Raw genomic sequence first — 121,896 nt, 5'->3', positions numbered from 1 at the left:
AGATTCAAATTCTATGCAGAAGATAAGAATATTACCAGGCGATATGAAGAATATATTTTCAGTAACATATCAGGAGATTGCTAAAGTGCATAAGAAAAGGAAGGGAAACAGAGCTTGGTCATACATAACGGAAACAAAAATATAACTCATTTTGACACTGATGTAGAAAAAGGTTAGAGCTAGAAACTTGGACACCATCTGAATTTATCATTTTGCCTCATTTTAAACTCTAAATTCACCTATAGGTCAAGGAGATCTCCATCCTTTGTAGGAATAGTTATGGAAAAAAAGCATCAACCAAATTTGGTGGAAAGAAAGAAATAGTAACCGAAAATGCAATATATTCAAACTTGGGAGCAAGAGAGCCAATGTAAGTATGCTGATGTTCATGCTACTTCCTGTCTGTGGGTGATAACTTCCTGTCTCTGACTCAGGGGTTTCATGTCTTCTACTACCCATGAAACAGCAACAAGCTAACTTCCTAGCTTTCAAGTAGGGTAAAATCAAATCCCAGACCCAACAAGGCCTCAGTATAGGATACTTTAAATATTGCATTAGTTGCATCAGTTGGGCAGTTTTCCCAAACTATTACCATTTAAGACCAGAGAGTTGAAAACATCCTTGAGAAAGATCAGTGTGGTCATTCATCACTATTCTAGCCTTGCTTTTAGTATCCTTTCACAAAGAGTAAAACACTATCAGAAGAAGTAAAAAACATGTCACGGCCCTCAGTCTCCCACACCCTCAGAGCCATGTGAAGCCCCGCCCCCAGAAGGCTACAATTGTGTCTTTAACTTTTGGAAGGGTCCCTGTGGGAGGTTTCAGGCAAGCTGATAGCTTGTGTTTCCATCCATTCCCTTCCAGCTTTCTTTGGCCATGGACTCAATCTTTCGACATGAATTAAGCTTTGTAGATCAGAGCTCCTATAGTACTCAGACACCCAAATTGTTAACAGACAGCCTTAGAAACTAAAATACAGGCTGGATGAAAGCCGATAACGTGAGTCTCAAGCCGCAGCTCCTCTGCTTTCTTCTTGAATATGGCATTGGTGACCATCCTAGTTTTCTTCCCTCCCAGGCTGACCATTGATGAAACCCAACCATTTTCTCCTAACAATGCCACAATTGTGGAGCTGGCATTTTTATGTAAATAGCTGTTCTCTGATTCATTAAGCCCCACTGCCCCTGACATTTTCCTTTCTGACCCTTATCAGACACACACTGGCAAAACATGAAGAAATAAAGAGGACAAAGAAAGGCAATAAAAGGGTTACAACCAAGAAGTGTATTGTGACTGTGACCAACAAGGAAATTCGGAAACGGGTGACTGAACACCCAAGGATACCCTGTCAGCTGGTCACAGCGACAACACTTGTTCAAAGCCTGACAAGTGCTTTGCATCATTTCAAGGTGTCACATAGAGATACATAGGAGATGACAGTCATAGATGCTACCTGAAGAGCACGTAAAGTGTAATAGACAATATGGCACAATTAAACACCTGCGTACCCAGAAACATACAATCTGGCCCTTGCTTACCTCTCTACTTACTCTTTATTTTTCTCATAGCCCCTGTCACAAGATGCAAGGTTTAGTTTATATATTTGTGTTCTTGATTATTATGGTTCCCCAGAGATGAGATTTGTCTGGTATGCAACAGTGTCCATTCCAATCAATCTCACCCACTGGAACAGAAATTCCAGGGGAACAGGGACCATGTCTACCTTATTCACCATTTTAATCCCAGAGCCTAGCAAAATGTACCTTGTAAATTCTCAAAAAAATTTTTTTAAATAAATAAGTAAAACATTAAATAAATAAATAAATAAAACCAGCGACAGCTATATAGAGAGATTATATAACTTCATCTTCTGAATGCCGCTACTAACACAATTACACAAAATTGAGTGTGAACTTGGGTCACAGGCATGAGCAAAATTTTCAAAGAGTTTAGATGGGAAAAAACTTTCTAGACCCTGGGGCAGCTGCCCTGAAACAAACCACAGATATATAAGTGAGCACAGCCAAGATCAGCAGAACTTCCTAGCTGACTTATAGATTTGTGAGTTACTGAATTGTAGAGTGGTTTGGTTTGTGGCATTATTGTACCAATAACTAACTAATATTAAAGTCTACTAAAGTAATAACAATTAATTACCAGCAGAACAAACATTAAAATGCAAAGAGGATTCATCTTTCTTGAAATAGAAAGTATTTCTAGTTAAATTATTTGGTTCCTCCATAGCCTCAAACACCTTTCATGCAGCCATATCCACGTCACTGGGGCTGAGCAGGCCTAGGTAGGACGCACCTACAGAAGAAACATGAAGGACATCAGCAAGCTCAGCACCACAGCAGTAGATGTCACCTTTCCAGCACTGTTTGAATACCAGTATTTCTCATACACATTATCCAGGACTGAAAGCACAGCCTCCACGGTTTCCTCGCAGGTGGCCTGAATCTGAGTTTCTGGCATGGCAAACCCATATGTACCCATATGTCCCTCAGCTCAAATGCATATGAGAAGGGGATCCCAATGTCCCAAGCCCACTCTCATGAAAACCCTGAAGTGCCATCTACAAATGAAAACATGGAGGAAGAGTTAGAAGTTATTCTGTGAAAGGACAGATTTCTACAGCCATTTCAGGGACTAAAGTTCAACCCAGCAAAATAAATCAACTCTTTCATATTAGGATCTATGAATAGCTGCCTTCTCTCTCTCCTTGACATTTTCCGCTTCTGTCTCCACTCACCATCCCCACTATACCTGGCATTATGCCTGGCACATCTATCCCCACAATGCCTGGCATCATGCCTGGCACATAGCAGAGGTTTGGTTAAAGTTTCTCAGCTGAATCAAAGACAAGACAATCTGATATTGGAAAATAAGATTCAACTGACCTGTAAAGGAACAGAAACAAAATGACCAATATCACTAAAATGATGATATTAGGAAAATATCATCTCGGTTGTCCTTCAGTGGGTGGAGGAGGGGGTGCTTGGGGATGGGGAAAGCAATGCACTCTCCTTTCAACTAAATCCTTTTTTTTTTAAACTCCAGGCCCCACCTGCTTTGCCTGATGGTCCTCTGGGAACTGAATCAACCGACCAAGGGTCACTGGAAAATGTCTTTCCTGTTAACTCCTGTGCCTTCTCCCTGCCAGTTCTTTTTAACTGAAGCCAGAGGGAGTACTGGTCTGAGCCAGTGTATTAATTTTTGCTTTTAGCTCACACCTTATCCCTAGAGAGCACAATTCTGGATTTGTACAGACTCCCTTTTATCCCTGGTCATTTTGATTTGTACAACTTCCTGTTGATCCGAGGAACTCTTCTATCCTGTCCACTCCAGTCTCCAAAGTCCACTGAATTCTTTTGTGCTTTAGATACTATTGAAGAGGTGAAAAAAAGATACTTATATAAAATATCTGCACTAGATCCAACTCTATAATTGGTTCCATGCTTTGCTTTCAATGCATTTGCTGCCTTCTGTCCAACTTGGATCTGTAGGTGGGAAATGCAGAGACAGATATCTGGTGTTAAAAATAAATCCAACAATTCAGAGCATTTGCTATTTTGTCCAAATCCATCCTCAGAGTTCCAGACCATCTTTCTAACTTCCCATTGAACATCTATACCTGGGTAGTGTTCTGATACTTTAGACTCAACATACTCATATCCAATTTTATCATCTCCCCCACTAATAAGGCTGTTTTGATTTTCATAGTTCTGACCTATCATGTGCCCCCAACATGTAAATTCCTACAATCATCTTTGACTCTTCTCTCAAACAGTTACCAAGTTGCATTTCTAATGCCATCACCCTATTTCAGTCTTATTAACTCTGAAATGGACTGCTGTCATCTTCTAATAAGTTTTCCTTCCTCTTGCCAATCCTTAATCCCGATTGATCTCCCTGACTTCCAGGTGAACCTTTGTAGAGCAGGACAATGATAATGACCCTGCTGAAAACCTTCAATAACTCTCAGTTACCCACTGCATTTGTATAAACTTCTCAGTCTACTATTTGAGATCCTCTATGATAGGGATCTAACCCACATTTCCAACACCATATTCTCTAGATCTCACCCTAGATTACAGTCAAACTCAAGTTCTCCCACAATTGCTCAGACATACCCCATGTTCCTCAGCCTCTCTGCCTTTTCTCAGGATATTTCTTCTACTTGGGATGCCTTACCTCTTCTCTGTTGAAATCCTATGCAAACTCAAAGAACCCTCTCAAATGCTAAGTTCTCCATAGGCATTTCTTGAGCACCCTAAGTGGATTCTCTCTCCCCACTTTTTTCTCCCATAGCCCTTTGCTCATGCTTCCCTTATTACTTCTCTCTTGTTTTTCCTTAAAGGTATTTAATACTTATCTCTCATAGGCTCATAGATTTTCAGAGCAGAAAATGACACAATTCCTTCTACCTACCCCCATGTCACCTTACTGAATTGGAAATCCTTCAGAACTAGATGATTTCTAAGGTCTCAGTCTTGCTCTCTTCAGACCCTTTCCTGAGATCAGAGTCACTAACTGAGGTCCAAGTATATTGGCTATATTTATTGACTGTCTGATAAATCTCCTTGCATACCCTTTTGATAGTCTAAGTATTCCCTACCCTAGATTCCCTAATGCTATATTCTACCCACCCAATGGTGTATCCCACTACTTCCCCTTGGGGTCTATACAAACACCACCAAAATCCCCTTGGCCACTCCCTGCCTGGATCCACAATTGCTTTACCCTTGAGGGCAGCCTGACTACACTTAGAGGTACATCAGCTCCCTTGACTTCTTCCCCTGACCAGTGACAGATCTAGTTTTAGATTCTGTCTCTCTTTTCCTGGTCCTGTATTGTCTGACTGAATCCCAAGGTGTGACAAGGTGGTGTCTGGTTAGAGTGGGGATAGGCACAGTGAAATTCAAAAGGAAGACTAGGAGAGGTAATAAGTGGTTATGGGGTCCTGTGCAGCAGTAGGACTTTGCACTTTCTGTGTGTGTGCTAAGATTCAACATTAAACATATTTGCAAGCTTTTTGACTCCTCTCCACTCACTACTAAGAGTTTTACCTTCTCCTTCTCTTCCTGTAAAGAGATTCTGTGTCTGCCCTAGTTGCTGGGCTTGTGTTGTCCAGAACTGAGATGATGGGCAGGAAGGGCTAAAGAAGTACAAGGAATAAAGCTGGTTTTAATCATTTACACTGGGAAGAGGTACAAGAGCTGTTTGTAGAAAGAAGGGGAAATTATAAGAAGGAAAGGAGAGTCAGAAAGGGGATTTCTAGAGAGAGAAATTCCAGTAAGGAAATAAGAATGAAGAGTGGAGAGAAAGGATTCAGGGTAGCTGCCATGTGTGAGTGAAATTAAGAGCATGAAGCCTAGAGAAAGAGTTGCTAAGAAATAGCAACTACATCCTTTTTGAAGTTCTTTGAGAGTCTCTGGTAGAGATATGAACTGCTTTTAATTATTTTTAATTTCCATGTGTTTCTGTGTTTCTTTGAGTGAAACTCCATGTTAACTGGTCTTAAGTGTAATTTGGGTTACATGGAACAGCTCCAGGCTACATTTTCTATTCAAATGGTTTCTTGCATTCTTTTTTCTTTCCTGCAGCTCACCCCAGATCATGATTCTTCTTCCCACTGCCAACCTTCACTTATTTTATCCTATATTGCTCCCTTTCCTCAAATCTTGGCTGTGGGGAGGGAAAGAGTCTCCCAGTTTCCTCTTCTTTATGGACAAAAGAACTTCTGATTTTTTTTTTTTAATGATTCCACAAGCAATTACCATGGGCAAGTAGATAGGAGTAAGAAATATAACATATATGATAAGCACACAGTTGTGATCCTTAGCTTATGGGTTTGGTCCTTTCTGAGAAGATGAAATGAAGATTCCCCTAGACTCTGCCTTCTATCTTAAAGGGTCAAGCTCCTGATTATTCTTCTCTTTCCTTTTGACACTATATTGCAAGGCCATAGAGAGCCAATTGCTCTGCTGTCCTTCTTAGTCAAAATAATAAAAACCCCTTGCTAGTAGTGCATAATTTACATTGTTAAAGACCTCATGCCTGCTTAATAACTTCTTCACTGGGCCCAGAGAATTTCCTGTAGACATATATTCACAGGCAAGCACTCAGAAAGATTGATTAAGGCCCTGGCATGGGTGTGGGAGGATGGAGCTTGGAATGGGATACAGGGGCTGATATGGAAAGGGTTCCAATGCAAAGAATATCAGCATTTGAAACATTAGATTTCTTATAGCTATTCTAATTTCCAGAGCAGTTTAGAATGAGGGTATATATAGTTCTGTTTCCCCTACTTAGTGATTGCCAAGTTGTCTATCATACAGTATAATATTTATGAAGATTTCTACAAATTTTTGGTTTTGTAAATACATAGAGATTAATTACTAGTCTCTGGTGGTTGTAAATATACCAGAAATGGAAAACTCCTTGAACAGTTGGTGTGATTCTATCTTTGTGTACTCTATCAAAGCTTATCACTAAGAACCTAAAAACACTGCTAACTAGCTTTTATGAGTTTGATACATGGTGGCAACATTTTCAGTCTTTTTATGGAAAAGTCTTAGTGATGAATGTTATGCTAACTCTTCAACACCTAAGGCGGTAAGAGATACAGAATTGAAGCAATCTTTCTCAATTCAATTTTCCAGTCTCTACATAGAGTATTGAGGATGGCCAGTAATTCCCATCTTCGAATTCCACCTTCTGGTAACGGCAATGCCAGTGCCCCCTCTGTGGCCAGAGGGCTCTAATGAGACAGCCAATCAGCAGCCCAAGACCCTGTGACATTTGAATACAAACCTTGCAAAAACGGAGATGTAGTAACTGCTTTCCTGAACCTAAAAAGGAAATGAAATTCTCTAGAAAAATACTGGAGTATATAGACCTCTTTTTTTCTGCTGGTAGGAGGCCTGTCCCATCAAATATCTATAATGGCCTGACTTAGGTGGTTCATTTGTATTTGTCACAGAATCCTTTAAGCAGAAAGTAAACATTTATGGCAAATATCACAGGAATTGGGAAGTAAGGAGGGTTCTGGGCTTCTTGACTAAAATTTCTGTTTCTGTACATTTCTTTACTGAAGAAATAGAACTTCTGGCACAGAAATGAGGAGGATATAGGACACAGTGGACTGGGCATCTAAGTCGATGACAGCTTCCAGAAGTTGCAAACCCTTCCTGAGCGGAGAGAGGCAGTGTTCTGTGGTCAGAAGAATGTGGCCTCTGGAGTCCAAAGACACGAGTTCCAAGCCCAGACTCCAACATTTACTGTCTACAGGGACTTTAGAAATATAATTAACTCAAGGTCTTAATTTCTACATCTCCAAAATGAGCTTACTATATTGTCATGAGGATCAGATGAAGTAATGGCCATAAAATCTCTTTGTAATTTTTAAAGTTATAGGTAAATGTTATCTCTACCTCTTGCAAAATGATCACGTAGTACAAATGTCCAAAAACAATTGCAGGAAAGATATTGGGGTACTGACAGATATTTTTGACTGCTGGGGGGAAGGGCTGCCTTCAGCAAAGATCTATAGTGGCTTTTCTTTTAGTGCCCAGACCTGTGTTTTATGGGTGATGTTCCAGTGGGAGAGGGATAAGAGGAATGACAGAGCCAATGGGCCACCAGCCTTCTGTGATCTTAAGAACAGAGCAAGATTAGCCCCTATCCAGCCCAGCATTTATTGATAATGAGGAGCTTGTTTTAAAAAACAATTTTTTTAAGATATGCAGAAAATAACAAGTGTTCGTGAGAATGTGGAGAAACTGGAACTCTAATTCACTATTGGAAAGAACAGAAAATGGTGTACTTGTTGTAGAATATAGTACGATGGTTCCTCAAAAAGTTGAAAATAGAATTACCATATGATTCAGCGATTCTACTGCTGAGTATATACCCCAAAGAGTTGAAAGTGGGATCTCAAGGTGATACTTGTACACCTATGTTCATAGCTGTATTATTTGCAGTAGGCAAAAGGTGGAAACAATTCAGATGACCATTGATGGATGAATGGATAAAGAAAAGGTGGTATATACATAACAATGGAATATTAGTCAGCCTTAAAAAAAAAAAAAGGAAATTCTGACACATGGTACAACAGGTGCAAAGCTTGAAGACTTTATGCTAAGTGAAATAAGCCCGTCACAAAAAGATAGATACTGTATGATTCCACTTACATGAGGTAGCTAGAATAGTGAGACTCATAGAGACAGCAAGTAGAATGGTGGTTGCCAGGGACAAGGGGCATTTTGTTTAATGGGTAGAGACATTTCAATGATGCAAGATGAAAGTTTTGACTGCACAATAACATGAATATACTTGACACTACGGTACTGTCCACTTAAAAGTGGTTAGGACAGTACATTTTATATTATGTATATTTTACCACAATTAAAAACTGAAAAAATAACTTTTAAGAAAAGATAACAAATAACTACAACAATTCTAAATTGACCCTTTCTTTGACTTAGTTCTATTGTTCTCAGGTTCACAAAAAGGCAAAGAGCCCAGTCCTTTTCAACAATTCTGCCCACCAGGACTTGGGTAAACACAGCATCAGAGAAGGACCCTGGATAAGACAAAGCAGACTTTCCCTGCCCCAGCTTGAATTTCACTGGCACTTCCCCTTACAAATATTCCTAGGCAAATACTAGAGGCATAGTTTAGAAGAAAATAAAGCATTGTGTTTAGCAGAGAAGAGAGCAGATATTATTTAGCCGTGTTATTTTAGATATGCCATATTCCACTAACAGCTGGGAAGTTCTTTAAAGCACGGTTCAAAAGCTATAATTGCTGAACGGAGCTTCAAGAGAATTTACAGAAATGAAAGCGCATTCCTGCAGATTATTAACATAATCATCTCATTTATATTATACACGAATACCGAAGATGTCTCCCAACTTGACACTTTTTGAAATAGGTAGTTAATTAATGCAGGTAAAGCAGCATTTAACCTGAAGCCTTCCCAGCAGGCATCTGGCAAGGTGTGAAAAGCAGGAGAAAGGAAATAAGGAAAAGCAAAGGGAACAAAAGCGAGGCTGGAGCCAAAACCCTAGAAATGGGAATCAGGAAAGGAAGGCAGGGTCGTGCTGAGGCTTCTCAAGGCTCTGGCTCAATGGTCTTACCGATTCTTCATGGTTACTTGATTTATTTTTGGTGTAGCCATAAGGCATGAGGATGAGCTGCCCGCAAGAGCGCATGGTCAGGAAGCAGGCAATGTTCTCCTTCCTGCTCTCGTTAAAGCTGGAAACAACTTTAGTCTCCGGTTCAGACATGGGTCCTGTCCCACAGAATGTCAAATCTTGGCAGTTGTGAGATGCACCGATACCTGAAATATACAGGAAACCCCAAGGAAGGCATCACGATCTCCGTTTAGCACTGACCAAGGTCAAGGAGTCAGCCTTGCTCAGGACATCTGTGGGTGGAATTAAGGCTTGCCTTTGCTTGTCTAATTTTGTCCTGCTAAAATAAGTCATTCAAGGAGGAACTCAGGAAGGCAGGAGGACTGACGTGCAGATTTAGAAACAGACCCCTGCTTATGTGGCCCGGGAAGGAAGATGCAAAATGGAATGGCATTTTCAGTAATCTTTCACTTAAACCTTTGGTGGTCCTTGAAACAAATGCTTGGGAACCTGTTCTTGGGTTCCAGGGTCAGACTCTGTTATAGTCTTGTTGCCCTAAGGATATCTCTTGCTGTCTTACTGGCTTGAGTCTCATTAGAGCTATTTCGCAAGGACAAAAAAAACACAAAAAGTAGTCTGTCTTTCTCACCAGTAATAATAAGGACCATCAACAGAGCACCTTTTACATGCAGGGCACTGTGCTAAGCCCCTCCTGTGTGGCATCTCATTGAATCTCCACAACAACCTACTGATAAGATGGTATTACTCTGAGCCACGTTTTAAAAATAAGAGAAAACTAAAGCCTAGAGATGAAGCAATTTTTTCAAGACCACAGAGCCGCCAAGTCTGAATGTTAACCTTTCCCATCTGGTTTTTAACCAGACTGCTCTTAACCATCCCTACCTCTATTTGCTTCCAATCCATTGGACTTGTTGAGATTCAGAAACATGAAACTGCCTTAAGGAGAAGAAAATGTTTGCCTTGTTTACTTCTGCCCTCCTGCTGTAAAATAATTTGCAAGGATACTTCTCTGATTTTTCTTTTTAACAATTCGTATATTTTAAAACCAAGTGATGGATTTCAAAAATATTCACACTGGTCTAGGTCTTCTTTGCCCTTGTTTAGCCAGTCTCACTTGAAAAGAGTCCTGCATTTTAGTGTTGCTGTTCTTACTCTATAGATAATATCACCTCTTTAGAGGGAGTAACACTGACCAGGAAGTCCAGAAAGCTGTACAGAATTAGATGTTTATTTCAAAAGATATATATATAAATAGTACTAATTCTAGTAATTCACCTCTTTTCTGGCTTCTCTTCTCCATTTTTTGTGTGTGTCATTATTCATCGATTCATCTACGAAGCATGTACTTAACTACACCAGGATGCATCGAAATTTCTATTGAGATCTGTCCCAAAACACATGCCATTATTATGGGATGAACGAGATTTCCTCCAAAGCCGATCCTGTAACAGAGGAACATAGGGAAGTTGCCATTCTAAGGTCTCATGAATCACAGTGTTAGTGATGATGGGTGGTCCTCGAACATGAAAAATGGTTCCTTAGGATTGTCTGGAAAAACTGCCTCAACATTCTGAAGCTTGTGCATATAAGTTTTAGTCCCCCAGATGGGCTAGCAACCCCCAATAACAGGAACATCTGTACAACCCAAAGTGTATATACGTGTAAACCATCCAATTGGAGCGGTAGTTTGGCCTTTCCTTCACGAGCAGATTAACAGTGCCTGGTGGACGTGATCTGCTTAATCAGGAAAAGCTTCAGAGAGTCATTATTTTAGGTCCAAGTGATAAAGGACGAAAGGGAAATAGCTTGGCGGATGGGAAAAGGCTGTTCCAGGTGCATCAGAGATGGTCTCTGCACATTTCTGGAAGCAGAAGACTGATGAGTAGAGACAGGGATAAAGACCTGTTTCGCCAGACAAGGTGGGAGGGAAGGGCTTGATTCACATACCGGGCCAGAAAGTCTGTTACAGAGAAAGGGGTCCCATGAAGGGCTGGGGGAGCCAGGGTGGGGGAGGGGGAGGAATTCATAGTCTCTGGAAACAAAGGCTCTTAATTATGGAGCGGTATGATTTAGAACCTTTTTTTTTGCAGTACGCGGGCCTCTCACCGTTGTGGCCTCTCCCGTTGCGGGGCACAGGATCCGGACGCGCAGGCTCAGCGGCCATGGCTCACGGGCCCGGCCGCTCCGCGGCATGTGGGATCTTCCCGGACCAGGGCACGAACCCGTGTCCCCTGCAGCGGCAGGCGGACTCTCAACCACTGCGCCACCAGGGAAGCCCCTAGAAACATTTTTAAAGAGGAAGTTGTCACTAAATAAAAATCTTTATGAGATGTTTCCCCTCCTCAACCCCTCCGTATGCATGACCACCATGAAAAATGAAGGTTGGGTTAGTATTTATAGATCATTTGTGCCCTTCATGCTTCTAGAACTGATATAAGGCTACAGGGTAGTATAGGAATTTTATACCAGCATAATCCTAGTCATGTGGCAGGCAATCCACAAATTTTAAGGAGGTGGTGTTGGAGAAACATTGAGTCTGACTGAAAAACTGGGAATATGTCAAAAACAACCAGACAAACAACATGCTCTGGACTGCAAAAAAGGCCTTCAGCCTCCTCAGTCCTAAACTTGACTTAGGTTATTGACTTAAAAATGTTGATTTTTATCCCAAATGAGGTTTCTTCCTTTACACGACTACAACACTTTTTTTTTTTTTTTTTTTTTTTTTTTGCGGTACGCGGGCCTCTCACTGCTGTGGCCTCTCCCGTTGCGGAGCACAGGCTCCGGACGCGCAGGCTCAGCGGCCATGGCTCACGGGCCCAGGCGCTCCGCGGCTCCCGGACCCGGGCACAAACACGTGTCCCCTGCATCGGCAGGCGGACTCTCAACCACTGCGCCACTAGGGAAACCCTACAAAACATTTTTATAGCTGCAGTCACTGCAGTGACTGAGGTCAGAAAAATGAACCCGAGACAAGATCTAGTTCATGAACCCATCCCAGGACCAAACTCAATGTACTCACCGTTGTCCAAGTATAGATGTAACCATCTATGTTAAGAGCCAGAAGCACATAGAAGTCCAGGTTTTTAAGGAGACTTCTTATCCTTGAGTTGTCTTTATAGTTCTGTAGAATCTGGATATTTAATAGAGAAACATTTGGAATGATCCTGGGAAGAGGTCTTTTCTCTCTTAATTTTCTAACAATTTCAACTTAATCATAAGTGGTGACTGAACATCCAACCTTTGCCATCCAATCCTGCCTCAACTGTCCCGTTCGTTATGGTGGTCTTTCTGAAACGTCACCATGCATCAGAATCACCTGGAGGACTTTTTTTTTTTTTTTTTTTTTTTTTAAATTTTTGGCTGTGTTGGGTCTTCGTTGCTGCGCTGAGGTTTCTCTAGTTGCGGCAAGCGGGGGCTACTCTTCCTTGTGGGGCTTGGGCTTCTCATTGCGGTGGCTTTTCTTGCTGGAGGACTTTTTAAATTACAGCCTGCCCACCCTCCATCTCCACCCCCAGCCCCAATGCAGTAGGTATGACGTGGTGATGTGGAAACCCAGAATTTGCATTTCTTCCAAGTTCCCAGTTATGCTGATGCTATGGGTCTAGGAACCACACTTTGAGAACTATAATTTGTGGGTTGAATTATGTTTGGGTTTCTGAAAAGACTGACACAAAAAGTATCTTATATTAATTTTAAAGTTTTCTTATTCCCTCAAAGGAGGGATATAGGTAATACGCAAGAATTCACGGTGCCAGGTAGTTTCCATGTGTTAATCTCTTAATCCACACAATAGTGTGTTCTTCATGATTACGTTGAAGTAGTCATTTCATACACCCTTTGCAGGTAAAAAACTAGGGGTCCTAGTGATAGAAATTTTGCACAAGACTATTAGAAAGAGCTCCAGGATTCAAACTCATCTCTGACTTCCAAGATGTATTTTCTTCTCCATTTAGATTTGTTTACCTTCCAATAAAGATAATTTTGGGTGCGTTAGAAAGAGAACAGAACAATTAACTCAGTTTTCAGTGAAGCTACTTATGAATTCCATTTCCCTTGGGGTGAAGGAGCAGCTCAGTGGAGAGCTGCCTTGCCAAGATGTGAAAGAAACCTGCTTTCCAAAGCCGAGACATGACAGGTATTTTGTGGGGTGGTTAACCATTATGAGAGAGTGAAAGACACTTATTCTTTCACAGACCACTGGCGAAAAGCAGGGGCAATCCATTCCCTGGAATGAATTCCACAGTCCATCCAGATAATCTTCTTGGGGTTATTGGATGGTTGGCTGATCTGGAGGAGACATTATTATTTCATTATCAAACAATGGCTTGTGATTGAGGCCACCGAGCAAAGTTATCAGGTTGTTTTATTCCCCTAGAGGTACCTGTCTCCTTCCACTCTGTGGTTTCACGGATGAGGCAAGGATGCTGGCAGAGACACCCACCAATATGACCCTTCTGTTGGCCCTGCTGCCAACCGCCTCCTGCGGTTACCTTGGCTATTGTTCTTAGGACCACAAGCTGACGCCTCCGTGTACCCCATGCAAAGCCTGGTCTTCCCCATATCCTAAATTATTCCCTAACTTTAAATAAACGCATAAACCACAAACTGAGAGGCTAAATCTCCATAAACCTTATAAAATCTTACCACATAGGGCTGACTCAGAGTGGTAAAGTGCACAAGTGGTAATGTGCATGACTCAGAGGTAGTCAAACTGAACCCCAGTCTACATTTAAGCTTCCTGAAACTGTGAACGGATCCAAATGCATAATCTCCTGCGATACTTATTACATTCATTACATTCCTCTTTCCTTAGAGACTCCTGCAGTCCCAGCTGACCCAATCTTCTTTCTCTTCTCCCCATTTGTTGTTCTTGTACTCACTCACTCAAGAAAGATTCCCTCCTCTTTCAGAGGTGGGATAGGTAGGAATTAACCTGGCAATTACGGATTCTCTTTGGTGGAGAAGAAGCTGTGAACACGCCCATGTTTGTCACAGTCACATCTTGTTTTGGTTTGTAAATGGCCTGGACTCATGCTATTTATTGGAAGCTCTTGGGAGCTGGGCTGATGAAGGCTCTCCCTCTATATCTGTGAGAAACTTACGAATTGAAATAAATATGGGCTGGATTCATCATATTCAAGGAAGTTTTCCCTTTTAGCCTCACCCATTTTCAAAACTCCTGGCATAATTCCTAATCTACCCTTTACCTTAATTGTCTCTTGTAATCACCCTTTTTATTTATGAGTCTATGTAGATGACCATCTCCTCGTTATGTGTCAATTCTATTCTTTAAAATACGTCCTAGGCAAAGGATGTTTAGAGGTCTTTTTGGCTGACTCAGCCCAGAGTTGGACGGCCTATGGAAAACTCAGGCTGGTAGGTGGCCCACACTTAACATATCAACCAATTACCCACTCGGCTCCTGGGTAAATTCTACTTCAGAGCCACCGAGATTTTTTTTGTAGTTGTTAGTAATTCTTGAATTTGGGGATGTGCTTTGTAAATTAACGTGTCTACAGTGAATAAAGTAATGCTAGTTCTTAATGCCAAACTACTTTGGCAGTGGTTCTTGAAGAGTAGTCGTGGACCAGCGATATCAGCACCACCTGGGAACTTGTTAGAAATGCACTGTTTTTCTGTGACATGAGTGTGCCTCAGAATGGCCTGGAGGAGGGCTTGTTAAAACACAGATTGCTGGGCCCACCCACACAGTTGCTGATTCAGTAGATCTGTAGTTAGACCCCCCAAGAATGTGCATTTCTAACAAGTTCCCAGGAGATGTTGATGCTGCTGGTCGAGGGACCACCCTTTAAAAACCACTGGTTAGGTGCAGTTGTTGTCAACCCTGCCTACACAGTAGGATCACTTAGGGAGCTTTCAAAAGGTGTCTGGGCCCCATCCTGGAGCAATTAGCTCAGAATCTCTGTGGATGGTGCCCAGGCGTCAGTATTGAGCAGCCAGGATTGAAAAATCACTGTTCTAAAACTGAGAGCCAAGGAGGCCTGGCCCTGTGGAAAAGTGGTTATTCAGTCTCAAACACTTTTCATCGTATCACATGTTAAAAGGGCAGAGAGCCTAGAGATTGGGTTATCCCTCTGGCTATGCTACGGTCTGGCTGTGTGACCTCGTACAAGTCACTTCACTTCTCTGGGTCTTTGTTTCCTAATAAAATGAAGGAGCCAAAAATAAAGGTTGTCCATGATGTTCAAACATTTTTATAGGGAAAAAAAAATGTGTTCAAAAAGACAATTTTGTAAAAACTCAAAATACATATGAGAAGTGAACTGGGGATTTCTCCCTTACGCAGCCCCCCACCCCATCCCCCTTCCACTGTGGGAGCACCGGAGGCACCCAGGTCTTCACAGAGCACAAGCTGGAAACCTCTCAGCCAGAACGTCTAAGGTCCTTTCCAGCCACCCTCCACGATTCTAAGTTCCTCAGTCTTAGCGGGGACGAGGGAGGCCAAGCGTGAAGAAAACTAAGGGATAAGTTCTTACTTCTGGGACTTTATTTTTAAGTCCTACCCCTGTGGTCTCACCCAACCATTCCAAATTCTCTTTACCCCAGAACATGATTCCACCCTCATGATTAAGATGTAAGCATTTACAAGTATTTAATTAAAAAAAAATGTTTATTGGAGTATAATTGATTTACAATGTTGTGTTAGCTTCAGGTGCACAGCAAAGTGAATCTGTTATATAAATACATATGGATATATGTATTTGGACTCTTTTTTAGATTCTTTTCCCATATAGGTCATTACAGAGCACTGAGTAGAGTTCCCTGTGCTATACAGTAGGTCCTTATTAGCTATCTATTTTATATATAGTAGTGTGTATATGTCAATCCCAATCTCCCAATTTATCCCTCCCCACCAAGTTTTGAATCTTAAAATCAAGACTTTGGAAAAGCCAAATCTCTCTGTCTTGCCTCTTTTAACCTTGTCTATACTTCTGACTAGAGCCCCTGGATAGTAAATAAACATCCTTGAGTGGGACTCTAATTCTCAGCCTTCTCACTCACCTTCAAATAATACATGGGCCGGCTCTCATAGGTCACTCCTAGGAAATGCTATGTCACCACTTCCATGTACTTCTCCCTTATCTCACTCATCCACTGATAGATCTGAAACAGCCAGGGAGGACTGAGGTTATCAATAAGAAGATCCTCTGCTTGCCTCTAAATTAAGAGAATTGCTTCTTTCATCAAGATACTGAACTCTGAACTCTCTTTATTAGCACACAAACTAGAAGACTAAACTGATGAATTATGACCTCCCCTCCTCCCATATTCTTTAAAGATCTACTCTGCCACCCAAGCTTAGGACACCCTGTTGAACTTTACAAATAAATGATTGAGAATTATCAATTTCAACAATCCAGTATAACACTTCTGAAACATTGTACAATCACACAGCCTTCAAATGGCCATGAGACTTCCTGACTTTGCAGTGGCACTCAATCATGCCAGAAATTTCAGGTCCAGCTTATTTTGTGGGATCTTGTTTAGTCTTTATGAATCCCCAAAATATCTTTTGCTAATGTCCATGGATCCAAAATTAGAGAAGAACCTGTGTATGCCCTTCACAGAACATGACAGTGAAATTTCTCAATCAAGACCAAGTTAATAACTTGGGGTTCTTTAAGGGAGAATGAAATAAGGAATTCACAAACATAAGACATATTAAGATGTCATTGGCATGTGACATGATACCTCCCACTCTCAATTTCTCTATACTGGAAATACCTGAATGACAAGAGTTATGGTAAATAATAATAATTAATTTGGCATGACAACTATTCTATTTGAAAATTTCTGTGTCTCAATTGACATTCATCTTAGCATGGAATATCTACAGATAAAATACATTATTATAACAGTAATAATACTTAAGTGGGGGAAGAGACTAACAACTCATCACATAGGTATTGTGTATTCTTCTGTGATGGGACTGGATCAGATGCAGGTGACTTGAGTCTTGGGCGACATACAAAGAGCAGCGTATCACAGCAGCAGCTATCATTTATTTATTGCTTAATCAGTAGAAGTGTAGTTTATTTCATTTGCTCTCAAACAAAGCTGCAGGATAGGTACTGCTATTCCTTTTTCATGTATAAGGAAACTGAGGAACAAAGAGATTCACTGTCTGGGTCAAGGTCCCAGAGCAAGTGGCCAAGCCAGGTGTGACTCATCTCTGATACCAGCACATATACTTCTCGTGGGTCTTACTGGATCTTGTTTTAAAAAAAAAAAAATCTAAGAAACTTCAGTACTTTGGGGTGATTGTTACAAAAGAAAATGTAAATTCTTTTTTTTCTTAAGTATTGAATTTTGCTACACTATTGCTTTTGTTTTATGTTTTTTTTCATTTTTTGGCCCAGAGGCATGTGGGATCTTAGCTCCCTGCCCAGGGATCAGACCCAGACACCCTGCATTGGAAGGAGAAGTCTTAACCGCTAGACCGCCAGGGAAGTCCTGAAAATGTAAATTCTTTCTTGTACTTTTTGAAAAAAATTCTGGAAAATATTAGTATATTCCCCAATACTGAGGAAATAAATGGCAAAGCCTGGTTGGAGGGCAACTTGTGCATTTATGTCAAAAATTTTAATGTCCATATCATTTAACCCAGTAATTCTATTTTTAGAAATTTATACTTCAAAAGAAGTTTTACATAACATCACAACATACACACACACTACATATATACTTATATACTTTTTACTGTATCCAGTTTTAGAAACCACTAAACTTATCTTAGTAGCAATACAAATATTTCCTTGAAAAAAAAGTTTTCCCCATTTGAGAGCTGTTGCCTGTGCTCCCTACATCCTACTGAAAATACCACACTTTTGGCTAAATAGGATTCAATCAGAAGGTTTCACCACCCATGTCCCACATTCATATACGCATTGGCCCTGCCCAGCTCAAACTAGCTAAAGACTTGATTAACAAGAGTAACGTTTAATTTTGATCCATGTTTACACTAACAAAACTGGTTGGGGTGTTCTTTTCTTCTTTTTTCTTTTTGTTGTTTTGCCTTTTTATTTCATATCACTAGGATTTGTATCTTTAATGGTGATGGTCAGGGGATGATGTTTGGGAATCCCTTGACCTCAGTGCACAGGCAAACCGCAACCTCCCATTCTGAGGCTCTCTAGTCTATGGATATTAACAGTGAACTATCCCTCGCCCGCCCATCCTAAAGTAGGTTGTGACCACCACCAATGCTCCCACCAACGTGTCCATACTCACCTCCCCCATGGGGTGGTATCTGTTATAGGAATATGTCTCCAGAATCCTCCATGGGCTCACTACCTTATCCACAGCTTCTTTGTTGTGCTACAGATCTGCAAAGGGAAGAAATACAGACAAAAAGCAATGAAGAAACCAGGATAACATGAGGGTTGGAAGGTTGATGAAAAAGGTAGTAGGAGGCAATGTGCACAGCATTTTGAGGACAAAAGTCATTGTTGGAGTCTTCCCTCTGCAACTTACTAATTGTGAGACCTTGGGTACCATGGAGTCCCTCTGAACTGCAGTTTCGCATCTGCAGTTTGAGGACAGCCATTCCCACTTTGCAGGGAGCCTTGGATAATTCAGCAAGAAGTTGTAGATAAACACACTTTTAAATTTGTATAAGAAAGAATAGCTAAGATTTATTGAACTGAAACTTACTGCGAGATACTCACTGGGTTAGGCAATTTAAATCTCATTTACTTCTCTCAAAAACTTTAAGAGAAGATATTCTTATTATCCCCATTTCAGAGATGAGGAAATTGAGTCACAGGGAAAGTATCATTATAATTTAAACCCTGACAGCCTGACTGAAAAACCTGAAATATTAACCACAATACTGTAAATAATTGTAAGAATCTTTATGCAACAGTTTATTTTTTATAGATAAACTTTATTTTTTTAGAGAAGTTTTAGGTTCACAGCAAAATTGGATGAAAAATACTGAGAGTTCCCATATACCTGCTGTCCACCCCCCACCCACCCCCATGCACACAACCTCCTCCAATATCAACATCCCACACCAGAGTGGTACATTTTTTTATAATAAACGAACCTACATTGACACATCATTATTTCCCAAAGTCCATAGTTTACATGAGGGTTCACTGTTGGTGTTATACTTTCTATGGATTTGAACAAATATATAGTAACATGTATCCACCATTATAGTATCATACAGAAGAGTTTCACTGCCCTAAAAATCTTCTGTGGTCTGGCAATCACTGATCTTTTAATTAGTTTTGCCTTTTACAGAATGTTATATAGTTGGAATCATACAGTATGCAGCCTTTTCAGATTGGCTTCTTTCACTTTGTAATATGCATTTAACTTTCCTCCATGTCTTTTTAATGACTTGATAGTTCATTTCTTTTAGTGCTGTATAATAATTCCATTGCCTGGATTACCACAGTTTATTTATCCATTCATCTACTGAAGGACATTTTGGTTGCTTCCAAGTTTTGGCAATTATGAATAAAGCTGCTATAAACACCTGTGTACAGCGTTTTGTGGACATAAGTTTTCAATTCATTTGGGTCATACCAAGGAGCATGACTGCTAGATCATATGGCAAGAGTATGTTTAATTTTGTAAGAAACTACTAAACTGTCTTCCAAAGTAACTGTGCCATTTTGCATTTCCTCCAGCAATGTTTCCTATGCTTACTTTCCATTTGCATATCTTCTTTGGTGAGGTGTCTGTTCATGTCCTTTGTCCATTTTTTAAATCAGGTTGCCTCTTTTCTTATTGCTGAGTTTTAAGAGTTCTTCGTATGTTTTGGATAACTGTCCTTTATCAGATGTAACTTTAGCAAATATTTTCTTTCACTTTGTAGCTCAACTTCTCCTTCTCCCGACATTGGCTTTTGAAGGAAGAAAGTTTTTAATTTTAATAAAGTATAGGTTATCTGTTAGTTACTTCATCGATCATGCCTTTGGTGATGTATTTAAAAAGTCATCACTATTCCCAAGGTTATCTAGGTTTTCTCCTAAGTTATCCTCATTTTACATTTAGTTCTAAAATCCATTTTGACTTAATTTTTTGTGAAGAATGTAGGTCTGTGTCTAGATTCACTTTGTGTGTGTGTGTATGTATGTCCAGTTGTTCCAGGATCATTTATTGGGTATTGTCAAATGTTTTTGTCTGCATTTATTGATATGATCATGTGATTTTTTATTTTTAGCCTATTGATGTAATGGATTACGTTAATTGATTATCAAATGTTAAACTAGTCTTGCATATATATCTGGGATAAATCTCCGTCAGTGGACATGGTGTATAATTTTTTTATACTTTATTTGATTCAATTTGCTAATATTTTGTTGTGGATTTTTACATCTATGTTCATGAGAGATATTCGTCTATAATCTTTTATTCCTCGTAATGTCTTTGCCTGGTTTTGGTATTTGGGTAATGTTGGCCTCAACGAATGAATTAAAAAGTATTCCTTCTGCTTCTATCTTTTGGAAGAAATTGTAGAGAATCAGTATAACTTTTTCCTTAAATGTTTCATAGAATTCACCAGTGAAACCCTCTGGGCTTGGTGCTTTCTGTTTTGTAGGGTTATTAATTATTGATTCAATTTCTATAATACATATAGACCTATTTAGATTACTATTTATGGTCTATATTTTGACAAACCATTTAATAAAGCTATTCAATGCCTCGCCTTTATGCCAGATATTGTGCCAGCACAATCATGCACATTATATGATTTATTCGCATTACAGCCCTGTGAAATGTTATCGTCCATGTTTTACAAATAAGGAAACTGAAGCCAAGGGAAATCAAGTAACTTGCAAACAATCACAGAGCTAGTAAGTCATACAACTAGTCCTCTCTCTAAGTCACACAAATGTTTGATAAATGTTCTAATTCCCTTGCTAAAAGACTTTACCTAAGCAAAAAGTAGGGTTATATTTTCATTATGAGAGCATACCAACTGATCATTCATTTACCCAATAAATATATTTGAAGTGATTTCTGTGTTAATAGCACTAGGATGTGAGATTTTGGAGAAGCTGAGGTGTAAACTTTTGGATAGTGACAAGGAAACATGTTAGATATCTAATTAGCTAATGTTTCAATGACTTTCATCTATTTTCCCACATTTTTCTCTCTGAACATTCCGGTATTATATTTACTCTTTCCCTAAACCTTCATTTTTTAACCTGTAAAATGGGAATAATAACACCTTACCAAAGGATTCTTATGAAGTTTAAATAAGTTAATCTACGTTTAAAAATAAGCAAATTTCTGGAACCTAGTTAACCCTTAATAAATGTTAAAACACAGTAGTAGTTCAAAACAAAGCTAAGTAAAAGCCCTATTTTGCTGCAATAACATTGAAAATAAAAATTACATTGAGAATAATTTAGCCATCTAACTAGTGTTATCTTCAAACAATACCAAACTACAAAATATTTTGATAGAATTAATAAAAACTCAAGTTCTATTCACATCTACATAACTCCAGTAACTGGATTGACTACATTTTAATTTTTTAATCTGTTCAATTCACACCATGTACCATAATCACTCACTCTAATGGAAATCAATTTCTCTACAAAATTCCATGACTTTAATTGTTACTAATATTAATAATAATAATCTGACTTTAGCAGAAGCTTTTTATCTTCAAAACTGTAAATGTTTTATTGTTAAAAGAATTTTACTTTGTTTAGCTTGTCCACGAAAAGCTCATGATATAGGATTGTCTAGATAGTTAGTTAAAACAATGAAATGAATTTTAGAAGGAGACTACAAGAAACAAATGTCATTAAAATTGTAATAGTTGAGGAGCAATATGCTTTTCCACGTTTTTCAGGGATTCGTTTCCAACATTTATCATTTATTTGATTTTTTAAAAGTAAGCTAGAGTGCTTCAGAATGAGAAACTTCAATATAAAAATATATACAGGTATAATATGTTGAGGCTGATTATTTACAAAACATATTACCATTTTATAAGGAAAATACATACATCCCTTGGTGTGTTTAAAATTCAAAAAAATTCAATTTACACATAAATTTTCAGGAGTACATTTCGTGTGCTTATCAAATAATCAGCAAACATATACCTATTATAATAACACTAGTTAACCATTATTGGGCACTATATTCTAAGCACCAGTCAAAGCATTTGCCTTGTTATCTTAATTCATTCAACAACCCAATCGGCACTTGGTACTCTTTGCAAAAGTGATAATAGATAATAGTAGTAGTAATAGAACATAGATTTCTTTCTTACAGAGCTTAAAGCCCACTTAAGGAAGTGAGACATAAACACATGAAAAGCAAAATAACTTCACCATCAAATAATAAAACGTGAGGTATGATAAGCTAGAGCCTGATTACCAATTAAACGGTGCGCTAAATGTACTGAGGATGGGAGAGGGGGAATTCCAAACTGAAGTATGGCCAGTAATAATAACAACCAACATTTTAGAAGCAATTATGCGTGCCAGAACTGTTCTAAGTTTTATATATATATATATATATATATATATATATATATATCATATGAGAGATATATATATATATTCCTACATATAATTCTAACAACAATCCTTAAGGTAAAAACTATTATCCCAGGGTGTTGGGGATTTTTTTTTTTTTCCTGAAGATTTTGTTACAGAGGCTAAATTATACTTTTACTATACTCTAGAAAATAAGCATAAAATATTTATTAGCCTATTTTTATAAATTGTCTATCTCTGATTTGGACTGCATAGAAAGCAAAATAAGTATCAGCATTGTAAATTCATCGGGAAATAGTTTCAGTGCTTTTTCAGAATGGAGAGAGGAGAGGAAATGAAGCAAATGAGAAGAGTCTTCTCAGCCCTTCCTTCTTTCTCATTCCTCACACTGGCTGTCCTGCCAGGAAATGAGATCACTGGAGTTGCTTTCACGCGACATTGGGACCAGGGATGGTGGCTGCTCAGAGCAACGAGGTTCCTTTCTTCACATAGTTCAGCAAACGTTCAAGTCTTCCTTATCACCGTCATCTACTCAGTGCCGTAGGAAAGTGACTACAGTAAAAAGCAGTCCTGGCAGCTGGTGGATTCTTGTTTCAATTGGGCTGGTATTCCCAGTCAATTTCACAATATGGAGGGGAATAAATTAAAGGTAACTGGGCACCATCAAGCACCAACATTTGGCTTTCCCCCAGCTAATGTCTGCAAAATGTGTGCGTATGATGCCTCCTAAGTCCAGCACTGAATGACTGGGTCCATATAATATGCAAAAAAAAAGTGATCCGTATGGGATTTGAGTGAAAACCCTGATATCATTTTAACATGAAATTAAACACAATACTTAAACCTCAAAACCCCCAATACTTAGTTCAAACAATGTTTAAACCGTAAACCTAGAAAAGGCTGTTCCCTGTTTCTAGGCAATTACTTGGGTGATGCATAATACACGTAGAGAAAGAAGGAAAAAACTGGCTAATCCCCCAAATTACCACCAGTCTCATCTCACCGACCAAATGAAAAGATTATTGTACTTTGTGTATTCTTTTTTAATAGGAATTCATAAAATGTTTAACAGAGAAAATGATGCTTTGGTGGTACATTATTAATAAATACTGTACATCAAAGATTGCCTGAAAAAATTTTGACTGGAATGTAAAAAGAGGCAAAAAGACCTAATGAATATTGAGGAAAATTTTGTATTTTAAATACTTAGGAAACAGTTACATGAATATTTCATGATAGTAATGTGTTTTCAAAGTTTTTTTTTCTTCTTACAAAATTAACATATGCTTATAAGTGGAAATTTTAGGAAGTATGGAGAGGAGAAAAATAAAAAAGAGAAGGAAGGAATAATCCTCTACAATCCCACCTCCCTGAGTTAACCACTGTTGATATTTTGGCATATTTCCTTTCAGTCTGTTATCTGTGCATATTTTTTTCATAAACACAGTGCAGATTACACCTATATATAATTTTGTATTCCCTCCTTTTTTATTATATATTCTACCAGAGACATTTTCTCAAACCAATAAAAACTCTTTATAAACATTTTTAATGACTGCATAATGTTTGACAGTAAGTATATATTTCATAGCATCATGCACATAAATATTGTCATCTATGCTGGATATTAAAGCCATTTCCCTTTTCGGTTTTATCTTATAGTAAATAATTCTGGAGTTAATGATTTTTTCTCATTTCTGATTATTTCCTTGAGTTACATTCCAGGAATGGGACTAGTAGGTCAGAGAGGATGAACAATTTCAAATCATTTGATTCATAGTGCTAGATCCTAAATGATTCTACGGATTTACACTTTTATTGGGAGTATGCAATATATATAACAGGCCACCTCCCTAAATGATCAAGGGAGAGATTACAAAGGTTGTCATCCTTGTTAGATTTTCTAGACTAGTATTACATCACACATAGTAAATAAAGAGTATCAAAACTTGCAGCTAATCTATGTTTTGAGTTGGTAAGAGCCATATAAAAGTGGACATTATTTTATATCAGTAAATAATAATGAAAATGAAAATAGTCAATAAGGAGCAGAATTAGCAGATTTGAAATGTTTCCCTCAAGTGCAGTTATGAGCAGCTGTCCACTGGAAGCCATCTTGTCTGAGTCCCACTGAGCCAAATCACTTCCATAATTTAACCTGGGCTTGGCAATCATTTTTTTAAACAAAAGTTTTATGCATCTTCTTTGTAGAATATTTGTAAAATGAAGAATAGTTGAGGGAAAGGAAAAAGAATTATCAATCAGAGAGAACAATGTCCATTTTAGCACATATTTTTTCTTTTATTTTTTAAAGTATTTTGATACATTTTGTGTTCTGCATCTTTCTTTCAGCATAAAACATGTCTTTCCCCATGCTATTAAAATTTTCATAATTATTATTCTATTGGATAAATAATATCCCATTGTCATATATGTCACATATTGACATTTGCATAACTTAATATGGGGCACTTAAGTTGTTTCCAAATATTACAATATTTAATATCTTGTTTATCTTGTACATAAAGCTATATCCCAGTGCATACAATTCTTTCCATAGTTTGTTTTCTCAGTGTAAATTTCCAGAAGCAGGGATACTAGGCCAAAGGATGTGTAAGTTTTAAGGCTTGTGATGTTTTTAAATAAGTTAATTTTTTTTCAATCAAAGCCCTGTGACCTACATAAGTCTTTGCCATTGATCTATGAAGAATCTCAGAAGAGAAAATAAGTGCAGTATCTATATGAAACCAAGTAAACTAATGGAAAACGCGAGATGGCGATGTCCAAACAGCTTTACGCATCACATAGATCCTGGACTCCCTTTATATATCTGAAATCAGACTGTCTATGAAGCTAAGGGACAGGCTGAGGTCGCACAGTTAGTCTGGGGCAAAAATTGGAGTGGGTTTCTCTGTTCCGTGAGACCAAGCTTGTTGCAAGATTCGTTTAACCATGAAACAAAAGAGGAAATACTGTTTATAAACACACATGCCTGATGAGATATACCAAATGTGAAGAATAATAAACTATGTATGAATAAAGGAAAATACACTTTATGTGGAAACCACACACACACACACACACACAATGTTTAATATATATTATATATTCAAAAAAGTTATTCATTATGAATAGGGAAAGAACACAAAAAAGATCAAATGACAGGAGCAACTTATAAACCAGTAAAATGAGTAACAAATAAGACAAGACACTTAGCCTTATAAGAAATCAACAAAATGAAAAATAAGTCAACTGTAGGTATTTTTCACCTGTCAAATGGGCAAATGCTTAAAAAGTGCTTTCATACACTATTGTTGGAAGCGTAGACATATGCAACTTTTTTAGAGGGCAATTTGGCAATGTGTAGCAAAATTCTTGAATTTTTCTAAGCTTCTAACCCAGTGCTTCCACTTCTTATAACTTATATTAGGGAAATAATCAAAGATTTTCAATAACAGCAAAAAAATTGTCATGTAGCTGGATCCTCATCATGGTATCATGTGTAAAAATGACAGTAGAAATCAACTCTGTCTTATAGGGTAGCAATGATGGAATATTATTAGTGATTGCATTATGTTTTCAATAAATTATGAATGTCATAGGAAAATTTTTATAATACAACTTAACTGAAAAATTCTTGTAATAGTACTATATACATAATTAGCTAAGTAGCTATCTACTCAAAAACATTAACAGTAATTATGTCTTAGTGAAATTGTTTGGTAGTTTTAAACATTTTAAACATTTTCTCAATAATTAGAATAGTGTGATTTACCAATTGAGAAACTATGTAAATGAGGGATATGGAATTTTCATTACAATTTTCTTCTTTCAATTACAAAACATGACATATTTATTGGTACTTATCATACATTATGCTAGGAAATATTTTTTAGATATCCACTCATTTATTTAAAGATTATTAGAGTAATGTTCAATGATAAAACTTCAGTGATTATTATTCTTATCTCGTCGTGGTGTGTATGGGTAGGAAGAGGGGAGAATCGAGCTGCATTGATCTTGAAAAGAAGCTTTCCGCTTAGACAATCTAAATCATACCAGTCAGCCCCTCTTCCAGCTTCACACTCACCTATCATATTCCAGCTCCCCAGGAACCAGCAACCTCAGGAGGTACAAGTTTCCAAGCGAGGCTTCATTCTTCTGCAAAAAGAGCTAGAAAATCCTGTGCTTCTCCTGCAGGTCATGTGTCTCTGAGAATGCATAAGGGCATAGGCTTCCACAATCAAGATGAGATAAATCAGTTAGTGGATGTCTCAGCAGAAATAATGTGAGCAGTTGCTTCATTAACTCCACCATGTCTTCAAACAACTTTTTTTAATAGTGGAAAACTATTTGATTTTTTTTTCTCCTCTAAAACCAAATTAACTGAAGCTCTTGGCTCCCCCAAATCCAGAAAAATGTTTCTTCCCTATGTAAAATCTTCAGTTCTAGGAATCCCCATCACCTATATTCAAGAGCGGACCACTCCTGCTCTTTCCTCCACACAGGTCGCTGGGTATAATAGGGGGTGTGTCTTCTGCTCTGGTCAGGGTGGGCACGGTTATTATTCAGGATCTTTACTCCCTTCTGCAATCTAAGGCTTTATTTAGGGTCAAATGCCTTCTCTTGTTCTGATGGACAACATCACCAGATTCTTAAACAAACCCAGGTCTCTCCATATCTGAGCAGTGAAAATATTTTAAATCCTTTCCCAAGTGGATTTCCTCACACATTCCTCTCACACTGCCAGACACTGCTCCACAAACCCCTGTTTTTAGACAAACCCAGGATATGCCTTGAATCTCAAACGGTGACCAGTAAAATAAAGGCTCAAGTGAAGATCACTGTTAAAAGTCTAATTGAGCAAGGCAAACTTTAGTGCAGAGAAGTAGAGGATTTAAACAGAGTCCGTAGCATTTGGGGATCTATCTAAATCCTTTGCCCTCTATGATTATTCATCTATTCATTCATTCTACAAAAATGTAATGAGTACTCACTATATACCAGACAGGCACTATGACAAAAGATCAATACAAGATGAATGAGTTTCTTTATGGAATTCACAGGAGAGTTGAGAGAAGAATAAACAAGTTCACAAACAAATAATACAATTTTAAGTCAAGGGAATCAAATTAAGGAGAGATATGGGCCAAGAATATATTGAGATAGAGAGGCCATTCCTGACTGATGTAAGAAAATTGTTTTTTCATAAATTTATTTGTTTATTTATTTAGCTGCATTGGGTTTTCATTGCTGGGCCTGGGCTTTCTCTAGTTGTGGCAAGTGGGGACTATTCTTCGTTGTGGTGCGCAGGCTTCTCATCGCGGTGGCTTCTCTTTGTTGAGGAGCACAGGGGCGCCAGGCGTGCCAGCTTCAGTAGTGGTGGTGCACGGGCTCAGCAGTTGTGGCTCGCAGGCTCTAGAACACAGACTCGGTAGTTGTGGCACACGGGCTTAGTTGTTCCCCGGCATGTGGGATCTTCCTGGACCAGGGCTTGAACCCGTGTTCCCTGAGTTGGCAGGCGGATTCTTAACCACTGTGCCACCAGGGAAGTCCCAACGTAAGACAGTTTTTGAGTTAAGTTCTAAATGATGTGGTTCATGCAAAGGTCTGTAGAAAATGTGTTTTAGGTAAAGAGGGCCACGTTTGTAGGGAAGAAATGAGCTTGGTGTGACTGAGGAACTGGAAGAAAACCAGTGTTTAAGTGAAGTGGGAGCAAGGGAGAGTGATGGAAGATGAGGTCAGAGAGATAGGCAAGGGCCAGATCTTGTAGAAACCATGGGCCAGAGTATGGACTTTGCATTTTATTCTAAGAAATCATTGAACAGGTTTTGTTTTGATATTTTAAAAGATTCCTCTGGGTGCTGCTTAGAGTGTAGGCAAGAGAGGGACAAGAATGAAGACAGAAAGACCAACAAGGAGGGTACCACAGCATTCCGGGGGAGAGATGATGGGGCCTCTGGCTAGATGTCACGTGTTACATGGAAAGCCATGGTCACACTGGGAATTTATTTTAGAAGCAGACCTGACAAATATGCTTATGGAATGAATATGAAATGTGAGGGAATTAGGGAACTCAAGAAAAACTCCTAGATTGGGGAGCCAAGAAATGGACTGAATAGTGATGACTTTTTATGAGATGGGGGAAATCAAAGGAGGAGTGGTGGAAGGAGGAGGGAATGGAAAGTCAAGACTTCGATTCAGAGCTGATAATTTTGAGATGCTTCTTAGACATCCAAGGGATTGCTAAGTGAGCAGCAGCTACTGCAGGCTGGACTTCAAAGGGAAGATGGAGCGAAGTGCATACATTTGTGACTCTTCAGGTTGTAGGAGGTGGTGTTTGAAGCCACACGGAGGAGCCCTTCTACAGTCCAAGTATAGACTGAGAAGAGAAGAACAAAGACTGAGGCGTCAGTCAGTCTAACATTTAGAGATCTTGGTAGAAGAGAAGAATCCAGCAACGGAAGTTAAGAAAGAACAGCCAGTGAGGTAGGTCGAAAACTGAGAGACTGTTGTGTCCCAGAAGCCAAGTGAGAAAAGCATTTTAAGAAAATGAGAGTTACCCACTGGGCCAGATGCTGCTAAGGGGTCGAGTCAGATGAGGACCAAGAACTAGCAATCTTATCCAGCAGGATAGAGGCTTATGGAGACCTTCAAAAGAGCAATTTCAGTCAGCACGTGGCATGTGATAGGGACAAAAGTCAACTGGAGTTGGTTAAAGAAGGAAAGGGAAGAGAGTGAAGGTAGGGAGTATAGAAAATTCCAACAGCATGTCTCCATTGCCTAATGGAAACTTCATTGTTAATGATCTTCCTTCATCCCCTGGGGATATCATCAATTTGGAAATCTTGGATAATTTTGATGGTGTTCAGAATCAGGGGTAAAATGCAACACCCATGATATTTTTTTCCCTCCCCCAAATGCAGGGACAGGGCAGCCACCTGGGTAGTCCTAACTCTGAAGCAAGGGTTTTCATGGAGCTGTGAGTTCCACAGAGGGAGAGAGAAACATAGTAAACAAGAGCGTTTTCTTTCCATGCTTCTGCTAATTAGAATGGGACCCAGATGGACTCGGGGATGCATGGGTAGTTTAAATAAAGAGTAAGATTAAATAGGCTTTTCTCCTCAACAGATATGTAATCCCATGCAGTTATTCTGAAGAAAAAATAAATAAATAAAAATAAGAAGTGCATGAAATGCACAGTCAAATAATACATACAAATTGTTAGTGGAAACCTGCAAATAATTTTTAAGAATATGTTGTGAGGACATTTGGCAGTACTACACAGGATTTTCCTAACAGTCACCGATAATTGGATTTTCCTCAATTCCCCATGTCCAGTTTCACTGTAATATGTGGTCTCCTGCCAAAGATTATCTTTCTGCAAACTTATGGAATGCAGGCAGTAACCTAGAACACTCAGGGCCAATGAACTGGAGCCATGGTCTCCTCACTAACAAGGGTGAATTAGTATCACATCTTTTCTGGTGATTAGATTATCTCTTATTGTTGTGTTTTATAGCTTTCTAGTTAGTCATCTCAACACAATTTATTCACAATAATAGTGTTTTTTATTATTGCTGTTTTATAGTTCTTATAGCAGTAAAATTTATTCTCAACTCTATTATTATAATATTGAACTACTAATGGAATTCTAGTTTTTATTTGATTGTGTTTTAAAGCCATAACAATAAAATTTACTTCCCAAAAATATTACTGTAAGTTTTATGTTCTCTAAACTGCTTGATAGAAAGCCTGCAAACACATGTGGTTCTTTAAACCACGTGAGAGAAGGCCTGCCAAAATGTAAACATTGTTCTAGGAAGAAAAAGGGGCAAATTGGTTCCTATTATCGTGAGATCCATGTTCTTTGATAGAATAAGTAATAGAGTGAAAGAAATGGAAAGGACCTTAGAGACTGCTGATTTAGAGGAAGATTAAATTCTAACTGGCAGGAATATTTGTTTAAAAAATCAACCTGTTTTTATTACCAGCCAAGCCCTAGAAAATCCTACCATCTTTATCCTCCAAAATAATGTGCTCTCAAAATGATGCCCATGATTTCTCATGGCTGGTTGCCATATTAGTTGGAGAGAAGCTGCTATGAAATATTATAATCAAAGGCCAGGGTCATTTTGAAGGTAAACAGCTTCAGGGACTTGAGAACTGGAAGGCATACAGCCAAGCCATCTTACCACCTCTGCTGCTCCTTAGTTGTTCTCGTTGACCCTGAACCCAAGGACATGGCAGTGAACCTCATCACTTGCCATGCACCTTTTATGCCTGCAGCACTGAGTCAAAGGGCTGTAACTTAAATTACAGTCTATACAGCGGAGCGAAGTACCATTAGGACTCAAGAAAGAGGTGTGTCAGACTGGCAGAAATTAGGGTTTAGTAAAGGACTTGGTCTCAGATGTATGGTAAGTTAACTTACGGTCACAAGCAGGAATGGAAGCAGACTAGGTGGAGATACAGGCTAGTTGTCACTCAGAGGTCGTGGCTGTGGTAGCAGAAGTGGCAAACTCTAGATTTGGTTTCTGAGGCAGCACCAGGCATAGGTTCTTGTTCGGACAGGAGTTTCAGAGATTGCTCCTGTCATCTAAGGCAATAGGTGGGTGGGTGGGTGGATGGGTGGATGGATGGGTGGGTCTATGGATGTATGAATCTGTATCCACATCCTTGTCAGATGGCATAAATCCATTGGCTAGATCTACCCTCTCATGTCTACTGCTAGGCACTTAGCTTTCTTTGATAAGCTGCTTCCCTTTGCCCAGCTATAGCAGTGGTGGGAGTGCCCACATTGAGATCTACTTTCAAGAATTAAACTGCTGCCTATCTGTGGCTGTGGGTGCCTCCAGAATCAGACTGAGTATTCAAGCTGAATCTAAGTGCTACCTGGACATTCCCCAACCGATGACTGAACACAGGAGTGGCACAAGAGCTCCCCCTTGTACCTACGCAGGATTCTTCTGTGAGCACTCTTCTTGGAGCTGCACCACAGTCTGAAGCTCATTCTACCCACTTCTCCTTTCTTCCCCTTCTCTTTAACAGGTATCTGACCTGAACTGAGGTCTGAAGGTTCTTCTTGCCTTCTCCTTCTTCCTCTGCCTTTTATCTTTCACAAGGACTACCTCCTATAAATCTCTTCCAGTTCCAACTCGATCTTGGCATCTGCTTCTCAGATGATCCAGCCAACACACCAACTGGACTCCAGGACAAACGAAAGTAAGTAAATACAATTGGCCTTGAGTCATAAGGATCTTTCTGGACTTTGTGAATAATTAGATGCAGAAACAAAACTGAGGTATGGAAGAACAAGAGCAATCCTACGTGGCCAGGTCTTATCAGGCTTCCAAAACAGCCAGCAAACTACAGAAAACCATACACTAGCTAAATAGCACACCACACTAGTTGGCTTTAAAAAAAAAAGAAGTGTTTTCTATGTCATTGCTTGTTTGCCCTGTCTACTATGTTCACGGTACTGTATGGTAGGTCCTCAGTCTTTTTGTGGAGATGATAAACTTTGCTCTTTCTTTTTTGTGCTAAAGTGTCTCCTGTTTAGATCATAGGGGGAAGAAAGAGGAACAGGAAAGAAATACATGCTCTCAAGTGCCAGGAGTGTAGGTGGGAGGGTAAGGATACTGAAGAGGAACCAGCGAGGAGCTTGGGTTTACCCCAGAAGCCCCAGCAGCCTGCCTGGGGGTGGGATGGGCGTAGAACCAAGGTGTGCTAAGGGCAGTCAGCTTAGGAATTAGCCCTCTGGCTACTTTTCCATCTCTTTCACAGTTCGATAATATCTCATTCTGCATCAGCCACCAACTGGTTTTCAAAAACTGCTTTTGCTTTTTTTTTTTTTGAGTTTAACCAAATTGACTTATAAAGAACACTTCTGATTTATCACCATTGGAGCTTTGCTTCCACCCATCTCTCAGGTATTTAAAGAGAAGCAAAAAGATATGGAAACAACCTAAGTGTCAACAGATGAATCAATAAAGAAGGTTTTATATATATATAAACAAATGTATATGTATATAAACATATAATGGAATATTATTCAGCCATGAAAAAGAAAGAAATCCTGCCACTGACTACAACATGGATAGAACTTGAGGGCACTAGACTAAGGGAAATAAGTCAGAGAGAGAATGACAAATAATGTATGATCTCACTTACAGGTGGAACCTAAAAAAGCCAAACTCATAGAAACAGAGAGTAGAATGGTGGTCACCAGGGGATGGGTGTTGGGGAAAATGGGGAGATTTTGGTCCAAGGATAAAAAATTTCAGTTAGAAGTGAATAATTTCTGGGGAATCTATGTGCAGCATGGTGATTATAGCTAATAATACCATGTTATATACTTGAAAGTTGCTAAGAGAGTGGATCTTAAATGTTCTCACCAAACAAAACAAATGGTAAATACGTGACAGGATGGAAGTGGTAGCTAATGTTGTTTGCCTTAAACTTACTCAATGTTATATGTCAACTATATCTCAATAAAGCTGGAAAAAATTGTGTATATATATATGTATACATATATATACACACACATGTGTGTATATATATATACACACACATATGTATATATATATACACACACATATGTGTGTATATATATATATATATATATATATAAAGGGAACCCAATTAGAACAGTCTTCCTCCCCTTCTCTGGATTTTGCCTCAGGGTCATTGCCCTACATCTTTTCGTTTCTGATTACTATATTTAGCAAGATCATTACAGATTATTACGTTCATTGTCAGAATGTCGGTGCAATATTAAGTGGGCCAAATGCAGAGCACTGGGTTAGAAATCAGAAGCCTTGGATTCTAATTTTGATTCCGGTATTTATCAGCTGTGTGATTTGGGGCAAACCTCACCTGTTTTCTTTCATAAACAATTATACCTGTCTGTCCTCTCACTAAGAGTTGTGGAATATATTAAATGAAATAATGTATGTGAAAGCTTTCTGAAGATTGTAAAAACCATCAAAAATGTATGGTGTAATTATTACTGCCGCTAATAACAAGGATCTGTAACTAGATTATAGTTCTACACAGGATTATTCCAATATGATAACCACACTAGATAGAAGAGAAAAACCAAATTTCCCCAAAAGAAAAATGTGGAACTATTTTCTCTTTTACCATGAAATTTCTAAATGTAAAGTTCACTAGAGGATTTTCATGGGTTGGGGGATAGAGGGGCTTCTCAGCTTTATATATATATTAGAAGAACAGATTTTTGAAATGCATTTCTGAAGTGCAGTGTCTGCTGAAAATGAACTATATCTTAGCTGCTAAAATCAACTCTATATAATCGATATAATCCTAGCTTTCTGTTTATAAATAAGAAATTTTTTTCAGCATAATTAACTGCTTATATAAAAATATCTCTAATGTCATTTCTATGTTCCTATTCCTGTGAATTTCTCTATTTCTCTAAAATAATTTCTATAAAAAGATAGAAGTGAGACATACTTTATTTCATAAATTGTGGTTAACTTTATACACAGAAAAAGAGCTGTTAGTAAAATTCTGATGAGGTTTAATAAGCTCAAATACATTCAGAAAGTTCAATTTCACACTTGTACACTAAGACTACCGAATTCCACAAGATTCCGACTAGTTACTTCCATACATGGAGATAATATTGTCAGTGAGGGTGGATGTCCCTTATTATAAATTTCCTATGTCCTGCTTGCTTCTATTAGCATTTCCTTAGCTCCCGAGAGAGATGTCATGTTGCTCTGATGAGAAACCTTTAAACATTTTTTTATAATTAAGAGAGTTACAAGGAAAGTTTATAGAGTAATTACTAAGTCTTAAGACACTGTGCTTTAATGCACAAACTTTACATATTAGGATCAGTTATTGACCCCAATTACAGAAAAGGAAACTGAGTCCCAGAGGTCTTCATTGACCATGCTATCTGAAACCTAAAATCAAAAATCAAAATGTGGGCTGAGGACCAACGACATCAGCACTGTCTGACCCAGGCACCGTCAGAAAGGCAGAATCTCAGGCCCCTGCCCCAGACTCTCCATTTTAACAAGACCCCCAGGTGAGTGACATTTTGTTGTCTCTGTTTACTGTGGGTCCTATTGGCGTCTATGAGCATCTCCTTAATACCCTAGAGGAATGCCATATTCCTCCTGCCCTGGAGCACTCTTCTTTAAGACGGCCAGATAGCCAGCTCTCTCTCCATTCATCAGGGACTTCGACCATCACATTAGTTCCCAGTCCCTAAAACAGAACCTGGCACATAGTAAGTATTTGGTAAATATATGGTGAATGAGTGAATTCTATTTTCATAATTACACAGTGGGGGACTTCCCTGGTGGTGCAGTGGTTAAGAATCTGCCTGTCGGGGCTTCCCTGGTGGCGCAGTGGTTGAGAGTCCACCTGCCGATGCAGGGGACATGGGATCGTGCCCCGGTCCGGGAGGGTCCCACATGCCGCGGAGCGGCTGGGCCTGTGAGCCGCGGCCGCTGAGCCTGCGCGTCCGGAGCCTGTGCTCCGCAACGGGAGGGGCCACAACGGTGAGAGGCCCGGGTATCGCAAAACAAACAAACAAAAAAAAAAAAAAAAAAAAAGAATCTGCCTGTCACTGCAGGGGACACGGGTTCGAGCCCTGGTCCAGGAAGATCCCACATGCCGGGGAGCAGCTAAGCCCGTGTGCCACAACTTCTGAGCCTGCGCGCCTAGAGCCTGCGCTCCGCAACAAGAGAGGACACTGCAATGAGAAGCCTGCGCACCGCAACAAAGAGTAGCCCCCGCTCGCCGCAACTAGAGAAAGCCTGTGCACAGCAACGAAGACCCAAAGCAGCCAAAAATAAATAAATAAATTTATTTTTAAAAAATAAAATAAAAGTTATCCACACACCACCCACCCCTAATCCAGCTCTCCCTCATTCTATTAGCAGCTAGTCTCGAAGCAAATCACTTAGTCTCTCTGGGCCTTTTGTTTCCTCATCTCTAAAACAAGGATGAAAATACCTCTCTTATGGGATCTCTCTGAGGGCTATATTAAACCAGAGAGCGCAAGTAAATTGAGTAGCACAGGACTTCCCTAACTTGGTTTCGTTTCAGAATCAACTGGGGAGTTTTTCTTGGCACCTCCCTCTCCAGACCAATTTTATTTGAATTTCTGATAATGGGGCCCAGGTATCAGCATTTTCACATGTCCACGGGTGATTCTAAGGGGTGGTCAGGTTTGAGAACCTCTGGCACTCATTATCTTCAATGTTATGAATGCCAAATAAAATTTATCTTTGGTTATTATTTTTCCAATCCAGACCTGGTCAAAGAGCAAATCTCTCTGAACAGGTCATGCTGATTTCTACCATATATTATCTCAATCATGTCTTCCCCTCTCAAAGCTGGTTCTATCTCCATCTTCTCTGGGCTTTCTGAGGTCCTAGCTCAGAAACCATACACCTTTTATCTGAAAACTTTTCTGGTTACACCAACCCTGATCTCTTTTTCTCTCTCAAACCCAATGGCAATCTGAAGTCCTTATTATAAAATCTACTACTTGCCCCATTCTTTCATGTGTAGTTTGCAACTGTCTTATGTGTATCCAGTTGGCATATCTCCCATGCCTCCAGCCCAGTGCTGGGGACACCCTAAACTAGACACTGAAAAAGGAAAAATTTTTTTTTCCAAATGTAAAAATCAAGACTTTAATATACAGTGAACATGGGTCAAAGATTTTACTTAATAAAATTTAGTTTATTTATGAGGGACCCAATAAGATGTTACACCCAGTCTAAAGAAGAATTTAAAGAACCACAGATACGTGGGCAATAAGGAATGTTGAAATGAAGTTACAGATAGATGCAAAATTAGTCACTTGCTTTCCACCGAATGCAGTTCATTTCTTTTTTATGGGCAAGAATCATTTGGATTATTATTCATTTTCTACAACATACAGCGTTATACTTTTCTCCTGTTTCGGTCACCAAATTTCACTAATATTTTACAAATTGCTTTCCAAATATCTGAATTTTTTTCCAGATCTACCTCTGACTTCTTCCATTTCTTTTTAAGCTGATATATTTGAAGTACAATCACTTTCCACAGGCATTTTGCAATTGTAGGAAAAAGGTACTATCAAGTACCAAAAACTTGGAACTTGCAGTTATTACCATGATGATGCTAAAGTTGGGCATTTGGACTGAAGATTTATGTATTATAGCCTTATTTCTGAGAATCTGTGACTAGCAGATCAAGTACAATGATATGGTACAGGAGTATAGTCTCTCAGCCTACTTTGGAGAGCATATGTGATTGAACCCCTTCCCTGATGAATAAGTAGACTCCATTCCCAGCACTACTGTTAAACTCAGGTGTTACTCTCAAATCTTTCAAGCCAAGTACCCAGGCCAGAAGAACAATTTCAATTTCTCTTCTGAACTTTGTTCATGAGGTTTCTGTAGTAATAAGTGTGCTGTCAATAATTTGGATTCAGGTTGTCTTATACTTTACATCTTCACATCACTCACAATTTCTTTCTGTACTTAGTATCTGTGCAGGGTCTCTTCATGTTGAAATGGCACAGCCCACTTAGTCAGTCTCCCTACAATGTAACATCAGGTCAGTAGCAACCTGGCTGTGGTACATGGAGTATTTGTGGGTTGGACCTAGAGCTTACCATACTAAACTGTCAGTCAGAAAGAGAAAGACAAATACCATGTGATATCACTTATATGTAGAATCTAAAATATGACACAAATGAACACATCTATGAAACAAAAACAGACTTACAGACAGACATAGAGAACAGACTTGTGGTTGCCAAGGGGGAAGTAGGGTGGGGGAGGGAAGGACTGGGAGTTTGGGATTCGCAGATGCAAACTATCAATATTAAATATAGGATGGATAAACAACAAGGTCCTACTGCAGAGCACGGGAACTATATTCAATATCCTGTGATAAACCATAATGGAAAAGAATATGAAAAGAATATATATATGTATAACTGAGTCACTTTGCTGTACAGCAGAAATCAAATACGACATTGTAGATCAACTACACTTCAATAAAATTTTAAAAAAGAAAAAATATATAGGTTTTAACACTGACTCAGCTACCTAAGACCCATTTAGTTAACTTTATTCATCCTAAAATGTTATCAGTCTAATGTTAGTCACTGCTCATTTTTGATCAATGTACTCGCATTTGGGGTGTATTTCCTTAGGGTTCCCAGGGCCTACAAAGATGACTTGGGTATGGCCTCTGCTTTTGAAACCAGAATAGAGGCCAAACGCTGTGACGGTTCCAACTACATGATTGTGCGCACCTCATTTTAACTGCTTTAAAGAAAAAAGTATCTGTAAGAACTTAATGTTAATATTGTCATTTAAAAACCAAGTTCTAATGTCTGTTCTCTTCTCCCACTCACAAATCTATTTTCCAAGTAGAATCTATTTGTTATTTAAACTTTTCTCCCCTCCTTATCCTTGGTGATGGGAGGTCCCCACTGGATTTTGAGGAATGCTTTGAGAAGTAGAACTTAAAGGCCAGGAGCACTTTTGGGACTGCCAAGGTCACATCCCAGCCCTGCCTCAACCCTAATGCTTCCCATAAACCCTCCCCTCCCATGGCCTCACCCCAGACATTTCCCGTCTTGGCATGTACCACTTCTCAAATCCTATCTAACCCAGCCCTCATGGAGCATTGTGTCAACAAGGCTCTTGTCAGCACCCTTAACATCTTTACCCCAGGCTACACCCACCCTGCAAACCTCTTAATCACTCTGGATCATTTATTTCATCTACCTCCTTTGCTTCTCTACCTTGGTTTCTGAGAGCTATAGGAAAAATCTCACAACTGCCATCTTGCTGATGCCTATTCAGCCAGTATTTATTGAGCACCCACTATACACTAAAAACAGTAGAAGAATCTATACTAGACTCAGAAGAATACAACAGTAAATGAAGGCAGGTCCACTCCTTCTCAGAGCATAATGGCTGATGGGGTGGGGAAGCTCAATGATCACACCGTCATGTGATAAGCATTATCAGGATGGAATTACGGTGTGCCATGGAGCCCACAGGAGGGTACATAACTCAGGGACAGAGGGGGTCGGGGAAAGTTATGCCACTTCAAATTCGTGGTCTTCAACTCCGGTGGGGGCCCCGGCACCACTCAGCAATTTATAGTTATCTAGTCAAGCACAGATCCCCTAAATGAATGGTGAAGGCTTCATGGCTCTCCTCAAGAAGCCCAGTCCACTCTTGCCCTTCTCATCTCTCAGCAGATGAGACAGCCTCTGACTGCACAGAAGAAGCCCAGTCCACACGGACAAATCCATTTCCATCTCAAAGCCTCCCCTCCTGACTCAGGAGAAACAGAAACAGTGCCCTTCTCATATCCTATTTCTCCACCATTAACCTCCAGTTTATTGGGGACCAGAACCTGAACAAATTGGTTTATTTCCTCCCCACTTATATCTACTTATGTTCAAGCTCTTCCTCTTAGTTACTCAATAATAAACATATATATCTCTCTTACACACAAACACACACACATTATAAATACACTTTAAAATAAGCAACCTAGATACCCTTAGGCTTCATCAGAGTCCAGATTAAATCTAAATTGTACCAGGTAAAAAAGCCACTAGTTACAAATGTCTTCCTGCACCTTAACGAGTATCCTACCCCAGCCTCCACCCACCCCTGCCTCTAGGTATATCAGATTCCCAAAGGGGAGGGAGAGGGTCTTATACGTGTTCATGAAAAAAGTTGTGTTTGTTCCTTGCTGCCACCTTGCTAGAGACCTGCTTCTCTCAAACCACTGCCAGCCGCTACGTTGAGGTTCTATCACCCACCACTGGAGAGCTCTGGGCACGGCTGCCTTGAGCCCAGCAGCCTATGAAGATTCCTGCTGAATCTGCAGTATGTCCAAATGTTGGCCTCCCCTCATCTGAGCTATGGCTCATTGTTGGGTGTTGGGTCCTGCTGAGCGCTCTGCCCACCAAGGTTCTCAATATGGATGCTAGCCCCATCACATTTCATGGTGCCTGGACAACTGCAGTGTGCAGAGGGGAAGGTAATGGCTCCCACCCCTCTGCCCTAATTCCTGTTAAGAAGCCCAAAAGCAAGCATGCCCTCAACACACCTGATGCCCTGTACAACTCCAGGGGACTCCATGCACATTATTTCCTATGTGAAGAACATAGAGCAAAGCTCCTTAGAGTTCTCCCTCAGGGCAGTGTTGTCTAATATTCCAGGCTCTGCTTGCCCACCTCCAATCAAAGCCCATCTGGTAGGTATGTCTATATATGTCTGAATCCCCATTGTGGTTACAACTCAGTTTCCCAGGAGGATCCTCAGCCTCCTGTAAATCAGTGGATGTCAACAGATGCCTGGATGGGAGAATGTCACAACTCAGTACGATAGTTGTAGGGGAGGAAAAGTTTCCCTCCACCCTCTTAAGGTCCTTGGCTGGGTCTGAAAAGTATACCAGCAAAGACAGATTAACAGGAGAAAAGTATACAAATTTATTTAATGTAAGTTTTTGGTGACACTTGAACCTTCATAAGGAAATGAAGACCTGAAGGAATAGTTAGATCTGAGTATTTTTATGCTAGGTTTGATGAAGTGTAGGCAGTCATATAAAAAGGTGATAGGTCAGAGAGTATGATAGGTACATGGGAAAAAAACTGGGGGAAATTTAGCAAATCCTGTTTGTTAGGATTCTTCTCAGCACCCATTTGTCTTCACAGATAAAGATGCTCCTTTCCTCTGGGTCTAGAGAGGGTGCCTCTCTAGGGGTGCATGAGGGTTTTATGATGTGTTTAGGGGAGAAGGTCAAACAGCTTCTGCTATTTTCTCAAACTCCTTTAGCTTAAAATATTGAATATGCCAAGGTGTCATATTTTGAAGTAGCATGTCCTGATCCACACCATAGTCTTATATAAATCATGGACTAGTCATGACTCTGCTATAGAAAACTAAAACATCAGTCCTCAGTCTTGCATCCAGTTCTGGCTCCTGCCTTTTTCTCTTCTTCCCTTCACAGCCAAGCTCTTTGAAAGAATCAGCTATAATTTTTACTTCCTTGTTGCACGAGCATTTTTTTTCAATTTAATAGTGTCTTCTTTTTAAATACAGTTATATATTCACTTGGTTTAAAATTCAAAAAGTATGAAAATCTATCCCTGGCTCCCAAATATCCCTCCTTAGAAGAAACCAGTTTCCTAGGTATCCTATTAGAGAGTCTTTATCAAACAAAAACATATCTATTTCCACCTTTTTAAAAATGGTAATTGTGGGGGGGAGACCTTCAAGATGGTGGAGGAGTAAGATGTGGAGATCATCTTCCTCCCAACAAATACATGAGAAATACATCTACATGTGAAACAACTCCTACAGAACACCTACTGAACGCTGGCAGAAGACCTCAGACTTCCCAAAAGGCAAGAAACTCCCCATGTACCTGGGTAGGGCAAAAGAAAAAAGAAAAAACAAAGACAAAAGAATAGTAATGGGACCTGCACCTCGGGGAGGGAGCTGTGAAGGAGGGAAAGTTTCCACACACTAGGAAGCCCCTTCACTGGCGGAGACGGCAGGGGGTGGTGGGGGGAGGCTTTCGGAGCCACGGAGGACAGCACAGCAACAGGGGTGCAGAGGGCAAAGTGGAGAGATCCCCGCACAGAGGATCGGTGCCAACCAGCACTCACCAGCCCGAGAGGCTTGTCTGCTCACCCACCTGGGCGGGCAGGGGCTGGGAGCTGAGGCTCGGGCTTTGGAGGTCGGGTCCCAGCGAGAGGACTGGGGTTGGCGGCGTGAAAACAGCCTGAAGGGGCTAGTGCGCCACAGCTAGCTGGGAGGGAGTCCGGGAAAAAGTCTGGAACTGCCTAAGAGGCAAGAGACCATTGTTTCGTGGTGCGCAAGGAGAGGGGATTCAGGGCACTGTCTAAACGAGCTCCAGAAACAGGCGCAAACCGCGGCTATCAGCGCAGACCCCAGAGATGGGCGTGAAACACTAACCCTGCTGCTGCAGCCACCAAGAATCCTGTGTGCAAGTGCAGGTCACTAACACCACCCCTCCCGGGAGCCTGTGCAGTCCGCCACTGCCAGGGTCCCATGATCCAGGGACAACTTCCCCGGGAGAACGCATGGCGCGCCTCAGGCTGGTGCAACTTCATGCCGGCCTCTGCCACCAAAGGCTCGCCTCGCATCCGTACCCCTCCCTCCCCCTGGCCTGAGTGAGCCAGAGCCCCCAAAACAGCTGTTCCTTTAACCCTGTCCTGACTGAGCGAAGAACAGATGGCATCAGGCAACCTACACGTAGAGGCAGGGCCAGATCCAAAGCTGAACCCCAGGAGCTGTGTGAACAAAGAAGAGAAAGGGAAATCTCTCCCAGCAGCCTCAGGAGCAGTGAATTAAATCTCCACAATCAACTTGATGTACCCCGCACCTGTGGAATACCTGAATAGACAACGAATCATCCCAAATTGATGGGGTGGACTTTGGGAGCAACTGTACACATGGGGTTTGCTTTCTGCAAATAATTTGTTTCTGCTTTTAGGTTTATCTTAGCTTACTATTTAGAGTTTATTATCATTGGTAGATTTGTTTATTTATTTGGTTGCTCTCTTCCTTTTTTTATATATATTTTTTCCTTTTTCTCTTTTTGTGAGTGTGTATGTGTATGCTTCTCTGTGTGACTAGGTATAGCTTTGCTTTTTTTACCTTTTGTCCTAGGGTTCTGTCTGTCTTTTTTTTTTTTTTTTGGTATAGTTTTTAGTGCTTGTTATGATTGGTGGATTTGTTTTCTGGTTTCGTTGTTCTCTTCTTTTTTTAAAATTACTTTTTATTTATTTTTTTTGCAGTATGCAGGCCTGTCACTGTCGCGGCCTCTTCCATGTGGAAACAGGCTCTGGACGCACAGGCTCAGTGGCCATGGCTCACGGGTGCAGCCGTTCAATTGCATGCAGGATCTCCCAGACCAGGGCATGAACCCATGTCCCCTGCATGGGCAGGTGGACTCTCAACCACTGCGCCACCAGGGAAGCCCACTTTTTAATTTTTAATAATTTTTTATTTTTAATTTTAATACCGTTTTATTTTATTTTTTCATTCTTTCTTTTATTCTCCCTTTTCTTCTGAGCCATGTGCCTGACAGGGTTTTGGTACTCTGGCTGGGTGTCAGGCTGTGCCTCTGAGATGGGAGAGACAAGATCAGGACATTAGTTCACCAGAGACCTCCCAACTCCACATAATATCAAACAGCGAAAGCTCTCCCAGTGACGTCCATCTCAATGCTAAGACCCAGCTCCACTCAATGAACAGCAAGCTACAGTGCTACACCCCTATGCCAAACAACTAGCAAGACAGGAACACAGACCCACCCATCAGCACACAGGCTGCTTAAAATCATAATAAGGTCAAAGACACCCCAAAACACACCACTGGATGCAGTTCTCCCACCAGAAAGACAAGATACAGCCTTATCTACCAGAACACAGGCACCAGTCCCCTCCACCAGGAAGCATACACAACCCACTGAACCAATCTTAGCCACTGGGGGCAGGCATCAAAAACAATGGGAACTATGAACCTGTAACCTGTGAAAAGGAGACCCCTAACACAGTAAGTTAAGCAAAACGAGAAGACAGAGAAACACACAGCAGATGAAGGAGCAAGGCAAAAACCCATCAGACCAAACAAATGAAGAGGAAATAGGCAGTGTATCTGAAAAAGAATTCAGAGTAATGATAGTAAAGATGATCCAAAATCTTGGAAATAGAATGGAGAAAGTACAAGAAACGTTTAACAAGGACCTAGAAGAACTAAAGAGCAAATAAACAATGATGAATAACACAATAAATGAAATTAAAACTTCTCTAGAAGGAATCAGTAGCAGAATAACTCAGGCAGAAGAACGGATAAGTGACCTGGAAGATAAAATAGTAGAAATAACTACCTCAGAGAAGAAAAAAGAATGAAAAGAATTGAGGACGGTCTCAGAGATCTATGGGACAACATTCAATGCACCAACATTCAAATACAGGGGTCGTAGAAGAAGAAGAGAAAAAGAAAGGGACTGAGAAAATATTTAAAGAGATTATAGTTGAAAACTTCCCTACTATGGGAAAGGAAATAGTTAATCAAGTCCAGGAAGAACAGAGAGTCCCATACACGATAAATCCAAGGGGAAACATGCCAAGACACATATTAATCAAACTATCAAAAATTAAATACAAAGAAAAAATATTAAAAGCAGCAAGGGAAAAGCAACAATTAACGTACAAGGGAATCCCCATAAGGTTAACAGCTGATCTTTCAGCAGAAACTCTGCAAACCAGACAGGAGTGGCAGGACATATTTAGAGTGATGAAAGGGAAAAACTTGCAACCAAGATTACTCTACCCAGCAAGGATCACATTCAGATTCAACGGAGAAATTAAAACCTTTACAGAGAAGCAAATATTAAGAGAATTCAGCACCACCAAACCAGATTTACAACAAATGCTAAAGGAACTTCTCTAGGCAGGAAACACAAGAGAAGGAAAGGACCTACAATAACAAAACCAAAACAATTAAGAAAATGGTAATAGGAACATATGTATCAATAACTACCTTAAATGTAAATGGGTTAAATGCTCCAACCAAAAACACAGACTGGTTGAATAGATACAAATCAAGACCCATATATATGCTGTCTACAAGAGACCCACTTCAGACCTAGGGACACATACAGACTGAAAGTGAGGGGATGGAAAATAATATTCCATGTAAATGGAAATCAAAAGAAAGCTGAAGTAGCAATTTTCATATCACACAAAATACACTTTAAAACTATTACAAGAGAATAAGAAGGACACTACATAATGATCAAGGGATCAATCCAAGAAGAAGATATAGCAATTGTAAATATTTATGCACCCAACAGAGGAGCACAATACATAAGGCAAACACAAACAGCCATAAAAGGGGAAATCGACAGTAACACAATCAGAGTAGGGATTTTAATACCCCACTTTCACCAATGGACAGATCATCCAAAATGAAAATAAATATGGAAACACAAGCTTTAAATGATACATTAAACAACCTGGACTTAATTGATATTTATAGGACATTCCATCCAAAAACAACAGAATACACTTTCTTCTCAAGTGCTCATGGAATATTCTCCAAGATCGATCATATCTTGGGTCATAAATCAAGCCTTGGTAAATTTAAGAAAATTGTAATTGTATCAAGCATCTTTTCCGACTACAACACTCGAAGACAAGATATCAATTACAGGAAAAATTCTGTAAAAAATACAAACACATGGAGGCTAAACCATACACTACTAAATAACGAAGAGATCACTGAAGAAGTCAAAGAGGAACTCAAAAAATACCTAGAAACAAATGACAATGAAAACACGACAACCCAAAACGTATGGAATGCAGCAAAAGCAGTTCTAAGAGGGAAGTTTATAGCAATACAATCCTACCTCAAGAAACAAGAAACATCTCAAATAAACAACCTAACCTTACACCTAAAGCAATTAGAGAAAGAAGAACAAAAAAACCCCAAAGTTAGCAGAAGGAAAGAAATCATAAAGATCAGATCAGAAATAAATGAAAAAGAAATGAAGGAAACAATAGCTAAGATCAATAAAACTAAAAGCTGGTTCTTTGAGAAGATAAACAAAATTGATAAACCATTAGGCAGACTCATCAAGAAAAAAAGGGAGAAGACTCAAGTCAATAGAATTAGAAATGAAAAAGAAGTAATAACTGACAGTGCAGAAATACAAAGGATCATGAGAGATTACTACAAGCAAATATATGCCAGTAAAATGGACAAGCTGGAAGAAATGGACAAATTCTTAGAAAAGCACAACTTTCCAAGACTGAACCAGGAAGAAATAGAAAATATAAACAGAACAATTAGAATCACTGAAATTGAGACTCTGATTAAAAATCTTCCAACAAACAAAAGTCCAGGACCAGATGGCTTCACAGTCAAATTCTATCAAACATTTAGAGAAGAGCTAATATTTATCCTTCTCAAACTCTTCCAAATTATAGCAGAGGGAGGAACATTCCCAAATGCATTCTACGAGGACACCATCACCCTGATACCAAAACCAGACAAAGATAGATAACTATAGGCCAGTATCACTGATGAACACAGATGAAAAATCCTCAACCAAATCCTAGCAAACAGAATCCAACAGCACATCAAAAGCATCATACACCATGGTCATGTGGGGTTTTTCCCAGGAATGCAAGGATTCTTCAATATACATAAATCAATAAATGTGATAAACCACATTAACAAATTGAAGGAGAAAAACCATATGACCATCTCAATAGATGCAGAAAAAGCTTTTGACAAAATTCAACACCCATTTATTATAAAAACCCTCGAGAAAGGTCGGCATAGAGGGAACTTTCCTCAACATAATAAAGGCCATATATGACAAACCCAGAGCCAACATCATTCTCAATGGTAAAAAACTGAAAGCATTTCCACTAAGATCAGAAACAAGACAAGGTTGTTCACTCCCACCACTATTATTCAACATAGATTTGGAAGTTTTAGCCACAGCCATCAGAGAAGAAAAAGAAATAAAAGGAATCCAAATCAGAAAAGAAGTAAAGCTGTCACTGTTTGCAGATGACATGATACCATACATAGAGAATCCTAAAGATGCTACCAGAAAACTACTAGAGCTAATCAATAAATTTGGTAAAGTAGCAGGATACAAAGTTAATTCACAGAAATCTCTTGCATTCCTATAAACTAATGATGAAAAATCTGAAAGAGAAATTAAGGAAACACTCCCATTTACCATTGCAACAAAAAGAATAAAATACCTAGGAATAAACCTACTTAAGGAGACAAAAGACCTGTATGAAGAAAACTATACCATGTTCTTGGATTGCAAGAATCAACATTGTGAAAATGACTCTACTACCCAAAGCAATCTACAGATTCAATGCAATCCCTATCAAACTACCAATAGCATTTTTCACAGACCCAGAACAAAAAATTTCACAATTTGTATGGAAACACAAAAGAGCCCAAATAGCCACAGAAATCTTGAGAAAGAAAAACGGAGATGGAGGAATCAGGCTCCCTGACTTCAGACTATATTACAAAGCTACAGTAATCAAGACAGTATGGTACTGGCACGTAAACAGAAATTAGATCAATGGAACAGGATAGAAAGCCCAGAGATAGACCCACGCACATATGGTCACCTTAGTTTTGATGAAGGAGGTGAGAATATATAATGGAGAAAAAACAGCCTCTTCAATAAGTGGTGCTGGGTAAACTGGACAGCTACATGTAAAAGAATGAAATTAGAGCACTTCCTAACACCATACACAAAAATAAACTCAAAATGGATTAAGGATCTAAATGTAAAGCCAGACACTATAAAACTCTTAGAGGAAAACATAGGCAGAATGCTCTATAACATAAATCACAGCAAGACCCTTTTTGACCCACCTCCTAGAGAAATGGAAATAAAACCAAAAATAAACAAATGAGACCTAATGAAATTTAAAAACTTTTACACAGCAAGGGAAACCTTAAACAAGATGAAAGACAACCCTCACAATGGGAGAAAATATTTGCAAACCTAACAACTGACAAAGGATTAATCTCCAAAATTTACAAGCAGCTCATGCAGCTCAATATGAACAACAAAAAAAAGAATCCAATCCAAAAATGGGCAGAAAACCTAAACAGACATTTGTCCAAAGAAGATATACAGTTCGCCAACAAACATATGAAAGGATGCTGAACATCACTAATCTTTAGAGAAATGCAAATCAAAACTGCAGTGAGATATCACCTCACACCCATCAGAATGGCCATCATCAAAAAATCTGCAAACAATAAATGCTGGAGAGGATGTGGAGAAAAGGGAACCCTCTTGCACTGTTTGTGGGAATGTAAATTGATACAGCCACTGTGGAGAACAGTATGGAGGGTCCTTAAAAAACTAAAAATAGAACTACTATACGACCCAGCAATCTCACTACTGGGCATATACCCTGTTAAAACCATAGTTCAAAAAGAGTCATGTACCAAAATGTTCATTGCAGGTCTATTTACTATAGCCAGGACATGGAAGCAACCTAAGTATCCATCGACAGATGAATGGATAAAGAAGATGTGGCACATATATACAGTGGAATATTACTCAGCCATAAAAAGCAATGAAATTGAGTTATTTGTAGTGAGGAGGATGGACCTAGTGTCTGTCATACAGAGTGAAGTAAGTCAGAAAGAGAAAAACAAATACCATATGCTAACACATATATATGGAAACAGCAACAACAAAAATTGGTCTAAAGAACCTAGGGGCAGGAGAGGAATAAAGATGCAGACGTAAAGAATGGACTTGAGGACACAAGGTGGGGGAAGGGCAAACTGGGAGGAAGTGAGAGAGTGGCATGGACATATATATACTACCAAATATAAAATCGATAGCTAGTGGGAAGCAGCCACATAGCACAGGGAGATCAGCTTGGTGCTTTGTGACCCCCCTAGAGGGATGGGATAGGGAGGGTGGGAGGGAGATGCAAGAGGAAGGAGATATGGGGATATACGTATCCTGATGTATGGCTGATTCACTTTGTTATAAAGCAGAAATTAACATAACATTGTAGAGAAATTATACTCCAATAAAGTTGTCAAAAAAATAAAAAGATAATAAATAAATAAAAATAGTAATTGCATGCAGTATCTACACACTGTTGCTTTTTTCCATTAATACTGTATTTTAGGGATCATTTCAAATCAACAAATAAAGAGCATGTTCATTCTTTTTTTGTGAGGGGGCTGTAGAATATTCCATTGCATCACTGTACCCCAAATTATTTAACTAATTCCACATTGGTGGATTTGGGGTAATTTTCAATTTTTTATGATTGTAAGTGGAACCAGATTTTCTTTAATGCAAGTTTCCACTGAGGCATCAAGATGTTACATTCTAAAGTGCATATAACTGAGCATATAATAAAAGAGCATATAATTTCTAAAGCAGATGAAAAGCCAGTTTTGTGACCTTAAGCTTCTCACCAATAGAGAGGATATAAAGGGTTTGGGATTTTGAGATTAGGAATCATTTTGGAGACTGTAGTCGTGGGTTATGAGTCCTATGGGGGTCTCCTGGGAACCCTTACTCTTCATTTCATGTCAAAGGAAGAGATGATTCAAGATGATTGCCCAGGGCTTCCCTGGTGGCGCAGTGGTTGAGAGTCCGCCTGCCGATACAGGGGACACGGGTTCGTGCCCCCATCTGGGAAGATCCCACATGCTGCGGAGCAGCTGGGCTCGTGAGCCATGGCCACTGAGCCTGCGCGTCCGGAGCCTGTGCTCCGCAACGGGAGAGGCCACAACACTGAGAGGCCCGTGTACCGAAAAAACAAAAAAAAGATGATTGCCCAGAGAGTTTCATATGTGGTCATGTAGTCCACCTAGAAAACCTAAAGAATAAGAAATGTGCATCTAGCTGCTTAGACGGTAAACAAAGAGATGGCTACAGGGGAGCCTGTACTCGAGCTGGGAAAAGGATGTGTGCTTCCTCCAGACTGGATGAGGACCCCAAGCAAGGACAATGTGAAACGTCTTAGGTTTTGCTCAAGAGGAATGCGTGGAAGAGAAAATCCCAGCAGAACTGAAGCCAAAGTTCATAAGGGCTGAGGAGAGCATAAAAGGCCAGTTGGAATAGAGATGGATTACCTTCATGGAAGGGTTGGTCAGGTGAGAGATTCTCTGGTCATGAGAGAGCTGGACACAGGTCTCCAAGAATCCACAAAAGATATCAGAGAAGAGTGAGTTTAAAAAGTCTACCACAGTCAGAAGCAATATTGGTCCAGTGAGGCATTTCTGCTACCTCACTCTTCTCTCTCCCCACTCTTCCCACTTTGAAGGGGTCTGAAAGCAGATTAGTAAGAAAGGAGGAAGGTCAGAGAATGCCAGTGATGCCGTTCTGCCCCATCACCCACCTCTAGCCTGCAGTGATCCAGAACTGAGAAATGGGAGAAACTTAAATAAAATTTTAAGTATTTCTTATTCTCTTGGAATGAACATTTGAATTGCTCACTATAAGACCTTTTTATTAACCAAATGTGATCATAAAAGTCACAGGGCTCATACTAACTATCATGGAGGGACTGAGTTCCACAAATAAATTTTAAAAGACAGTGGATGACTTCCATTTCTTATAAGAAATCTGTAAGAAGTCAGGAGAAACTGTTGCTTTCATCCTAGCAACAAGAACACTCCAGAGAAGTTACTAAATCATATTTGTGGGTGTTTTCTTCTTAATCTGTCAGAGCTAAGGACACACAGAAATCTAAATGAATTAAGTTCCAGAAAGTGACAGCCCTTCCTAGGAGAAAAGAGAGCCATGGCTGTGTTTATCCCTGGCAGAGTGGTGAAAGAGGGAAAATCTGATATAGGCAGGGGTAAGGAAAAACCAGGTAAAATCTAAACAAGCTTTTAATGGCCATGTGTAGACTGACATAGTGGATTTGAAACCCAAGGGTCCCACAGAACAAGTCTGCACTAATTTAGCAACTCTTTCCCTCAGTCCTTCACTAAGTTCCTGGGGTTAGTATTCAGAAGGCTGGGAATAGGGCAGGAGAATTGAAAGAAATCACCTCTGAGGAACCATAGGGAATAATGAGGAGCAGCTGAAATGGTAAACATGTTGAGATTGTTCTATCAATTAATATATATATATATATATATATATATATATATATATATACACACACACACACACACACACACACACACACACACACACACACATATATCCATACATTACTATTGACTGTCTAAAGCAAAAATAATAACAATGTATTTTGGGACTTAGAGCATTTGTAAAAGTAAAATTTATAGCCATAAGAACACAAAGGATTGGGGCGGGGGGATAAGCCTCTTTATACCATCATAGGGTTCTTTACCCTGTGTATGATATAATTTAAATATTGGTTGAAGATAGACTATGTTAAGTTAAAGATGCATACTGTAATATCTAAAGCAAACAGTCAAAAAGGCACAGCTAAAAAGTCAATAGAGGGGATAAATTTAAGTAAAAAATCATATTCAATTCAGCCAATAGGAGTCATCAAAGAATGAACAGAGAAACAAAGAGTAGATGGGACAATCAGAAACAAATAGCAATATGGTAGATTCAGATCCAACCATATCAATAATTACATTAATTTTAAATTAAACAATCCCATTAAAAGACAAAATTGTCAGACTGGATTAAAAGTACAAGATACAAAAAAAAAAGTACAAGATACAACTCTATGCTGTTTGCAAGAAATCTACTTTAAATATAAAGACAAAGATAGGTGAAAAGTAAAAGTCTGCTATCAGATAAAAATGCAAACATTAAGCATAAGAAGGGTTGTGTGGCTAATAATATCAGACAAAATAGATTTCAAGATTAAGGATAATATCAGAATTCAAGAGAGACATTACTTAATGATGAAAGTGTCAAGTCATCAAGAAGACTTAATGATCCTCTAAATGTGCATGCACCTAATAAAATAGTTTCAAAATACATGGACCAAAAACCGAGAGAATCAAAGAGAAAAATAGAAAAATCTACCTATATTTAAAAAGGAAGGCAGAAATGGGAAAATTTAACACCTTTATCTCAGTAACTGATAAAACTGATAAAGAAAAATCCATGGTAATATAGAAAATGTGAAAACTGCTGTCAGTCCCATAACTAATTGATATTTTAGAACAAGATACATAATAACTGTAATACCCCAAAGATACATTCTTTTCAAATGCACATGGAGCATTCACCAAAGTAGATGTACAGAGTATGTCCTCTGACCACAATAATATTAAATTAGAAATTGGGGCTTCCCTGGTGGTGCAGTGGTTGGGAGTCCGCCTGCTGATGCAGAGGACGCGGGTTCATGCCCCGGTCCGGGAGGGTCCCGCGTGCCGCGGAGCGGCTGGGCCCGTGGGCCATGGCCGCTGAGCCTGCGCATCTGGAGCCTGTGCTCCACAATGGGAGAGGCCATAACAGTGAGAGGCCGCGCGTACTTGGAAAGTTAGATATACACATCTAAATAACCCATGGGTCAAAGAAGAAATCACAAAGGAAATTAGAAAATATTTTTAACTGAATGGTAATGAAAATACCACATATTAAAATGTGTGAGTTATATAAATCAATCTAGAATGCAATTTATTACTTTAAAACTTTTATTAGAAAATTAAAATGATGTAAAAAAATTGATCATCTAAGTTTCCTCTTAAGGAACTAGAACAAGAAGAAAACATTAAAGTCAAAATAAGTACAAGAAAGACATAATATATATGAGTAGAAATTAATTAAATAAAAAAGACCAAAAAATAGAGAAAATCAATAAAGTCAAAATTGTCATTTAAAAAATTAATAAAATTGATAAACTCCAGCGAGATTGATCAAAAGACACACACACACACACACACACACACACACACACACAGAAGGAGAGAGAGAGAGAACAATGGTAACATGAATGAAAGGTGCAATATCTTGAATTGTCAATAGCTGTGAAGATTTTCCTATATTTGCAAGCTAATGAGTTGGCCTGCCAGTTTCATGTAGCTGGCAGAAGACACGAAACTCTTAGGTCAGAGACAAAGGACATTATTCTTCATAACACAGCAAGGCATGTGAGCTTCAGGTTTGAGTAGGTTCTCCCTTGATCCCCAAGTTCCACTGGGTGACATGAGCAATTCGGGTAGATGCTGCACACGTGGTTGGTTTGTGTCACAATGGAGGAATCCCAAGGTTAGGAAACACCAATCATTGATAAGGAGTAAACCTGCCTGACTTTTGCCCAGAAGAAGACATTATCTTTATTATACTCTGTGGCAAACAAACCTGCCCTCTATTCCAGACAGAGAAACAACCTCTTACTGTTCAAGGCTATTTGCTATACAAATATCTTGAAAAGATAACCTGGAACAAAAGCTGTCTATGCTTCTGCTCACAAAACATGTAGAAATTTGATAGATCCATGGATAATTATCTTCCAACACAAATTAGATGAAATGGGCAAATTCCTTAAAAAATACATCTAAAAACCGTCACAAAAACCACAGAAGATCAAATCACTCTTTATCTGGTAAATAAATTGAATTTGCAATCAAAATATTCCCACAAAGAAATTCCAGGTTCTATCAGTTTATTCTATCAAAAATTTTAAGAAGGAAACTCAGAAACTAGGAGTGGACGTTTACCACTTATAAGATGCTAGCATAACCCCAACAACAATACTTGACAAAAATATTTCTTAAAGTTACAGACCACTATCCCACAAAAGCATAGATAAGAATAAACTAAAAAAATTAGCAAATTCAATCCAGCAATGCATAAAAAGCATGCCAAAGCAGGTTTTATTCCAGAAATGTAAAGTTAGTTTAGTTGAAACATCAATGCTTGACACTAATAGACTAAAGGGTAAAAATAATTATCTTAAAAAATGCAGAAAAGCATTTGATAAAATTCATTGTCTACTCATAATAGAAATCCTCAACCAAAGAGGAATAGAAGGGAACTTTTTCAATGTGGTAAAAGTTAAATACAGAAACCTATAGGTAATATCACATAGCATAAAACAAAAAACAAACTTTCTCTATGATCCAGAGCAAGGCAAGGATGTATACGCTTACCACTTCTATTAAACATTGTGCTGAAGTCTAGTCTAGTGCAATAAGAAAAGAAAAAGAAATAAAAAGCGTAAAGATTGGAAAGGAAAAAATAAAACTGTCACTATTTACAGATTACATAATTATAGGCATATTTGTGCACTTAAAACATTTTGAAATTTATGAAAAACTGCTGGAACTAGCAATTAAACTTAAGGTATTATAGTACATGACCAATTTGCAAATCCATTTTATTTCTATATACTAGCAATAAACAATTGGAAAATTAAATTAATTTAAAGTGCAATTTATAATAGCATCTAAAAATAAAATATCTGAAAATTAAACCAATGAAAGATATGTAAGACCTACATATTATAAATTACAAAAGATTCCTGAGAAAAATTAAAGAAAACACAGAGGGAGAAATATATGGTGTTTATTATTGAAGGATTCAATATTGTTAAGATATCCATTCTCCCCAAATTTATCTATAGATTCAATACAATCTCAAACAAATTTAGCAAAGTTTTTTGAAGAAATTCAAGCTGATCCTATATATTTTTTTCTGAAAACACTAATGGTCAAGAAGAGCCAAAACAATTTTGAAAATGAACAAATTTGACAGTTTGGAAGACTTGCACTCCCCAATGTCAGAAATTATTGTAAAACTATAGTTACCAAGACAGTATAATATCATGACAAAGACAGACAAATAAATCAGTGAAACAATATAGAGTAGAGGCATTGAACCACATGATTAATTTTTGACCAAGGCATTAAGAAAATTCAATGGGAGAAAGAAAAGTCTTTTTAACAAATAGTGAGAGGAAAATTGAGTATCTGTATAGAAAATAAAACAAAAAGAACCTTGTAATGGCTGCTATGGTGTACCGTGCAGATTCCTCCTTCAGACACATTTTCTCTGCCACTGGAGTGTTGGCTGTCGATGGCTCACAGCTGAGTCTCTTATTCTTCAGGAATTGTAGCTAACCAATGTTACAGCTTCTTCCTGGTGAGAGCTGGCATCCAATAACTGGTTAATGTAGAGGTACTATGGCCAGCCCTCTTACATCATCGGGGACAGTGCTAAAGAACCATCCTAAATCCCAAGCTCCTCATAGGATTAGCTGAGGCCCCTTTTGCATCACAGTTCAATTTCTCCCTTTGCCCAATCCTGCTTCCTTCACTTTTTACAGGTATTTTTCCTAGGATAAGGCACTAATAAACCTCCTGCATGTGAAAATATTTCATGGAGAACTCAGTCTACAGCAAACTCAACCCTTACTTTACTCCATACCAAAAGAAATAATTTGAGGTGGATTATAGATCTAAGTGTAAAAGTAAAAACTGTGAAACTTCTAGAAGAACTCATGAGAGAATATCTTCATAATTTTGGGCTAGTCAAAGATTTCTTAGGACACAAAAGGCATTTTACATAAGAGGCAAACATTGATAAATTGGATTCCATCAAAGTTAAAAATGCCTGTTTATCAAAAGATACCATCAAGAAAATGAAAGGCAAATCACCATCTGGGGGGAAAAATACTTAAAATATCTGAAAAAAAACTTGTATCCAGAAATATAAATAACTTTTTACAAATCAATGATATAAAGACAAATAGCCCAATAAAAATGAGTAGACAAAAAGAGACGTATGAAAGGCACAAGTAAAGGTGTTGAACAACATTGGTCATCATGGAAATGCAAATTAAAGTCAAAAAGAGATACCGTTTCACAATCACTTAGAATCGCTAACATTTTAAAAGACTGACAACATAAGGCAAGAATGTGAAGCACCTGGAACTCTCTTATATTGTTGATGGACTATAAAATTCTATAAAAACTTTGAAAAGTTTTTCAGTGTTCTATAAACTTAAATGTACACCTACTCTATGACTCAACAATTCCACTTCTAGGTAAGAATGAAAGCTTATATTCACAAAAAGGCAAGAACAAAAATGTTCCTAGTAGCCTAATTCCTAACAGTTAAAAATTGGGAAAAACCACATATCCATCAACAGGACAGAAAAACAAATGGTTATATCTACACATTGGAATACTACTCAGCAATACAAAGAAGTGAAACTACTGATACACACACCGATATGGATGGGTCTCAAAAGCATGTTGAATGAGAAAAAGCCAGACTCAAAAGAATCATGGTGTTTGATTTCATTTATATCAAGTCTACAAAGAGAAAAAAATCTATGGTAATGAAAAACAGAAAATAATCTCCTCTAATTAACTAAAGGAGCATGATGGAATATCAGTTGTGGCTGAAATGTTCTAAAGTATATTTACTTGCAGAGTTTTAAAAAGATTTCCAAAAAAAAAAAAAAACTGTGCTCTCCAAATAAAAGACACAGCAGGTATTAAAACAAACAAACAAACCTCACCACTGGACTACTATTCAGCCATAAAAAAGAATGAAATAATACCATTTGCAGCAACATGGATGGACCTAGAGATTATCATATTAAGTGAAGTAAGTCAGACAGAGAAAGACAAATATATGATGTCACTTATATGTGGAATCTAAAAAAAAGTGACACAAATGAACTTATTTACAAGACAGAAATAGACTCACAGACATAGAAAACAAACTTATGACTACCAAAGGGGATGGGTGGGAGATATAAATTAGGAGTTTGGGATTAATAGATACACACTACTATACATAAAATAAACAACAAGGACCGACTGTATAGCACAGGGAACTATATTTGTTATCTTTTAATAACCTGTAATGGAAAAGAATCTGAAAAAGAATATTACTAAGGTTACCTTTAGTCTTTTCAGAGTGAGAAAAACAGCAATTTCCTTACAGAATGATTGTATCTTCAAGGTATCACATATCTGGCAAGTTCAGTATTGCCAAAATCAAGAATAACTTTTTCCGTATGGTCACAAAGAACCTAGGGACAAGACGGGAATAAAAACGCAGACTTACTAGAGAATGGCCTTGAGGATACAGGGAGGGGGGAAGGGTAAGCTGGGACAAAGTGAGACAGTGGCATGGCCACATATACACTACCAAATGTAAACTAGATAGCTAATGGGAAGCAGCTGCATAGCACAGAGAGATCAGCTCTGTGCTTTGTGACCACCTAGAGGGGTGGGATAGGGAGTGTGGGAGGGAGGGAGGGAGATGCAAGAGGGAAGAGATATGGGGATATATGTATATGTATAAGTGATTCACTTTGTTATAAAGCAGAAACTAACACACCATTGTAAAGGAATTATACTCCAATAAAGATGTTAAAAAAAATAGAATAACTTTTTCCTAAAGAGTGAGCAGCTTAATAGAAAAGACTCGAGACTTCATTTATTATGAAAACTAGTGCTAAACAGAGTGTTCGCTTATTTTGTTTTGTTTTGTTTTGATTTGATTTATCTCAGGAGGCAAAGTGCTTGTTGTTGTTTTTTGTTTGTTTTTTCACTGTGGTATATAATGCATTAGTCATTTGGTAGCAAGACAAGGGATCACCTTTGCTTTCTCAAAACCGAAGACTCCCTCCCAACCCTGTAGATTCCTGGGAAGAATATCAAGGTTGTTCTTTCTTTATTATACCACATTGTCTTACTCTGCCACAGTTGCTAAGAGATCAAGAAATATGATGAACCTTATTTTAATTATAGTATTCTTCTTAATAGCTTCCTTTTGTGGTTTTCTACAGGGAACAGTGCTGTTCTCCACTACGGCGCACTTAGAGATGTGTAGGCACATTGTCTGGTTGTCATAGTGACAGAGTAACACTACTAGTATCTCATAGTTGGGGACCAGAGATACTAAATATCTTGCAATGAACAGAATAGTCCTGTGTAGTGAAGGATTATTCCAACCAATGTCAGTAGTGCCCTGTCTTAGTCTATTCAGGCTGACATAACAAAATACCATAAACTGGATGGTTTAAATAACAGGAATTTATTTTCTCATAGTTCTGGAATCTATAAGTCTGAGAACAGAGTGCCAGCATGGTTGGGTTCTGGCAGCCTTCTTCCTGGTTTGCAGATGGCTACCTTCTCACAGTGTCCTTAACGTGATGGAGCGAGAGAGGCAGAGAGAGAAACAGAGAGAGACAGAGAGAGGGAAGATCTCTGTTCTCTTCTTATAAGAACGCCAACGCTCTCAGATTGGGATCCCACCCTTATGACCTCATTTAACTTTAATTACTTCCTTACTACAAATACAATCACATTGGTGGTTAGGGCTTCAACATATAATTTGGGGGGAATACAATTCAGTCTATAGCACACCCCTATTGAGGACAGACATTAAAACTAACATTATTCCCTTAGGTTAAAATGAAATTGACACCTTCAAGATAAATCTTAACTCCTGATTGTGGGGGTCAAGGCCCTTTCTATCCTGGCCCCAGACTCTTTTTCCAGCCTCATTTCTGGCCATTTCCCCAAATTTCTCAATATTTCCCAAATTCCTTTCTCACTTCCACATCTCTGCTTTTGCCCATGTTATTGTCTCAGCCTGGAATGCTTTTCTCTTTTTAGTCTGCTTAGGAAGTACCTACTCATCTTTTTGGTTTGTTTTTTTTTTTTTTTTTTAAGCTGTACGCAGGCCTCTCACTGTTGTGGCCTCTCCCATTGCGGAGCACAGGCTCCGGATGTGCAGGCTCAGCGGCCATGGCTCACAGGCCCAGCCGCTCCGCGGCATGTGGGATCTTCCCAGACTGGGGCACGAACCAGCATCCCCTGCATCGGCAGGCGGATTCTCAACCACTGCGCCACCAGGGAAGCCCCCTACTCATCTTTAAAAGGCTTAACCCACATGACCCCCTCTTTGCAACTTTTTCTCACCACCATCACCACTGTAAGAATTAATTAATTTCTTCTTTACATTGTATTGAAATTACTTACAGCCTGTCTCTTTTGATAGAGTTTGATCTTTATAGCTGCAGCATCTAACAATACAAGGTATACGCTCAACAAATATTTCTTGAATCACATTAAATTTTAATTGATGTCAATTGCGACATCATTTATTTTTATCTACTTCCAACTCTGACATGTATCTCTTTTTTTCTTGGCTTCCTGTTGTAGAAAATTATGATTTAGCCCCAATACTACCCTTCAAGCCTTCATTTCTTCTCTCCCCATTCTCCTGATATTATTATGTTACAACTTTTTACAAAGTGAATATTCATTGTTTACTCTATAATAGCGATATATGTACATATAGTAATGACTGGGTATATCTCATTCCTTATTTTTTTTCTTGTAGATAGATAGATAGATGATAGATATATAGATAATTTTGCTCTACCAACTGAGCTAGCTGGGCAATTTTTTTCTTGTCTTGGACACGTTATGTCGTGTTGCTCAAAACTCCTCAACACTAAAATTTAAACAATGTTGGTAAATCCTCTCTGAATACCAATTTTGACATTCTCAGAATCCACAATGATCCTTTTGTTGAAGGATGAAATTCTCAATCACATATATGTGAAACAAAGAAGCTAAATTTATTGCTTATTAAGCAATAGAGAGCTCTTCTTATGTCTCAATCTCTCTGTACAAAGCAAGACTTGATATCATAAAGGGTTTTAGGAACCACGGAGTTCGAGGATTGGCAGACTTTCTGAAGCAGCAGTGTTTAGAGATTGGCTGACTTTCAGCTGTGGAGTTTAGGGATTAGCTGACTTTCAGAAGCAGTTCCTGGAGTGATGCTGTGGCTGGCTGGCTGAACTTCAAAAGCATGGGACTATCACTAATTGATTAGTATGGGTTTAATACTTGTTCTGTGGTTACTTGTTTATTACTTTGGACTAGGACCAAAGAACAGTCTTTCAGTCCTCATTTTCAAATTAAGAGGCAAGATTTTTCCAGTTAGGGCATGAACCAGCATCACCTGGAGTGCCTGTTAAAACACAGATTGCTGGGCACCACCCCAGAATTTATTATTCACTAAGTTTGGAGTTGCACCCAACAATGTGCATTCCTAACAAGTTCCCAGGTGATGCTTCTGCTCCTGAGGCAGAGACCACACTTTGAGAACCACCAAGTTAGAGAATGGAAATGTTCCAAGGGTAAACAGTAACTAGAGTTAGCCAGGTTGAAAGAACTCTTTGGTGGTGGTAACCTACAAGATGAACGGGACTGTGGTTGGATAGAGGAATGTCAAGGCAATGGATAGAGGCACGGAGAGTACAAAGGCTAACTGTGGTGCTTTCTCAGGGGCTCATGGGTGGCAGAGCTTAAGAACTATTGGTGTGGAATATCTGCAAGAAAGACATCAAAATGGTAGCTTTGGGACTTCCCTGGTGGTCCAGTGGTAAAGAATCCGCCTTCCAATGCAGGGGACGCGGGTTCCATCCCTGGTCAGGGAAGTAAGATCCCACATGCCGCGGGGCAACTAAGACCTGATGCAGTCAAAACAAACAAACAAACAAAAAAAAACCCACGATAGCTTTGACTTTCCTCCTTCCACAGGATATATGAATGTCTTTCATTTCTAAATTGTCAGTTAGACAAAGGAAGTCACTTTACCATAATTTATTTTTCTTTTTTGTAAACATAAAATACCTAAATAAAATAGAATTTTAATTTCCCCTTTCTTTTCAATGTATGCACATAAATGTTGCCCTTGATAATTAGCAAATCCATTCCAGGCAATGGATGCTTTATACATCTCAGCAGGCAATTCAGTGCCTTAAGAAAAGGAAGATCCCAAGGGGGAAAAATGTACATCATCAGTTCCTACCACATGAAAGATGTATGTTGAAAAATCAAGGTCCATGCCCAAATATGCAATATATTTTTGTCTCAAATCCATTTTCAGCACAAGAAATATGGTTCCAACTAGACTGAAGATTTTTCTTTTCTTAAGAAATGTGATAGTTGCCAACTAGTGATGGAGTTTCCAGAATTCCTCTCCCAATACTTAACAGATGAATTTATTGGATGGAAAAGTAAGAGCAAAACCGAGCCTCTTTGGAAGCATGCCCAAACTCAGCAACAGCGATATCACTAAGTGTCACACAGAGGCATGTACAAAAGACAGGAAAAGAGTGGAGCAAGCATGAAACCACCAAAAAGGCAGCAAAGCAGAGCATCCCTAACCTTGATGGAGTGCTGGAGTCAGGGTATGGGCCTCTCAAGCCATCAGCATTGCTCGGTGTCTCATCAGGGTAAGCATAAGGAATGGCAGTGTCCTCACTGAAGTAATGAATGCTCAAGAACATGCCATGTTGTCCTCTCTATTCTCTACAAAGCCTGTGACAGCTCTTATCTTCCACAATACAAGTTTCCTCCACCTAGTGTTACGGACCAATCATTTTTGAAAGCACCAACAGATTCAAGAGAAGTTCCCCCAAATCAGAGACTATAAATCTCTACATTTTGAAATGACAGAATCTTTCATAATGGTGGGAGAATGCAAGGAATTGGGCACAGAAATTCATAATCCTCCCTACTTTCAATTCTAAGCATTCGATCAATAGTTGATGGCTCGCCCCAATGTGCACATTTTCAGCCAGAGTGACATCTATTTTAACAACATTTTATTTTCAGTTTTTTTCACGGACAGCGAGCAAGCACTCTGTCAGTAGGATGTGCTTTTTTAAAGTTTCTCAAATGAGTCTTCCAGACAATTCCAGAAGGTTCACAATGGCACAGATTTTCTGTGCACATGCAATTTATATTCTTACTTGTCACTGAGGGATATACTGTTCTGACTTCATTCATTCAACAAACACGTCTGTGTACCTACCTTGTGCTGGGCACCATTCTTGATGCTGAACTTCCTAAGTGAGTCAAGTCTGTGGTCACCTCCTACTATGGTCCCCTGTTTCCCTACTAGTTTCTTAAACCTGGCATCACACAATTAGAGTTCTGTTCTTCTGATTCAAAATAAACAGAGGATATGTTCCTTGTTAAAAAAAAAATGCTAGCAATATTTAACAAGTAACATGGTCATTTATACATTTCTATCATTTAGCCCAGGAGTGTGAATGCTTTCCGAGAAAGGTTTTGGCTAGGGGAAGATGAAGAGCCCGGAATCTAAAGGGTGGGAAGAAAAGCAGGCAGGTCTGGAAGAATGAGGCCATGTAAGCCTCGTTTCACTTCTACCCTACTCAGGGCTTTAGCTGCAGTGCTCCATTTTTTGTACATTGTTCAAATGTCTAGCCTTTCTTCTCAAAGTGTGGTCTTTTAGCAAATGCTATCAAAATCACCTGGGAGCACTGGTTTAGATACACAGAATGCAAAGAATAACAGACAGGTGGGAAATCTATGTGTGATTAACTACCATCACAACCTCCATAAACGTAGCTCTTTGTTAGTTCCGCCACTAAACATTTGCAGAATGCCTACTACGCCTGCTAAGTGACAGGTACTAGACACACAGTAGAATAAAACACACATGTCCCTCACTCAGAGTTTATATTTTCACATCTACCTTCACCACTAAAATATAAACTCTGACTGAGAAACACACATGTCCCTCACTTAGAGTTTATATTTTAGTGGTGAAGGTAGATGTGAAAAGTAGTCACTTTTGTAAAAAAAAAAAAAAGTGGTCACTTCACTATTTTTTGATGAGTGTTTTTAAAAATAAGAATATGCCTGTATAATAGGACAGAACTGGGGCACCTAAACTAGTCTAGGGAGGGCTGTGAGGGAAGACAAGTAGGAATTAGCCTGGAGGCAGGGATTTAAGGTCAAGAGTGAAAATATCATTTGAGGCCGAGGGAACAACACCGTAAAGGTCTAGAGTGAGAATGCGTGTGAAATAATAAGAATATATTTGTCTCTGCCCCGGGTTCTTGCTAATGTTTGGTCTTTGACCCTGGTTCCTAACACAGAGATCCTAAAGTCTTAGTAATTTCCCAAGTACTAGGGGTGATAGGAGCATCTTACACAGGACTCCTAAATCCCTAAAAATTTCCCGGCTGCTAGGAGCATCTTTTGTTCTAATAGAGCAATTCTTAATAAGCTCCTGGATGGCAGCTCGTCACCAGAAAGACCAATCATGACTAGAAGCTTGGAACTTTCAACCCCACCTTCCAACCTCTGGGGAGGGAAGAAGGGCTAAAGACTGAGTTAATAATGGATCATGCCTACATGATGCAGCCTCCATGAGAATCCCTAAAGTACAAGATGGACCATGTTCCAACCCATCTAGAATATACCTATTATATGCACAGAGAGATGTTTAGAACTTGATCATCATAATAAACCCACTTTGTAAAAAATCTACTTACCTTATAATTTTGAGGTCTCAGAGAAGAAATTAAAAGCTATTTTATTATTTTGGAGGGGAGGCTGTTACCTCTTTGCTCTCTAGCCCACATGACTTTCCCATCTCCTTGGCCATCTAACAAGTCTTTAGAATTTCTAATGGAAACTAATCTGCATTTCTAGAAAACTGCAGTAAAAACCCAGCTGAGTTCTGCCAACCTGGCCCCAACCATGGACTGTTCTTCCTCCTATGTTTCTTCTTTCTGGCAATGTGTGTTTTCCCTAAAAATGAAGGTGAATAATATTAGGTAAAAGTAAAGTCTAAGAAAAAGTATCTCCTCTCATCAGTAGAGTCCAGTTAGAAGACAGCAATCTCAACAGTTATTTTAAAAGAAGGAGTTTACTATTAACAATTGTACATTAGATATAAAGAATTGTTAACTGAGAGAAAGATCAGAAAGGTGAGATAAAGTAACAACTGCAGGAAGCAGCTATCACTCCTTGTTTAAAAATAAACACAAATAGGGACTTCCCTGGTAGTCCAGTGGTTAAGATTCCCCACTTCCAAGGCAGGGGTCACAGGTTTTTCCCCTGGTGGGGAAACTAAGATCCCACATGCCACACGGCGCGGCCAAAAATAAGTAAATAAATACACATAAGTATACGTTTTTTTATTTTAAAATTGAAAGAGGTTGGAATTATTAAAACGTAGATGCTTGGAGCAGGGGCTCTTCTGAGGTCGGGGTGCTACTCAGCTAGTGCTGGGAGTCTTGGAAGCACTACAAACTAGATTCAGCAGCAGCTACTGGAATGAACTGCTAGCACTGAGGTAGAAAAGCTTTGCTGGGTAACTCTCACAGGAGGGGGAGCTGAAAGGAAACCCACAAGAAGCAAACAGCAAAAAGAAAGTCCATACTTCCTGCTCTAGCCTTACAGTCCACTCTAGCGCCCCCTACTGGCAAAGCCAAGCAGGGACTCAGCGGGCAAAGCACAAATGTGATCTGCAGAGTCCAAGTCTCAGCATGAGAAAGAAGCATGTAGAAGAGTGAGCTTAAAGTTGAGAACAGATGACTCCTCTAGTCCTTTAAAAAACAAACAAACAAAAAAGGAAGTCTTTAGCAAAAAATGGAGTGTAACTCTGAATTCCAAATCAACATCAGTGTCCAAAAGCACAGAAAAAAATGAAACATCAACTGTAAGTACAACAGTTCTATGAGTTAGCCACCCCTTGTACAGGCCCAATAAATGATGATATAGCTCAATTTTCTTAGAGATGGTGAATATTTAAGCCAAACGTGGTAGATTTATTTAATTAGTGTTTCCTCCCGTGTAATACAAGCATACAGCCACATCCCCGCCTGGCTTTATGGTGGGCACAATGTACTCTTCTAGCTCCTGATTTTGTGCTCTGACATGTGACTTGCTTGAATCAGTGAGATGTTAGGGAATGTGACCAGGCTGGAAGTGAACTTGCATAGTTGAGCTTCTGCGCTTTGGTGATCTACCATGAGAGTAACATGCCCCCAGTGTAGCTGCTGCCCTTTCAAACTTGACCCCGGAATAAGATGCATGGTTCTTATCCTATGCTCTGAGTAGCCACAGGTCCTAGGAAGAGAAGAGACACATGGGACAGACCTGAACTCAGCCGGAAGCCAGGAGTTCAGGCTAACCCAGCCAAGTAACATTCAACCTGCACATCCATCAATGTCAGAAGAAAATCTGTTACGTTAAGCTCTTGAGTTTTGGAGCTTGTTATGCAGCATTGTTGTGGCAATAGCTGACTAAAACTTTAGGTTTCCCAGGCTTCACTGATGTATCACTAGATCTAATCAGGAAGCAGAAAACACTCTGATTATTTAATAAAGAGAATTGCTATATGGTTGATAGAAAAGGCCAAGAGGTCAACTGGAGGACGTTGAGACAAGCCAGAGATTGATAACAAGAAGAAACTGCTTCTACCCCTAGGCTGCAGGGGAAAAGGGGAGAGGTGGGGATCACTCAGTGGAAACTGAGACCTTGACAGGCCTCCTGCTGCTAACTGGAGCCAGAGAAGATACATGGCTAACTGCCAGAGATGCCGCCTAAGGCACAGAGAAGATAACAAGAAATAGACAACCCGGTCTTGTAACACTTTGAGATGAGAATCATGCCCTCCTCTCTCCTCTGAGCCTAAAACCAATCTGTTGATACAAAGGTTAAAAAAATCTGGTTAGTAAAACTGTATTAAAGAATAGAGCTTGGGGCTTCCCTGGTGGCGCAGTGGTTGAGAGTCCGCCTGCCGATGCAGGGGACACGGGTTCGTGCCCCCGTCTGGGAAGATCCCACATGCCGTGGAGCAGCTGGGCCCGTGAGCCATGGCCGCTGAGCCTGCAGGTCCGGAGCCTGTGCTCCGCAACGGGAGAGGTCGCAGCTGTGAGAGGCCCGCGTACCGCAAAAAAAAAAAGAATAAAGCTTGGGCTTGAGGCCAATGTAGGCTTCCAAATAGTCCTCCCTCCCCTACTCACACACCCAAGACCTCAGGCCTACAGAGCAGACATTCACCTCCCCACCTCCAGCTGTGTAGAAGATCCTGGCCTGCCTCACCCCCTTTGAATGCAGATGTCCTACTAACAGAGACAAAGCAAATGAGGCCACCAGTGCATGCAACCCTTCACACGGTAACTCCGCCCAACAGCAGACCATGGAGCAGCCGACCCTCACCACCACACTGCACAGATACATACCACCCCTCCTTTTGTGGGAAAGGGCCAGAAGAGGGGGAAAAATACACACAAAAAAACCTTCTTCCTCTTACCTCAGGCTGGAAATGTCTATTTTATTAGCCAGGGAGAATAAGGAGGGAGGGAGAGAAGGCTTCCTCCATAGGTGCCCCCCTCCAAAGCAGTCCTCCCAGGGACCCCGGCAACAAGGAGGCTCTGGCCGTGGGTGTAGAGTGTGCTACTTTTAGCTGTGCTCACTGCAGCTGCTCCGACAAGGCACCCGAGTGCAGAGTGGAGCTGAGGCAATGGAAATGATGCTAGTGGCTGCCTGAGCCTAGGCTGACCCAGCCAAGAGAAGCCGGGGCAGTAAATCCAAGAGGGAAAAACCCAGCTGACCGAATAGCAGATGTCTAGGGACTCTAGTCATTTCCTCTATGGTTAACTGGGATTTGGGGTTTGGAAAGAAAGGCTTTTCCCCCGCTTTTTGATAGATAAGAGAGTGGGTCTTCGCGATATTCAGAAGGGAGCAGCTGCTTGTTTTGGCAACCATCTAGAGGAAAAGAGTGAACATGTGAAGTATTACTGCGAGAATATAAGGGAGAAATTTGAGTAGACAGCCAAGAAAGAGTGAAGAGTGGAGAACAGTAAATTTAGGAGATCTCCATATGATGCGGTTTCTCCAACACAGTGCATTTAAAAAAAAAAAAAAAAAACAGGGAGCAAGGAGAGAAGGGTAGAAGCAAAAAGGTTTGGAACAGTGAGCACCAAATTGAGGAAAAAATTTCCTGAGAGACACTTAAAAAGGAATCAGAGAAACAAGTTAAAGACCCAGAAAGGGCAGTTTATCTGGAGCTTGAAATGGAAAGAAGCACAAAGAGATTCCCCTACTACATCAAACTCTCAATGGACGGAGAAATCTGCTGTGCTAAGAGCTCCGAACCAATTGCTTTGCATGAGATCCGGGCTACTCCAAATGACTTTGTCAAACTTCAGTTTCCCACTTTAAACACCGACCAAATAATTTCAAGGTGTATATAGTCTATTAAGCTGACTCATTGCCAAGAAGCCAAGTGAGTTTAGACACACAAGAGTTTTCTCCTACGATTCTGAGAAAGGCTGGATTAGCCACTTCGTCACACGCTTTTCTGTCTTTGCCCTTCTCACCTTCAGGGTGTGCTTTTCCTCATCTCATAGCTCATTGCTGGAGAATGCTGTGTCACCACTTCACTGTTCTTCTCCCGTATCTGGCGTATCCACCAATAGATCTGACACGGCTACAGAGAATTAATTGTTGATATAAATTTAAAAGCTTCTGTGCCTTTAGATAACTCTCTGTTCTAGACTTATGCCGACTACTTATCACACTTGGATAAAAGCTGTGCCAATCCTTAGATAATCAAGTGGTATATTTTGCTGAAAGCAACCCTTAAAACTGTCATTGGGACCTGAAATTAAAACCAAAATCAAACCCCAGCTGATAAAAGCAACAATCATTAAAAGGTATTAACATTGAACTGTGACTAAGGGATCATTTAATCAAGCCTTAAATATCTGAATTTCTAAATGACAACATCTGAAATAGATTGTCCTCTGCTGCTCAGCCACGTGGAGGGATGGAGAGGCAGACTGGTCAAAATATTCTGGACTGTCTTCTGGAAGCAATGGAAAGAAACTACAATTTAATGTGAGTTTTCCAAATACCATACACTTTGCCAACTGATTTTGTACTCTTTATCGCGTTGTGGCATTGGTGTCACTACTTTTACTTTATAGATTCATAAACTTAAAATCAAAGAGCTTATGTCACTCATTTAAGTTTACACAGCAAGCTTTTTAACTCTAAATTCACTTCCATTTCATTTTTCAGAAGTTAGTTCTTAAAAGTTGCCCTCTTTAAGCCACAGCTCCTGGTCTCATCCTATTGGACCTCTCAGAAAGAAGTCACCACCCACTGAAAGAAGAGACACCTCTCACAGATGTAAAAAACAACCTTATGGTTACCAGGGGGGAAAGGGTAGGGAGGGATAAATTGGGAGATGGGAATTGACATATACACACTACTATATATAAAATAGATAACGAATGAGGACCTACTGTATAGCACAGGGAACTCTACTCAATACTCTGTAGTGACCTATATGGGAAAAGAATCTAGAATGGAGTGGATACATATATATGTGTAACTGATTCACTTTGCACAGCAGAAGCTAACACAACATTGTAAATCAACTCTAATCCAATAAAATTTTTACAAAAGGAAAGAAGAGACACCTCTGTGAACCAAAAAGAATTCAATTAAGTCCAATGGGCAACATGTCTAAGACACTATAATAGGTGCTGGGAGCAGGAAGCAGAGAATTAGGAACAGAAATACAAATATGACATGGCTCTAGCCCTTTGTCACAATTTTTCTTCCTTTGAAGTCTTCTCTGCCCCCCCCCCCTTCCTAGAATTGACTTCTCTCACTTGAGGTGCTCACTGTACCAGGGACATCATCTCCCATAACACCTATAATGTTTCATTAGGCTTTGACCTTATTTAACAAAGGAGAATTCAGCAGTTGATCCTCCTTAGGCTGGAGGAAAGGAAAATTTTGCAAATGAAGTTAACACATTTTCTCCCTATATTTGAGTGCCAGCTTCATCAGGACAGGAAACACATCTGTACCGAGAGTCTAGTACAGGGTCTGGAGCATGGTCAGGGTTCAGCCTGAACCAGAATGAACCAAACTGAATGAATTAAGTTAATTAAGTAATCCAGTCTAGTAGTCTAAAGAAATAAACAACTAAGTAAGAAACAGGGCAGATTAAACTAAGGATCAGCTCAACAGGTAAGATGTTTCCAAATAGGAGTGTACCGCTGAAAAAAATAATAATGCTAAAACAAACCCAAAAAAGTTGAAATATCACAGAGAAGAATCCATAAAACATGCAATATAATATTATCTTTTGCCCCTTTCAGGTTGTCTTCTAAAAGCATCCTGTAGATACCACAGTTTATTCTGCCCAATGTTCCACAATCACAGGCTACAGGCAAGGTATGCAATGTTCACCGTAACAAATTTGTATTCTAATCTCTTTCTCCCAGCTCATCTTCTGTTATCCTGTTTCACATCCTCTGATGCTGCATATGGGAATGCCACCTGAAAGGAATGAAACACCTTATTTTATTCATAGCAATATTAATGGCCTCTATTTATCGAGTACCTGCTGTTGGCCAGGCACCCAACAGGCCCCTGAGAGATTTTTCTTGTTTAGTCTTCACAAGAACCCTTAAAGAAGTGGGCATCAGGTTTCCACATTTTACAGATGAGATTTCTGAGACCAGGTTAAGTAATTTCCCCCCAAACTCCATAGTAACGGGAAGCAGAGAGAAGATGCAAATTTTGGGTTTTCTGACTTCAGGGCCAGGACCCTTAAACACCCACCAAAGCTCAGTGGCCTTAGAATTATTTGGTAGGAAATAAAGGATATCAAGCACCGACTCAAATTCTTCATTCCCAGAGAAAAGAGATCCTCCTCCTAGTGGGTCCTGCTGCGTTAAGCCGCCCTTACGGTGTAAAGCTGCAACTTCGGTACACAGTTAGCCCAACTCAGCTACCTTCAGAAACAGCATTTGCCCACACATACAGCTGGGAAGATGGGGCTGAAATGAAGTCTCACTTTACTTGGGAGGGTCCTATTCTGTGTCAGAGAAAGGGGGCTTACACTTTGCACCAGCAACACAGTAGGCAACACTGAATCCATGGCAGTCTCAGGAGGAAGTGTTTTCCCCTTTCACCGTTGCAAATGCTCTACCCAAATGCAGGCATGTACATAACCAGAATAACTAGAGTCAAACTCAAAGTCTCCCGGGAGGGAATTCATAAGCACTGTGCAAAGTGGTTTATAAACGTCATATTATTATTTCTTAAAATGGGTTAGGCAGGTGTTTATCCACGCTTTTTCAGAGACCAAAATGATTTTGCATTCTCGAATCTTTCTGCTGTAGACTGGATATGGTTACAGGCTGTCTCCAAAGAAGAAAATGAATGCGTGAAAGCACATGGCGTGTTAGAGCTGGCAGGTGCCTCAGAGTTCAGCTCGCCCAGCCATCGTCATGCTATGGCCAGGAGAGCTGGTGACTTGCCTCGGGACATGTCCTGGACGCATCAGTAGATGAGCTTGGCTGGGAACCCAGCTCTGCCTGCTCTCAGTCCAGGATGATTTTTATAACACCCTGAGGGAAGCGATGTCAATTCAGGGAAGCAAGAGTCAGTGTGTCATACGCTGACTTGGAATGCTAATGCCAAGTCAATATGCTACGATATTTTTTAAAAGTAAATATAAAGATTTTTACTTAAACAGTACAGGTTGATTTTTTAATTTAAAAATATAGATAAGGAAAAAAAAATGAATGGATGGAGAAAAACCAAAATGATCATCTTATCACGAAGAGATAGTCGCTAATCAGTAACCCTTGGTATCTACACGCCTGGACATTTCTACGCTTACGTGTGCTTATAAAGTGACTCTCTTACACACATGGGACCACGCTATAAACATTCTTTGATAACCAGCTTAGTAGCATATTTCAGACATCTTTCCAAGCGGATGTATCTTCATTGATGTTATTTTTTATGGCTGACTAACATTCTGTGGCATGGCTGCTACGTTATTTTTTAAACCAGTTCCCTAAAGTGAGACTCTGACATTTTTTTCACTACCAAAAGCAACAAAAACACGATGCAATAACTAAATGGGCTCAGCCCTCTGCCAGTGATGTTCCCTTAGAGCTGTGTCAGCATGGACAAGTTACTCACCTCTAAGCCACTTCCTCAGCCAGCCATCATGCCTCTCTTGCAGGGGTTGTGTGGTATCTTAGTTGCTAACTAACACATGTTAGTTGCTTTAGTTGTTATTATTTAGTTGTATGGCATGTTATTACTATTAACAACTCTTCCACAAACATCTTTTTTTTATTGAAGTATAGTTGATTTACAGTATTGTGTTAATTTCTGCTGTACAGCAAAGTGATTCAGTTATACATATATAGATATATATTCTTTTTCATATTCTTTTCCATTATGGTTTATCACAGATATTGAATATAGTTCCCTGTGCTCTACAGTAGGATCTGTTGTTTATCCATTTTCTCTATATAATAGTTTGCATCTGCTAATCCCAAACTCCCAATCCTTCCCACCTCCACCTCACCTCCCCCTTGTCAACCACAAGTCTGTTCTCTATGTCTGTAGGTCTGTTTTTGTTTCATAGATATATTCATGTTGTGTTTTAGCTTCCATATATAAGTGATATCTTATGGTATTTGTCTTTCTGACTTACTTCACTTAGAATGATAATCTCTAGGTCCATCCATGTTGCTGCATTATTTCATTCTTTTTTATGGCTGAGTAATATTCCATTGTATATTTGTACCACATCTTCTTTGTCCATTCATCTGTCAATGGACATTTAGGTTGTTTCCATGTCTTCACTATCGCGAATAGTGCTGCTATGGACATAGGGTACATGTATTTATTTGAATTATAGTTTTGTCTGGATATATGCCCAGGAGTGGGATTGCTGGATCACATGGCAACTCTATTTTTAGTTTTTTGAAGACCCTCCATACTGTTTTCCATAGTGACTACACCAATTTACATTCCCACCAACAATGTAGGAGGTTTACAAAAATCTTTTTAGCTAAATTTTTGTGGACACTCTCAGTTATTTCCTGAGAATAAGCCTCAGAAATTTCATGACTAAATCAAAAAATGTTAATGAATTTTCACATTTATTGCCAATTGCCCTCTTAAAAAACTGCGCCCACTTACTTTTCCATTAAAAAAACAAAAAACAAACAAAAAAACAAGAGTGCTCATTTCCTCACAACTTCTCCATAACGGGCATTATGATTCTTTTTAAATAATCTTTGCCAAGTTGAGTAGTTATAAAGATAGATCATTACTGTTTTAATTTTATTTCTTTGTGGGTTGAGAAATTAAACAGCTTCCATCTATATTTTGGGCATTTACATCTCTCCTCCTTGCACTCTCTTTCCCCTTCCTTTTCCTTCTTCTCCATTTTTTAACTTGTCTCTGGCACTGTTTGATCTCTCTGAAACTGGTCATGAAGTTTGCTTAGCAGCTGCTTTTACCCGTTGAATTTAAAAAGTGTCCACTAGACTATTAAAAACGCCATGAGAACAGAGACGTGGACGGTTTCCCTCCCTGTTATCACTCTCCATAATGCCTAGTTGTGAAATGTTCCCAGTAAATCCTGATGGAATGGCTGACTGACTGACTGAATGAATGGGTGGATGCATGGATGATGCGTGGAAGACCAGAAGGATTGTTCCCTCGAGGATCCTGCAGCAGCTGCCATGGCATAGGCCCCCAGGTTTGCCAAGCCTTCCCTTCAATCCACTTAACGAAGGATACCCAAGCTGGGGCCACACCTCTGGTGAAGCTCTCACTACCAGAAACTCCTTCCCATCCCATCGGGAGAGTTTTCTTGTTATGAGGCCACGTATATCACCAGGCATGCAAGCAACTCAGATTCACTTGATCTGAGGAGGAGAGCCTGAGTAAGCAGTAAGTATTCATCAGATAGATGATGTTACCTTTGATTTTCACTAATAAATCTATATCGTGAACCTATCAAGTGAAGAAATGAGGGCCCGGGGAGAAACAAATACAGGGGGAACATGGAGGGAGGGACAGGATGTGATGCTGCCCCCATCCTCAAGGACAGGAGTCCTTCCAGATGTTGCAGGAGCCAGGCAGGTGAGTAATTGTGGTAATGCAGCCGCAACTGACGGAACATGAGCTTGATCTAAAGAGGACAGTTACTCCACAGCTCTAGCCAATTGCTGCTGTAACAAGAGTGTGGGTGAAGAGTTGCCAGAATCTGGAATGTTATGTGAAATACCCTGATTGAATGTTGGTTTAGTTTTGCAACCATTATGTAGTTCCCAAAAAAAGGTTAGATCTGTTGCTCACTTGCAACCTCTGTCCAGGAAGCTGACAACTCGAAAATAAAGCAGCCAGGCTGCAAATGAGGGGCGCAGGTGGTAAAGAGAAGGGAATGCCAGGGAGGGAACAGTGTTTGTCGGGCAGGCAGCTGCAGACAGAAGTAAGGCAGGAGCCTCATTTTGTAGGGCGATGTTCGGAGAGGTCGAAAGGACCACTGAACGAATCCCTCAATCTTTCAAAAGCTATAACCAGCAAAGAATTAGTGTGCAGGGCACGGAGGCAGAGTTAGCAGAGTTGCTTTAAGCCAAGTGGGTATATAACCACTGTGAATATAGGACCTGGCAGATTCAGTAAGACACTAGAGAGCTACGGTTGGGGGAAGATTGCAAGCCCAAGTCTCCACAGGACAGAAAGACCTCTCCAACCTCCACGGCATCACAGATGCACCTCTTACCCTATTGTTTCACCTGAAAGTCACCCAGGATACCACAAATTTTGGACACCCATAAACAGGCGCGCCATGGCAACTTCAACCAGCGTCACAAAAATCAGAAGACTCATGAGCCTGACATTGCAGAATTTATACTGGCAGACTCCCATTTTCCAAGCTGCTGCCCATCCTCTTTCTCTTTAAACAGCAAACTTGTGTATGATGCTCTATTTTTCCGTTTGAAAATGCTCCAGCCGAACACTTGCATGGTTACCATGGCAACTATCAGGTAGCATCGTCTTGTGCCTGAAGCTGAGACTGCCAGCAAGAAAGCCAACACAGTAGTATATTGTTTCTTCCTGGACTAATCTTTTAACCTATAGTCTATAGAGTTCCCATAATATATGCAATCAGGAGCTTGAGTGGTTCATTGAATTTAATGTGCCATGGCTCTCCTCTGATGGAGCCATCCATTCAGTAGTGGGCCTTTATTTTGAATTTTCTCCTTGGCAATGAAAAGTGCAGTGTCTACTGCGGGGCACGTTTCGTGATTTCTAAGAGTTTAAGAAAGAAAATGGCTTTGTATACACCAACAGACTCTGTCTTTTTAATCTCACACTAGTTGAAGAATTATTCATCTTATTTTGACTGGACCCAGGTGGGCTATTTGCCAAACATCTGATTTCTAGATACTGTATATATCACCAAGGGAGAGCTAATATATTTCTGCGACTGGTGAACACTCTAAAGAGGCAAGAAGTAAAAACCAGCTGGTTCAGCCAAACAGTGGCTATCAATTCCAAGTCCTCTGAGGTGCCCCCTCCATCTGTGTCCTAAAAGAGTGGTCATATCCCGCACCTCCCCACCCCAGCCTCCTGGCTGAGAGGGAGATAAGATTAGCAGAGGATGGTGGCATATTTTACTGTGGAAAGGGCCAATGCAGTGGGACATCATGCATGGAAGTGTTCTTTGGGGTCAGTGAAATGAGAGGCTCCATTGTTTCAGAAGCTTGCAGCATAGATGAGAGATTAGAATAGGGGATTTAATGAGTTGCTGTCCTCTTGTGCTTGGACCTTTAAATGTTTGAGAGAACAATACTCTGTAATGGCCTGTATGGGAAAAGAGTCTAAAAAAGGGTGGATTTATGTGTATGTATAACAGATTCACTTTGCTGTACACCTGAAACTAACACAAGATTGTAAATCAACTACACTCCAATACAATTTTTTTTTAGAATGTCTGTGAGAAGTGTGGGTAAACACTGGAATCCCTTCACGGGCTCCGGTTCTCTGAGTGTGAAACCACTCCGGATGGGATGGGACTGCACAGACATAGCTTTGTACACATTAGAATTTTTTAAATTGAAAATTAAATTTTTCTAATAATTTAATAGTTTTTTTCAAACTACCGACTAGTTATAAAACCTTTAATATTAGGCTTTTCATTCAATGGATGTTACCTGAATACCTGCTCTGTTTTGATTTTTTTCTAATTGGACCTAAGGCACACACACTCTCATCATTGGTCCAAGCATGAACCTTTTTGGTAATTTACTTATTTACTTACTTATTAATAACTTATGAACCCCCATGAGCCCATCACCCTCTATTCACAGTTCTAGATGTTGTGGGCAGTACAGAGATGCAGGAAACAGATTACTCCTTTCAAGAAGCCTCTAATTTTGTGTGATAAGCTGATAGCGGCTCCCAAAGACATGTCCAAATCCTACGCCCTGGAACCTGTTGACTGTCACTTTATTTAGAAAAAGGGTCTTTGCAGATGTGATTACGGTAAAGGATCTAGAAATGAGTAGATGGCTGAATTCACTGGGTGGACCCTGAACGTCATGACAGGTGTCCTTCTAACAGAGCGATAGAGCTCTGACTCACCTCGACAGAAAACAAGGCAACGTGAAGACAGAGGCGGAGATTTAAGTGATGTGGTCACAAGCCAATGAACACCAAGAAATTCCAACAGTCGTCAGAGGCTGGAAGAGGCGTGGAGCAGCTTCTCTTCTGGAGACTCAGCTTGGCTTCAGACTTCTGGTCTCCAGAACTGTGGGAGAACACATTTCTGTTGTTTCAAGCCAGCAAGGTGGTGGCTTACAACAACAGAAAGCCACAGGAGACATACGTTTGGTAGGACAGTAGGCACGCATATGAGCAGCTGCCACGGCGGCAACTATAGTAACTAGCATTTACCAAACACCTCTATGCTGAGCATTTTATGTGCATTATTTCCTTAGTTCTCCAAACAATACTATCAAGCAGGGACCATAATCACCTCCATTTTATATATATGGGGTAGTTGAGTCTCAGTGTGTTAGAAAACCTTCCCAAAGTCTTAGATCTCATTAGGGGCATTCAAGGGATTCAAGCACTATATACTGAAAAGTACACCCTCTAACTCATCCCTTACATAGTGAAAACATACTCACACACCCTGACCTCTAAAGCACAGATCATTCATGGGTGCTGAAATCAAGACAGCTTCTTTCTAATAGAAAAATTGTGGATAGTTTAATTGAAGCTTCACTTTTCTCTGTCCTTTGGGCCTTTATTATACTGGTACTCTAAGCCATACTTCATCTGCCTAATAAGAAAACTGCTATGTCTGCCTAACACAAAAATGTGTAAAACGCCTTCAGGAAACATGGAGTCAACCAGTTTTGCTGAAACAAAGCTGCTTACGTCAGAGTCACCAGAGAGAAAAGGAGAACTTTGGTCCAAGCCCAAAGATGGTGGAGAACAAGGGAAATCGGATCTGGACTCGATCCTGTAATCAGGATTTGGTGGAGGTGACTAAGAAAGGATAATTAGACTAGCGACTGGGGGTCATTGGTGACTTTGAACTTACAGGGTTTGGGGTGAGGATAATGGTGCGTTGAGGGAATTAAGGAAGAATTGGGTGGTGTGGAAATGGAAGCAGCTGGGATAAGCGTCTCCCTGGAGGTGCCTGGCAGCAGAAGAAAGGAGACGATCAGAATGGGGGTCTGGGGACATGTGGATGGTGGGCATCAGGGGGTCAAGCCTCTCCCCTGCAGGAGAGAACTGGTGAGGGTGGGACAAAGGAGACTGGAAAGGAAGCCAGTGTTTTCTTTCAGCCCCAGGGTGAAAGCACAGGCTCTTCCTAGACTCCAGAGCAGATGGATTAAACTCAGGGCAGTAATTCTCAAAGAGTGTTCCAGGGAGGCACTGGAGGGCCCTTCGGAGAGCCTAAAGTCAAATGTCAGAAACACTAATGTTTTGATGATGTCTGTTCTTTAGTTTTTGCATGAGTCAACACCTTCATTCAAAAAATATTTTACTAATATTTAAAGTAGCTGAGAACAGGAAATATGTATTTCCTTCTCACCCTGGCCCAGCACAGAGGCCGTGTTTAATAAACGTGAGCTGAAGGAATGAATGGTGTCTAAAAGCATGACTCTGCCACGTGAGCTCTGTGACCTTGGGAAAGTTACCCAGGCCAGTTCCCTGATCTCCAAAGTACAGATAATAATATCCCAGTCACAGAATAGTTAGAACATTAATAGAGATAACAATGTAAACATGTAGCCTAACTGCCGGCATGTAATACATAATGGTCCTATCAAGTTGCCGAGACCATGTTTTGAGAAGCCGTGCAGTAGAGTGGTCAGGACAGAAACTGTGAGGCAAGCACACCTTACCTCCAATCCAGTTCATCTGCTCACTGCCTTCATGACCACAGACCACTGACTTAACCTCCCTAAAGACGGTCTTTCGTTGATAAAATGTGGATTAATAATATTTACTCTATTAAGGGTGTTGTGAGGAGTGAATGAGATCTTATATGGAGAGCTGGCTTCTCTCTCCTTTGACATTAAATGCAAATTTTAAAATAATGTTTCACTTTTAAATGGAAAAAGAAAAGCGAAATCTCTGGTAAAAGCTGTTTGGATGAGTTCTCTTATTTTTTTAAATAAACATTGCTCTGATTTCTTTCCGTAGTTTAAAAGATAAACAGTTACGTACTGATAAATTTAATATCACCCCCCCCCCAAGATTAAAAGGTATTCCCAGCCTCTCTATTCTGAATGGGGTAGAACTTGATAAATTTTCATGCATCTGTGACAACATGTAACTCCATAATGCTCCTTAGTCTAGTCTCTCTGGTTGGTTTCAGTACCTCAAGGTGAGTAAAACGAAAAAGGTTCACACTTTCTATGCCCCCCGATGATGTGAGACGAATGGGAAGGATAGCAAGTAAGATTTGAGAAGATTTGAAAATGTAGATTCTCACAGTTCACACAGCCCCTGAGTGCCAGTACATAATATCACTTCTGAATGATGATTGAAGACATGAAAAAGAAAATATAACAATTAGATCTGACATTTCAGGGTCTAAAATCCCACGAGATTCTGCTTGATTAAAAATGGTCCAGGCAGAGGGCTTCCCTGGTGGCGCAGCGGTTCAGAGTCTGCCTGCCGATGCAGGGGACACGGGTTCGCGCCCTGGTCTGGGAAGATCCCACATGCCGCGGAGCAGCTAGGCCCATGAGCCACGGCCGCTGGGCCTGCACGTCCAGAGCCTGTGCTCCGCAACGGGAGAGGCCACAACAGTGAGAGGCCCGCGTACCGCAAAAAAAAAAAAAAAAAAAATGGTCCAGGCAGAAACTTTCAAAACCTGAAATTAGTTTGAATGTATTAAAAACTCTTCTCACACATACTAATAACAGACAAATGAACTTGATACCAGACCATGAAGATAGTCACAGGTAATGTGTTGATTCAATGCTCTAAGTAATAAATTGGAAACAGCCATGTGTCCTAACTTCCACTCCATGAACATAGAGAGTACATAGTGATTGAGTGTTCATGAGACTTGGAAATGTTTAAAACAAGATCCCTGACATACAGAGGCTCAAGGTGCAATGGTGGAGACAAATACGTAGGCATTCTAGTGCTACAACAGAGAGATGGATAGTGGGTAATGGGAATACATAGTTTATGGAGAATGGCGATCTTAAACTGGATTGACAGATTTAGCAAAACATTTAATTATTTGGCCTTTAATTCACTAGCTACAGACTGAAAAAAGACAGTCGATGGAGCTCGAGTTTTAGCTAGATATTAAGCTCTAATTCCCCACTCTTCCTTTTTAAGATATCCATCTCTTCTGCCTCTGATCAGAAATTGAGTTCTTTTTTTTTTTTTTCTAGCTTATGGGATCTTAGTTCTCTGACCAGAGATTGAATTTGGGCCCATGGCAGTGAAAGTGCTGAGTCCTAACCACAGGACTGCCAAGAAACTCTTGGAAGTTGAGGTCTTGATGCTACAGTGTATTGAAAAATCTATTGAAAAATAGATTTGAAAAATAAATCTGTCGAAAAATAAGAAACTCAGACAACTTATTGTTTTTTTTCTACACTGCACCAAAATATTAATTTAAGTGATATAATGTTGCTATGTTTGTTTCTCATTAACTTGGCAAGTAGGTCACATTAGTTACAAAATAAGTGAATTTAGAGCAAAAGCAAAAGGCTGTAAGAAAATAAATCTCTCAAGAATTACAAGAAAAGTGATGTTATTGGTACAGAGGAAATAGTTAAATGGAAATTTCAAAGAAGTCAGTAACTTATTTTTTTTTTTAATTCAAGGTTTAGATGTATTTTGAAAGTCTTTGAACTGGTAAGCTCAGAAGCTGGTTCTAGTTCTGCCTCTGACTTTATCTAGGTTTGGACAAGTCACCACCCTTGGTATCAGTTTCCAAAGCCTATAAAATGAGCGGTTGGTATTAATCAGAACTCTTGGATGCCAGTAAAAGAAATCTAATTCAAACTGGCTTAATTTGCAAGAGGGAAGGCTTTATGATTTAGATAATTGAAAAGGGTATACCAGCTTCAGGCATAGCTGGATCTGGGAGCTTTAAATTATGTCACCAGGGCACTATAGCTCTCCATCTATTAGCTCTGATTTGTATTATGTTCGCTTCAACTTCAGGCATGTTCTCCCTCTGTGATGACAAGATTTCTCCTCGCAGCTCCAGGTTTACTTCCTAAAACTTAAAGCCCAAGAGAAAAGTTTTTCCTTCACTGCAGTTCCAGAAAAATTCCCAGAATTGAATTTCATTGAATTTGATTGACTTGAGTTACATCCCTAAACCACTCACTGTATGAATAGGGAATGCAGTGTTCCAATTGGCCAGACCTAGTTAAAATGCCCTGCCCTGGAGCCAGAGGTGGAGTCAGTACATATATAGCCCAAGAGTGAAGGAAGATTGATTTCCAAAGGAAAGCCAAGAGTCAGCTACACAATAAAGGGGAAATGGAGTTTAGAAGCCCAAAACAACAGATGTCCACGGTAGGAGGGAACACATTGCCTCTAAGTCCCCTTTTAACCCCTAAAATGGCCTCTTGAAACTTTTTCTTCATTAGATAAGGAAATTGTTACCCAGAAAGTTTCAGTGATTTGCCCAAGTCTCACAGCTAGTTAATGAGAGAAACTGAATCCTGATCCTTTAACACGCTATACTGTGTTCCACAGCTTTTCAAGGGTTCTAGCTCCAGGGATCACAATGGGCTCAACAGTAAATGGCTCACAAAGTGTGAACCCTACCACTTCAGGTGAGTATTATAATGAAGAACATTTTCTATATTTCTTCTGAAGATGCTATCAGGAACATCTGATAACTTATCGTAGGTACAGTGGAAAGCCTCAGCATCGCCCAATTTGGTTGGCTGAGCCTACTTTGAACATGCTACACGTGACCCCTGTTCCAAATCCAGCTGAGGACGCTTTGAGTTCTCATTTTAAATGTCTAAGAAGAACACGTTTGCGGTTACCATAGCAACCGTCTAGAGGTGACTCCTGTGTGGACGTGAGGATGCCAACCACAACACTGTTTCTTTTTCTTGATCTAGACTAGTGCTGTGATGGACCCAGGCAAGGGTGAATTTCTTTTTTAAGCCTTTTAGATGATAATGTATGGCCGACATTTCGAGCCCTGACCTAGCCGTTTAAATTCTTATTAAAGCAGGTTTGGCTGAGGGTTCTAACGGTTCATTCAATCCCACACCTCATGTTTCACTTCAGAGCTTCCCATAGTGCATATCTGGTGACTTATTTTAAATTGCATTTTTTTCCTCTCTTCTCAAAGGAAAGGATCCTGTCCACTCTGGGACATTATGTGATTTCTGGTTTTCCAAGATACAAACTCATGAATATTCTTAATTAGAACTGTGGTTTCTCCATCTCTTTCAAATTGGGCTATGTTGGAACTTAATTGCAGCAAGAGACCAGGAACATCTGGCAGGTCTAAAACAGCCATGATCTGTGGTTCAGAATATACCATATGAATTACCAGCAGACTGATGCGTCACTGTGATTGCTGATATGCTGTGGAGATGCGGAGGAAGAAGGAAGCAAAGCAAGTAATGGCCTCTCAATTAAGTTTTCCAAAAGGCTCAGATGATTAACTGGCTACAGGCAAAGTTTACTCCTCCACTGAAAACATAAGCAACAACATCAAACAGGCACACCTGCCATCTCAATAATTTAGGGATGGTGAAAAGAAACATCTCATTTTTTTACATTAGCAGACTGTCCAGTGTTTGGCAGCTCTTTTCCAAATGATTTTTATTTTCCTTCCTTCCTTCATTAGTGTGAAGCTTGAAATAAGTTCTATTCAATCTCATGTTATTGACTTGATTTGTGTCCAAACATTGTACTGGTGATGACCTAGGCAGTGATAGACATCTTCAAGGGAATATGTCTTGCTATTTAAGATGTGATCCTTGGAAACTGAGAAATACTTAGTAGAGAAATTCCACCTGATTTTTGAGACTTTAATGGAATAAATTTAAATGTAAATGTTTATGATTGAAAAGCATGTAGAGCGTTTTGGTAAAAAATAATAGAGGATTTATTCAATAAATACGGAGCATACACTATTTGCAAACTCTTTAGATGCTACAAGGGACATAAAGATACATGTTCTTGGGATGTTTACAATCTACAAGAGGAGATGAGAGAGTCATTAATAACTAGAACGTTAGGCCAGATGTGATAAAGTATGGTAGTATTTCAAAGTAGGTAGACTTCGAACTTGGCAGGGGAGAGCAAATCAGGTGAAAGGACCAGTAGAAGCAAAAATTCACAAGAGATAAAAGGGGTTGGAGATGAAACTCATTGAGTGTCTACAGTGTGAGAAGCAGGTTACAGATTTTTTTTTAACGCATTATCCCATTTAATTCCTGGAAAACCTTATGAGATTATTCCCAGATAACTTCCAGATAAATAGAGTGAAATTCTGAAATGCTAAATAATATCCCCACCATCACTCAGGCAGTAACTGATGGTACTACTGGAATTTAATATTCACGTTCATGGAAAGATGACCAGCACAGTTGGGCTAAATTGAAAGTAGATCTGGGAAAAGGAGGCTGGAATGCAGTCAGTCGAGGTAAGATCACCCAGGACTGGAATGTCAGGCTGCCAAGTGCAAAGTCAACTCTGCAGGTCATGTGAACCATTCACGGTCTAACCTAAAACTCAGCCAGCTTACCCACGGCCTGAGAGCTTTGAGAAGCCCAGTGCCACAACCTGAGACTGTTAAAAAGCCCTCCCCACGTTGTCCAGGCTTTCTTATGTTTACTTCCTAACACCTCCATGCCCCTGTGCCATACATATCCATGTAGATGGGATACACAGCTCCATCCTAGGTTTCCACAAAAATCCACCACCTTCAAGTATTGTATGAGCTTGGTAACTTCTTTCTAAAAATGAATGGGGGGTCAAGGGGAAAGACTATGTCAAGGAGAGAGATTTCTTCCTTCTGCCGTCACCTGGGCCCGTTCCTTCTGTTTCCCATTCCCAGGTTTTTGTTTTCTAGTCCCTTTCTTTCTGACACAGGCAAGAAGCTGCTCTTATTTGTCTTTCTCATGGAAGTTCCACCCATGCCCTTGGGCGGGTCCCTGGTGTTTGTCTCCTTCCCCAATACCTTGTGAGATATCTCTCCTAAACTAATGCAGGGTTCTCCTTGGAAGGAGTTCTAGTAGGATGGATGGATGGGATTGGGGTGAGCCTAGAAGCAGGGAGTTATGAGTTGAGGCCATGGCCCAGGTGAAGCATAAGCTGATAATGCCAACCCAGATCTTGGCAGTAAAGGTGGGAGAACAAAGGGTAAATGTGAGACATTAAGGGGAAACTGTTTTTCAAATGGCAGGAAGGAGAGCTTTTCTATTTTGTAGATATGTTTGCTCCACGAAAACCACTTACTTTCTTAATGAGGGTTAGGGTATTTTTTTTCTTTCTCTTCAAAAAGCTATAGTTCTATCTAAGTTTTGGCCATAAGGCGGTATTCTCTCCAGTTACAAAATAGAATATCAGCAGGTGGTCTCAGAAAAGAATTTTCCTAACATGCTGTACACTTTGTCAGGAAAATTTTTTCATACTGCTAGACATTTTCTTTCTTAAATCATGATTTCGTTTCCAGATATTTAAACCTTTATTTCCATTTAGTTTGCTTTGAAAAGCAGCAGATTAGCTGGAGCCCAAGATTGTCTATGATCAGCTGAACGGCAGAGAACACGGCCACAGTGAGAGAGCAGGGAACGAGAATCATTTGTCTTTTCAGCAAGCACACACAAATGATCCTTTCCCTGCCATATGTTCCCAGAGAATTCTTTTATTTCCCTTCAGGTATTTGACCCCCTATTGAATAGAGGCATTGATCAGAGTTGAAGCTGCAGAGTGACTGATAGAATAGCTTCAGTTTTCAGTAAATCAAATGTTAAAAAAGAATCAAAAGCAGAATTCTTGATGTTTAATTCTTTTTCCTGAGTCCCTGGCTTATGTGAACATGAGGATATTGCTTAATAATCTTGTGTTTCTGTTTCCTTCCCTTTCTTTCTCTTTTTTTTTCCTTTTTAAAAAATATACACAGCCAAGAAATTCTACAATGAGAAATTGTTTTGACTTCCACTGACCTTGGAGATGGAACTCCTTAAGTAAAAATGGTGATTTGAAATAAAACTCCTTGTGTCTATTTCTAAAGAATTATGATTTGGAAGGTTCATGTGAGGTGAAGGAGAACGAAAAGAAATAGACATCAAGTTGAGATGCTGTGCCAAACATCTGGAGGAGAGAATGAGAGCATTATGGGAAAACAGATGGAGGGAAGCTTGGCCAGATAAAATTAAAGGCAACACCACTCGGCATCTGATTAGCTAAGAGAACTCTCTTTAAAAGGAAAATATCTATAAAACCTGTACTTTGAATAGTCTCTTGACACGAAAATGCTTTAAAAAAAATTAGAGTTCTTATCGGGCCTTGAGGTATACTTTGAAGGTTTTCATTTATTAATTACTGTGTGCATTGTTTTGTTTTATTTTTTAATTAGAAACAAGACCCTAATTGATAACCAAAAGGCTTATAGATAAAGACCTACACTAAAAATTATTTCTATGCTATTTTAATTAACCTACTGAAATCCAATTTGGAAAATCAGGGTCTAAGTCATTTGTGCATGTGAGTTAAATATCTGTGTTTGTCAGGGGAAGCTGATAATGCTTCTTTGGGAATTGGCTTTAAGTCTTCAAGAAAGAGCTTACTTTCATGTATGAACATTTTATCTATTAGCTATATTAAGCACAGGGCTAAAGGCTCACAAGCCTTGCAGAGGTACAGGAAAATGTTTAAAATCTGCTCTTAAAAAAATGTGTTGGGTCCAAAATAAAACACTCTAAAATGCAAATTAATAATTATATCAAGAATATATAATAATATCAAAAGCAAGTTTACAAAGATGGTTTCACATTTATACAACAAAATACTGTGTTGTATTTAATGTGACAAATGTGACAGAAGCCCTCTAAAATCAAGATGCCCGGGTCTTAGAGAGGTCCTAAAATAGCCCTACTAGTGGGGAGAAGCATCTCCTGCTAGTAAGAAATCACCCACACTCTTCTGCTATACATTCCTTTTGTAGCCCAAAAGGAAAGAGGAGCCCTTTCCTTTAATAACCAAATTAAAAGGTTGGAGTCTCCAATCCATGAACTGGGAGATGTACAGCACACTCCTCAAGATTCCATGTTATCCCCCAGAGGTCGGTTGACATCCTAGTTACCTCTTGCCCAGACTCCCTGCTTCTTCTGAATTCTTTTTTTTTTTAATTTATTTTATTTATTTATTTTTGGCTGCGTTGGGTCTTCGTTGCTGCGTGTGGGCTTTCTCTAATTGCAGTGAGCGGGGACTACTCTTCATCGTGGTGTGCAGGCTTCTCATTGCGGTGGCTTCTCCTGTGGCAGAGCACGGGCTCTAGGTGCGCAGGCTTCAGTAGCTGCAGCACACGGCCTTCACTAGTTGTGGCTCGCGGGCTCTAGAGCACAGGCTCAGTAGTTGTGGCACACGTCTTCAGTAGTTGTGGTGCACGGGCTTAGTTGCTCCGCGACGTGTGGGATCTTCCCGGACCAGGGATCGGACCCATGTCCCCTGATAGGGCAGGCAGATTCTTAACCACTGCACCACCAGGGAAGCCCCTTCTGAATTCTTGATCCCTGCTCACTTGTCCTTCTCCTGTGACTACTCTTCTCTTCCCATGCTATGTGCAACCACCTTTGTCTTCATTTCTTCCAAAATACACCACCAACATAAAAGCCATTGTGCTCTACAGACTTATCTGATTGTTTGGAAAGAATGAAGAGGGACTAGCATCTCGTGGGATAATAACTGAATATTGAATGCAAGAGGATAGTGTACTTGCAGTGCCTCAGCCATCCCCCCAGGGGAAACTTTTTACCAGCACTTTCTTGTCTTGGGGCTCGGCCTGCCCCCAAATCGCTGGGGCACACCATCCCTATCAAGATTCCCATTATCCAACTCTCCTTCTCTTCCAGCTCCCAGTACTCTGCAGAGAAAACTGAGCATTCTTGTTACAGACCACCTGGCTCATCTCACCTGGTGCTTTCTTTTGCACACCTAATGATGTCCATTATTGGACTCTCCCAACAGAGACGTCTTTTGCCCTTCATTAAATTCTGCTACATCCTTGAAATGTGGAAAATGCTAAGTAATCTTCCCTTTTTTGGATAGTAATCTTTACCTTCCTGTAAGCCTTCTAAAGAAGACCCACGTGCTCAAATTAACAAATGGCACATGTTCCAGCAAGCCTTCTTCCTCTGATTTTTTTTTTTTTTTTTTTTTGGCTGAGGCTGAAAAAAAAGTCCTTGGAGATTCAAGTCCTTTGTTGCTTAACAGAGAAGACAGAGTGAAAAAACCACAAGACCCAGCTTTTGCTACCCTGGATCAACATATTTCAACTCAAAATACTGATTGAGTCCAGGGCAGGGAATTAAAGAATGGATTCTACAGTAGAGCCAATCGTCATTAGAAGAGTTAAATAAAAGAGACAAACATGGGAATGAGAAGCCAACAAAAGCCCCAGGGAGAAGATAATGTATGAGTTGAACCTTGAAGGAGAAGTAGGATCATTTCCCAGAAAGGCTAGGGAACCATTTTCTTCCGTTTCATTTGACTCAGGACATCTTGACTGAAAATATACCCTAAAAAAGTCCATTTTGTCTCAATGTAGTTTAAAGGACAAAACCACAATGTTAGTTTACTCCACAAAGAATGAAGAAAACGTTCACTGATTTTCACCAAATTTGCTAAATTATCAGTGACTCAAGATACTCTTTGATTCTGACTTGGGCTCAGTGCACTAATTTTTCCCAGTTAATCAATGATGATCATTTACAACCTGCCAAGGACAAGCACTGGCCTAGGAGACAGGAACAGACATGAGGGAACATACACTATAAGACACGGCCTTTCCGATAGCTGAGTGAGGGATGATACAGATGCAAATTAAAAATTGTAAGGGCTTCCCTGGTGGCGCAGTGGTTAAGGATCCGCCTGCCAGTGCAGGAGACACAGGTTTGATCCCTGGTCGGGAAGATCCCACATGCTGCGGAGCCACACGAACCCGAGCGCCACAACTACTGAAGCCCACATGCCTAGAGCCTGTGCTCCGCAGCAAGAGAAGCCACCGCGATGAGAAGCCCATGCACCGCAACAAAGAGAGTAGCCCTGCTAGCCGCAACTAGAGAAAGCCCATGCGCAGCAACGAAGACCCAATGCAGCCCAAAAAAATTTAAAATAAAAATAAAAAACATTGTAAAACAATGTAGCAAATGGTAAATTAGAGATGGGCAGGGAGAGCAACGGACACAGAGGGTAACCAACTCTCCCCAGGGATGTTGCGGATGGTTCTAAGAGGAGGTGACATCTGTGCTCCTTCTCAAAGCATCAGAGGAGATCATTGGATAGAGAAGAGGAGGAGAGCATTCCAGACAGAAGAGGCAGCCTGTGCAAAGGTGGCGAGCACGGTAAGTGCTCTGGAGTTGAAGCTACACAGAAGGAGAACTCAGGAGGAGGCTGGAGAAGCTGGGCCATATGCTTTAGGACGCTCGTGCTCCAAATGGGTTCTAAAGGATCCTGTGGATGCCACTGAGAGGACCGGGACTGGTCAAGGTTAAGGGGGCAAAAGACGGGATGAGACAGGCTGAGCATGCAAGGACTCTGCCTGCACCCAAACCCACTTCCACAGGGCAGGCCTGCTTCAATGTTTTATGTAACATTCCATATTACATTTCATTGGGGGGAAAAAAGAAGTCAAAGCATGCCCAAAAAAGCTGGTGACAATGATGATTGTAGATGTGTGATTGAGAAAGACAGTTCTCGCATCAGTTACAAAGTAGAGGGGAAGACATAAAGATTAATAAGGTGTTTATTGCAGTGGTGCAGGTGAGAGATGATGAAACCTTGAACAAAGGCATAACAGAGATCAGAAATAAAATGTAATCACTACAAGATTGTCAAATGCACTTCAGGGCCATTTTGCAAGGTAGGAAAATGTTCTAGAGGTCTAAGATTGTGCTGGGTGAGGAGGGAGAAATGCATAGTGCACATTTCACTTAGACCTACGCCCCTTACCGTAGCAGGAGGGGCCACATGGCCTTATGGTCAATGGGTTAGAGGGGTCCATTTAGGTCGGTCTTGATGACCCAGGCTTCATTATTGGTGGAATCCAGCTGACGGGTGGTAATTGGGGAGGGAACAACCAAAAAGTATCCAACACGGACTGGGAATCCCAAACAGGTTTAGTTGCTTCTCTGCCTCAGATGCAAATAACACTCTCCATGCAGAACCAGGGAACAACGTGCTTTGTGGAGTGGCTTCCCAAGTCTATTTAGGTGTCCCTGAGCTCACAGGAGTGGCTGTCCTCCGCCCTGCCCCAGGTGCACCAAGTGCCTACCCATAGCCTGCCCCATGCCTGCACTCTCTCCCATGGTCCCTTGACCTTGCTCATGCCTGCTTCCCTCGCCTCCCCTTCACCATGTCCCTAGTCCTCTGTGTATTACCAGTCATCCTCTCCCACACAGTCTGTTAAAGACTCCAGAACTTGAGGATAGAGAAGGAAAAGGAGAGGGAGCCCATCATTGTAGGTGAGCCTAAGATTAGAAATGTGAACTATAATTAGACACTCGGTGAACTACAAAGATTAAACTCCTGCTAACTAGTCTCCTGTAACTCATGACGCTAAAGAGTGCTTCCCAAACTACCATTATATTTCAATATACATATAGATTCAGATATATAGATATAGACATTGATACACATATACATGTACATACAGTCACTCTATTCCCTTAACTTTGAAAGGATCCCAGTTATCCCAAGAAGAATAGAGGTAGTACACCCTTCCTTCCACATTGATAAATACTGTTCTAACGTAAATAAAGTATTTACATAATTAAGTGCTAGCATGTCAAATTTTCTTTCTTAAAGTCACATGCACATTAACAAGTAAAATCTAAAATAGAGCAAAAGGAATCTGAAAAAAGAATCGCTATAATATACACCTGAAACTAACACAATATTGTAAATCAATTATACTTCAATAAATATATATGCATATAATCAGAAAAAAAATTTTTAAGTAAAATAGAGTCAAAGAAACCAAGACCCAGGGTACTATAGAGATTCATGGAGGGGCAGGGAACGTTTTTGACCTTCAGAACATCTTTAGTGGTGGGTATTTCAGCTGCTATGTCTTCTTCAGTGGAAGGAGGGTGAGTCTGGCTGGCAAGAAAGAAAACCCAGAGGTGGGATTTGGTAAAGAGGGACATTTTGTTAACTTAAGAGATCTTCCTCCATCAAAGCCAAGAGTCTCTATTTGTTTTACACTAATTTCTTCTCCATCCTTCAGATGCTCTCACATTCTCTGTAAATCTTCCCCCTTTTCACACCAATCCATAATGATTTACGGCTCTCTGAACTACCATTATGCTGGAGTGGTTAAGATCTGCGGGTCTTGGGATCAGTCAGGTTTGAGTTTGAATTCTCATCCTGATATAAATTTATTGAGTGAATGTTGGCAAGTTATTTAACCTCTCAGAACCTCAGGGTCATAAAACCTAATATTCATAGGCCATTGACTCCACATCAGGCACTGTTTCAAGCATGATACTTACATTTTTTCATGTAATATCAACTCTATAAGGTAAGTTTCTCCATGATGATTCTTTTTTTTTTCTGAATAAAAAAAATTTTTAATTTAATACTGAATCTTTGAATTTATAGACATATGGAAAAAGGCTAATATACTGGAGTGAAAATAAGCCAGCATCTCAGAGATTACTTGACTTTTTAATTTGTTAAAAATGTAAAAATTCACTGGTACATACAAGGAAAAAACATGGAACACTTCACGAATTTGCGTGTCATCCTTGTGCAGGGGCCATGCTAATCTCTTCCGTATCGTTCCCATTTTAGTATATGTGCTGCCGAAGCAAGCACTCCCTGATGATTCTTATTTCAGAGATGAGGAAATGGAAACAAAGAGGATCATCAATGCTCAAAAGTCCTACGGCTGGTAGCAGAGGCTGGACATACCGTCTCCCCACACCTGTGTACTTGTGGGTTGTAGTTAGGATTGATGACATCCTTAGCATGGTGCCCGGCACAGAGGAAACACTTTGTAAATGGAAATTATAACTACTAAGTGTCTATGTAGATTTTATTATCAACCACTTAACACTTAGATGTTCCCTTAGCTCTGTATCTGTCCCATCTTCCTACTGTCTTACAGTGTCCCTGGAGAAGGAGCCAGTCTCTTATCTAATTCCTCATAGCACAATGCTGGGAACCTATGTGCCAGTGTACATGGACTAGTGATAATTCTAGATTGAAGCAGTGGCAGTGGCTGTGGATTTTCCCCAGTTTAATCCAAAGGGCTCAGCAGCGTGGTGGAGCATGTGCTTATATACATTCTTGTCTTGTCATAATATGTGCTGGCTTGAAAACATGGATGAGTCACTGACCCTGCCATAAACCAGACAGGGAAAGAAGGAAAAAGAGAAAGACAGAGAACAAGAAAGGAGGCAGGAGTGGAGGAGGGAGGAAGAGAGGGAGGTAAAGACAAAGAAAATCTGTCTCTTTTTGGAGCACCTTTAAACATCCTTAAGAGAAACTGGGATATTCATGTACTTGATGACATTTCCTCTACCTGTGCCAAACCCCACCTTCCAAGGGTGATTGCAGTTTGTATTAAGCACCATGTAGGGATAACTTCTATCGCTTTTAAACATCAGACAGTGGCAAAACAACCAAGACTGTGGCAGTCATGAAACTCCCATTCTACTCTAACAGAGTTGGTATTGCCACCTCAGGAATCGGAGATGGAAGTCCTCTGGGAAGTTGTCAAGGAGGTTCTATTTTTGGCCCCCAGCTTGTTTCCACAGTGATTAGAAAAGGCTGTCCAGAACACAAGAAATGGTTGAGGGCATCTGAAATACCCATGAAAGGGACACGGATGGCACTCACATGTGTCAGATGGAGAAGACAATTTGAAACAAAAGGAAAATCTGGAGGCAGATTATTTAACATTCATTTATGCATTCATTCAACAAATATTTGCTGAGTGGCTATTTGGTGCAAAGCCCTGCACGGGGCAATCCTATGGAGGATATAAATATTAAACAGGCTCAACTCCTGCCCTTATCTTACAGTCAAGTGGGGGAGATAAGACATGCACATATTTATTATTTAGTGGTGTCATGTAGACGTCTGAGGTGGAAATCTGTGGGCTAAAAGGTTATATTAGTCATTCTACAGAGAGTGAAGACACAAATCAACCTGGCCCACAGCACATGGCATCAGCCTTCTAGCCTTTCCATAAACCAATAGCACACAGGTCCTGTGCTGCAGACCCAGACTCTCGGGAAATGCAGTTACTCAAGTCCTCTCTCCTTCAAAGGGAGCAACGGCTGCATAAATTACACTGAAAAGCCTGCATTCAATGGCAGAGGATTTCAAAACCCTAAAATGGGCAGATTCAGAATTTCAGGGAGGCAGTGTCCCAAGGTGGTTTAGCACAGAGGCTTTGGATGTGCAGTCCTGGATTTGCTTCTCAACCCTGCCTGCTGGCTCCTTGACAATGAACCTCTCTAAACCTCTGTTTCCTCCTCTTTAAAATGTCAGTAGAGAAGATTCTCTCATACAATGTGCTCTGAAATAGAGTACACAGGAAAAGACATTGGTAACAAATAGAGTGCTCAAAAGACAGACGTTAAAGTTGACAAGGTCATTTTGGGTTCACAGCATTCTCTACTACCATACTAGGCTCTAGTCCTGCAGCCTGTCCTCGATTCTCCCTTTTGTGATGTGTGATACTTGTTTAGCCATTTCATTGTTCTTTTCCTCACTTTTTTTCTGTTGTTGTGGTAAAATACACCTAACATAAAGTTTACCATTTTTACTATGTTTAAGTGCATAGTTCAGTGGCATTAAGTACATTCACATTTTTAATGCAACCATCACCACCATCCATCTCCAGAAACTTTTCATCTTCCCAAACTGAAACTCCATACCCATTAAACATTAACTTCCCATTCCCCTCTTCTTCCAACCCCTAGTGACCACTGTTCTACTTTATGTCTCTATGAATGAGACTGCTCTAGGTATCACATACAAATAGAAATATACAATTTTGGTCATTTTGTGCCTAGCATGTTTCACTCAGCATAATGTCTTCAAGGTTTATCCATGCTGTAGCATGTATCGTAATTTCCATCCTTTTTAAAGACTGAATAATATTCCATTGAATGTGTTTATCACATTTTGTTTATCCATTGATGGATACTTGGGTTATTTCCACCTTTTGGCTACTGTGAATAATGCTGCTGTGAACATCAGTGTATAAATATCTGTTCAACCCTTTTTCATTTTTAAAAACAGTGTCTTAAAAATATTATGCTGTATTTTTAAAACATCTTCTTATCCCTCAGACTGACAATATATTGATAGATAAGTTAGTTTCTCTTTAAACTATTCTGTGATCATGGTGGGAATATCAAGAAAGTTATTTTATTTTGGTCCTATAGAGTGTTCTTCAGTAAATCTTTTTCATTGTAAAGCAAACACCCTTATAACCAGCTTAAGTTTTGTTAATACAGATTGGCTATATTTTAAAATAAGTTACTAAATATAGAAAAAATTGGCACATATAGTATTGTTGAACTTTAAAAAGTATTACATTTTTCCTATAAGTAAATAAGGCATATAGAAAGAGGAGTTGGCTAACAATGGCCCATGGGCCAAAATTCAACCCACTGTCTAGTTTTTTTAAGACCTGCAAACTAAGAATGGGTTTCATATTTTTTTAATGGTTGAAAAAATCATAAGAAGTCTAAAATGTCATGACATATGAAAATTATAGAAAATTCAAATTTCAGTGTTTGTAAATAAAGTTTTATTGGGACACAGCCACACCCACTCATTTATGTATTGTCTGTGGCTGCTTTTGAGCTACAGTGGCAGAGCTGAACAGTTGTGACAGAGACTGCATAGCCCTCAAGTCCTAAATATTTATGATCTAGCCCTTTAGAGAAAAAATTTGCCAACAGCTGATATAAATCATTGATCTAATTTCACTTCCTTATTTATAGTTGAGAAGACCAAGGCCCAATAAGCATCCTGTCAGACTGGAGATCACAAAGCATAGAGTCACTAAAAGAAATCCAGCTGTCCCAACAGGCCACCCTGAGTTCCTAAACCATATCCCAGTGTATTCCTGGGTTAAAGCACAGTGGTTTACCTTCCAGTTGTACATCATGAACTAAAACCATCATTGCTTCACATTAATAATGCAAAAAAGTCTGTCTCTGTCCTTAATTTCCTCTGCTGAATGCTAGGTTAAAAAAAGAGATGTATGCTTAGTTGTTAACTTCTTTGTGAGGGTCACATTGGTTCATATCTTTTTCTGCTTTTTTAAAATGTTATTTTATTTTTTTTTATACAGCAGGTTACTAGTTATCCATTTTATACATATTAGTGTATATATGTCAATCCCAGTCTCCCAATTCATACCACCACCCCCACCCCCACTTCCCCCCTTGGTTTCCTTACGTTTGTTCTCTACATCTGTGTCTCTGTTTCTGCCTTGCAAACCAGTTCATCTGTACCATTTTTCTAGATTCCACATATATGCATTAATACACAATATTTGTTCTTCTCTTTCTGACTTACTTCACTCTGTATGACAGTCTCTAGATGCATCCACATCTCTACAAATGACCCAATTTCGTTCCTTTTTATGGCTGAGTAATATATTGTATATATGTACCACTTCTTTATCCATTCACCTCTCGATGGGCATTTAGGTTGCTTCTATGCCCTGGTTATTGTAAATAGTGCTGCAATGAACATTGGGGTGCATGTGTCTTTTTGAATTATGGTTTTCTCTAGGTATATGCCCAGTAGTGGGATGGCTGGGTCATATGTAATTCTATTTTTAGTTTTTTAAGGAACCTCTGTACTGTTCTTCATAGTGGTTGTATCAGTTTACATTCCCACCAACAGTGCAAGAGGGTTCCATTTTCTCCACACCCTCTCCAGCATTTGTTGTTTGTAGATTTTCTGATGATGCCCATTCTAACTGGTGATACCTTATTGTAGTTTTGATTTGCATTTCTCTAATAATTAGTGATGATGAGCAGCTTTTCATGTGTCTCTTGGCCATCTGTATGCCTTCTTGGAGAAGTGTCTATTTAGGTCTTCTGCCCATTTTTTGATTGGGTTTTTTTGTTTTTATAATATTGAGCTGCATGAGCTGTTTATATATTTTGGAGATTAATCCTTGTCCACTGATTCATTTACAAATATTTTCTCCCATTCTGAGGGTTGTCTTTTCATCTTGTTTATAGTTTCCTTTGCTGTGTAAAAGCTTTTAAGTTTCATTAGGTCTCATTTGTTTTTTTTTTTTTGTTTTTATTTCCATTACTCTAGGATGTGGATCAAAAAAGATCTTGCTGTGATTTATGTCAAAGAGTGTTCTTCCTGTGTTTTCCTCTAAGAGTCTTACAGTGTCCAGTCTTACGCTTAGGTCTTTAATCCATTTTGAGTTTACGTTTGTGTATGGTGTTAGGGAATGCTCTAATTTCATTCTTTTACATGTAGCTGTCCAGTGTTCCCAGCACCACTTATTGAAGAGACTGTCTTTTCTCCATTGTATATCCTTGCCTCCTTTATCATAGATTAGTTGACCATAGGTGTGTGAGTTTACCTCTGGGCCTTCTATCTTGTTCCATTGATCTATATTTCTGTTTTTGTGCCAGTACCATACTGTCTTTATTACTGTAGCTTTGTAGTATAGTCTGAAGTCAGGGAGTCTGATTCCTCCAGCTCCATTTTTTCCCCTCAATATTGCTTTGGCTATTCGGGGTCTTTTTCTGTCTCCATGCAAATTTTAAGATATTTTATTTTTGTTCTGTAAAAAATGCCATTGCTAATTTGATAGGCATTGCATTGAACCTGTAGATTGCTTTGGGTAGTATAGTCATTTTCACAACATTGATTCTTACAATCCAAGAACATGGTATATCTCTCCATCTGTCTGTGTCATCTTTGGTTTCTTTCATCAGTGTCTTATAGTTTTCTGAGTACAGGTCTTTACCTACATAGGTAGGTTTATTCCTAGGTATTTTATTATTTTTGTTGCAATGGTGAATGGGAGTGTTTCCTTAATTTCTCTTTCAGATTTTTCATCATTAGTGTATACGAATGAAAGAGATTTCTGTGCATTAATTTTGTATCCTGCAACTTTACCAAATTCATTGATTAGCTCCAGTAGTTTTCTGGTGGCATCTTTAGGACTCTCTATGTATAGTATCATGTCATCTGCAGTGACAGTTTTACTTCTTCTTTGCCAGTTTGTATTCCTTTTATTTCTTTTTCTTCTCTGATGGCTGTGGCTAGGACTTCCAGAACTATGTTGAATAACAGTGGTGAGAGTGGATATCCTTGTCTTGTTCCTGATCTTAGAGGAAATACTTTCAGCTTTTCACCAGCAAGAATGATGTTTGCTGTGGGTTTGTCATATATGGCTTTTATTATGTTGAAGTAGGTTCCCTGTATGCCCACTTTCTGGAGAGGTTTTATCGTAAATGGGTGTTGAATTTTGTCAAAAGATTTTCTGCATCTATTGAGATCATCATATTGTTTTTATTCTTCAGTTTGTTAATATTGTGTATCACATTGATTGATTGGCATATATTGAAGAATACTTGCATCCCGGGGATAAATCTCACTTGACCATGGTGTATGATCCTTTTAATGTGTTGTTGGATTCTGTTTGCCAGTATTTTGTTGAGGATTTTTGCATCTCTATTCATCAGTGATATTGGTCTGTAATTTTCTTTTTTTGTAGTAACTTTGTCTGGTTTTGGTATCAGGGTGATTGTGGCCTCGCAGAATGAGTTTGGGAGTGTTCCTTCCTCTGCAATTTTTGGGAAGAGTTTGAGAAGGATGGGTGTTAGCTCTTTTCTAAATGTTTGATAGAATTCACCTGTGAAGCCATCTGGTCCTGGACTTTTGTTTGTTGGAAGATTTTTAATCACAGTTTCAATTTCATTACTTGTGATCGGTCTGTTCATATTTTCTATTTCTTCCTGGTTCAGCCTTGGAAGGTCATACTTTTCTAAGAATTTGTCCATTTCTTCCAGGTTGTCCATTTTACTGGCATAGAGTTGCTTGTAGTAGTCTCTTATGATGCTTTATACTTCTGTGGTGTCCGTTGTAACTTCTCCTTTTTCATTCTAATTTTATTCAGTTGAGTCCTCTCCCTCTTTTTATTGACGAGTCTGGCTAAAGGTTTATCAATTTTGCTTATCTTCTCAAAGAACCAGCTTTTAGTTTTATTGGTCTTTGCTATTGTTTTCTTTGTTCCTATTTATTTGTACTCTGATCTTTAAGATTTCTTTCCTTCTGCTAACTTTGGGCTTTGTTTGTTCTTCTTTCTCTAGTTCCTTTAGATGTAAGGTTAGATTGTTAACTTGAGATTTTTCTTGTTTGTTGAGGTAGGCTTGTATAGCTATAAACTTCTGTCTTAGAACTGCTTTTGCTGCATCCCATAGGTTTTGGATCATTGTGTTTTCATTTGTCTCCAGGTATTTTTTTATTTCCTCTTTGATTTCTTCAGTGATCTCTTGGTTATTTAGTAGTGTATTGTTTAGCCTCCATGTGTTTGTGTTTTTTACATTTTTTCCCCCTGTAATTGATTTCTAATCTCATAGCGTTGTGGTTGGAAAAGATGCTTGATACAATTTCAATTTTCTTAAATTTACCAAGGCTTGATTTGTGACCCAAGATGTGATCTATCCTGGAGAATATTTCATGTGCACTTGAGAGTGTAATCTGCTGTTTTCAGATGGAATGTCCTATAAATATCAATTAAATATATCTGATCTATTGTGTCATTTAAAGCTTGTGTTTCCTTATGAATTTTCTGTCTGGATGATCTGTTCATTGGTGCAAGTGAGATGTTAAAGTCCCCCACTATTATTGTGTTACTGTCAATTTCCTCTTTTATAGCTGCTAATATTTGCCTTATGTGCTGAGGTGCTCCTATGTTGGGTGTATATATTTTTATAATTGTTATATCTTCTTCTTGGATTGTTCCCTTGATCATTATGTAGTGTCATTCCTTGTCTCTTGTAATATTCTTTGTTTTAAAGTCTATTTTTTCTGATATGAGAATTGCTACTCCAGCTTTCTTTTGATTTCCATTTACATGGAATATCTTTTTCGATACCCTCACTTTCAGTCTGTACGTGTCCCTAGGTCTGAAGTGGGTCTCCTGTAGACAGCATATATACAGGTCTTGTTTTTGTATCCACTCAGAAAGCCTGTGTCTTTTTATTTTTAAATAAATTTATTCATTTATTTATTTTTTAGCTTTGTTGGGTCTTCATTGCTGTGAGCAGGCTTTCTCTAGTTGCGGAGAGTGGGGGTTACTCTTTGTTGCGTGTGCTGGCTTCTCATTGCAGTGGCTTCTCTTTGTTGTGGAGCACAGGCTCTAGGCCCACGGGCTGCAGTAGTTGTGGCACACGGACTCAGTAGTTGTGGCTCGCCGGCTCTAGAGTGCAGGCTCAATAGTTGTGGCACATGGGCTTAATTGCTCCCGTGGCATGTGAGATCTTCCCAGACCAGGGCTCAAACCTGTGTCCCTGTATTGGCAGGCTGATTCTTAACCACTGTGCCACTAAGGAAGTCCCAAGCCTGTGTCTTTTGGTTGGAGCATTTAATCCATTATTGATATGTATGTTCCTGTTACCACTCTCTTAATTGTTTTGGGTTTGTTTTTGTAGGTCTTTTTCTTCTCTTCTGTTTCCCACTTAGAGAAGTTCCTTTAGCATTTGTTATAGAGCTGGTTTGGTGGTGCTGAATTCTCTTAGCTTTTGCTTGTTTGTAGAGCTTTTGATTTCTCTGTCGAATCTGAATGAGGCCCTTGCCGAGTAGAGTAATCTTGGCTGTAGGTTCTTCCCTTTCATCACCTTAAATATATCATGCCCCTCCCTTCTGGCTTGTAGAGTTTCTGCTGAGAAATCAGCTGTTAACCTTATGGGAGTTCCCTTTTAGGTTATTTGTTGTTTTTCCCTTGTTGCTTTTAATAATTTTCCTTTGTCTTTAATTTTTGTCTATTTGATTACTATGTGTCTTGGTGGGTTTCTCCTTGGGTTTATCCTGCCTGGGACTCTCTGCACTTCCTGGACTTGGGTGGCTATTTCCTTTCCCATGGTAGGGAAGTTTCAACTATAATCTCTTCAAATATTTTCTCAGGTCCTTTCTCTTTCTCTTCTTCTTCTGGGACCCCTATAATGTGAATGTTGGTGCATTTAATGTTGTCCCAGTGGTCTCTTAAGCTGTCTTCATTTCTTTTCATTCTTTTTTATTTATTCTGTTCCATAGCAGTGAATTCCACCATTCTGTCTTCAAGGTCACTTATCCGTTCTTCTGCCTCAGTTATTCTGCTCTTGCTTCCTTCTAGTGTATTTTTCATTTCAGTTATTGTATTGTTCATCTCTGTTTGTTTGTTCTTTAATCCTTCTAGGTATTTGTTCTTTAATTCTTCTAGGTCTTTGTTAAACACTTCTTGCATCTTCTCGATCTTTGCTTCCATTCTTTTTTACAGGGTCCTGGATCATCTTCAGTAGCATTATTCTGAATTCTTTTTCTGGAATGTTGCCTATATCCACTTCATTTAGTTGTTTTTCTGGGGTTTTATCTTGCTCCTTCATCTGTTACATAGTCCTCTGCCTTTTCATTTTGTCTTTCTTTCTGTGAATGCGGTTTTTGTTCCACAGGCTGCAGGATTGTAGATCTTCTTGCTTCTGTTGTCTGCCCTCTGGTGGATAAAGCTATCTAAGAGGTTTGTGCAAGTTTCCTGATGGGAGGGACTGGTGGTGGGTCGAACTGAGTGTTGCTCTGGTGGGCAGAACTCAGTAAAACTTTAATCTGCTTGTCTGCTGATGGGTGGGGCTGAGTTCCCTGTTGGTTGTTTGGCCTGAGGCAACTCAGCACTGGAGGCTACAGGCTCTTTGGCGGGTCTAATGGTGGACTCCGGGAAGGCTCATGCCAAGGAGTACTTCCTAGAGCTTCTGCTGCCTGTGTCCTTGCCCCCATGGTGAGCCACAGCCAACCCCCGCCTCTGCAGGAGACCCTCCTACACTAGCTGGTAGGTCTGGCTCAGTCTCCTATGGCGTCACTGCTCCTTCCCCCGGGTCCTGATGTGCACACTATTTTGTGTGTCCCCTCCAAGAGTGGAGTCTCTGTTTCCCCCAGTTCTGTCAAAGTCCTGCAACCAAATCCCACTGGGCTTCAAAGTCTGATTCTCTAGGAATTCCTCCTCCCGTTGCCAGACCCCCAGGTTGGGAAGCCTGACGTGGGGCTCAGAACTTTTACTCCAGTGGATGGACTTCTATGGTATAAGTGTTCTCCAGTTTGTGAGTCACCCACCCAGTGGTTATGGGATTTGATTTTATTGTGATTGTGCCCCTCCTACCGTCTCATTGCAGCTTCTCCTTTGTCTTTGGATGTGGGTTATCTTTTTTGGTGAGTTCCAGTGTCTTCCTGACAATGATTGTTCAGCACTTAGTTGTGATTCCAGTGCTCTCACAAGAGGGAGTGAGCACACATCCTTCCACTCCACCATCTTGAACCAATTTCCCTGATTCATTCTTTATATGTGGACCTTTATCTCTAATTTCTTAAGCACCATTTCATATGATGAAATAATTCCCAATTGCTTTCAGCATAAAGCCTAAATGACTGAATATGTTATAAAGCTCTTCTTGACTTGGCTTCAGCTTACCTCCCCAGTCTTATTTCCCCATCCTTGCCTTCCTCCCTTCTCTCTTTGTCCTCCATGCTCACAGGAATTCTGTAAACTCTCAGTACCCACTGCAGATGAATCTCACCTTTAAGTCTTTGTTCATGTTGTCCCCTGACCAGGGAAGTGTTAGTCTCCTCATCCATCCAGCAAGGTCCTCTTCATCCTCCAAGATCCACCCCAAATGCCTCACCCTTTCAGTAGTCTCCCCGTTCCTGCCACAGGCAGAAGTAATAACTCTTTCTTTCACTGTACATTTTGGCTAAAATCATTTGAGGAATTCTGTATTAAAACATCTGAATTTATTATGGGACTAGACAAGAAGTTATTTCTATAGATTAGCAGACAATATGACATCCAAGGGGAAGGTCCATAGACATTTCCCAAGCTTTTAATTCACAGAGATAAGAATCAATGCCATTTGGTCATCATAAGTCACAGAAGCTTATACTGTCTTCATGTGCTCTTACAGCAGATTTTGCCATAATGTGTAGACATGGTAACTACAATTTCTGAGTCATGGTGCTTTACACTAACAGGTACAAAGCATTATGTTATGAAAACAAAATATTTTGTAGTGTTTGTTTTGAGCAGGCGTTCTAAAAACTAGAATAATGAACTCAGAGCCTCATTTTGATTGGTTGTCACCCAATAAAAAATCTTGACAGAAATGAAGTCTGCATTTGAGTTTTCTTCACTCTTGTTTGACTCATAAGACTTCAATGTCAACACAAACTCAGCTCATAAAAAGCTTCCTGAAGATGACATGACGTATAAGTGAGACTACAGGGAGTTTATTTTTTTGGTGTAAACTAGGGATTTAGGTCTCCATGTATTACGATAAATTAGATCACTATAGTGACTAAGGTAAACATAAGTAGCATGTTCAATAGGCCCTTTGGATCATTTCTACCATCATTTCATTGTCTCCTTGTTGATTTTCTTTCTCTTTCCTAGTGTGCATTGACCACAGGGACAATTTCCACTGGGGTGAACTTCAGAACAGCCATCCATATTTTAGCACTCCTGAAATTTTCTCTAAAGATAATTGTAGAGGTAAAAAATTGACTTCCTGTCAGAATACCTTGGGTCCAAGCCTTTATTCCTACAATTGACTGTTATTTTGTTGAGTCAATCTTTCTTTAGGCTATTTTCTTACCAGTAAAATAGTCATAGCAATTCCTACCTCTCAGTTTGTTTTTTGAGAATTAAATTATCTGACTTGTTTTCAGAGCTGGGCACACCAATTAAAAGTATGACACTTATTCAGAGGGTGATTCATCTCAAGCACATCCTGTCAAATGGTCACCAAGTGCCAACGAAGTGCCATACTGCATTGTGCCTAGTGAAGAGAAAGGGACCGCCTCACATCCAGCTTGCAGAAAGGCCGAAAAGAAATAAGTATATTAAGTAAAAACTGTGCTGGATGACACAAAGGAATGGACATGCTCTCCTGAGAGAGAAAACACCTTCATGGAGCTTGCCATCCTTGTACAGCACTATCTAAGAATCACGTGTGAAGAATGATCTTATGCATTTTCTATAGCATAAATGTTGAGAGTAGAGAATCTGTCTTTCCGAGGAAACCCCAAGTTACACCTCTGTTTCAGACAGCAGCGCTAGACTTTGTAGATTCATTCAATAAACATTTATTGTGGGCCACACATTATGTATGCTTGGTGCTATGATTGGCACTGGAGAAAGATAGAGTCCCTGCTTTCTGGAAGCTCAGAGCCAAGCCTAGAATAGAAGAGTAAAAACAGAAGAGTCCAGTGGAACATATGAAAACATGACGGAGGACGTGAGCTCAAAGCGAGATGAGGGCACAGAGGAGGGGAATAGCTCAAACTAGAGAGGCAGCAGTTGGAACGAGGCTTCCCAGGGCAGCCATGCATAAACACAGTACAAGGCATGAGAGAGCACAACCGTTTGGGATATTGTAGGTGGTTCCATACAGTTGGAGCAGAAACTTTGCATTTTAGGAGACAAAGAAGAAGGAAAACCAGCCCATAGAGATGGGCTTCATGTGCCCTTCTAAAGATTTGGGATTATGTCCTAAAGGTTATTGGGTTACTAAAAAAGGATTCTAGGGCTTCCCTGGTGGCGCAGTGGTTGAGAGTCCGCCTGCCGATGCAGAGGACACGGGTTTGTGCCCCGGTCTAGGAAGATCCCACGTGCCGCGGAGCGGCTGGGCCCGTGAGCCAAGGCCGCTGAGCCTGCGCGTCTGGAGCCTGTGCTCCGCAACGGGAGAGGCCACAGCAGTGAGAGGCCTGTGTACCGCAAAAAAAAACAAAACAAAAAAACAAAAAAAGGATTCTAAACAGAGGAGTGATGCATCTCTTTTGCATCCATAAGAAAATGTTATATGTTACATTTAACTTTTAGAATGTCTATATACATATAAATGTATAAACCGTAAGTGTGCTGCTCGATAACTTAGAAATTATATCTTAGGAGGGGCTCTGTTATTCTATAGTAATTTACAGTCACTTGGGCTGTTATCTCCTAATTTGGTACTATAGGAGTTTCCTTCTTCCTCTGAAGGCAAGTCTAAAACTAAAGTTTCAACTGCAAATGAAGACATACTTATTCTGGCCTAAATTATGATAGAGTCCTACCTCTGAAGGGTGTAAGGGGATTCAGTAAACATGATATTCCTAAGTGCAGTGTGACTGTCAGGCTTCATTCTGGCAAAGGGCTTGGATAATGGAGGCGGATGGGGGAGGCGCCGCCCTGTACGGTGGGACGGGTGGGACAAATGTAGAAATGAGACCATCAAGGCAGAGAACCCGGGAAGAGCCCTGCATCCAGGCCTTCCTGAAATGGATTTCCCTGGAGGACCCTGCTCTCCCATAGAAACCAGGTCCCTTCGGTTTCCATCTATTCCACTTCCCAGAGGTACAAATTAATTGACTCCATTGATAAAGATCAGCATCTTTTTGCCTTGACTCCCCCACTGCTCTGGGCCTCTTCCTCGGCCTTTAATGCTTACCAATAATTTCTGCTCTTGTTTTTTTGCGGTATGCGGGCCTCTCACTGCTGTGGCCTCTCCCGTTGCGGAGCACAGGCTCCGGACGCGCAGGCTCAGCGGCCACGGCTCACGGGCCCAGCCGCTCCGCGGCATGTGGGATCTTCCCGGACCGGGACACGAACCCGTGTCCCCTGCATCGGCAGGCGGACTCTCAACCACTGCGCCACCGGGGAAACCCTTCTGCCCATTTCTAACCGCGCTCACGGCGTTGCTCTGTATATGAGCTCCTCCTCCCGCTAGCATCTGCTGCTGCTGCTGCTACAAAACACAGTCCCTTTGGAGTGGTTTGCTCGCTATCCCTGACCTTGCTGGGCTAGGTGGGCCACTTCCCAAAGTGTTAACCAGCCTGTAGTTTGGCTTCGCTGGCGTCTCTCCTGGTCCAGTCACTGGGGCCAGGGCAATATAGGACAGGTGGGGCAGAATATGATTCCTCCATATGAGGAATTTCCTGGGCTCTTCCCTAAGCAGGGCCTGTGAGCTTGAGATTTCCCTCCAGATTTGGGATTGAGGCAGACATATATCTGTGTTTTCCACAATGGCAACAACCCACCTTAAAGTAGTTCTATGGCAGCTTTAGAGTCCAAAAAATGCTGCAGGAGGACAGTATAGGGGCAATGATTGCTTCAGAGGAAAAGGAAGAATGCATTTACCCCCTTCCGAGACTCTCTGAGTGTTGGTTTAAAACTATGTGAACCGGGTCAGGTTTCTCCCCTGTTTAAAGCTTCCCAAAGCTTTCCCACTGCACTCAGAATAAATCTACTCTCCTCCACAAGGCCACTCAGGTGCTGCCTGACCCAGTCCCTGCTTCCTCTTCAACATTGGCCTGGAATTCTTTTCCACTCACTCACCACCCTTCAGCCATACCAGCCTTCCTTCTGTCAAACACTAAAGCTCTTTCCTCAGCTCAGAGTATTTGTACCTGCTGTTCCCTCTACCTGGAACTCTTCCTTCAGCACCCAGGGGATTGAATCATTTCTGTTCCAACTTGAATGTCACCTCCCCAAAGAGATCTTCCCTGACCCAACTGAATCAGAAACTCTGAGGATGGTGTGAAATGAAATTCATGTTTTCTGGCAAGACAAGAAAAATTTAAACATAAAAAAAATTTTCTCTGCCCTTTGGCCTCCTCTCTCCCCTCTACTATGTACTGTGTGTCTGCATTAGGCATTGACCAAAACCTTCCTCATCGGCAGAAATTCCTGCTCACCCATAAAGAGCAACTTCTCTTAAGGCAACTCCTTAAAGATAACATTCCTTCTTGATAAGGGGTGGCATGGCACTCAGATCCGGATTATGTAAACTGTCAATAATAAGTCATTTGATGTACAGTCCTCTGTCTCAAAGAAGCTTATATAACTGTGTCTTGACGTCTAACAGGCAGAACAGTTCTCTGAGCTTTCTGAGTTTCTGTTCCTGGGTTATAATCCTCAAATTTGGCTCAAATAAAATTTCCATTTCTTTTGTAGATTGACTATGTATTCACTTTCATCGACAGTGGGCACAGCACACACTGAACTTTGAGAATCCTAAGAGAGCATATGAAAAGAATTCTAGTTTGAGTCAGTGAGAGTCTGAGTTCTAAAGGACTTATGTGCCACTACAAATTTATCAGATAAGTAAATATCCTATATCTATATATATATATCCTTATGCACGGTTCATGTGAGAAGTGCTATAAAGAAAACAGGATAGGGGCTTCCCTGGTGGCACAGTGGTTGAGAGTTCGCCTGCCGATGCAGGGGACACGGGTTCGTGCCCCGGTCCGGGAAGATCCCACATGCCATGGAGCGGCTGGGCCCGTGAGCCATGGCCGCTGAGCCTACGCGTCCGGAGCCTGTGCTCCGCAACGGGAGAGGCCACAACAGAGAGAGGCCCACGTACTGCAAAAAAAAAAAAAAAAAAAAAAAAAAGAAAACAGGATAAAACAGGGACCAATGATGATAGTGTGCTATGAACCCTGAGGTTCCCCAAAATCTATTCATTTATTCATTAAACAGGGCAGTGGCCTTGGCCGAGTGTAATTGAGGTAGGTTGGTCAGAGAAGGCATGCTGTGCTCCTGAATCTGCTCTGAGTTCAGATGTGAGTCTGGAGGGGTCTATGGATCTGTGAGGAGGGCGGTCCAGGCAAAGACCTTAAAGCAGAAAAGAGCTTGGTGTATCTGAGAAATAGAAAGGAGACCAGCACAGAGCACAGAGCTGGGATGCGGAGAGAAGGATAAGAGTGCAGAATGAGGCACGAGCCATACTGTACGTGGCCACAGTGGATGGTTTGCATTTCATTCCTCTTGCAATGGGCAGTCCTCAGTATTTTAAGCAGGCAGGTGGCATGAAGGGATTCTTGGTTTTAAAAGATCACTCTGGTTGCTCTGCAGAGAATGGATCATGAGGGTAGAGATGTAACTGATAATTTCTGTTTAAATATTTGTTTATTTTGAACTTTGTTTTATTGAAGTATAGTTGATTTACAATGTTTCAGGTATACAGCAAAGTGATTCAGTTATATATATACACATACATGTATTTTTTTTCGGATTCTTTTCCATTATAGGTTATTACAAGATACTGAATATAGTTCCCTGTGCTATACAGTAGGTCCTTGTGGTTTATCTATTTTATATATAGTGGTGTGTGTCCGTTAATCTGAAATTCCCAATTTATCCTTCCCTCCCCCTCTTTCCTTTATGATAACCATAAGTTTGTTTCCTATGTCGGTGAGTCTGTTTCTGTTTTGTAAATAAGTTCATTTGTATCATATTTTTAGATTCCACATATAAGTGATATCCTTTGCTATTTTTAGTAACATACTTATGAGGCTTACAGTGTACTCAGCACTGCTTTAAACGCTTTGTAAACTATTACCAAATCCTGTAACACCCCATGGGGTAGATACTATATCACTCACTCCACTCCACTTTTTGAACGATCAATACATTTTCTGAGATCGGACAGTTGGTAAGCGTCCAGGACTCAGTCCCAGGCCGCAGGAATTCAGCGTCTGGGCTCATAACCACCATATGCTAAAATAGGTATACTGTCCTTGCCCTCCCTCCTGACAAAGGATGGCTTTGAGCTTAAAATAGTATGCTCTGGTAAAGTGCTTTGAATATTAAGAAGGGTACGATGTGGATTTAACAATGCCATTATATTGTATAAATATAAACTCATTAAACAAAGCATAATGAATTGGCTGCTAATCTGTATATTGTGGTTAAAAGCAGCACTAATGTTTGCAACAAGAAAAACAATTAGCACATTCATTAAGTAGAGTCCTGCTTACACTTCACTCATTAACTTTAATCATCTATGAGATGCTTGAGCTAAACTAACCTGTCAGCCCCAGAGTCATTAGTGCCTGTCTGCCAAAGATGATGCTGTAATTTTTAGGGTATGTTTTAATTTTACAGACTAACAAAGAACCCAGCTCAGTCACTAATTTCCCTAATGGTACTCATGATCAAGATATTGAAAATTATTTAAGCTAAGAAGTTATTATCCTTCACGATAGCACCATTAACTGGATCCTAATTAATAGTTACATTTTTTTCCCTTCGCTTTTCAAAATATTATAGCTCCTATTTGGCCTTTAAATAGCAATATGCATTCTTAAACCGAACATATCAATATTTCTAAGCTGGTATAATTCTTAGGTCTAAGTCAACACAGAGAGCTCCATATGTGACACTGGATAACCAAGACGATTTAGGAGAATTGTTCTTAATTTTCTGAGGTATGACAGATACCTTTGAGAATCTGAGCATACTATGGACCTCTTCCCAAGAAAAATGTACTTGTAGACAATTTCAAGAGATTCACAAAACTCCTGAAGTGTATCCTTGGATCACTAGGAATCCCAGCGTAAGAATCTGTGCTTTAATTTAACTTGACTGTTTAGAAGCAACCAAAGTTTATCCCTAGTTGATGATAAAAGCCTATCTTAAAAGATGAATACTAACAGGTATAGAAGGGAGAAGTAGAAAACTCACCGCTGGGATACTAGATGGTTTTAGTATATTATCGATACTAGATCATTTTAGTATATTATTGTTTCTTTTCTTAGATGATATAATGGTATTTGTTATTCAGGAGAATGCTCTTATTTTTAGGAGATGTTTGTTAAAATATTTAAGGATAAAGTGTCATGAAGACTTGAATTTACATTGAAAAGTTTCAACAAGATAAAGAGATGATAGATAGATGGATAGACAGATACATACATACAAACATACACACATTTATGGACTGAATTGTGATTCCACCCCCCTCCCAAATTCATATGTTGAAACCCTAATCACCAATGTGACTGTATTAGGAGATGGCTTTTAAAGAAGCAACTAAGGTTAGATAATGTCACAAGAGTAGGGTCTTTATCATATAAGACTGATATCCTTACGAGCAGAGAAAGAGACAGGAGGAGTACACATGCACAGAGAAAAGATCATGTGAGGACACAACTGGATGGCAATAAACTTCACAATTGGAGAAAATAAAATTCTTTTGTTTAAGCCACCCATTTTACAGTATTTTGTCATGGCAGCTCTAGCTGCATAAGATAGATGGGATGGATAGATAGATGATAGATAAATAGGTAGAGAGAGAGATTAAATATGGGGAAATATTAATAACTGAAGAAACTAGGTTGTGGGTATGTGGTTGCTACTTTATTATTCTTGCAAATTTTCTGTTTGAAATTTTTATAGTAAAAATTAGGAGGGGAAGCCTCCTTGCTTTTGAGCACTTGGGGGATTGGAAAAGAAAGCATTAACATCATTTTAAAGTCCAGGGGAAAAAGCAGAATTTACGTGGATATTCTTGAACAGAAGCTAATATTAGAAGATTCCAATGGAATAGAAGTTTCAGAGTTGTTCTAGAAATAAGATTGGGGAAGAGGTTAACGAAAAAGGAATGCCTTGGGTTAGGATTATAATTTTCTTAACCCATTTTAATTTCAAGTAAACTGAAACTTCTTACAGGTTTTCTTTATTCATATTTTCTATGTACAGCTATAACTATCAGCCTTGATCACTGGAGCATTAAATTTTGAAGAACCTATTTAAAAATACTGATCTGATTTATGGCTTGCCAGAGTTTGAAGATAGTACCAGTAGATATGGCAGGAGGAACTGATGTGGAACAAGGCCCTCCCGCTGCAAATGTAGGATCACTGGATACAAGGAATTTTAATGCATTGCTAGGACACATAAGAAAAAAAAAAAAGCATAAATGGAGAGATGTACTACAGTCCTGGGTGGAAAAACTATTAAAGATATCAGTTTTTTCCAAATCTATATATAGAGTCAATACAATTCCAATCAAAATCTCAATCAGATTTTTATGTATCTTTATTCTAAAATTTGTATTGAAGACCAAGGTTGCCGATAGTAGAAAACAAAAACAATCTATATAAAAAGAAAAAAAAGGTCGGATGACTTGTCCTGGCAGATGTTAAGTTCTGGTTATGAAGATAACATGATAGTACGTTATTGATGTGGGAAAAATAAATAAATGAACAAAGTAGTCCAGAAACTGAACCACACATATACTGATATATCATAGAAGGGACTTTGCATATTAGTGAAGAAAGGATGGAGTTTTAAATAACTTGTGTTTGGACAATTGGCTATGTATATTGAAAATATAGAGCTAAATCCCTCACGATATAGCCAAAAAATCTTAAAATTTCAAATAAAACTTTTCTTGATAGACTTAGGCTAAGTAAAGAACTTACTTCAATATGACCAAAAAAACAAACAAACTATAAAGAAAAATATTGATATTTTTGAGTACACCAAAGTTTAAAACGTCTGTACTTTAAAGGACCTCATTTAACAGGTGAAAATAATCCACTCATTGGTAGAAGATATTGGCAATACATATAGTAAACAGAGGCTTAGTATGCAGAATACTTTGAACTCCTCAAAGTAAAAAAGGCAACTAAGTTGATGGGCAAAGGCATGAACAAACATTTCACTGAAGAGGAAAACAAAGAGTCAAAAACATATGAAAATGTTGTTCCCTTATCAGAAATCAAGGAAATACAGATTGAAACCACAGATAGATGCCATTTATACTCACCAGATTGACAGAAAATGTAAAGTCATACAGTCCCACGTGTTGGCAAGGATGTGGAGAAACAGCAACACTTAACACACACACTGATGGGAATGCACATTGGCTCATCCACATTTTCCAATAAAGTTAAAAAATTCATATACCCTGAGGTTCAGCAGTTTGATTTCAAACAAATACCATAAAGAAAAGTTTTCGTGTGTGCAGCAGGAGACATGCAAGAACATCCATACAGTGTTGTTCATAATAGCAGACAACTGGAAACAACCTAAATGGTCATAATGACACTGAATAAATATCTGTATCTAGATAGATGACAGATAGGTAGATAGACAGATAGGCCCCTTAATATTTTAGTTTGTATTTCCTATGAAAGCTTTTCTCTTTGTTTTTTCAAAAAAAGTAACAATTTATTTTGTGGTACAGAAAATTTTTTCTATAGAAGGTGATTTCTAATTCCTTGCTCTTTTTTTTTAAAAATAGATCTTTATTGGAGCATAATTGCTTCGCAACACTGTGTTAGTTTCTGTTGTACACCAAAGTGAGTCAGCTATATGCATACATATGTCCCCATTCTCTTATAACCAATGTACAGCACCGTTATCAGCATCAGGAAATTTAACAAGGATACAGTATTTTTACCTAATTTTCCATCCATAGTCAATAATCTTAGTCAATAAACATCCATAGTCAACAATCTTCTTATGTTTCAATAATGTATCTTTATCCTCCAGTACAGGATCCAATCCAGTAATCATGCACTACACTTAGTTATCATGTTGCTTTACTCTCCTTTAATTTGTAAAAAATTCTCAACTTTTTCCTTTTTTTCTTTCATGATATTGACATTTTTAAAGAATATTGGCCAGACTTCCCTGGTGGTGCAGTGGTTAAGAATCCACCTGCCAATGCAGGGGACACAGGTTCAATCCCTGGTCCAGGAAGATCCCTCACGCCCCGCGCGGAGCAACTAAGCCCGCAAGCCACAGCTACTGAAGCCCGAGCACCGCAATTACTGAAGCCCGCGCACCTAGAGCCTGTGCTCTGTAACAAGAGAGGCCACTGCAACGAGAAGCCCGTGCACCACAACAAAGAGTAGCCCCCGCTCACCACAACTGGAGAAAGCCCTCACACAGCAACAAAGACCCAATGCAACCAAAAATAAATAAAATAAGACAAAAAAAAGAATATTGACCAATTATTAAACAGAAAATTCTCAGTTTTTCTTTATTACATATTTTCAGTTTGAAAAATTTTTATGTTTAGATCTTCAGTTAATGTGGAATTTATTCTTGTATGTAGTGTGAGCAATGAATCAAATTTTATCTTTTTCCAAGTGGTTATCCAGTTGCCATGGCTCAACACCATTTGGTTAAAAAAGAAAAAAAAAAAGAAAGAAGCCAATCTTTGTCCCAATAACTTGAGATACCTTTGTCATGTACTAGAATTCTCCATGTAGGTGGTTTATGTATGAACTTTCTATTCTGTTCCATTGTTCTGTCTATTCATGCACCAGTACCATACTACTTTAATCATAGAGCTTTGGAGTGTGCTCTGTTATCTGGTAGAGTTAGTCTTCTCTCCTATTTCTTCCATTTCAGTGTTTTTCTAAATACTCTTATGTGTCTATTTTCTCCTATTAAGTTTAGAAAGTTACCCAGATGTGAAAAAGAGCTTGTTGGTATTGGTGTTTTTATTAGGATTGCATTAAATTTGTAAATTAATTTAGGGACAAGTAACATCTTGATTATGTTGAGATGATCTAAGCAAACCAAGAGATATCATTCCATTTGCTCAAGTCTACTTTTGTTTTTTGAACATTTTTGATCTACAAAAATGGCATTTTAATACAGTTAACTCTAACGAATGGAGAAGATTTATCATGCCTTTGGATAGGAGACTCAATATAATGAGGATGTCATTTCCTCCCAACTTAAAGCACAAATTTAATAAAATTCTCATCTTAGCCTCAGCAGCAATTTCATTACCTTTGATAATAATTCCAAAATTCATTTGGAAAAGTAAAAAGCCAAAGAAGGTAAGAAAGAGAAGGGTGATGGAAACTTGCTCCATTAGAAACCAAGACTTCCCATAAAGTCAAAATAATAAAGACAGTGTGGTATGGGTGCTTAGACAGAGGGACCAATGGAAGGAAGTAGAGAACCCAAAATCTGAACCATGGTGTATTAATCAGGATAAGCTAATAACAAATATGCCCTGAAATCTCAGAGGTTTAGCACTTACAGTTTACTTCTTGCTCATACAGAGGCCACTGTTAGTACAGATGACCACGAGGTGATTTAACAATCCAAGCAGCTCTATCTTGTGGCTCTGCCATCTCAACATTCTTCAGGGAAGCTGAGAGATTGATCAACGAATTTTCAGTCTCATCCAAGAATTGACACAGGACACTGCTCACAGGTCATTGGTCATTGCTAGTTACATGGCCCTGCAGAGCTGGAGAGCAGCTGGGAAGTTGTGTCTATGGAGTATCCAGGAAGGACAGGATAACCACATATTGGTGAGTGCTAGTAATGTCTACCTTATACAGGAACTTGGCATATGAAAAAGGTGACATTACAGATCAGTAAGAAAAAATGGAATATGCAAAAACTGGTAATGGGTAAATTGGTTTTCATATAGAAAAAATAATTAAATTAGATTCCTATCTCACACTATGCCCAAGCATTGCAAATGAATTGAAGATTTAAATGTGAAAAACAAAACTCTAACAGTTTTAGTAGAAATTAGAAGTTACTATCTTTACTAAATCTAATAAGAAAGGATTTCTTTTTTTTTTTTTTTTTTTGCGGTATGCGGGCCTCTCACTGCTGCGGCCTCTCCTGTCGCGGAGCACAGGCTCCGGACGCGCAGGCTCAGCGGTCATGGCCCACGGGCCCAGCCGCTCCGCGGCACGTGGGATCCTCCCAGACCGGGGCACGAACCCATGCCCCTGCATCAGCAGGCGGACTCTCAACCACTGCGCCCACCAGGGAAGCCCCAAGGATTTCTTTAACAAGACAAAAAGCACCAATTATAAAGGAAAGGATTGATAAATTTGACTAGGAACAAAAAAAAAAGCACAAACAATGTTTAAAAATAAACTGTATACTTTAAGGAGATATTTGCCGTATATAAAAATAACAAGATTGTATTAAGAAATTTAAGTAACTCCCTCAAATAAGTATGAAAAATAAAATTTTTTAAAAACACAAAAAAGATGAATTATATGGAAGGGCAGTTCCACTTCTAGGTGCAAATACCGGAGTATTGTTGGTCTTAAAGAAAAATTAGAAACAACAAAAATGTTCAAGGATAGAGAAATGGATAAATAAAGTACAGTATATCTCATACAATGGAATTCTAAACTAAAGTTAAAATAAAAATCTAGATCCACTCATATGAATATGGAAAGGGGTTAGAAAACATAACGTTGAATAAAAAAGCAAGTTGTAGAACATGTATAGCAACGATGCCATTTATTCTGTACATTCTGAATAGCTCTATGTATCTATTCTGTGGATTGTTCATGCATATACATGCACCTAGTTGAATATAAAATCATGAAAAGGAAGAACACACATGAACTTCAAGATAGGGGTTTCCTTTGAGGGGGGAGAGGAATGGGCTTGGAAAAATCCTTCCCAACTCTGTTTAGAGTGTTTCGTTCTTACCGTCACTTCCCCATAAAAAATCTGAAGTAAACATGACAAAATACCAGTGTTTATTAAACCATGGTAGGTGGTAACAGTGTTTGTCGTATTGCTCTCTATACTTTCCTGTATGTTAGATACATTTCTTAATAATAAGGGAAAATAAAGGAAAGCAGAAAGCACTTAGAAGACCTGATTTGTTAAATATACTCTATGTGATCAAAACAGAGCTGCCTCATTAGCCAGAACGAATGCACAGACACTATATGCGTACGTTTTCACAGACACTATATTCATCCATCAGAGACCAAACTAAATTGGAAGTTAAGAAGCCTGAGTTCACCTCTCTGAGACCAGGTCTTACTTTTCCCACTGGCTTCCTTTTAAGGATACAGTAAACGTTGCAGTGTTTATCAGAACAGATCCTGCCTGGGCGCTGGAAACCTTCAGAGGTGCATTTATGTTTGCAGGTCACAGGGATACAATTCAGTCCACAGAAGCAATAATTTAAATAAAGGCACCCCAATGACCTATGCAGAGTAAACAATCTCACAAATAGTCCTATTTTATGGTTATTAATAGGCACGTGACCTGTTATTGCTGATAAGATGCTTTGAATTCCTGAGGGGCAAAAATGATTATAAAATATTATTTACCATACTTTTCCCCCCTATTTTTGGAATCAGTGGCATTTTAATAGCTGCCATGATTTTGGTTACACTGTAAAGTCACCCATAAATCATTTATGAAGCTACCCAGACATCTGTCTCCTGCATTAGGTAATTAGTTTAGACCAAGTTATGGTGAATGACGTATATTTGTTTGACCATCTGCCTCCATAATATAGCTCGCTTTCAGGACTTGGCTCTTGTTCTGTCATATCATCAGTATTCACTGCATAGGTATATTACCCAAAGTTCCGCTTCTATTCTCTGATCATTTGTATCTTAACTCCTTCCATTAAGATTTACAGAGCAGACCCACAACTAACACAAGGGAGATTTAGTTTTAGAGAGACTTAGGGGATGTAATCAAATCCCTTTATAGATAGACTGGTCAAATAGTTACAAATGGATGTTTTTATATGTGATGTGTTTTTCCTAAATCAACAAATCTTATTATATGTTATACACCACAATAACAATGACAACTGAGAGCGGGGCTCTGAAACAACTCTGAAATTCAGGGCCAATGTCAGACATTTCTTCTAGGGAAGAACAATAGTTCTCAGGATAGTGCCGTAAGACCAGCTTTGAAATCATCTTGAATTTCCTGTTATATTCAAAACTGCTTCACACATATTGGTATAGCAGCCTTTCTTGCTCCTTGTTCTATAAGCCTAGTAAAAGTGGATTATCATGTTATTCACAAGGGGTTAGTTTGTTGAAAAAAAACAAAAAAGAAAGGGGGAGGGGGGAGTGAGTCTTATTTTCCAGAAGACTTGAGCTATAGAATACAATGTGTGTGTGTGTGTGTGTGTGTGTGTGTGTGTGTGTGTTAATCTGAGACTTGGTTTTCCATAATAACATTCAAACATCACTTTGTTAAGGCATTATTTCTATTTTCAATTGCCATATTGCTGTTCCTACCTTACCAAGAATTATGGGTGAATAATTCATCCTACTTTTCACTTCTCTTTATTTTCTACATTTTTTAATAAGAAGCACATATTAATTCTATAAGTAGAATAAAGAGGCGCTTTAATTCAAGACTGTTTTAAGATTTGCCAAAATATTGTGGTTTCATCGCATAATTTTATTTCTTCCTTATCTGGTTCTATCACTCACAGAGGTAATGTGATAGTAACTGGGAGTTCCTTTATATCCACTGCCTTGCTGCAAATTTTAGGAATCTATGTCATACTAGCTACAAATTCATTATTTTGCCCCTGTTGTTACTAGGAGATTACAACACTATGGCAAATGTTAACAAGTAGCAAAGCAAATGTAAACACCATTTGCTCTGCTGATGCTTTAATGGGCTTCCTTTGCTGTAAGGTCTCTTGACACCATAACATGATGGATATGTAGATATCACTTAAATAGCAAATAACAATATAATGCAAGTGGATCAATAATTAGATCCCCACAAATTTAATATACTATAAGATTCAGCTAAAATAAAGAGTGGAACAGTAAAGTGTGATTTCATCTATTAGAATAGACCAGGATGAATAGATAAATACACGTTTTAAAAGTCAACAACCATAGAATCACAGGCATTCTTAAGTGTGCTACATTTTTTTCTTCAAGGCCTTATTCAAATTTTACCTCTCCCCTGAGGCTTTTCCTGTTATTTCTAGAATGGTCTCTCCTTCCCTGGCTTTTTCCATAATTGTGTCATTTTATTATAGCACTCACCACGCCTCATGCTGTATTGTCCCCTCACTGAGGGACGTCATAATTATGCATATTTTGACATTTCTGAAATTGAGATGCCTCTTATAATTTGTACGTATCTAATGTGGTGCTGTTTTCCCTTCTTCTTTCCCTCCTGCACCCTCCAATCAGCTCTCATTAAATCAGTGGAACGATTTACAATTGATCAAGCCTGGGAATAGCCTTACAACTCACTTACCTGGAGGACAGGTAGCACATCTGTTGATTCTTGTGTTCTCTAAGAAAATACAGTGCTTACAGGATAGTGACCTGGGGGAACTGAAATTAATAACCTCAGGCTCTCTTAGACTAAGAGAAGAGGAGAATTTGAAAGAGGTGACCACCATCAAGAAGAATCTATATAATTGGATATATGTAATTATATAATTGGATTTATATAATTGGAGTCCTATCCAACAATTTCTCCTTCATCTCTCCGAATTTACATTAGTGTTCTAAGTCTCAATCTCGAATGATTCTGTGATACTGTGTTAGTCTATATGGCAGCAAACAAATCAGACTTCACCTATTTTATGTAAGTGACAAAGTTCAAAGCCCCAGCTTGCTTTTCCTTCTCTAATGGACACTGTGCTGAACCATCCAGAGGCCTCCACAATCTCAGGACTGAAGCACTTGTATCCCAGCTGCTAGGAGTGTTGGTTGCTGCCAACTCAGTATTGAATCCTGCTGCAGAGACTGGTTTTTGTTAAAGAAAACTGCTTAACCTAAATTTGCATCACCTTCCTTCCTGGGAGCAGCCCACATCGAATGACTGTCAATGATATAAAGGCCATGCCCCCTGCTCTAATTTCGGACCATATTGCAGAAGCGCCCCAGCTCCAGAGCAAGCCATGGGATTGGCTGGGGTCTTGGTCATAAATGCATCACAGTTCAATTTCTTCCTCTACTCACTCCTGATTCCTTCTCTTTCCCACAAGAGTCTATCCAGAGATTACTATCACCCAAGGAACCTGATCTGTGACAGTTGGTGCATTAGGAGTGGTCCCAAAAAGTGAGTCAAAGATAAGATTTTGGAGCTGGACCACCCATGAACCAGTTAATAATAATAACCTCTGTCATTGACGGTAGGTAAAGCATGGATACAACCTAGCATGTGGCAAAACTTCCACTGGTGGTGAACTGGGATGGCATGCTAGCAAAATGGAATGTTTAGCCTGTCTAGTAAATGAGGCATTTGCCAAACACAGAGGAAAGAGTAATAATAAGGGTAATTCATCACCAATTAAAGACTAAGTGTGAAAGCCAAAGCCTGCTTTGCAAAGTGACTCTAATCTCCTGCCACTGGAGGACAGACAAAACTGAGAATCAAGCCCAAGACCTATAAGAACAAGAGTAGCATTAACTCCCAATAATTCAGTATCTATTGTGGCTCTGATTCACCAAGACCAAGACTCTGATTAGCAAAGGATGGGACCTTGAGACTTGAGATGGAGATATCAGAGTTGATGCACTCAACAATCTTGAGTCCCCAGATGCCCTCAACCCCTCTGTGGAAGTGACTTCCTCCTCCCCGTTAAAGGCTTATGTCCCCTCCTGATGGAAGACAAAGCAGAGAGAACCTGCCCTTGCAAGACAACATGGACTCTATTCAGCATCTTCCCTCACCTCCCCTTCTGGGCACTCAAATAACTAGAATTAAGTCACAAGAAAATGTGGCCTGGGAAGAGCTGGGCATGCTAAGGGAGGGATGGAGTCCTAGGCCAAAGGAGCTATGGTGCCGGGACAATATGTACTGACAGGGACCAGGAGAGTATGTGTGAGACTGAATGCTAAGGATTAGGGGGGTGGGTGGAATATAAAGGCAGATAAGGGAGAATTTATAGGTACAAGAGTAGTATAGAATTTAACACTTGGCAAGGACCCAGCTGGACAGTGATAATAGGTTACTAGGAGGGCTCTCAGGAGCTTAGAGAAAGCAATGGCCCACACTAAGCGATGTAGAAATACTGTGCCATATGGCTGAAGGAAGGATTAAAAGCATCAGCAAAGTAAGCAATAATGGGTATACCAGGTAAACTTGGAAAATCCACCAGATGACTCTGATCCACAAGAAGGCCCTGAAAGCATACTACTTAACAAAACAAGAAGGAATTCACTGGTGCAGAGGGCAGCAGCATTGTTGAGACTCTATGTGGCGGCCAACCTCTGTAGATCCTACCTGACTGTAGGGGATATCATCACAAAATTGAGCTCCCTGGTAGCTATGGGGATCATTGGATCCCAAAAAAATAAAGATGAGGGAGCGAGTGGCGCTTAGTCATCTGAAGCAAAGTGGGTGCAATTATTGCAATGAGCAGCAAGGACAGAGTGGCAGCCAAGGGGGGGCTGGCCCTTGGAAAGCTGTAAGGATGCTTAGAAGAATAAGACATCCCTAGAGATGACAGACAGACGTAGGGGCTACAATTTACTCCACTAAACTTCCACTTATAATTGTCTCCTGGAGAAAGAGGGCCACTAGGACATCAAATGAGCTGCTCCCAGGACATACATGAAGCAGGTAGATCTGAATGTCTTGAGAGGAAGACTGCAGTAGATGCTGTGTGATGCCCCCCGGCTCCTCGTTTTCAGGACTGAAGTACTCACTCCCGTAGCTGCTAAGACCGTCGGCAACTGACAGCTCATAACTGAGTCCCTGCCTAGAGACGGTCCTCTGCGGAGAGAGCCACTGCACCCAACTTCACACCCCGCCCTGACCCCGGGTGCACACATTGCATGACTGGTCAGTGAGGAAATAGAAAGGCCCATCTTCTTTACCCTAATTGGGACAAATATGCAGAGCTATTCTAGATCCAAATCTCTCCTTGGACCCATCCGAGGCCTTTTTTTTGTGACTGTCTCACAGTCCAACCTTTCTCTCTGCCGTATCTTTCCTCCTTCACCTATCACAGATGCTGATCCCAAGAGCATCCCCCAGTAAGTTTTCTGCACGCAAATCTCTGCTCCAAGTCTGCTTCATGGAGAGCCTGACGTGCCACACTTCCCCCTCACCACAACTGACATCAGCACTTTCTAAATATATGTCTTTGGACTTGCTGGAGCAGAAACACCCTGAGAAAAAAAAAAAAAGTATATTTCTCAGTTTCGACCCCATACCTACAAGATCACAATCTTCATGGATGGGCCCCAAGAGTGTGTATTCTTTAAAGCTCTCTAGATGAATTCTGTTTTGTAGCTTAATTTGGGAATGACTACTACATCAAGATGTCAGACTCAAATCAGCCTGTGATGTATATCTTACCTCATCTCCCTGTTCCAGCGTACTACAGAATGGAGAAGCAACAATGGTCAAAAGTTGGGTACCAGCTAAATAAAACATGGGGAGCTGGGGCTTCCCTGGTGGCGCACTGGTTGAGAGTCTGCTTGCCGATGCAGGGGACGCGGGTTCGTGCCCCAGTCCGGGAAGATCCCACATGCCATGGGGCGGCTGAGCCCGTGAGCCATGGCCGCTGAGCCTGCGCGTCCGGAGCCTGTGCTCCGCAACGGGAGAGGCCACAGCAGTGAGAGGCCCGCGTACCGCAAAAAAAAAAACCCAAAAAACATGGGGAGCTAATGTCAGTTCTCAGGAGCAGCTAGTATGCTTTTGACTATTGGACACTGTGACTATTGCAACTCCTCACATTTCCTCCTTTACTCAGGAAGCCAAAGCAGGGTTTGTAGCCAACCTCTGGCTTTTAAGAGAACCTTCTCATTTGTGTTTCCAAATGTTAACTTCATCCCTGGCTGTCTCTCATTTTTGCAATCCAATTCCCCTTTCACCCCGATTTCCTCCTCTATTTCTCGTCATAGTTTACATTTCACAAATTACTGTTGGCAACCTAAAACCCATTTTTGGCGCTTGTGAGGAACAAGTGGAGAATCGATTAAATGGGGGAGAAAGAGAAAAAGGATCAAGTTCGTGCTACGAGCAGAGGCACTCGTGGATGTACAGGACTTGAATTATTATAGACTATCACGAGCTGCTTTTATCAGACTGTTACTTTATTGTATGTTGGGGGTAGGAGTTTAGTAATTAATTTATTTATTTTTGCTGTGTTGGGTCTTCGTTTCTGTGCGAGGGCTTTCTCTAGTTGTGGCAAGCGGGGGCCACTCTTCATCGCGGTGCGCGGGCCTCTCACTATCGTGGCCTCTCTTGTTGCGGAGCACAGGCTCCAGACGCGCAGGCTCAGCAGTCGTGGCTCATGGGCCCAGTTGCTTCGCGGCATGTGGGATCCTCCCAGACCAGGGCTCGAACCCGTGTGCCCTGCATTAGCAGGCAGATTCTCAACCACTGCGCCACCAGGGAAGCCCCAGACTGTTATTTTAGAATGAGAATTTACCACTGAGCTTTTTTCTTAACATTGGACAGTTACATTTGCAATATGTATACCAAGGTGAAAGCGTGAGAAGGACCTTGGCTGGTGTGTACTCGTTGCCCTAACTGAAGGTTTGAGTTTCACTGTTTGTCCTCAGGCATGACCAGGTCCCCCTGCCTGGCATCGGTCCTTCAGACCCAGGACGTTACAACATCTGTACACAGGCAGCCAGTCGGGTGGAGACGGTGGCAAGGGCAGGGCTGAGGGATATGTTTAGAAGTCATCCTTGCCTTGTCCACAGGGTGATATTTATTGTAATTGTAGATCCCTAAATTCCCATCTGATTCTGTTCTTTTTCTACCCAGTAGCCCCTGTGTGTTATATTAAGATTCCGTGTCACGGGAGGGAAAGTGAAAAGCTTTCTCTGGAACAAATCTGGAATGGAAACCTAACTTTTTTTTTTTAAGGCTGAATAAATGTCCTAAATGAAAGTGCCAAAGTCTGACATTACATCCCTAATTATAAGTTTTTTCTCTTCTTCTGTAGTTGGTAATTACTTGGAAGAATAAAGCTATGGTTTCCAAATGTATCAGAATTTTAGAAATACAGCTTGCACAGGTTGAACTTTATTTTTTTCTCTCTGGAAGGTAAATGATCATGATTAATAGCAATTCCACTGAGGGACTCCTGGGCCACTTGACCCACTAAGGAAAAATGAGAAAATAAAATCAAGCTAAAATGCATTTATCTTCATTTCAAGAGTATGTGTTATTCGCCTCTATTTATTTAATGGTATGTTCTATCGGTCTTTGGCTGGGCTTACCTAATATTCTTGTGCCTCCTAGAAGATTTGCAATGGCCCAGCTTCATTCTAGAGCTTTCTCTGGACTAAGCTTATCATTCAACCTGGCTTCTCACCCTCAGGTGCCCTCTGGTCCTTTAGAGACATCTGCCTATGGCAGGGAAGCAAGCGTGGGCCCTGTGGTCCATACCTCAAGGCTTCTTGCTTAAGCCCACAAAAGGGCTTGGCTGTATGTTAGTGCTACCCTAGTCAGCTTGCAAGAGCTGAGAAATCGGAACCCAGAGGAGTATTAGGGCACAGGATAAACTCCTTCCTTAAGCACAAGCAACTTTTGAGAATATTGGCCAATATTTACCGGTTAATCTGGAGAAAAAAATATAGCCTCACCTTCACGTGGCATGTTATTGTTCATAACAAACTTTCACAATACCATTCATGGGGTCTAATGATAAAACTGTGAAGGAGGAGGAACTGGTGCTGTCATTCTCTTTACACGACCACCTTCCTTGCCTCAACCCCTGGACACTAGTGCCTCTTGGGCTCTGATATTTACGGATTTATATTTAAGATACACAAAATAATTAACTAGTTTTCTTGATCAGCCTAGTAGGGTTGCTAAAATATCGTCTTCACATCCTTCTGGATAGGATGACCACTTCAAGGCCTCAGCTTTCTCATCTTAAAAATAAGGGGTTAGCATATGATATCATTTTTAGGTGGAATCTAAAATATGACACAAACGAACTTATTTATGAAACAGACTCGCAGACATAGAGAACAGACTTGTGGTTGCCAAGGAGCGGTGGGTGGTAGGGGAGGGATGGATTGGGAGTTTGGGATCAGTCTCTAATTTTTTAATAAATAAAAAAAAATAAAGTATATACCCTTGGGAAACTCTCAGACATGTGCACAAAGGAATATGAACAAAGATGCCTATGAAAGCATTGCCAGTAGTTATGGAAAAGTCAGAACAACACAAATGTTCATTAACAGGGTAATTGATAAATAAGTTGTGATATTATGTTTTAAAAAAAGGGCTGGTATTGTAGGATTGCTTAGCATCCATCTAGCTCTAATACTCTATTGACCTATAAAAAGTCCTAACCAGAGTATAGACGTGAGCAGTCAACAGTGGAAAGCACGTGCCCACAACGGGAATAAGATGTAGGAAATTCTCCCATAAACACAGAAGAGCTGTATTAACTGGACAGGTTATAGCCTGTAAAAGGAAATAAGAAATAAGGGCCTTGAAGCAGAGAGACAGCATGTGGTCGAGGCTATTAGTGATGCCACACAGACCATCTGGTCTGGGTGATCTGTCCATAAAATTTGTAATAGTGATGGGTTAAATTGGGTATATTACGATATGTAGGGAAAGCATGAGTGAATCCAACTGGGGGGTGACTAAAGCAGATTATGCATTTCAAGATTGAACAGACATCCATACAGGAGAAGACCTGTTACTGACAATAAGATCTGGCTTCTGTGAGAATGGTGGAAAATTCCATTTTTCCATTTACCTTGCTGGCCTCCCTTCTCAGCCTCCTTTGCTGGCTTTTCCTCCTCTATTACAAACTCTAAGCACAGCTGTGCCACAGGGCTCAGTCTTGGGGCTTTCACTCATCTCTACCTGACATCTATCCGTAAGTTATCACATCTAGACTCACGACTTTCAATAGCATCTACATGATGAAGACTCCCGTATTTTTATCTGTAGAACTGACTGCTCCACCGAGCGTCAGTTTCATATCCAATGGCTGAGTAAGCGTCTCAAACTTATCATGACCAAAATAGACTCATGATCTCCTCTTTAACTCCAGACCCTACCAACTCAAATCTCCTCCCTCCCGCTGTCTTCCAGTCTCAGCACCACCTTCCATTAGATGTTTAAACCTAAAAATCTATGCATCATCTATGATCCTTTTTCCCTCCACCTTGATGACCAGTTCACAAAACATCAGTCTCTGCCTATCAACATATGCTGAATCTATCCATTTTTCTCCATTTTCACTGCTATCATAATCCAAATTACCATCATCTCCCGTCTAGAATACCTTAACAGTGGTTATAGTACCTCTGGTTGCCAGACACAGTATCTAGTCTGTAGGTGTAGACACTTGACCATAGCTAAGTCAATCAGATTCCTCCCCCAGGAATTTGAATCTTAATCAGGAGGATACATAGAAGTCACCCTGTGTCATATTCCTATTTTAGGAAGCTAGTTGGAAATGAGTCACAACAATACTAGCACCATCAGGAGCCACCACAAGGGTTTCTGAAGCTGAGATTCTAGAACTCTCTTGGCATTGTTCCTCTGAAGCCTCATCATTTAGCTTTTCTTTTGGTTTGGTGAGCCACCTAGTATCCTTCCCTAGGGAAAAACGCAGTGGAAAGTTTCCCTTGGGGGTCCCTGAAGATTCCACAAATGAGCTCTTAGTTGGATGCCTGCCATGACAGATGACAAAAAAAAAAAAAAAAAAAAAAAAAAACCTGATTAGAACAGCACGAGTCCTGTTGTCAGTGAACAGGGGCTTCTGTATTTTATTCACTGCCGTACCATTAGTGCCTAGTACAGTACCTCACCAATACTATACCATATTAACAAAGTGCATGTTAAGTGAATGACTGAATGAATGTTATCCAGGCAAAGAAGGAGAGCAGAGAGCTCCAGACAGAAAAAGCATCACATTGAGATGAAAGACAACATCAAATATTAAAGAAACTAAAAAGAGGTCAGCCTGGATGTGGCCTAGAGAGCCAGAGGGGGATGGTTAAAAACAAAGTGTGAGCGAATACCAGTCAGTAGTCATGTACGATTATGAGCCTGGTAAAAGTGTGTACTTCATAGAGAAGGAAAAGGGTACACCTTTTTAAAATTTTAGGCAGGGGAGAAAATGATAAAAAATTGCATTCAGAAAGGACACTCTGGTTGCAGTTTGAGGTTTGGGTTGGAGAGGTGATGGACTGCAAATAAAGAGACCAGTTTAGAGTATGCTGAAGTAATCTAGGCAAGAGGTCTTGGTGGCTAGCCTAGGGTAGTAGTAGTGTATAGCGGTATTTGAGAGAGACTTTTAAGAGGTAAAACGATGGTGATGGAGAGCTAGCAGGTAGGGATGATGTCCTGATATCTGACTTGTCTGCCAAATGTGTAGAGATGCCGTTGACTAAACTAGGGAACGTGGGGGAAGGAGCAGGTATCGAGGGAATGGCGATGAGTTGAGTGTGGTTTCATGATGAGTTTAGGTTTCTACAGGACGAGCAAATGTAGAGTCCAGGAAGTATCTGGGGATATACGGGTGTGGAACTAAGGGGATATATGTGAGTTGAAGATGTGGGTTAGGTAGTCATCAGCATAAAGATGTAATGAAGACATAGGAG

General features: G+C 40.0%; 1 protein-coding gene and 1 non-coding gene across 2 annotated transcripts; both read right to left on the bottom strand.

Moving 5' to 3' along the window:
- Positions 1-2,310: 2,310 nt before the first annotated feature.
- Positions 2,311-116,740, bottom strand: CPO (carboxypeptidase O). Its single transcript, XM_065880170.1, is given in 13 exon segments — positions 2,311-2,496; positions 2,499-2,569; positions 3,410-3,500; positions 9,144-9,346; positions 10,513-10,603; positions 12,184-12,294; positions 13,344-13,451; positions 16,188-16,289; positions 18,417-18,503; positions 25,339-25,357; positions 26,748-26,818; positions 115,913-116,074; positions 116,663-116,740. Coding segments are annotated over 13 exon segments (1,380 nt in total).
- Positions 88,301-88,407, bottom strand: LOC136126202 (U6 spliceosomal RNA). Its single transcript, XR_010656091.1, has one exon. It is a non-coding gene; the product is annotated as a U6 spliceosomal RNA (small nuclear RNA).
- Positions 116,741-121,896: the final 5,156 nt, after the last annotated feature.

The sequence above is a fragment of the Phocoena phocoena genome, chromosome 7 (genome assembly GCF_963924675.1).
Source record: "Phocoena phocoena chromosome 7, mPhoPho1.1, whole genome shotgun sequence".
Taxonomy (NCBI): Eukaryota; Metazoa; Chordata; class Mammalia; order Artiodactyla; family Phocoenidae; genus Phocoena; species Phocoena phocoena.
This window is presented reverse-complemented; position numbering and strand designations above follow the sequence as displayed.